The sequence below is a fragment of the Pogoniulus pusillus genome, chromosome 8, assembly GCF_015220805.1.
Source record: "Pogoniulus pusillus isolate bPogPus1 chromosome 8, bPogPus1.pri, whole genome shotgun sequence".
Classification (NCBI taxonomy): domain Eukaryota; kingdom Metazoa; phylum Chordata; class Aves; order Piciformes; family Lybiidae; genus Pogoniulus; species Pogoniulus pusillus.
Genome location: NC_087271.1, coordinates 14,150,020 through 14,294,198, shown reverse-complemented (window position 1 = coordinate 14,294,198; position 144,179 = coordinate 14,150,020). Strand labels below are relative to the sequence as shown.

Here is a 144,179-nt window from a genome sequence, read left to right as displayed (position 1 = left end):
CCACTCTCTGGGTCCGGCCCTTCAGCCAGTTCCTAACCCAGCATAGAGTGTTGCCATCCAAGCCGTGGGCTGACAGCTTAGCCAGCAGTTTGCGACAAAGAGGCTAGGAGAGGTGGGCGGAGGAGAGTGGTGGCAGGAGCATTGAATTGCCCTATTTATAAGATGTGGGTTGAGATTGATGGTCCTTTGGCCACAATACTGTCCAGTAAGCATCTGGCAGCAGGCCAAAACATGCCAAACAAGGTAGAGACCATAGGCCTAGTATCCCAAAATATGGGAAGAGCACAGGTGGGCCACATGCTGAGCACGTCGGCTTATGCAATCTGTTTACATCAACCTTATATAACCAGGGCAGGCCAGACTCTAAGGCACCAGGCTTATTGTGCTCCTTTGTCCGCTTAATGTGTTTTCCCCTGGTTTAGACAGAATACCACATTTCGGTGGGAAAACATGTCCAGGCAAGCATAAGCCTGTAAATAACCCTATTTGGGCCTATGTGGCACTCCACCACAGCATTCTAAACCATATCCCCCAAACACCACCTCCAAATTACTTTTGAACACATCCAGGGTTGATGACTCCACCACCTCTCTGGGCAGCTCATTCCAATGCTGCTGTGCTTCTGTGCTAGTTTGAAGCAGGCTAGAATGTTTTGGTGAGAAAAAGTAGATTATAGGCTGTGAAAGGAAAACAATGGTGGTGTCTACTCCCCTCAGAGTCTTGCTGAACAAGAAGAAAGTAAACATTAATAGCCAAGGGATCAGGCCCAGCCAGCATGGGTTTAGGAAGGGCAGGTCCTGCCTCACCAACCTGACCTCTTTTTATGATCAGGTTACCCGCCTGGTGAATGTGGGGAAGGCTGTGGATGTAGTCTACCTGGACTTCAGCAAAGCCTTTGACACTGTCTGCCACAAGAAGCTCCTAGCCAAGCTGGCAGCTCATGGTTTGGACAGATTCACTCTGTGCTGGATCAAGAACTGGCTGGATGGCAGAGCTCAGAGAGTGGTGGTGAATGGTGCCACATCCAGTTGGCAGCCAGTCACTAGTGGTGTTCCCCAAGGATCAGTACTGGGCCCAGTCCTGTTCAATATCTTTATTGATGACCTGGACGAGGGCATTGAGTCCAGCATCAGTAAGTTTGCAGATGACACCAAGCTAGGAGCAGCTGTTGATCTGTTGGAAGGTAGGAGAGCCCTGCAGAGGGACCTGGACAGGCTGGATGGGTGGGCAGAGGCCAATGGGATGAGATTTAACAAGGCCAAGTGCAGGGTTCTGCACTTTGGCCACAACAACCCCAAGCAGCGCTATAGGCTGGGGACTGAGTGGCTGGAGAGCAGCCAGGAGGAAAGGGACCTGGGGGTGCTGATAGATAGTAAGCTGAAGATGAGCCAGCAGTGTGCCCAGGTGGCCAAGAGAGCCAATGGCATCCTGGCCTGCATCAGGAACAGTGTGGCCAGTAGGACAAGGGAGGTTATTCTTCCCCTGTACTCAGCACTGGTCAGGCCACACCTTGAGTACTGTGTCCAGTTCTGGGCCCCTCAATTCAAGAAAGATGTTGAGTTGCTGGAACATGTCCAGTGAAGGGCAACAAGGCTGGTGAGGGGCCTGGAACACAATCCTATGAGGAGAGGTTGAGGGAGCTGGGCCTGTTTAGCCTGGAGAAGAGGAGGCTCAGGGGTGATCTTATTACTGTCTACAACTACCTGAAGGGGCATTGTAGCCAGGTGGGGGGTGGCCTCTTCTCCCAGGCAGCCAGCAATAGAACAAGGGGACACAGTCTCAAGTTGTGCCAGGGTAGGTATAGGCTGGATGTTAGGAAGAAGTTCTTCACAGAGAGAGTGATTTCCCATTGGAATGGGCTGCCCGGGGAGGTGGTGGAGGCGCCGTCCCTGGAGGTCTTCAGGAAGAGCCTGGATGGGGCACTTGGTGCCATGGTCTAGTTGATTGGTTAGGGCTGGGTGATAGGTTGGACTGGATGAGCTTGGAGGTCTCTTCCAACCTGGTTGATTCTATGATTCTATGATTAGATAACACTCTCACCATTTTGTCTCTCTCTCGGGCTGGGCACTGACTGAGCTGCATCTCCCTAACCTCATCTGCTACTCACCTTTGCTTCTTAACCTCTTGGCTGAACCTCTATTCTTCCTTAGGACTGGGGTAAGGTTGAGAGGGACAGGGGGAAGGTGAGGGGTGGTTGAGAGCCCCTCCTGGGGACTCAGGTTTCTGGGAGGGGAGTTGAGTTTCTGTATTACCTTTTACCTTGTATATTTCTGTATATAACTGTATATATATTGTAAATAGCTGCTTGTATATTGTACTAGCTGTAAATAAATAGCTTCATTTATATTCCCAGAGCTGGCTGAGTCTAGTTGGGTATTTCTAAAGTGTGGGGGGGGGGTGGGTAACACCCAAACCACCACATGTTTTTATTTGGCTTCCCCAACGTGGGGCAAATTCATTTGAGTGACTGTTAATTAACTCTGGGAATCAGAATGAAGCTAATGAAGCAGCTATTTTACTTGGTGGGGGTTATTGTGTGGCCTGTTTTCTGTTTTCTTGTGTACAATTGGATCAAAGCCCAAATTGGTTCTTTCTTGTTTAATGTAGTTTTTAAGAAGGTCAAAGCTAAGCTTACAAGCATTTTCTGGTCCTGGGGCGATCTCATTCTTGGGTATGCTGGTTTTAATGTCACTGAAAATCTTACCAATAACATTACAGGGGTATTTACCAATAATTTTACAAGGAATCAGAATACTGCTTTAACTACTTGTCGTGGAAGGGATCAGAGCCCTTTGCCTTATTGCAGAATTTTCATTTGTACACAAAATTGTGGCTCAGAGGCCTTCCATCGAAAAAGTCAAAACAATATTTCCTATCTGCTTGCACTGACGCAGCTGCTGTACCAGCAGACGCACAGGCCTTGAGAGAATCTCTCTCTCAGGGAAGCAAAGACATAAACATGGCTATGTTTTGGAAAAAGGGTTCGAATTCTCAGACACGGTGACCACTCGACAAACATCTGCTGGGGGCTGACCCCTGGGTGGTTCCATAAGTTGTTTTTGGTGAGAATTAGCCAATTGTATAGGTTGATTACAACTTTGTACCAATCTGTAAAGTTAACGTGAGTCTGACTGAGTTGGTTGAACACACCTCTTCTGAAACACTATAAAAAATGTACCCACTTGTTCCTTACCTCTTGCTCCTTACCTCTTGCTCCTTACCTCAACTTAACTGGCCCCTCGCTCTCTACCCTGCACCTCTTTTGCTCGATACCCTGATCGCTGATTACACACGCACACACACGCGGCATTTGCATCGCAAACAACCAGCTCAAGACTGCACCGTTCCGGACAAGGGCCCGATCCTTACGAGCCCCGGGAGTCAGCATTCAGCTCGACCGGACCCGCAGAGCCTCGGACGACGCGCCTTAAAATCCATAAAGAATTTGAAACTTCTCTGAACTGCATTTGGGACAGTGAGTAATTGATAAACTTCTATTTGAAACTGAATAACTTCTCAAGACTTCAGTGAACTCTCTCATATCATAGACTCTCTTCATTTTAGTCATTCTGTATATTAAATCTCAACTACGAACCAAGAATCTACGCGGGATAATTACAAATAAGTTTGGGGAAGGGGATTTCTAGTGTATAATATTAAATTACCTATACCTTTTTACAAGACATCGGCCTCGCATATCATTACTTCAAACCTACCCCCCCCCCTCAAACAAACTTTCCCGTCCGAGACACTACTGCATTAATGAGAGTAATCCACCCCTGTCTACTTCACTCAGAGTATTGCTAAGAATTGATCGAATCTAAACCAATATTTACACTAATGAATATTACAAGTTCAGTTCACACTTCATTCCAGCTATCTCAGATGTAGCTGATTCAAAAGCTCAGCACAGTTTGTCTCCTCACAGATGAGACGGGAACAGGGGCTCCCAGGTGATGTTGGGTTTGTGCTCATGTACTGTAGACTCTCTCGTAGATTCTTTCAGTTTTGGGTGCCAATGGTACCTAGAACAGAAAACTCCTAACAGCTTGTATTATACACTCTGATTTTAGACTCTCTCAGCTAAGGTTAGATTTCTCTGTGGAAGAAACATACTATTGTAACTGGTCCTGATGCGCCTTGCATTCTGGGAGTTGACTTTTTGAGACAAGGATGTTTCAAAGATCCTAAGGGTCACAAATGGGCTTTTGGAATAGCATCTGTAGAGATTGAGGATGGTAAATTGAAATTGTCCATTAGACCTGAACTTTCAGATGAATCTGCAGTTGTGGGACATCATGACATAGAGGATCTGGAAGTGCCAATTGCAACTCAAACTGTTCATCATAGGCAGTACAGAACTAACCGTGACTCTTTGTTGCCCATTCATCAGCTGATTCGTCAACTGGAGAGTCAGGCTGTCATCGAGAGAGCTCATTCACCTTTCAACAGTCCCATCTGGCCTGTGCGCAAACCTAACGGTGATTGGAGACTTACAGTAGATTTTTGTGCCCTCAATGAGGTGACTCCACCCATGAGCACAGCTGTGCCGGACATGCTGGAACTGCAGTATGAGCTGGAATCGAAGGAGGCTAAATGGTATGCTACCATAGACATCGCTATTGCTTTCTTCTCTATTCCCATAGCAAAGGAGTGCAGGCTGCAGTTTGCATTCACCTGGAGAGGAATCCAGTACCAGTTCAATCATTTGCCTCAGGGGTGGAGAGACAGCTCAACGATCTGTTACTCAGTCATCCACAATGCACTGGAGAAAGGTAAAGCTCCAGAGCACATACGATTCATTGATGACGTCATTGTGTGGGGCCAAACTGCTGAGGAAGTCTTCGAGAAAGGTAACAAAATCATTGACATTCTGTTGCAAGCAGGTTTTGCCATTAAGAGAGACAAGGTCAAAGGACCTGCCAGAGAAATTCAGTTCCTGGGATTGTGGCAGGATGGTCACTGTCACATTCCTCAGGATGTGATCGACAAACTCTCCACCATGGCAGTTCCCACCAGTAAGAAGGAGACCCTTTCTTTCCTTGGTGTGGTGGGATTTTGGAGACCACACATTCCTGGTTTCAGTCAAATTGTCAAACCTCTACATGATGTGACTCGTAAGAGAAACAATTTCGAGTGGGGACTTGAACAACAAGCAGCCTTTGATCAAATCAAGTGAGAAATAGTCCATGCAGTGGGCTTGGGACCTGTGAGATCTGGTCCAGACATTAAAAACATTCTGTACATGGCTGCCAGTGACAATGGTCCAACTTGGAGTCTTTGGCAGAGAGCTCCAAATGAGACACGTGGTCGTCCACTTGGTTTCTGGGGTTGTAGCGGCAGAGGTTCAGAGAAAAATTATACTGCAACAGAGAAAGAGATTCTAGCAGCCTATGAAGGAATGAAAGCAGCTTCTGAAGTGATTGGAACTGAGTCGCAATTGCTTTTAGCTCCTAGATTGCCAGTTCTAAACTGGATGTTCAAAGGCAAAGGTTCATCACCGCATCATGCCACAGATGCAACCTGGTCTAAATGGATGGCTTTGATAACCCAATGAGCACGAATGGGTAATCTTGATCGACCTGGTCTGGTAGAGGTGATCACCAAGTGGCCAGAAGGCACAGACTGTACCAAACCTCCAGAGGAGAAAATAACTCGTGTTGAGGAAGCTCCTCCCTATGGTGATCTCTCTTGTGATGGTTTGGGGGTTACCCCGCCCCCCCACACTTTGTAGGTACCCAGCTAACTCAGATGGTCCCTGGGAATATAGATGAGGCAATTTATTTACAGCTAGCAGAATTTACTAGCAGCTATTTACAATATATACAGTTATATACAATTATATACAGAAATATACAAAGGATAAACAATACAAAAGCACAACTCCCCTCCCAGAAACCTGAGTCCCCAGGAGGGGCTCTCAAACCACCCCAACACCTCCCCCGGCCCTCTCAACCTTACCCCAGTTCTCAGGAAGAATAGAGGTGCAGCCAAGAGGTTAGGGAGCAGGGTTAGAAAGCAGTGATGTTAATGAGATGTGACTAGGTCTAAGGCAAAAGCAAGAGTGAAAAACAAAATGGAGAAAATTTACTTCTTCTTCCCAGAGCTCTCAGCGAGACTGTGAGAGAAGTTGACATCAATTGTTTTCATTTCACTGCCGGTTATCTAGTTCTTTTACCAAAACATTCCAGCTTGCTTCAAACTAGCACATCTCTGATCAGGAAAAGAACTATGCTTTGTTCACAGGTGGTTCCTGGCGTCTTGTTGGGAACAAGCGAAGATGGAAGTCAGCAGTCTGGAGTCCTACCAGGAGAGTTACCGAAACGAAAGATGGCGAAGGAGAATCCAGTCAGTTTGCTGAGGTAAAAGCTGTCCAACTTGCTCTTGATGTGGCTGAATGTGAAAATTGGCCTTTCCTTTACCTCTACACCGACTCGTGGATGGTAGCCAATGCTCTATGGGGTTGGCTAAAGGACTGGAAGAAGAATGGTTGGCAGAGGAAAGGAAAGCCTATTTGGTGTGCTGATCTATGGCAGGACATTGATGCATGGCTGGAGAAAATTCCAGTGAAGGTGCGGCATGTAGATGCACACATGCCTAAGAACAGAGCTACTGAGGAACATCACCATAACCAGCAGGCAGACCAAGCTGCTAAGATTTCTCAAGTTGTTACCAACTCTGATCTTGACCTTGATTGGAAACACCAAGGTGAACTGTTCTTAGTTCTGTGGGCCCATGATTCATCTGGACATCAAGGCAGAGATGCAACATACTGATGGGCTCGTGATAGGTCAATTGACTTGTCCATGGACGCTATCACCCAAGTCATCTATGACTGTGACATTTGTGCTGCTATTAAGCAGGCTAAGCGAATCAAACCCTTATGGTATGGTGATAGATGGTCAAAGTACAAGTATGGTGAAGCCTGGCAGATTGACTACATCACTTTACCTCGACCTCGTTCTGGCAAGCAGTATGTGCTAACGATGGTAGAGGCCAGCACCAGATGGCTGGAAACCTATCCAGTTCCACATGCTACTGCACAAAACACCATTCTTGGCTTGGAGAGACAGATCATGTGGAGACATGGAACTCCAGAGAGAATCGAGTCAGACAATGGCACTCATTTCAAGAACAATCTTGTGAAAATCTGCGTCAAAGAGCACGGTATTGAATGGATCTATCACATACCCTACTATGCACCAGCTTCAGGGATGATTGAGCGCTACAACGGTTTGCTGAAAACCACCCTAAAAGCCATGGGGGGTGGAACTCTGAAAAACTGGGACAAGCATTTAGCACAAGCTACCTGGTTGGTAAATAGTAGAGGTTCAGTAAAAAGAGCAGGACCTGCACAATGAGATTTGGTCCAAACAGTAGACGGTGATAACGTTCCTGTTGTACGTGAAAAGAATCTGTTAGGGAAAACTGTTTGGGTATTTTCTCCTTCAGGTGAAGGGAAACCTGTCCGAGGGGTGGTTTCTGCTGAAGGTCCTGGTCACACCTACTGGGTAATGCAGGAGAATGGTGAAATCCAGTATATTCCACAGAGAAATCTAACCTTAGCTGAGAGAGTCTAAACTCAGACTGTATAATACAAGCTGTTAGGAGTTTTCTGTTCTAGGTACCATCAGCGTCCAACACTGAAAGAATCTATGAGAGAATCTGCAGTACATGAGCATGAACCCAACGTCACCTGGGAGTCCCTGTTTTCATCTCATCTGTGAGGAGACAAACTGTTCTGAGCTTTTGAACCACCTACATCTGAGATAACTGGAATGAAGTGTGAATTGAACTTGTAATATTCATTAGTGTAAATATTGGTTTAGATTAGATCAGATAATTCTCAGAGATACTCTGAGCGAAGTAGACAGGGGTGGATTGTGCTAGTTTGAAGCAGGCTAGAATGTTTTGGTGAAAAGAACTAGATAATTGGCTGAAAAAGGAAAACAATGGTTGTGTCTCCTTCTCTCACAGTCTCACTGAGAAGTATGGGAACAAGAAGGGTAAACATTAGGTAACTTTCGCCATTTTCTCACTCTGCTTCTGGCTTCAGACTGAACTACAGCTCCCTAACCTCACTGCCACTAGCCTTGCTCCTTAAACTCTTGGCTGCACCTCTATTCTTTCTCAGGATTGGGGTAAGGTTGAGAGGGGCAGGGGGAGGTGCTGGGATGGTTGAGAGCCCCTCCTGGGGACTCAGGTTTCTGGGAGGGGAGTTGTGTTTCTGTATTACTTTTACCTTGTATATCTCTGTATATAACTGTATATATTGTAAATAGCTGCTTGTATATTGTGCCAGCTGTAAATAAATAGCTTCATTTATATTCCCAGAGCCCGTCTGAGTTAGCTGGGGCATTTCTAAAGTGTGGGGGGAGCGGGTAACAGCCTAAACCACCACACATAGGATGAAGGAGCAAGCTTGATAAGCTTCTTCATGAGACCTGTTCCAAGAGGAATGTCATCAGGCTCATGTGTGCCATGATCTCCATAGAGCACTTCCTTCGCAGCAAACTCCTTCAGAAGCTTAATTCCCTGCTCAATGGTGTTCCACTTCTTGGCCACCCATGGCAGATCATCTCAGGAAGGATATCTCATAGCTACAGCCAACAGGAGGCATGTCCACAAGGTAACCTTACCTAGAGGACTTGCTAGGTATTTGTCCACTCCACTCCCCTTGGTGAGTGGTCCTAGCTGCTTGACAAACTTGTCTCCTACCTGGAAGGCATTAGCACCAATGCTACAGCACCTCACTAGCCAGCTTAGGATTGGCTCTCCTGATTCCCTTGAGTATTCCTTTCTAACTTCCCTGACCTCTCTGAGGGGATCGTTGGAGTCCTGGATGTCATCCTTCTCCTCTTCCTTTTGTTGATCTGGTTGTCCCTGGCCTAGAAACAGAACCTTCCTAATAGCAGTCTGAAAGTCATTGGAACCATCCTTTTTCTTGGCAGCCAACCTCACAGCACTCTTCTCATCTGAGTACTGGGATCTGAGCATGTTCGCCTGGTCCCGAAGACTAAATGCCTCCTCTTCCTCCTCCTGCTCACCAGAGGTCCCCTCTCTTACGTCCTCCTTTGAATCACACTTTGTCAAATGCTGTGTCTTGGCTTTCGCTTTAGCAGGTGCCAATATGGCCTGCGCAGCGACAGACTTTGACGTGTCTACTGGAGGGTTTGAATCATTGGGGGTCTGGCCTGAGGTCTGTGTGTTCAGATCTGCCTTAGAGCTAACAGGGTTCTGGTCTGATGGTTGGAGATTCGGACTGACTGGGTTAGTGTTACTAGTATTGTCAGTAGAGGGAACATTCTGATTTTGAGTATTTGCCTGTACTCCAGGGATGCCTGCCAATCCTGCCGCATTATCTTTGTTATCATTCCCACTAGGAGTGTTGGCAGCATTCCCAGAATCTGAAGAGGGAGGTGTATTGACTGTCCCTTGTTGGGAAAGAGATTGTGTTCCTGAGTTATCTTTGTTTTGATTTGGTTGCAAAACTGTCCCTTTTGGTTTAGAGACAGAGACCTTCCTAGTTGTTACAGGCACTGCATTTGAATTTTTCACACATAATGCCAGAATTAAGATGAAAATCAAAATTGTAAGACCCAGGATGACACCTGAGAGAAGCACCACAGTTTTACATGAATAAAATCCTGAACAAAGGTCTGGCATCTCAGTTCTGGGGTGAATTGCTCTCATAATAAAGCTATGTGGTGGTTTGGGTGTTACCCACCCCCCCACACTTTAGAAATACCCAACTAGACTCAGCCAGCTCTGGGAATATAAATGAAGCTATTTATTTACAGCTAGTACAATATACAAGCAGCTATTTACAATATTTATACAGTTATATACAGATATATACAAGGTAAAAGGTAATACAGAAACACAACTCCCCTCCCAGAAACCTGAGTCCCCAGGAGGGGCTCTCAACCACCCCTCACCTTCCCCCTGTCCCTCTCAACCTTACCCCAGTCCTAAGGAAGAATAGAGGTTCAGCCAAGAGGTTAAGAAGCAAAGGTGAGTAGCAGATGAGGTTAGGGAGATGCAGCTCAGTCAGTGCCCAGCCCGAGAGAGAGACAAAATGGTGAGAGTGTTATCTAATGTTTACTTTCTTCTTCTTCAGCAAGACTCTGAGGGGAGTAGACATCACCATTGTTTTCCTTTCACAGCCTATAATCTACTTTTTCTCACCAAAACATTCTAGCCTGCTTCAAACTAGCACAGCTTCTTACCCTGCCACCCCCCACGCAGCTGGTTCCCAGTCCATTTGCCCAGCCCCTCACCTTTCCCCTTCTGAAACTGCCTGGATAGTGAATTTACTTCTGAATTTATCTCTCCCCACCCCCCAAAAAAACCAACCAAACATGCAAAAGGCAAAAAACCCCAAACGAACCCAAAAACATAATGAGAAACAAGGCAAGAAACAGACGCATCTGCTCTTTGTGAAAAAAATACATTTAGAGCAATGATGCTGTGGGCACCAATAAACCCTTTTAATCAACTAATGGAAAGAAACATACTGCCAAGGACAGTTGGATGAATTTCCTATTACAGCTGAGTAGCACTGAACACCGTTTTAGGCCAGTGTCAAGGACCTCTTTTCTGAGGATGAGGAGTTTGTCTGAGCACATGAAAAAAATCCAAAACAACTCTATGTCAATCCCCACAGCATTTCTCTTTAATAAAAGGATGTTCCTCATGTCACATAATGATGGGAGGCATGATGGACTTCTAAACATTTTTTCAAAGAAAAGAAAAAAATCCCCATATGTTATGTAGAAGCCTTTTATTTTACCAGATATTTCCTTCTTGTGGTGTTGATTTCTTAGAGAAATGAGGACAAATCACTTCAGGCCAGGAAACAGACTGGAGTGTCCCTCAGCATCCTTTAGCTTAGCTCTTTGTGATCCTCTTGACAGCTCTGTGGCATGCAGATTCTGTTAAAAGCTTGTGCCAGTGTTTTAATCTGCTACTGTGATGATCTTTTTCAGGTTGGCTAAAAAAAGCCATCCTCTTACCCAAAGCCTTGTATGTCACACCTCTCTTCCCTCTTCAGAAGCACAGGAGAACACTTCCTTTCTCGGAAGCATAGGAGAACATTTAAGTACTTGCAGCCTTTCCAGAACTGAGAGCTGCCTGAAAGCTACAGCTGTGTAAATCTGGGAAGCTGTGCAGTGGGGCCACCAGGAAAGCTGCAGTTCAGTAGTTTAACTTCACTGAGCCAGCAGTGTGCTCTTATGACCAAGAGGGCCAATGTCATTCTGGGGTGGATTAGAAGGGCTGTGGGTAGTAGGGCAAGAGAGGTTCATCTGCCCCTCTACTCTGCACTGGTGAAGCCACATCTGGAATATTGTGTCCAGTTCTGGGTCCCCTAGTTCAAGAAGGACATGGAACTGCTTCAGAGAGTCTCGTGCAGAGCCACAAAGATAATGAAGGGAATGGAACATCTCTCTTACAAGGACAGACTGAGAGAGCTGGACCTGTGCTGGTTGGAGAAGAGGAGCCTGAGAGGTGACCTCATCAATGTTTAAGATGTGAGTTTATAAGAGGTGAGTTCTAGGAGGCTGGAGCCAGGCTCTGGTAGGTGATGCCCAGTGACAGCACAAGGGGCAATGGGTGGAAGTTGAGGCATAGGAAGTTCCATGGAAACATGAGGAGAAACTTTTTCACTGTGAGGAACAGGCTGCCCAAGGGGGTTGTGGAGTCTCCCTCTCTGAAGATATTGAAAACATGTCTGCATGTGTTCCTGTGTGACTGTCCCAGGTTTGGGCTGATCCCTCCCCCAGGAAGACATTCATAACACAGACCCCCCCTGTTTTTGAAAGGTCAGGGAAAGATGAAATTGTATTTTCTTATAGTATAAGTATAACAATGTAAAGAGAGATAATAACTAGAGAAGGAATGAAGAAAAAAAAATTATACAATAACCTTAAGGGAGATGGGGGAGGGGTCAAGCAGCAGCAAAAGCAGCAGAAGCAGCAGTAGCCAAAACAGCAGCCGGGGAAGATAGGCGAAGTTGCAGCAGCAGAAGCCAGTGGGAGAAAGAGGGAAAAACAAGCTGTGCTTCTAGACATTGAGCTCTTGATGCTCCAATGAAATTATATTAATTGATCTATTGTTGCTATTATTTGGCCTATCCCTGGAATGTTCATCTTTCCCCTATGTCTGAGCTAGAGGATCAGCTCAAACGGCCACAATCCACCCCTTTAATATAATTTACCATTGCAGCATCAAGTCATTCTATGTTACTAGGGATAACATCAGTATCGTAGATGGTCATTTTTCCAGGCTTCAAGCATCTTTCTTCAATTTTCGGTCATTCATCTTCCCATTTCCGTCTATCTCAGGCGTTGGCTAGCTCAATTTTTTTCCTAGAACAGTCAGATGTTTTCTTCAATAAGTGGAATAGAGCAGGACTCTTGGCATTCTCAGGGCTCATGCTCATGGATAGCAGGCTCTTCATGGCTTTTGGGCACCACAATCATCTGCAAAAGAACTCATAACAACATATCTATATTCTTTCTGCCAATGTCAGATTCTTTTGTGGCACACATTGTATTTCACCATTTTTCTGCATAACCCAATATGTATGACCAGGCCCTTCAGCAGAAACCACCCCTTGGACAGGTGAAGCCTCCCCTGAAGGGGAGAATACCCAAACAGACTTGCCCAACAAATTCTTTTCACGAATAACAGGAACCCTGTCACCTTCTACCTTTTGCAAGACCTCTGAATGAGCTGGGCCAGCTCAGTTTGTGGAACCTCTACTATTCACTACCCAAGTGGCTTGGGCTAGATGTTTCTCCCAGTTCTTTAAGGTTCCTCCCCCCATTGCCTTTCAAGTTGTTTTCAGCAAGCCATTGTAGTGTTCAATTTTGCCTGAGGCAGGTGCATAATAGGGGATGTGATAGATCCACTCAATGCCGTGCTCTTTGGCCCAAGATTTTAAGAGATTATTTTTTAAAGTGGGTACCATTGTCTGATTCAATTCTCTCTGGAGTGCCATGTCACCACAGGATTTGTCTTTCCAAGCCCAAAATGGTATTACATGCAGTCGCATGGGACACTGGATAGGTTTCCAGCCATCCGGTGCTTGCTTCTGCCATGGTCAGCACATATTGCTTTCCAGTCCGAGAACGAGGTAGAGTGATGTAATCAATCTGCCAGGCTTCACCGTATTTGTACTTTACCCATCGCTCACCATACCACAAGGGCTTCAGACGCTTGGCTTGTTTAATAGCAGCACAAATATCACAGTCATGTATAACTTGTGTTATAGCGTCCATGGAGATGTTGATTGCTCTATCCCGTGCCCATTGTTCGGTAGCATCTCTGCCTTGATGTCCTGAGGAATCGTGGGCCCACAGGGCTAGGAACAGTTCACCTCAGTGTTCCCAATCTAAATCCAAATCACAATTTACATCGGTCTGAAACACCTTGGCAGCCAAATCTGCCTGATGGTTGTGCTGATGTTCCTCAGTAGCTTTACTTTTGGGCATGTGAGCGTCTATGTGTCATAGTCTTACAGGGATTTTCTCTAGACGGGTAGCAATGTCCTGCCATAAGTCAGCAGCCCAAATTGGCTTTCCTTTCCATTGACAATTATTTCTTTTCCAGTCCTTTAGCCAACCCCATAAGGCATTGGCCACCATCCACGAATCAGTATAGAGGTAAAGCATGGGCCAGTTCTCATGCTCAGCCACATCAAGAGCAAGTTGGATAGCTTTTACCTCTGCAAACTGGCTTGACTCACCTTCTCCAGCTTTTGTTTCAGCCACTGCTCGTATAGGGCTCCAAACTGCAGCTCTCCATTTTCGCTTGTTTCCAACAATGCGACAGGAACCATCAGTAAATAGAGCATAGTTTCGTTCTTCTTTAGACAAATCACTGTAAGGAGGAGCTTCCTCAGCCCGATTTATTCACTCCTCTGGAGAATTTATACAGTTTGTGCCTTCTGGCCAGTTGGTGATCATCTCCACTATGCCAGGTCGTTCAAGACTCCCCATGCGTGCTCGCTGTGTTATGAGAGCCATCCACTTAGACCAGGTAACATCGGTTGCATGATGTGGTGATGACCTCATTCCCTTAAACATCCAGTTCAAAACTGGTAATCTGGGAGCCAAAAGAAGCTGAGAGTCTGTTCCTATTACTTCTGAAGCAGCTTTTACACCTTCACCTTGTCTCGCTTTATGGAGAAACCTGCCTTCAGCAGAATGTCAATTATTTTGTTACCTTTCTCAAAAACTTCTTGTGCCATGTTCCCCCAGACAATGATGTCATCAATGAACTGTAGATGCTCTGGAGCTTCACCTTTCTTCAATGCATCATGGATCACTGCATGACAGATCGTTGAGTTGTGCTTCCACCCCTGGGGCAAACAATTAAATGTATACTGAATCCCCCTCCAAGTGAAAGCAAATTGAGACTTGCATTCTTCTGCTATTGGAATAGAAAAGAGAGCATTAGCAACATCTATGGTTGCATACCATTTGGCCTCCTTGGATTCCAGCTCATACTGGAGTTCTAACATGTCTGGCACAGCAGAACTCATGGGCGGAGTCACTTAATTTAGGCCGCAAAAATCAACTGTAAGTCGCCACTCTCCATTTCCCTTTCGCACAGGCCATATGGGACTATTGAAAGGTGAATGGGTCTTTTTAATGACGTCCTGGCGCTCCAGATGACAAATCAGATCATGTATGGGCACCAAAGAGTCACGGTTTGTTCTATATTGCCTGTGGTGTACAATTTGAGTAGCAACCGGCGACTTCACATCCTCTACATTATGCTGCCCAACAACTGCAGACTCATGTGAGAGCTCAGGCCTAGCAGACAACTTCAGTTTATCTCCAACAGCTTCTACAGTTGCTATTCCAAAGGTCCACTTAAAACCCTTGGGATCCTTAAAGCGCCCTTCTCTCAGAAAGTCAATTCCCAAGATGCAAGGTGCATTTGGACCCATTACAATGGTATGCCTTTGCCAATCACACCCAGTCAAACTCTAACCTTGTCAATTCTTGAGAGCCTCCTGTAATTCCAGAAATAGTAATAGACTCCATTCCTTTACAGTTTGAAGGCATCAATGTCCATTGTGCACCTGTGTCCACTAGAGCCCTGTATTTCTGAAATTTCAAGGTACCAGGCCATTTAACATCCTGTTGTCTTCCTGGTCCCTGGCCTCCGCCTGGTAAGAGGCAGGGCCCCCCTAATGTTGGCCATTACAATTGCAATTGGCACAGTGTTTAAAGGCGTTAGTTGAATCATCGCCAGAACCATCTGAGTCATGTGGGGAAACTGAGGCGACTACTCTTTTAGGCTTCTCACTCTGTAACTCTCTCACTCTTTTTAGGAGAAGAGAGGTAGGTTTTCCATCCCATCTATCCACGTTTTCACCAAATTGGTCATGTAAGATTAACCAAAGAGACCCACGTGACTGTTGTCTATTTTTTAGTGAGTTAGGCTGAATTGGTCTTCTAGGAGGACGCCTATCACTGATGGCTGAGACATGTACCCACTCTGAAGGTGAAGAAGAAAGTTCACTGTCCTGTGCCAACTGGGATAGGGAGGTTTTAAATACCTCCTTGAGTTGTTTCACGCTATCTTTAATCTCTTCAGTCATAGTATTTACATCTGACACCATAGAATTAACCGTAAGGCTATCCTCCATTTGCCTCATTTGATCAGCGAATTCACCCACAGTCATAGAAGTTGTTGCATCATCTTTCCCCACCATCTTACTTGCCAATGTATGGGCATAATTAGAGGGGGTGAGCTGAATAAGTTTCTTTAGGAGAGCTCGGCTCATTGGTATCTCCTCAGGGTCCTCCGTTGTATAATCTCCATAGATTAGCTCTCTTATGGCCATCTCTCACAAGCACTGAACCCCCTGTTCAATTGTATTCCAGTGTAAGGGTCTCCAGGGTAAATCATCCCTGTTAGGGTACCGCAGTACCACAGCTGTCAATACGCGTGACCAGAGGTTAGAGTTGCCACCGAGATGTCCTAACTGCTTATCTATGCCATTGTCTCTTGAGAAAACTCCCAACTGCCTTACTGTCCGAGGGTTTATTTCTATGGTGTCCATGCCTCCATGCCAGCATCTGTTCAGCCAATTCATCAGCAGTTCTCGCTCTTTCCGGGCATAGTCTTGCCTAATATGCCTGACCTCCTTCCTTGGCAACGGGGCTCCCTCCTCATCATCACTATCGTCACTATCATCCATCTCCTGAATATGTTTTTCCTTTGCTTTAGCCTTTCCACTCCTTCTGCCCACAAGGATACTGGTCTTCACACCAGCCGATGTACCTTCTCCTGGATCCTCTTCCCTTTTCTTACCCTGCTCTGGTTTATCCCCATCATCAGCTACCTCGACCCCCAAGGCTAGCTGCCATTTTTCTCCTCATTTTAACCAGGGCAAGGGAGACCTTATCTAAAGTAAACTGTGTCTTACTCTGGGAGGTGGCTTTTACTGAATCATCTGAATTTTGTTTGTCTGCCTGGCTCTGTTCCTCACATGGTAGTGGAGCTGAGGCTGAGGCAGAAGGACCCTTCCCCACAGCAGCAACAGCAGCCGGCTCAGAAGAGACAAGCGGGGCTAAGATAGGAGCAGTGGCATTAGCAGGCTTGATGGCATTAGTGGGCTCGCCTTCCGAGGACCTCGCCACCTCCCCCGGTACCACTTCTGGTCCCCTGGTTGCAGGCGAAAGAGTCTTTGCCTCAGCAGCCTCTCTACTGGCAGAGGCTGTGGTGTCAGCGACCCTCCTACAGATCAAAATGTTCGAGCCGCATTTTCCACAAACCAGTTCCTCAACTTTATCTGTGCGAGGGACTTTGCCATAACCCACACCGTCTGCAGCCAGATCCGGCGCCGCCGCAGCAGCCCTTTGTGACTGCACTTCTGCAGGGGTTCCATCACCTCTACCTTTACTTTCCTCCATTCTATTAGGTACAAATGGGAACCGGATTGTTTCCTGCCTCCATGCTTCAGGGTCAGTGGGATACGGGCCATGTCCAACAATCTTTTCTCCTCTCAAAGGCTCCAAGGCAGGACATTTTGCTGCTCTGCGAGCAGTCCGTCTGCCCAGTGCCGTGACCCTCCCTCCCCCGCTTCGGTTGCAGACTGTTTCTTTAACCCTTAGCTCCCTGCTATTGCCTCCGGAGAAGGTAAAAACCTCACTTACAGTCTGTTTGTTCCTGCATCTCTCTTGTCTCCACACTACAACCAGACCTACAATAGCAGCCAAAAACATCAAGTTCACACATATTAGGCAGGCTACTGGGTAGCTCATCTCTTCCAAATAACTCCTAGTCTCGGACACCAATGTCACATACGGCACACCCTCAACGACATTCCTAAACCCTAAAACATTCCTAACAACATCTCCAACCTTTGTTAGCACAGCTTTTACCGAGTCCCAGACCATCTTAGCGAAGAATGAACACACCTGGTAGTGCACCACAGCTGTAAAACACTGCTGAACCAATAGAGTCAGAATTGAGGCAATAGTAGGCCAGAATATATCAAACAACTTCATTTTTCCCTGATGTTCTTATTCTGATTATCAATCAAAAGGGAAAAAAAAAAAACAAAAAAAAACCCAAGCCAAGATCGTGCCCCATGTTAAGGCGCGAAGGATTCTGTCCCGGGTTTGGGCTGATCCCTCCCCCGGGAAGAAATTCACAACACAGACCCCCCCCCCCCCCCTCTTTTTGAAAGGTCAGGGAAAGATGAGATTGTATTTTCTTATAGTAAAAGTATAACAATGTAAAGAGAGATAATAACTAGAGAAGGAATGAAGAAAAAAAAATTATACAATAACCTTAAGGGAGATGGGGGAGGGGTCAAGTGGCAGCGAAAGCAGCAGAAGCAGCAGTAGCCAAAACAGCAGCCGGGGAAGATAGGCGAAGTTGCAGCAGCAGAAGCCAGTGGGAGAAAAAGGGAAAAACAAGCTGCGCTTCTAGACATTGAGTTCTTGATGCTCCAATGAAATTATATTAATTTATCTATCGTTGCTATTATTTGGCCTATCCCTGGAATGTTCATCTTTCCCCTATGTCTGAGCTAGAGGATCAGCTCAAACGGCCACAGTGACCTGGTCTAGGTGATCCTGCTCTGGCAGGGGGGTTGGACTAGATGAGCTTTTCAGGTCACTTCCAGCTCCTCAAGTTCTGTGATTCTGTGATTCTATTGTTGTTGACCTACATGCATATATATATATATATATACTCAATTAATACATGTATTTTGAGTATATATATATACATGTTGAGTATATATATATGTTGTTGACCTACATGCATATATATATATATATACTCAATTAATACATGTATTTTGAGTATATATATATATATATACTCAAAATACATGTATTAATTGTTTAGTAGAGGTTGCCTGTCAGTAAAACCAAAGACAGTGACACTCACAATGAAAATATGCCAATCCAACACAACAACAACAAAAAAAGAAGCCTGTTGGTACATACACTTCACACTTCATTACAGATTTCATTAATTAAATGAATGTAACAAGTTGATTAGACTTCAGAAACTCAGAAAAGTCAGATTCACGTGACCTGAAAAGAAGGCCTCAGAAATAAATTATTCACAGTTTATTAGCCCAAGAGAAGCATTTCTCAAACATTTCTCAATACTTTAGGAATGGCGACATCTTGAACTCAGCTTTACTGTAAGGCCCAAAATGGCAATTAATGGTTTTAAGCTGCCTACGAAATGCACTGTGAACCATGTTTACAAGAACACTGCATGTGAACCAAATTACCTTATCTTTGCTTTGAAGAACTTAGAAATAATTGCCAATAAGTGTTCATGTATAGGACAAGGGTTGGCTTTTCTGGTTTGTTTAATTTTTGGTTTTGTTTGGGTTTTTTTGTTTTTGAAACAAGTTATTTTAATTACTGCCAGTGTCAGAAGTAGGTGTAGGTAACATTATTAGAGTTAATGTGTTTAGTGAAGCTCTGAACTGTGGATGCTTTATTTCTCTAAAGGGTGAAATATTTAATTTACCTTTATGATTCTTACTTTCTAATATTGGACTGATTTCTAAATGAAATCCCAGAATTTGATGCATTTGCTTCTTTCGTAGAGAATACCAGTAGGAAACAAAGTGATGTATCAGTCTCCTTCTCTGGAGCCTTTCCAGACCTGTCTGGATGTGTTCCTGTGCAACCTGCACTAGATTCTATGGCCCTGCTCTGGCAGGGGGAGTAGTACCCAATGATCTCCAGAGATACCTTTCAATTCCTAACGTAATCCTATGACCATCATGAAAAAAAACCTCAAACCTTAATGCCGCATAGACTCGGGATTCTACATACCATACTTGTAATATAAATGCCATTCAAATCTCATCTATTTAGAGCCCTCTGCATTTGTACCTACAGCTGGACACATGATGCAGTGATACACAGAACCTTTCCCATTAAAGCATCTGACTGTGAAAAGAGGAAGAGGGAAAAGGTTCCCAAGAAGAGCATGTCTTGTTTCTGAACAGTCATAGAAACTCTTGCTGATATTGAGGTTCTGGAGAATGTCCACAGATACTTTCTGTGATTGTCACTTCTAGCAACACTTTTTCTCAAATATGGAGTTCCTTGAACCCTCCACATTCAAATTATTTAGAAAAATAATTATTAAACAGTATCAGCAAGCACTGTGTCAATAAATAATGCTTAGAATGTTACACTCAGCTTCACAGATTGCACACTGGGTGACTTGCAATTTGCTTCCTTTTCTTTTTCTCAACCACCGAGGCCATACACCTACAGAGTTCCAAACCACACAGAGTAAAATGCACAGCCCATGACATGCCACTATGTTGTGCTCCAGCTGGGACATGGGCAAGGCCACATCGTGGTTGACACATGATGCAGCAAACAATCACAGGCACAACACTGCTGCCTAGCACCTCACAGAGGAATGGAACCCACTTGGTGCAACAGAAACAGGACTGCTGAAGGAGTAAGGCAAATACACGCAAAAGAGTGTGGCACTTCACCAGAATTTATATTTTACATTACTCACAGAATCACATAAACAACCAGGTTGGAAAAGACCCTCAGGATCACCAAGTCCAACCTGTAACTCTGCTCAACAATATTCAAATTAAATCATATCCCTAAGCATCACATCCAAATGACCCTTAAACACATCCAGAGTTGGTGACTCCACCACCTCCTTGGGCAGCTCATTCCAGTCCCTGACCACTCTCTCCACAAAACTTTTTCCTAATGTCCAATCTAAACCTCTGCAGCTTCAGCTTGAGGCTATTCCCCCTTGTTCTGTTGCCAATTATCTGTGAGTAAAGGGTTGGACTTGATGATCTGTGAGGTCTCTCCCAACCCTGATGATACTGTGAAGAGACCAGCAGCAGCCTCTCCACAGCATCCCTTTAGGTAGCTGTAGACAGCAATGAAGTCTCCCCTCAGCCTCCATTTCCTCACTTTAACCATCCCCAGATCCTTCAGTCACCCTTCACAAGATTTATTCTCCAGGCCCTTCCCCAGTTTTGCTGCTCTGCACTGGCTCCAGCACCTCCACATCTATCTTGTATTGTGGTGTCCAAAACTGAACACAATACTCAAGGCATGGCCTCACCAAAGGACAAGGTGTCCAAGGGCACAATCACTTCCCTGCTCCTGCTGGCCACAGCATTTCTAATCCCAGCCAGGATGCTGTTGGCCTTCTTGGCCACATGGGCACACTGCTGACTCATATTCAGTTCCTGTTTATTACAAACCCCAGATCCCTTTCTGCCAGGGAGCTCTTCAGCCACACTGCCCCAGGCCTCTAGCATTGCTTGGGGTTGTTGTGATCCAAGTGCAGAACCTGGCCTTGTTGAAATTCATCCCATTAATGTTGGCCCATTGGTCTAGCCTGTCCAATTCCACAGGCAGACTAATTCCTTTATATATGCTTCATCTTGAGCACATGATCCCCATGCAGAAGACAAACATCTGCAAACATTCCAAACTCAAGCAACACGAGACTTCTGTGTTTTATTGATGTGAGATAAATTAGCAGTTTCCCACTCCTCAATTGCCACAATAAATTCACACAGGAAGAACTGTTGGTGTTTAAAAACAACCTGAAATAGAAGCAGTGAATTGCAGTTATAAAAATAAATTGCTAAAAAGAAGAGATAGGAGAAAGGGAGATGAATGTTCTAATCTTACCTCCATCATAATCTTATTAGCATTCCTCACCAAGTTGTTAAAGTATCAGTCTATACTCTTATGAGTCTGTCTCATAAATATGTCAAGTGCAAAATATAGTTATTTTAATAGTCTGTGTTGGTGGGCCATCGTGGATTTAATTAAGAGACAACTAGTGTATGAAATATGACACAAAACCACCAAACTAAATGGAGAAATCTTTTACTGCAGGTTTAAATCAAGGACACAGAGGTAATGATGATTTGGCCTCAGAAATACTACTTAAACTTAAATAATGCAAACAAGTACAGACCTGTTCATGTAGGAACAAAAAAAAAAAACAAAAACAACAAAACCATAAAACAACCAACCAAAACAAAAAAACAGAGAGATTAGAAGTAATTATTTAGGCTATACTGTGTTATTTATAAAGACATTTGCATTGTCTCCAACTGCATTATGTTATTTATAAATGTGTGTTAGTCTGTGGCTCTTAAATTACTTTAAAATGCTGGAAATGCAAGGCCAGTGAAAACCATTAAAATATTACTTTCAGTTATTCATTTTTCTCAAGCTTCCTGCCTGTATTTTGAAGGTTCTCACAATCCTCAAATCATTCTACTATGAAATTGTTGGTGTTTTCCCAAGGCTGAGATGAAAAACAGACACGTTCTTTCTCCGTTCTTCTCCATGTTCTTGTGAAGCAAGAGCATAGTCACCACTGTGAGCATGATGGACTTGGTATTCAAGTATTGCACAACCCCTCCCACTATCATTTTCCTGTGCTGGTTGGACTTCATAGGAGGTTTGGCAAGGCAGAGTGTTTTTAAAAAGTAATGTAAACCCACATATTTTCACCTTGAAATTTCTTACTACTTCCACGCGTGTAACGCTACTTTAGAAAGAAGAAGTCGAATAATTCCATGAAACTGCTCCAATATCTCCATCCCATTTTGCAAAACTATTGACTGACAACAACCTCAGTTGCACTGAAGTTGAAGACAAGGGTTGCTATTGATTGCTAGGGCACAGGAGTAGGCTATGAAATTCACAGTGAAGTCCATGCCTGTCTGGCTTTAAGAACTGATGCCTCATTCAGCTATAGGGCCCACATTCAGACAGGATTTCCACCTCTGCAGCTTGACGTTGTATTAATGTGATCTAGCAAATGGTATATCCAGCATGGGAACTTGCTCAGTCCAAGTGTTCTTCAGTCTTTTAGATTAGAATCACAGAACTGTCAGAGTTGGAAGGGACCTCAAGGAACATCCAGTTTCAACACACCTGCCACAGGCACGGACACCTCACACTAGATCAGGTCGCCCACAGCTACATCCAGCCTAGACTTAGAAACATCCCGGGATGAGGCTTCCACCACCTCCCTGGGCAACCTGTGCCAGTGTCTCACCACCCTCATGCTGAAGAACTTCTTCCTAAGGTCTAATCTCAATCTGCCCTCCTCTAGCTTGGATCCATGCCCCCAAGTCCTATCACTAACTGACAGCCTAAAAAGTCCCTCCCAGCTTTCTTGTAGCTCCATTCAGATACTGAAAGGCCGCAAGAAGGTCTCATTGGAGCCTTCTCTTGTCCAGACTGAACAACCCCTACTCTCTCAGCCTGTCCTCATAGCAGAGGAGCTAGAATCATTCCACACCATTTGTATTTTGTGGCAGTGTAACATGCTTTGGCTTGACATTAACCTCTAGGAAAGAAAGCAATGTCCTACCTCCCTGGGAATGTTTCAGTAGTGAGCTGTCACACTGAGGTATTCTGGAGAGGTATTCACTTCTTTGAGGGTGGAGGGGAGTCCAGTACAGAGCCACAAAGATGATGAAGGGAATGGAACATCTCTCTTACAAGGAGAGCCTGAGGGAGCTCAGGCTTTGATCCATTCCTCCCAGTCTTATCACTACTTGACAGCCCAAAACGTCCCCCACCTGATTTTCTGTAGGCCCCCTTCAGATACTGGAAGACCACCTTTAATTGTTACTGGGTAGTTAAAGTATTCATAGATCTTACTAACATTTTATTACTAGAGGAGAAGAAGAAAGGCAGTGGGCAGAAAAGCATCACATTTTCAGAAAACTCAGAGTTGTGGACTTTACCTGCTCCCTAAATACCATGATTTGGTCTGTCAGAACTGTAATAAAGCCTGTAAATTGACATAAAACCAGAAATATTGGGAGACATAGATCTGTAACCACTTTTATTTATAATTTTTGGTGGTGGTGAAAAAACCATCAAAGGTTTGCAGCTGAGACTGGAAGGCAAAAATGGATAAAAGGATAGTGCCTATAATTTAAAAATATTTTTCTCTTTGATGAAGAGTTGAAAATATCCATAAATCTCCTCCAGTATTACTGTATTTAAAAAGCAGTCAAGTCTTTTGTGCCTGACATGTTTATAGTAAATCTATTCTCATCTGTCATGTTTCCATAAATCGTCCAAAAGTTCATCCTGCCTTGGCTGTCTTTCAGCATTCATTAGTACTGAAGTCATTTTGGGACTAAATGAAGGGGAAAAGTGCTCCAAAATTGAGATAATGTATAGAAACAACCAGACTTCTGATGACTACCAAGAACAAACTCAGCTTTATTCAGATAAGAAACACAGAAATTTGTTTCTTATTGCCAGGATGTACCAAACAGTATGAATTGTGCAGTGTAAGTAGGTAATAAATACAGGCAATCGAGATGAAATTCTGAATAATATATGATGAAGTAATCATGCAGTCCCAAATAGGTATTTATATGGACAACCAACTAATCAAGCAGCTCCCGCCAGAGGTCTGCTGTGAGCCGTCATCTGGATTTAGCACACCTTTGCACCTTCAGCTGATAGTAGGGATTACAGTGCAGGAGCACAATGCCAGCCCCAGTCCCTCATCCCCTTCCTCAATTAATGAGACATATATAACAATAATGAAGAGAACAGTGTTGAAGAAACATTGCTTTGGGGGTGCAGGCTGAACCAAAGGGCTTCCTGAAGCCCATGCAGAGGGAGGGGAGACACTGCTCAGCAGAATCCTCACCTTCCCATGGACAGAGGATGGGCTGGAACAGGTCTAGAGAAGAGTCATGAGAATGGGCTGGACCTGCTCTGCTGTGGGGACAGGCTGAGAGAGTTGGGGTTGTTCAGTCTGGACAAGAGAAGGCTCCAAGGAGATCTTCTTTCAGGCATCCAGTGTCTGAAGTGGGCTACAAGAAAGCTGGGAGGGAGTTTTTAGGTTGTCAGGTAGTGATAGGACTTGGGGGGGATGAATCCAAACTAGAGGAGGGCAGATTGAGATTAGACCTTAGGAAGAAGTTCTTCAGCATGAGGGTGGTGAGACACTGGCACAAGTTGCCCAGGGAGGTGGTGGAAGCCTCATCCTTGGAAGTTTTTAATGCCAGGCTGGATGTGTCTCTGGGCAATCTGATCTAGTGTGAGGTATCCCTGCCCATGGCAGAGGCATTGGAACTGGATATTCCTTGAGGTCACTTCCAACACTTGACAATTCTGTGTGATTTTTGGTTCCCATGGACTCCAGGACTTATCCTGTCTTGGCTGTCCTCTCCATCCAGGATTTTTTTTGGCACCCACAGCCTGGCCATTTGGTCTTCCAGTGGCAGTGACTGGAGCATCTACGTGTCTCTGCTTCACTGTCTCAGATGAACCTCATGGGTTTTTGCAGGAGGCAGTGTGATCATGGTCCCCATCCCCACCGGGAAAGAGAGGAACAAACACTGAGCTCTCATTTTCTCAACAAACACTCCCAAATTCAAAAGCTTCCGCTCAGCAATAATTAGAGCCACTTTGAGCAGCATTGTAACTGGAGCATCTAAATACATTTTAAGTTACTTTTAGCACTTATCATTTGATAAGAAGGGCTGAAGATCAAGGGCATCATTTGCTGTTACTCAAGTAATCAAGAGGGGAAATAACCATAAAGCTGCACTGCAACTAAAGGAACAAGGAAAGACAGAGCTTTCCAAGCCAGAGTCCTACAGAACCAAGCCCAATGACGTGCAGGCAGGAACTTTATCCCACTCTACTCCCAACACAACATGTTCATTAGATTTTAAAATAAAAGGGCACTATATCTCTTAGCCTCAGGGCATAATTCCTGTGATTTTTATTAAAAGTCTTGTCAGCAGTGGGGTTTGGTCACTGAAGTGTAAGCATACAATGGTCCAGCAAAGAGGAACTTACTTTCACAGAAAGCTACCTGCATCCCTGTATCAAAAACAATTTGAAGAACTAAATATATAACAAACAAGTCTGAGATCTGCAGTGATTAAATTAGTGAGATAAGTAGCACAATATTTAAGGTTAATGTTCACAAGTAGTTTAATTTCACCCTCTCCCAAATTTCTGTTTGCATTTCACTTGCATGTTGCAATAACAGTGGCAGCGAGGCCACAGTTACTACAGAGACAACAGGTGAGGCAGCACATATCACCTAAGGTATCAGAGAATAAAAATATGCTTTTGAGGGGATATTTCTCCATCACATGATATTAGAGAATTATGTTCTTCAAGTCCCAGCAGTTCTCCATCTTTCAGGGTGGAGCAAAAAAATTCCTTGGACACCTCTGTGCAACCTGATTGAGACCAACCTGTCTGCTGGCAGGGGGGTTTGGACTCGAAGACGTCCAGAGGTCCTTTCAAATCCCTGCCATTCTGTGTGATTCTTTTATTCTGAGTTCCTTGAATAACACTTTAGATTTGCACAAATGAATGTTTTTTACAGAATTTCTTTGTTTTGAGACTTCACACAGTTCCTAATGTTAATTACCACAGAGGCAGCATTTAATGCTTTAACTGAATTCAGTCCACACGCATATCTCCTGCATACAAGATGGCAGACTCAAAGCACCGTACGGGGCTGAAATTCCCTCTGATTGGATTTCAGTAAGGTTAGTTGTGGTGGAGGGGCAGCAGCCCCAAAACAGAGGCCTCTCTATGCCTCTACATGCCTGGACATGTTTTTCTGCCAGGACCCACGAGGTTGTGTAACACACACACGCCCAGTCCATGTACCCCTGGGGTCCACCCAGGTAATCCCCTATTGGGAGGGTCCAGGCAAGCAGCTACTGCCTATCAAGGTAAGGTTTGGCTTACTGCCAGCCTGATTGGTCACTTTAGATGTCCAAATGAGCCATGAATCTCGGCTCAGAGTCTATAAAGAGGGGTGCAAAGGAGCACCACGTGTTCAGAGCATTCAGAAAGTCCAGAGCGTTCAGAGTGTTCAGAGGTTCAAGCTCAGCTCTCTGTTCCACATAGCAGCACCCTGCTGCCCTGACCTGCTTACATGGCCTAGACACAGGATCAGGCCTCACTTGAAAACATTACTGAGGCTCAGATCTCTTGCACTGATCTCAAGGCGCAGTTAAGCTGTCTGCGAACCCTTTGAGAAGCAGAGCACATTCACGCCTGCATTTCATACATATATGGGGAGCCGAAAGCCCCCTGCTTAAGCCTAAAGCAGCCTTACATACTGGCTTGCTACCTTGCATTTATCTATGGAGCTCAAGTCTCCCTGCAGCCCGGCAGACCCTGTTTGCCTGGCATATACTGCTTATCAGCTGTCCTGTAAGCCTGGAAAATTCTAGGCCCAGCAGATCTGTTCAGACTGTCTACTAACCTACAAACACAGCCTGCTAGCTGTGAGACTGACTGTGTTAGAAGCTACACGGACAAATACTCCTCCTGCACCTGGAAATCCTGCCAGCTGATCATCCCTGGGCACTGGCATCCAGAAGAAGCAGCAGCGCCAAGGCAGAGACCACTTCACTCCAGGAGAGAAGGTTAGAGAAATCCTGTTTACCCCAGAGACTGGTAACCCTTATCATCCCCTGCAAGCCGGGACAGATTCCAGCATCACCAAGACCCGAACACTGGGCACACACTGTGACAGAATCCTGGGAGGGTGATTAATAGTTGATACTTAAGAGCAACACATCTAAGTGAGCTTTAATTCCTTTGTAATATAAGTTACCTCTATCTTAAGAGCAGACACAGTTTCAGTCCTTGCTGGGCAGACAGTATAGTTGTTAAGCAGTATTAAGCCTAAGGGAATCTTTCACTCTGTCTATAGTTGTTGATAATTTGATATTTCCATTTAATAATCAATCCCTGTAAATATATCCCAAGCTGTTTTCATAATCTTGCACAACGAACCTGATTTCATAGTGGTTGGGGGTGGCACAAATTTGTAAATATTAATTTTAATAAATAATTTTATAAAAGATTAATACCGCCTCAAATTAATTTCTCACCTCCCCTAACAGAGGAGGAATAAGAGAAACCCCTCCACGACATTACTTTATGTTGACTCTAATGAAATTAAGAACAAAATTTGCTGCAATTATCAGCAGGATAGTTATAGAGAATCAGGCAGGGAGTCAAGTACTACAATAAAGGTTTAAAAAGCTGTTTAATGGTTATTTGTGCAGAGAAAACAGGACATGCATCTAGATAAACTATTTTGCAAACATGTTCAGCCAGCCTGACCATGGGCTCTGGGAAACCAAGAAGCACAGCCATGTATGTGGCACAATGCCATCTGGCCTTGTGTTATGCCAGCTCTTGTGCTGGCATTGGCCAAGAAGGCCACTACCATTCTGGGGTGGATTAGAAGGGCTGTAGATCAGAGGGGTTCTCTTCCCCCTCTACTCTGCCCTGGTGAGGCTGCATCTGGAATATTGTGTCCAGTTCTGGGGCCCTCAGTTGAAGAAGGACCTCAGGGAACTGCTTGAGAGTCTAGCACAGAGCCACACAAATGCTGAAGGGAGTGGAAGATCTTCCTTACAAGGACAGCGTTCAAACCTCATCTAATCCAACCCTACTGAGCAAGATCATCTATACCAGATAGCACAGGAATTCACCCAGGCAGGTCTTGAATATCTCCAGAGAGCGAGCCTCCACAACCCCCCATGGCAGCCTGTTCCAGGGCTCTGTCACCCTCACAGGGAAAACATTATTCTTCTGTTTCCATGGAACTTCCTATGCCTCAGCTTCCACCGCTGCCCCTTGTCCTGTCACTGGGAATGACCCAGCAGAGCCTGGCTCCAGCCTCTTTACACTCACTTTTCCATCTTTCTAACCAGGAATGAGGTCCCCCTCAGGCTCGTCCTCTCCAAGCAGCATAGCCCCAGCTCTCTCAGGCTGTCCTCCAAAGGAAGATGTTCCACTGCCTTCAGCATTTTTGTGGCTGTGCTGGATTCTCTCAAGCAGTTTCCTGTCCAGCCTCTGCAACGAAGGAAGCTGAGATCCAAATCCAGCCATGCACCACAGTCTCTCTCTACAGAGTGCCCACTCAGACAGTACAAGTAGTGTAACTTGTCATCACTACAGCCACCCCAGCAAAGTTCCCAAAGTTCCCTGCCTTGGCAAACCTGAGGTGTAGGCTGCTATAGAGCTCCCAGACTAGCTGCCCTTCCCTCAGCTACACGCAATCTAGCTGAAACGTCACATAAGTGATTTTTAGTTTTCTCCATATGGAAAGATAGTTTCATCGCACCATAGAGTCAGGACTGGTAAAGGTGGCAACTTTGGGGTGCCCACATTCATTAGCTGTGTGGGATCATGCCCTGCCCCAGGCCATTGGCAGGAATGCCACTGCCCAGGGGCAAGTCCTGAAGACATTGTTCTACTTGCTCACCCTAAGGCAATTCCTGATGGCTTTATTCTCTACAAGAGGTTCTGATTCTCCCCTGGGAAGAAGATATTCCTCATCCATCTGCTTTCCCTCTCACCGAATTTTGGCCCAGCCTGCCCAGCTCCTTGTTCCCCTTTAATGTGGGGTCATAAAGCTGTTACTGCAAAAGGACAGCAGCTCTCCGGGGGAAGAGGGCAGCCAAGACTACCAAAGACAGCTAAATAAACCAGTTTGTGTTGAATTTTCTCCTTCTACCATTCTGCTATGCAGAAAGATGGATCCAAAATCTTATCACTGTCTACAAAGGATGTGTTTTTATATAACTCCATGACTGTAAGAATCAATCTTCTGAGCAAAAGGAGTTGCCTTTTAAACTAGAGGTAGCTGCAACAGCTTATCTCCAGGTTCTGCAATGTGAGAAATTCCCAGCACACTATATTGAAAATCTGTGTTGTTTTCTAAATTTTTGAAGCAGCAAAATTTTATTTTTTATTATTTTATTTCATTACAGTGTTGTTATCTGCTACATAATTTGCTTACTTTGCCACAGCACTACAAAACACTAACTTGCCAATGACTTCTGGACCCTGCTGATAAAAAGGCTCACAGGAGAGGAGCTGGTGAAAATCAGTCTTGAAAAATCAGTTGACATAATTTCACATTTTCCCAAAGAGACATTGTGACAATTTCTCTTCCATTCTTATTTATTGTTCACACTGCTGCAATATAAACATAGAATCATAGAATGGTTTAGGTTGGAAGGGACCTCAAAGCTCATTCAGTTCCAACCCCATGCCATAGGGGGCACCTCCCACTAGAACAGGTCCTTCAAGGCCTCATCCAACCTGTCCTTCAACAACTCCAGGGAGGGAGAAGCCACAACCTCCTTGGGCAACCTAAGCCAGTATTTCACCACCCTTACCCTCCTAACATCCAGTTTCAATCTCCCCTCTGCCAGTTTAAACCCATTACTTCTCATCCTGTCATTACAAGACCTTGTTAATAGTCCCTCCCCAGCCCTCCTGTAGGCCCCCTTCAGATACTGGAAGGCCACTCCAAGGTCTCCTCAAAGCCTTCTCTTCTCCAGGCTGCAGTCCCAACTCTCTCAGCCTGTCCTCAAAGCAGAGCTGCTGCAGCCCTCTGAGCATCTTCATGGCCTCCTCTGGACTTGCTCCAACAGTTCCATGTCTTTCTTGTGTCAGGGGTTCCAGAACTGTACACAGTACTCCAGGTGTAATAATGTAATCTTGGTGCTCGTGTTTTCAAATGGCGCATGTGCTACTCTAAAAATTCCTTGCTGTTTTACTGACATTAATGGGATCTTCACTGTTAGTTGGTACTGAAGGATCAAGCACTACATGTTGCAGCAGTAGTCTGGATACATCCAAGAGGGAATGCAATGTTTGCATCCAAAGCTCTAAATCTTCAGAGTGAATTGAAACAGTAAAAGAGGGGTGGAGATGGGGTTTTGCTGCACATCTACGTACACATTCATTATGCATTCATTAATAAAGCATCATTTTTCAGTAGGGTTCTGAACTTCATTCAAACTTTGCTGACATGAAGAGAAAACCAGGACTCTGGAACAAAATCCTGTATTGTTTCAAATTAGCTCGAGCTGCACAGCTGCACATGCATTTGTTCATGGCAAAATCTCTGACTTTTGACTGCCTTGTCTTGTGAGAGTTAAACAGGATATCTCGGAGGAGGTGCTGTGTTATCACAGTGGGTATAGCGACACACAGTATTTCATGTCTAGTTTTTGTCCATGTTCTAACAATGTACATTAAATGTCTTACTATTTTCTCTTGTTCAGATTAGTTTACAGTTTTATTCTGCAACTCTAAAACCTTATCACTAAGGAGTTCTGTGTAATTGCCCATAATATGCACCACATTATCCATTTCAGGAACTGTGCTGAAAGGCAGCAGCAATAAAGGTTTTCTAAAGGCAGTCTGGTTTACACTAATGGATCTAACAGGAAGGAAATGCAATTTGAAAGAAGCTGATGCATATGTTCTATTGTTGAATATAATGTTTGATTTAATTATTAACTGTCTGTGATGGAAAGCCAGATCCTGCTCAGCTCTGCTTACAGTTTGATACTCTGCTACCAGTAAAACCAGACAAGATTCAGTCTGAGGGTGGAAGAAACATTTGTAATGCATGACCCTTCCACACAGGCTGCCATTCTTTCATCAAGCTAAACACAAGATAGAGAAGTTGACTCTTTTTCCTCTTCCACTTGCACAGGTTGTTCTCCAAGTTAACGAGCGGCTACAATTACTTAAATAATTTTGCTCCAAATGGAGTTCATATTCACTGCCTCTCATGGCCTATTCATTTTCCTTTCCTTTTGCATTTCACATAATGCACAAACCATCACAGTCAATCTACTTCTGCACCACTGAGGAAGTAGATGAGGGGCCTGAGTGAATTTCTTGGAAGGAGTTAAAATGTACTGGCATAGCTTCCTCCATCCTTCTTTTATCAGAGGGGACAGAGGGGTTGGCAGCTAATTTCATCCCAATTCTATAAATTCATGTTTTGTGATTTCTAGTAAATTGTTTCATTGTGTTACAAAGGTCCCTGAATCCACGTGTGGGTGTTAACATGGCATAAGGAATGAATTCATTACCACCTGAAACTCCATTGTCCTTTCCTCACCGTGGTGACTCCTATCAAACTCATTCATATAATATAATCTGGAAAGAAACATGTATTGATGCTAAACTGCTGCATTTTCTGACAAGTTTAAGGGTAAAAAATCATACCACTCCTGCATTATTCAGCCAAAAAAACCAACCAAACAAACAAATGAAACAACGCAGTAGTTTAGCACCATCAGTAAACAAAATAATCGAGCTATGCAATTTCAGGTTTGTATTTTGTATCTATCTGGTGAGATTATTACAGCTGACACTATTTTAAGATCCAGGACTGTAACTACTGGGAATGATATTTGGAAACTGTCCAGAATGATCTTCATTGTTTGTGAAAGTGGCTTCCACATCATTATTTGATCCATAATTTCTCATCTCTTACTAAACACTTCTCCATGTAGTGCAAAAAGCATTGGCTCTGTGGAATGCACCTTCTGTTGAAAACTCCAAAGGGTTTGGTTGATTTTGTCAGGAGGGTTTCAGAAAGAAGTGAAGTTCCCAGAAAATAACCCCACCACATCTCAAACACCTGATTGATGCAGATATTTTGAGAAAAAAACATACACACCGTTGCAGAGCAAATTTGCATTCTTCGTGTCAGTCAGGAGGCTTCAGTATGTACAAGTATGAAAGAGCCACTGCATCAAAATTCATCTCACATTTACTTAAGAATTCCATTTGTTATCTGTGCTCTTTTGTAAGGACCTGAGAAGATTTTAGGCCTTTTAAAAACCTCAAACACTTTGAATATTTTGGTTTAGAGAAGTACCTGGAAGCTCAGATCAAAATATATCCGGCCTGCTTTAGCAGTTAACTCCCAGCAGAGCAGATTTCTGCTGGGTCTCTCCTGCGTCAGGAGCACTACAAACCCTATCCTTCTTAGTCTGTTTCAGGACTCCAGATTTCAGCCTTGCCAGAAACCAAAGTATGTGTTCCACAGTTTAAGATTTCAGGGCAAAGACCTCACAGGATGGAATTTGGATTACTTCCTCAGGGAGGTAAGGCACAAAACAAAAACCAAACACAAAAAAAAGGCTCACACATAATTGGAGGTTAAGAAAGCAATTTTAACAAATAATAAAAGGTATTAAGGAAAAACGGATGTACAGGGTGATTGAGGGAAGGGATACATATATAGATAATTACAAAACCTCATCTTGGATGGCAGTGGATTTCTCCACAACACGTGGCTGCAGGCCCAACCACCTGGAGGTTACCAGCAGCCAGCAACAGCTCCAGCCATGCAGGAAGGCGAAAAGAGAGATCAAAGGGAGATTCCAGTCCCCTTAGACAGTAGATAGGTAGGAAAGGGGAGGGAACAACACAACCCAGTGACCCCATCAGAGCTCTGGGCTCCACATGCCCAATTCTTAAACCACAATACATGTAATTTCTTTCAAAGAGTTATCAAAAACTTGCAAAACAGGTATGAGCTGAGGACAGTTCTTGTTCGGGCTAAAGCATTCTCCTGGTTTCACTGTTTACACTTATTCTTAATTAAAAGTTTATTGAAACACTTTGCATACTCCAGTGTATTGAAGAAGCAGTTGCTGGAGTAAAAAGAAAAACTGTCAGCTCTGAAAATAACTTGGACTGTTCACGTGTCATTCTCAGTGTATGCAGAAATATCCAGAAAAACGTGGCTCGCCCTGTGGATTGCATCAGATCCTCACACATGCAGAAGTAACAATCTCCCTGCCTTCTCCTCCTGAGACTCGTTTTTACAAAGCACATGGTTAGAACCGAGCTGTGTTTTCTGCCCCTGGAGTAAGCTACAATGGAGCAGAGCACAAAGGAAATTCATTCCCCTGGCATCCATAGGATCTGCCTGTAGAGCTCACCGTGAAAATTAAGAGCAGATGCTTATGGTAATCAGCACACTGCAGAGCCCAGGGGGAGCAGGCTGACTTATTTTCTTGGATCCCATGACCAGAGCTCAGGTAAGGCTGTGTATGTGCAGCGTGTCAGATCATTTGCAGATCAGGAACTCCAGCTTTTTGCCCAGGTCATGGGATCTTGTCCTCCTATTTCAGTCATGCCAGAACCCATTCAGTCTGAGCATCCCTAATGCACCTGTACAGTAAGAATTGGTGTGACAACTCCACTCAACCACTCCCTTCCACCCTTCTCAATATGCAGCCCTCTCATGCTTTGTCTCCATCCTAAAGTACTGCCCTGTGTCTGCTGGCTTAGGCATGTCCAAGAGGCAGATCGAGAAGGGTATCAATGGCTACATAGAAGAGAAACTGGAAGAGGGTGCTGTTGAAATTGGAGGGGGGGGGAAACCCGGAACCCACACAGGCGTTTCTTCACTACTGCTGTGACTCATCTAGGCAGCAGAACAGGTCAATTTCCTGCATGCTAATCAGGAAAAAGAACATCTGAAATATGCATCTGCACATGAGCATCTGTGCATTTTCTCCAAACCAGTTCTCAAGTGCATTTTTTCCCATGTGAGCCTCTTTTGTACTTTTTTGTGCCAAGAGGCACATTTTGTATAGGTGGAGAGTACCCTATCCACCAGACATCAGGGAACACTATTAATATGCAACATCTTGAATGCATGAGCTGAATGACAAGTTGGCAGAGTTTGAGACTTTATGGTCCAAGTTTATGTCTCTCCTTGAAGAAGCAAAAAGCCCCTTCCCAAACTCTCTGCCAAACTGTGCATGAAATGAAAGGAAAGAGAATGGGCAACATGTTCTTCTGCTTCTCTCCTCTTAACCTCTTCATGCTATCATTTCTCTCCCCTGGCCACAGATAATGTGAGTGGTTGATTTCACAGAGTTTGCTACTGAACTTCAGCATCGAACCAGAACACAACAACAAATCTACTGACTTTTAAAAACTGCTTGTAGAGGAGATTTGAAATATTTATTAGAGTTTTGGTGCATACACTCTCTTTTGAGTTCATATATCACTCTCTACCCTCTGTCTGAAATGTCCCTTCGATAGTGAGCTAAAATAAGGGCTTGAGTCTTTCAGCACATTTGCACTTTGCTTTTGGTCACATAGAGTCACTATGCTCAGCTCAGCAAGTTGTTTGTCCTGGAAGAACTGGCTGGTTTATGTGCCCAAACAGGAAGAAAGGGTACATGAATACCTGGTTACGAACTAGAGACAGTTTGATCTAGGTAAATGGGTATTACTTACCCTCCTCACCAAAAGATAGAGAAGGATGTTGTTCAAGGAGGAACTAGCCAGCCACCATCCCCAGCCTCAACACAAACTCCTACCTGTGGCTGTTTCCAGCCACTCAATGGGGCTCAGGAGCTCGACTCTGCTTGTGAAAATTAGCTGCACCCACCAAGATGTTCACCTGTGTCCTGCTGAATCAAAATTGGACTTTGTCATCACATAGCATAACCATGCTGTGGTTTGTTTGTGGAACTGGTGCCTTACACATGTGTCTTTGACATTCACCAGCTGTTCAGTTTTGGAGTGCTCAGAAAGAACTGGAGAAACAAAGGGCCACAAATTAAAAATTTGCTTCAGAATCTTGTGATAGAAGAGAGAGAAGAACAGCAACAGGCCTGTGCATATCCATCTATTCTAGCAACAGTGTCTGCTGTCTGTGCAGAACTGAAACAAGCCTACTCTAGAGACCTTTACTTGATGCAGGTGCTCCCACTGAATCCGTGCAGCCAAGTGAGACACTGGCTTGCCACTTCTCCATGGCAGTGTGGAATTTGGATCTGGTTTTGTTGGGCCCAGTCCTGTTCAATGTCTTTATTTATGATCTGGATGAGGTGATTGAGTCCAGCATCAGTAAGTTTGCAGATGACACCAAGCTAGGAGCAGGTGTTGATCTGTTGGAAGGTAGGAGAGTCCTGCAGAGGGACCTGGACAGGCTGGATGGGTGGGCAGAGGCCAACGGGATGACATTTAACAAGGCCAAGTGCAGGGTTCTGCACTTTGGCCACAACAACCCCATGCAGAAATACAGGCCGGGGTCAGAGTGGCTGGAGAGCAGCCAGACAGAGAGGGATCTGGGGGTACTGATAGATAGTAGGCTGAAGATGAGACAGCAGTGTGCCCAGGTGGCCAAGAGAGCCAATGGCATCCTGGCCTGCATCAGGAACAGTGTGGCCAGTAGGACAAGGGAGGTTATTCTTCCCCTGTACTCAGCACTGGTCAGGCCACACCTTGAGTACTATGTCCAGTTCTGGGCCCCTCAATTCAAAAGAGATGTTGAGGTGCTGGAACGCGTCCAGAGAAGGGCAACAAAGCTGATGAAAGGCCTGGAACACAATCCTATGAGGAGAGGCTGAGGTAGCTGGAGTTGTTTATCCTGGAGAAGAGGAGGCTGAGGGGTGGCCTCATTGCTGTCTACAACTACCTGAAGAGATACTGTAGCCAGGTGGGGGGGTGGCCTCTTCTCCCAGGTAACCAGCAATAGAACAAGGGGGGACAGTCTCAAGTTGTGCCGGAGAAAGTTAGGAGGAAGTTCTTCACAGAGAGAGTGATTGGCATTGGAATGGGCTGCCCAGGGAGGTGGTGGAGGTCTTCAAGAGAAGACTCGATGGGGCACTTAGTGCCATGGTCTAGTTGACTGCATAGGGCTGGGGGTTGGGTTGGACTGGATGATCTTGGAGGTCTCTTCCAACCTGGTTGATTCTATGATTCTAACTTGTTTGGGGCCTCACAAGCCGTGACCTTTCAACCAGCAGCTCCACAGCAGTATCCTTGCTAGAGCCTGATCAGGAAAGGGTTTCACACTAGCATGCATGCAGAGTGCCATGGGAACAGCAAACTGGCTTTTTCAGATCAGCTGTTACTGTGGCATCACTTTCTCCCACTGCACATGCCTTTGCTATTCCCTGAGTCCCTGCCCACTGCACAACTTCTGGAATGAGTTAAGATGACTTTTGGGATGTTTACCTCTTGACTTACAGGACTCATATAATTTGTTTCTCCTTCAGTCACAGCAGAATGTTGAAAATGATCTAGCACAGAAAATGTGAGAAATGGTTTCTATGTAAATTTGAGTTAATTTTGGCCAAATTAATTTGTTAATGACATGTCTAGAAATCATTCTGTATTCCCCATTTAGGAATTTATATTCCTTCTCATGGGAATATATTTCCTCCATATTTGATCCACTTTTTAACTGCTCTGACCATTTTTCATCATTCCTCAAAGCAGGTTCATTTACAAATGATGCTTATCAATCACAAGAGAAATTACATCTTTTATTCGTGTTATGAGACTTAAATTCTACCCCTTCTCTGGGTAGATTGTGTAGTATCTTACAAAAAATTCCTTTCAACTCCAGAGATCAGGGCCCATAGGGAAGGTTAGATGAATTCTACTAAAGGAGCAAAATGCTACAATGCATCAGCTTGAGAACAAAACAATGACAGTGATGTGGAATGAGTAAAAACACATACTTTTATAATGCCATAGAAAACATGACCTTATTTAAAATTCTGCTGTGTAAATGTGTTAAAAATCAGGTGAGTTATTAAGAATCTCATCAAATAGACAACCCATTAATTGGGCTGTCCATGTTCGTGCAAGGAGGGGCTCTCAACAAACTGCCCTTGATACTTTATATTTGGTCAATACTGATTTCTGTTGGCTTGCCCACACAAACAGTGAGGAGATTTTTCCAGTGTGCCATCTGGGTAATTTCAACGTCCAGGCTGACACATCTCTGTTGTTGAGAACATGTGACCTCCCTGAGATCACAGACTGGTGCTAGGTATGGGTCTTTGTCATATCAAAGCTTTGAACCATACATGCAAGGGCTTCTACTGAGAGAGAACTGAAATAATTTTAAATACAATTTCTAGATAGCAAACAAACACTGCAGCAAGCAGCACAGACACCAGCAGCAGCACATGTGTAGCGACGTGGCTGTGACAGGGGCAATTCCAGTGGCAGCAGGGTGGGTATGGGGGTGTCTACCTGAGCAGATAGGTGAGCTGCCTCCTACAGCAGGCAGCACCCACCTTTCCTGATCAGAGTCCATGCCTGCAACATCCAACATCCTTTCCCAGGGCACTCTGCTGTTCACTTATCACCACACTTCTGCCTATTGTCAGTTGCCTTACAAACCTGTTGCCTTACCTGTTCTGGTAAACCACAGCCAATTTACACCAGCATACAGAATTGGGGACTGAGGAAACATCTTGGAGTTAAAATGCACCACTTCATCCATGGGCCAGAGGCTATTCCAATGACACCAGAGAGCTTCCACTTGCCCTTCTGAAGGTATCCTCCAATACTGCTACATTGGGAATAACTTACCCCCGCATTAGCTGCCAGCAAGACAGATGTGGATTTCCTTAAAAAACAAACAAATAAAAGTAGAGGTCTGAAAATAAAAGGATATTGATTTAGGCTGTCTTGTCAATCACAGGGAAGAACAGCCCAGCAGGTATAATGTAAGGGGATTTTGGAAAAAAAAAAAAAAAAGAAAAGAAAAAAAAAAGAGAAGTGTGCCTTTGTTTCTGAGGACTAGCAGGTACATCTGGGTTTAGTGCTATGTGAGCTTCCCAAAATCTCCTCTGAGACAAAGCATTTTGCTGGAGACAAGCAAGACCAGCAGAACAGTTTTTTTCACTGGGCCAAAATAGAATGATCCCACCAACTTCAAAAGCAACAGGAGGAATTTTTTTTTTTTTCCTTGTGAGGGTGGCAGAGTACTGGAACAGGCAGCCTGGGGTGGGTCGTGGAGTCTCCTTCTTTAGAGATATTCAAAGCCCGTCTGGATGTGTTCCTGAGTGATGCTGCTCTGGCAGGAGGGTTGGACTGGATGAGCTTTCAAGGTTCCTACCAGCCCCTAACATCCTATGATTCTGTTAAAAACTGACAATGTGCTCTGCAGCTGGACAGAGCTCAGTGGGTACCTGGTACCTCTTGCCTTGTGCAGCTCCCTCAGCCGCTGTTGGATCTTGTGTGTTGCCCAGATTCCTGAGAACACTACACAGGTGAGACATTTGGTTGTTTCGAGGTGCTGCCGACAAAAAAGGTCAGCAGCCTGCCATGGTTTGCATCTTGCTGAGCTCCCCCTCAGTCGCAGCAGGAAGGATGCTTGCAGCCTCAGTCATGCTGCATCATGCTGCCTCCCCCAGTAATCTCGCGGACTCTACAGCCCACGCAAGCACTCCCTGGCAGCCCTGCAGCATGGAAAGGCAGCACAGAGCCTTTACCTTAGAGGTTCAAAGCTACACGAATATTAAAACTCACCAAAAAATAGAAGTATACAGGTCCTTTAATAGCCCTATACTACTCTTGCCACGAGCACTAAGTGTTCAGTGAGGAAGTGACCTTTATAAAAGTATTGTTTATGATCTCTCATGTGTGCCAGTATGGGCACAAAGATATTCCAATTTGTTTAAAAGGTTACATATTAAACCTGAATATGCAGTACAGCTGTGCTATTGCATTCTATAGCCTTCACACAGGAAACCCAGCCCTTGGCACGTGTGTCTTCTAGGCATTGAGGCTGGATTCCTCTGCTGCCTAAACTAGACATGAAGAAGTAATATTGTAACAAAAGCACTTATTAATCCTTCTTTTAGAAATTGTATACAAATTACTTAGAAAACTTCTCAAGTAATACCTGGCTTTAAAATACTCACAAATTTATTCCAATAAGTAGTATTTTAGCCTGCAGAATATTTGAACATGGAATTCATGGCACTTGGCACCTTAGCAAGCAAAGATTAAAGATTATTCATGCTGAATAACTTAGTTGTCTCAGTTTCAGAAACTTCATCTGCTTTTGTTTGATCTGTATGACCCTCTGAGAGTAGCTACCACCTGCATCTTAAGCAATTTCTCTTGTGCTTGCTGTTTGTCAGAGGCGTTGGCTGTGCTCGCAACACTGACCTGGTGCTGCCTGCTCTCAAGCTGACTCTAGTGGCTAGATGAGAAACGGGAAACCACTGCCCTGCTCTGAGGGAACACAGTACAACAGCAAGCACTTCACTTCTTTAATCTCCAGGCAAGAAGGTGCCCTGAATCAGCTACAGGGAATGTGACTCCAGTTTAGCATGAGTAAAGATTAAATGAAGATGTATTTAGCCCAGCAAATTAGGTGGTTAGACTCTTGTGCACAACATTGTAGAAACTCACAAAATTAAAACTAAGCTAAAATTAAAAAGTGTGTTTCTAGACTGCAGCTATCAACAAAGACCTCTCCTAAACCCCACAGGATCAGCAGCAAAATGAGTTGGCAATTACAGGCCCAAATTGTGCACAGGCTGTTCACACCGAGCAGCACCAGAATCACACAGAATCACAGAATTACTGAGGCTGCAACAGACCTCTGAGATCATTGAGTCCAGCCAGCTATGACCTAACACTACTAACACATCGACCAGACCACGGCACTAAGTGCCACATCCAATCTTTCCTTAAACACCTCTAGGGATGGTGACCCTTGTTCAAGGTGGAGGAGCTTGCCTCCTCCAGGCTAGCCCAGAGATTCCCACGGGCACCTCTGTGGGCTGTCAGTGGCTTCTGCTCACAGAGTCTTCATGCATCTCTGCTCAGGCCAGAACTAAGCTTGCTGGGTCCAGGGAGAGGTCAGATATCCTTCTATTGTCCTCTTGTTCATAGGAATACAAATGCACATCTCCCAAGCAGGACACATCCCCTCCTTCTGCCTTGTCTGCTGGGGTTGGTTTCCTCCCTCCCTATGGAAGACTTGCTGAATTGTTGTTTCTATCATATGCCTTAGTAAGAACATCCTGGTATCCGGACTTCCTGCAAGGTGCAATAGGGTCAATATTATGTTTGAAACTGATGCACCATGAGAAGTGTTATTATACAAATATCTGAATAAAGTTAGAGCATATTAGGTGAAGGCAGCTTCTAAATAAACTACACATCACATGTTGGAGTTCCAGCCACAGTCATTGCATGCAAATCACTTCCTCTAATTCACCCCAGACTACCAGCCATTGCGTTCCATCATGATTCTCCTGTCTTAAGTGGTTAAAAAACCCAAACGCCAAACATTTAAAATTATCCCGCTTGGCCATGCCAGCAATAATATCCTGACAGCACAAACAAGGAGAAATTGGACTCTTTAAGATTCACTTTACACTGAAGTACAATGTCCAGCACACTAAAAATGACACCAAACAAAATTAAAAAAAAATCAAACAAAACATAACTGAAACAAAAAAAATCCTCAAAGGCCAATTTGAGATCTGCAAAATTGCTTCTTTTCTTACATGTTCTCTTTTTTTTTTTTTTGCTTTTCAATGAATCTTGCAATTCACAAGCTAAAGCTTCTCCAAAGTGCTTCATCCAGTCAAAACCTTTCCTGAAGTCCGTCAGACATGCAGTCCCATAGACCAGATGGCAAATGCCAGGCAACACAGTGTGAAATTCAAATCTTACAATTAGATGTGTCACTGAAAAATCATTTTCTGCCAGTATCTGAAAAGTCTAATTAAAAATTTGCTTTTGCAAATATTCATGAAAGATAATTTCAAATGCCTGTATGCTCACAGAGAGCAAATCCACAAAGAGTCAGAGACATGATCAATTTGGAGTTCATTTCTGAACCAAAATGAATATTCATTGACATTTGAAACTACTCCCTTAACTTCAGTACAGACTCATCAGCACTTATTTGCACCTAGTTTTTATTAGTGCAAATCAGGATTTAAAAGCACTGAAATCAAAAGTTAAGCACATCTGAAAGAATGCCTAAAGAAGCAAATTAAGCCATCCTTTCTTATCTCCAGCATGGAATAACTCCAGCCTCCTTTTTTTTATTAAAATCTGAGAATAATTTGCCATCTTTTGAAGTTATTGTTCTGCTGTCAGCTAAAGCTATTTATATGCTTTGATACTAAACATTCCTTTACATAATGGTGTCTCTTCCTCCCAATCCCTTCAAAATTATTCATCTGCAATACTTATTTCCTTAGATTCGGTTTAAATGAATTTGATAAAAGACTCATAAAATGATCTATTTCAACCTGGTTTCAAATGCTACAAAGTTGAATATTAAAAATACTTTCACTTATGAAATTGGACCATATCAAGAAAAAAAAATGTGGGGAAGGAAGATATTTTAGACAATAAATTTAAACAGCTGCAGGTCAATGAGTCATTAAAATGTTTTCTTAAAGACCAGCAACACCCATACTCAGTTACATTACCTGCATGCTGCAAGTTCTCACATGACAGAAGAACTCATGGGATATGAAAATACAGTAAAATCACATTGTTTTGGAATTGGTCCTGGAATTTTCTTGGATTCAGGTTTTGTGATTTATTCTTATCTCAGTTGGAAGCTAAAGTCAGCGGTTCTTCTGAATTTATCTGGAATCTCTGGGGTGACCCCTGAAGCTGTTCGGAAAGATGGGAGTGTATTAAAGGTTATATTTTCAAAGACATTCTAGGTGGTTTAGAAGAATAAAGGCCTACTGACCTACAGGTTTCAAAATGGGCAGAGACATTGGGCTGTGAGCATCTTCCCAACATTACTCTGTAAGAGCAAGGCACAATGACACTCCCTGAGCTGCATCATGAAATCTAACACAGGTAATTACATTAGAGCTAATGAAGCTTGTAGACTATGATATCAACTCTAAGTCTTCTCAAAAAAGTCACTGATGAGCCTGATGCTCATCATTTTCGAAGAGTAACCAATCCGTTCTTCATCTTTCTCCCCAGAAAGCTGAAGTGATATGGAACAGCATCTCCTAAGAACATATTCTCCAGTCACACAATTGTTTGGGTTGGGAAGCCCCTTGGCATCACCCAGTCCAACTGATAACCCTGCTGTACAAGGATCACCCCTAAACCATATCTCCAGGCACCACATCCAAAGGACTCCACCACCCCCCTGGGCAACTCATTCCAAAGGCTGACCACTCCTTCAGTGAAAAAAAAGTGTTCCTAATCATAAAATCAGTCAGAGTTGGAAGGGACCTCAAGGATCATCCAATTACAACCCCCCTGCCATGGGCAAGGACACTAGATCAGGCTGTCCAGAGCCTCATTCACTTGGCCTTAAACATCTCTTGGGATGAGGCTTCCACTCCCTCACTGGGAAACCTATTCAAGGGTCTCACCACCCTCATGGTGAAGAACTTCCTCTTAACATCCAGTCTGTATCTACTAATTTCTAGCTTTGTTCCATTCTGCCTGCAGTCCTATCACTATCTGACAGCCTAAAAAATCCCTCCCCAGCTTTCTTGTAGGCCTCCTTAAGATACTGGAAGGCCACAAGAAAGTCTCCTAGGAGCCTGCCCTACCTGTCCTGGTACAGCTTGAGGCTGTTCCCTCTTGTTCTACCACTAATTACCTGTGAGAAGATACCAGGGCCTTCTACAAGTTACAAACTCAATATTTGTAGTTATTGTTTGCCAGCTAGGTGCCCCTCTGTGATAGAATTTTCTGGAAACTATTGGTAGCAAATGAGAAAGCTAAAAATACTACAAAGACAGAGGCTTCCCATCCCCCCTACACTCACTCCTTTTCTTTATTTTTTTTTAAAACCATTTTTCTCAGATTATCCTAACATCTAAAATCAATATTTTTCTCTCTACTTCTTCAGTACTCAGCTCCTGGGCATGTTTTATACAAGGCAAAGTGAAAAGTTTGGCTTTGAAGTCAGAGAAAACTCAGTGGCCAAGTGCATCAGCAATTCACGGAAGCACACATGAAGGCATTGAGCAGCGAATCAGTACAGATCAGAGGAACTACACAAGCTGCTGCATCAGTTCAGCTTCATTTATTAAAAGCAATTGACAAGATACTCTGTATTGGAGCCTCTGTTGTATTACTCACAGAACAACAGGTCAAACTTCAGGAGAAATTTCTGCAGCTGCCTTTTGCAGATGCAAAGGTCTTTACTGCAGGTGGATCGCTAAACTCCCCTGAGCTGAAGCAGCCTAATTCCTTCCAGGCTGATTGTTCTTCATCTGGATTTCTTGAGATCATATTCACCCTTGTTGCAATAATCTCTAATGGTCTACAATGCTGCAAACACAACTGAAGCATGACATTTCCTTCAGTTCCTTTCTGCTATTAGAATACTGAGGCACACACATACCCCCTGTGCTTAATTGATTAGCTGAGATACGTCTTGGGGAAAACTGATTTAACAAGGGTCTTAATTCAGGCTGTACAATTCTGTACTATTCTTTCCCATTCGGCAACAAATAATTTTTGTCTTTGTCCTCTTTTCCTTCCTCGTTTGCCCCACAGTCGTTTACTCAACTAGGGGATTGCAATAGCTGTTAGTCTGTGTGAAGAAATGGTTATATTCCCACCAAATAGATGATATGCAAATAATCCATTGTAATTCATCTATTTCTTTAGGCTATTTATATTTTAATGAATTTGGTCACTGTGAATTGAAGTATTTTAGCTTCAAAAATACAGCTTGTTGAAAACCTTTTTGCTGAACTATATAATTTTCAAGCAGGTTTTTCAGCCAGCTCAAATCATTGTCAAGGTCCTTTATTTAGCGAACCAACACTTTGATAAATAAGACAGAGATATGACTTCTGTATAATAGCCCATCATTTTATATATGAGATACAGGCCAAGCAGCACACCACTGTGATGGTCAGACACGCTATTTCTGAGGTACAATGTACTTGTAAGTCCCATTTTGAAAAGTGTTCTAAAATTACTCTGCCTTTATTTTGCTGCAGGAGGAGCTTTTTGCTTTTTGCCTTTTTCCATTTTTTTTTCCTTTCAAAATAATCTGAATTAATTTTAGAAATGCCATCTAGATTTAAACTGAACGAGTTCTAGTCGTAACCGTGGAAATGTGGTTACAAGTAGCTCATGTGTGAGACAGCTGCAGGAGCTGGTTTTCACTCACAAGCTGAAAGCGATGGCTGTTCCAGCCTGGTGCCAGCAGAGCCGATCTGAGGAAGACCACCTGGATCAAATCTCCCACAGATCTAAAAGAACTGTAAACTGCGCGGAGTTCTTACCCTGGCGTGTGGTGGGAATGTCCGTAACTCACTCGGTGAAGCGAGTTCTGGCTTCCTCGAGAAACTTGTTTCGGAAGGGTTGCAAGCTGCCTTGACGCCAGGTGTGGCGCATGACTAGCGAATGCCTGCCGAATCCACACAGCAGTTTAACGGGATTTATTTTCCCTACAGAAAAACACCTAATTTGAATTTTGCACGGGCTGAATTTAGTTTGGCTTCCGCAAAAGTTAGATTTTCCACGGGCAACGCTCAGTTACACGAAATCTGAGCTTGTAAAGAAATTCCTTGCACAACAGATATTTTGGAGATCTTTCATTAGCTGAGGATTAATGTGCCCACTGCTGCGGGAAAGCCTGCACTATCATGGCCAAGCTGGAGTTGTGCATATTGGCAGTAGTTGGCTCTTTAAATAGATTGCTCCAGAATATGTAGATTGAAGATCACAGCCAGGAGGATGGAGAGAGAGAGAATGAGACTAAGAGAGACATCACCAACTAACCTCACAGACTGAAAACAATGGCAGTAAAGTCACAACGACAGTTCTGTCATTTATGTCATACCAGTTTGAGAGAACATCGATTTAAAAGGTGTAATCAGCAGATCCATTTATTGCAAAGACAGAAAAAATAGGGAAACTGAAAGCAAACACAAAGATCTTCTTTCCAAGATTTTAAACCAGTAGCATAGCTTTACCCAATTAGAATGAAATATATCTTATAAGATATACGTAATTAGATACTGTAAATTTATTTTATTTTAAAATAAAGACATTGATGATTACTAATTTTACAGAGATGTCCCTTAAGTCAATTACTTATTGTCCAAGTCCGCCTGTCCGACCTGTCCTTATACAACAGTGCCACCTAGCGGTCAGCGGTCACACTCCGCCTGCCCGAGGAGAGAGGCGCTCCGAGAGGCGGAGCAGCAGCGGTTTTGGCTTGTTTTCATGGACTGCGTTATTGCACATTAAAAAACACTTCGTACTTTATTGCGCTCCCATTAAGGACAGGCTTTTCAGCACACCAAGGCAGAAGGCATGATATTTGGACGCTGAGAGGAGAAAGACAAATTCAGCGGCCAGTTAAAGGGCTGTGCCAGGTGCATTCTGCCGTGTTAGCAACCAAGACTCGTTTAGCCACTTTTCCCGCCTCCAGTTTTGTTTCCTGTAGTCGTTTTGGTCCAGATTTATAGCTCAAATTGGAACAAGTTTTGCTGTCACCTGTGCGTGCATGCGTGCGTGTGTTCAGCAGGGCGCAGTTTCTGGCAAGTCCTGGCTGCTCCACATCACCACCTCGCCGATAGCAAACGGGGAAGGTTAAGACACGGCCGCGCAACGCACGATCGAGGCAGTTGGGATCAATTCACGCACTCAAGCCCGCAGCTTTCCCGCTCAGTGCCGTGTGCCCCTGTTGTACTCAGGAGTTCTTGCTAGCACTCTGCTTCCTTCAGGCAGCCAACTGCACACAGGGAGAATTCGGCAGGCGTCTGATGCCTCTGACTACGGTACTGGAGACAGAACACCCAGAGGGATAAATAATTCCATTTTACAGACCTGCATCCTGCAAGTATTCATAATTAACAGGAAATGGGAAAATGGCAGCCTAAAAGCCACAAATCACCACGGCCCTGTACTGCAAAGCCTATTTTATGAAAAATAATGACTTTACATTCTAGAACTAGCTGGAAATTCTGGGTAATGACATTGCAATCATACAGTCTTGATAGGGACACCTACGGCAGGTTGCAGTGAAAATGTACTTTGTAAGGTACACGCTTCTGAAATCCAATACTGATCAGAGTGGTCAGACATGCAAACTCAGTAATCCTCAGGTTCTCACTGTAACAGGGTGCTCCTCTTCCAAGCAAAGCCTTGGGGCCTGATGCCAGCAATCTTGACAAATAAGTTGTAACAAAATTGTCAGACTAGCAAGCTGTGATCCTTGAGATAACCAAATAAAATTCAGATTGTCCCTCAATTCACAAGAAAGCAGTTACCATTTCCAAGTACCAATTTAAACATATTCCTGGAAGACTTGGGCCCCTATTTCTTGACAAATATCCTAATTAGGATCATTAAAAGACTGGATTCAATTCAGAAGGTCTTTTTGAATGCATTCTACAAAAATGTCACAAAACATTATACACAGATCTTCAGTATCCAGCTAACATTGTCTTATACTTAATATCTCCCTGATCAATGATGTTTGGGAAAGAAAGAGAGAACGGGTGGAAATCATGTAGAAATCAGCTTCTTTGTCAATATTTTTTGGAGGTGAGGTAACTCAAGGGCTGGATTTTATGCATCTGACCTGATCTCTAAGCACTATGGGCTTTTCCCTATTCACTGCTGCTGGGTCCCAACTTACCTATCTTTTTCTTCCCAACCCAGCACTCCCGAGAAGGACTGCACTGTCAGCATTCTTCAACATGACTGTTGCAGTAATCAATAGAGAAAGGACAATGATTTATTTGTAAAGCAGCACTGCAGCACTGCAAGATAAGTTCTTGGCCGGAAATGTTTGCCATTTTATGCACTTCCTACAGAAAAAAATTCACAATAAACCTCAGTGTGAGCTGCAGTGCAAACCAGATTTTAACCTTACCTTTTTTTTTTTTTTTTTCCATTTTCTTCCCCCCCCTGCTTTGGAGGTATCGTGTGGTTTTATTTATTTAAAGCTTGTAAGCTTGTTGAATATTGATTTAGCAAGGAATAGGTAAAAGCAATACCAATTTTCTCACAGTGAAATGTATTGGTAGAAAACCAGTTGTCTAACTAGAAACAGAAATGACTGATCTATTGGCTATTCTGAGCTATTCTGGTTATATTATACACAGATTACATATTATATATATATATATATATATATAAACAACATAGGCAAGTTCTTTTGTTTTAGATACATTTCAAGTATTTTAGATACATAGACAAGTCTTTTTATTTTAGATACAGGTAGCAGCACTGCTACATGGAAGAGGTTCATGCCAGCAGTATAACATACTAGAAACTGTTATTTTGCACAGGAAATGGGAGATACATCTCTGAGTTCCCTATTATGTTGGTTACTACATTTGGGAGAAATAACATTCAGTATTATTATGGCAGTTTGAGAAACAAAAATGTATCTGAATTTGAAAAAAAATACATAGAGCTCATAGTAATTTGGGCACACACTTGGCATCTCACAGAAAGCAAATGGGATTGAGAGTATGTTTTATATCTTCAAAAAGATCCCTCCCACCCCTCTTTCAGCTTCCATGTTTCCTCATAACCATCATTTTGCCACATAATATGAGAATGAAGCACAAAAGGAGGTGTTTTTTTCCCCAACAATTGGAATTGCCATGGCAACACCCCAGATCTCAGATAAAGTTTGGTCCTGTACTGATAGTCACATTTGTGTTTGTTTTTGTGCTAGGCAAAATCCTGCATGTGAAAAGCACTTTTAGCTTTCCAGTGAAGTTTAAGGAGATGTTATCTGATTATTTCAGAGACGTAAGTTACAGGATTTCGGCAGTTCCACAGAAATCAAGTGGTTTTGAAATGACACAACCCATGGGAAGAGAATTAGGTATGGCTGTCAATACTAAGAGTTGTTTGTATCTCTAGGCTCAATTACATCAAATTTGAATAATTATCCACTGTCCCCTTTCCAGCAACTCTTACCTTTCCTAAACATGACAATCTTCAGCCTTTATATTCACACATGCACAGACACACACACATAAATATATGTATAAAGAAAGTGATGCTTTTAAGTTACTAAATAATCAAAGAAGATTTCCCCCCCCTCCAGATGTCTTTATGATGGCAATTGCCTTCCACTATGCAAAAAAATGAGGGGAAAGTAAACAGACATTTATTTTCTGACACTCCAAAATCCTATCCAAGCTATAAGAAAATTAAAATCAATTCAAATAAAAAATATTTCAACCTGGCAAATCTTATGTATATATAGAGCATTTCCATTTATGTGTTCAGGAGATTTTTTCCTCCTGTAACACTGCTCTGTAGGCTTGTAGAACAACCTACTAGAAATTAAATACAGAGGGAGAATACACAACCCTTCAAGCTGCAACATGATTCCTCCCCAAGCAGAAAACAAGATCAGAATATACTTCCTATCAAAGCCGCACCACACAGTTCTGATTTCAATTGCTGATTTTCTTAAAGAGTGTAGAAACAAAGGACTTGTTTACAATAAAAACCAATGAAATAAACAAACCCCTAAACAAAAACAACAAAAACACCAAACAAACCCAAAAGCCATGGGAGAGATGCCTACAAGAAAATCCTATATTGTTCCCAAATAAACTGGTGTCAAAAGACTGAGCATCAAAGAAGTGGCTATGAATTTTAACTGTTCTGATGACAGAATAAATAGCAGAGAATGCAAGAAAAGTCTGGAATCCTATTGTAAGAATAAGAGATTTTTCAGAAATATTTGATTATTTTTTCGTGGGGTTACTGCCATGAACTATACAAATACTCAAGCAGGTACCAGGTACTCTGTAATAAATAGAATTGAGAACATAATAGGCAATGCTTCTAGCTAGAGAGGGAGTAACTCAAGTGTAAGGCCTCTATCTCCTTCCTCTCTGAGGGACAGAATCTTCCAGAAGCCTGGCATTAAAACAAAGCAGTCATGGCTGCTAACATTGTATGAGTATAGAGGGTTTGCTTGAAACATATACTAGTGTTTGAAGCACTGCTTTCCTGCTCATATTAAAGGCTTCATGGGTCCAGGAACATCTCCCCTCTTGGAAAGTCTGAGTGAGCTGGGGCTCTTTAGCTGGGAGGAGTCTGAGGTGTAACCTCATGCATGTTGGTAAAGACGTGAAGGGCAGTGTCAGGAGAACAGAGGCAGGCTCTGCTCAGTGATGTCCAATGATAGGACAAGGGTCAGTGGGTGCAAACTGGAGCAGAGGAACATGAGCACATATGGACATGTGTGGACATCATGTGAACATGAGAAAAAGCTTTGTCATGGTGAGGGTGACAGGAACAGGCTGGCCAGGGAGGTTGTGGAGTCTCCTCCTCTGGAGAGATGTGCTCCTACGTGACCTAGGTGATCCTGCTCTGGCAGTGGGGTTGGGCCAGATGATCTTTCAAGGTCACTCCCAACACTTCTTGACACAGTATTCCAGACATGGCCTCAGCAGGGAAGAGCAGACGGGGAAGAGAACCTCTCTCGACCTACTAACCATAGCCCTTCTAATCCACCCCAGAATGGCACTGCCCTTCTTGGCCACCATAGCACATTGCTGGCTGATTCATTTTTAGTCTTTAGTGGTGCATACCATGAAAGAGAAAGGAACTTCTTGCCACAATTCTTCAACACTTCATTTACCCTATTGATTTATATTCTGCAGAACAGGCTGCAAACTTTACAATGCTTTAATGCACAAATTCCTAAGTAGGAGACCTCTCTTACAAAGCAAAGCTTTTCTGTTAACACACAACATCTTCCACTCTCACAAGCAAGAGGTTTACTTACAATGGGAAATAAGAGACGTAGGCATGCTTCTATCCAAAGTTCACACTGTTAGCTCTGAAGTGGTATTCCCTGTGATATGAGGCAAGGAATGCACTGAGCTAAGAAAACTCAGTACTGTGAAGACTGCAAACCAAAACATAAAACTGGGAGGAAGCTGGGAAGACAGACAGCTGTGAGACTACACCACTGAACATCTGGAGTGTATTTTACCTTCCCTTGCTGCTTCCCTTACAAAAAGGCATAATATATAGGTAACTGTGTCACTGGTAGCTCTACCTGCAAGCATACAGTTGTTGCTTTATTATGCAGTGTTGTGTTTTAACAGCCATTTGAAAGCAGTATTGAAATAACTCATTGAACGTTACAACGACCCTTGTGCCAGTTACTAAAGATGCGGGCTTCAGGAAGTGCCATTTATTTCAGTGGAGCACAACTGCAAGAAAGGAAAAAGGCTGGGGCACCTGCAGCAGCAGCACAGGGAAGCACAAGGAACCAGCAGCTTCTGTCTGATTTCAAAGAGGAAATGTCCGGTTTTTTTATTTGCAAGCACCTTGCACAACTACAGATATTTCTAGAGGAGTCTCCCATTTGGTTAATTTCTGAATTAACTTTTCTTCAGGTGTTTTGATGATTTTGGTAATCTTTTCCTTTGCAAACATATTTTTACCTTATTTAAAAAAAAAAAAAGGCTAGCAGTTCTTTTTTAGCACGCAATGTTCTGCTACATGGATGTTACATGTTAAAAAAAAAAAGTTGAAAAAAACTGTGCTTGTGCTCTAACAGAGGAAGAGCAGCAAGTTTTTTAAATGGCTTTCTTTCCATGAATATATATATATATTCCATTTCAGAAAAGCATTATTGAAATTATAAATGGAAACATATTTTCTGAAAAACATTTCAAATGGTTTACATCAGGCACTATACGTAGTAATACTTAGAACACAGATAAAAATGAAATTCAAGCCAATTATAAACCACTCACCTTTTCCTTAAAAAAAAACAACAAAAAATCCCCCAAACCCGACAAACAAAAAAAATGAGTAAGTTGGGCTTGAGAATCTGCTTCCTATGCTATCAAAGTCGTGTGCGGCAGTCTGGAACAGGTCACAATCTCTAGCTGCTGGTTTTCTTCTTCCTTCTGGTCACCAGTTTAGGACTAGGGTCCTATTTATGTTTCCTAGGGGATTCAGAAAGTCCAGGGGGATAAACTCTACTCTCCAAGGGGCTGAATAAAACATAAGGGAGATGTTTACCCCATTCCATTGGTCTGAAAAAGTCTATATAATTTGAAATACGGCTTGTTTCGGGCTTCCTTTTCTCCCCTCTCTCCTTATGGCCTTTTTTGCCTGTCCCCCTCACCATTGTTTGGGTTATTGGTGAGGGCACTGACTGGGAGCCAGGAGAGATAATACTGTATTAGCTGGCAACAGCCCTGCACTTTGTCCAGGGTGTGTCCAGAGGAGTCTGGACTGCTGTCTAGTTGTATATGTGTATCTGTGTGTATGTGTGTTTATGTTTTTTACATAATCACTGAGCCTTAGAGGTTGCAGGTGACCTCCAGAGGTCAACTAGTCCAATCCCCTGCCAAGGCAGCATCACCCATAGTAGTTCACACAGGATGCATCCAGGTGGGTTTGGAAAGTCACCAGAGGAGACTCCACAACCTCTCTGGGCAGCCTGCTCCAGGGCTCCGTCACCCTCACTGTGAAGAAGTTTCTCCTCATGTTGAGCTGAAACCTTCTCTGCTCCAATTTGCATCCATTGCTCCTTGGCTTTAAACTAGAGTAGAAGGGGGAGGGGTTAAACATGACACCACTAGAGATAAACCAAAGGAAATTGAGGACAGTAGGCTAGAGATAGGGGTATAAGCAGCAGCCCAGCTGAAGTGCATGTACACTAAGGCACGAAGTATGAGTAACAAACAAGAGGAGCTGGAAGCCTTGGTGCTGGAGGAAAACTATGATGTTGTTGCCATCACAGAAATGTGGTGGGATGACTCACATGATTGGAGTGTTGTAATCAATGGCTACAGACTCTTCAGGAGAGACAGGCAAGGGAGAAGAGGTGGAGGAGTGGCTCTGTATACTAGGGATGCTCTGGATGTCATGGAGGTAGAAATTAAGGATGATCAAGTTGAGTTTTTATGGGTGAGAATTAAGGGGAAGGCCAACAAGACTGATATCCTGGTAGGAGTCTGTTATAGATGACCCAACCAGGAAGAAAAGGTTGATTTATTACCCTTTAGACAATTAGAGGCTGCCTCAAGATCACCTGCCCTTGTTCTGGTGGGCGACTTTAACCTACCAGACATCTTCTGGGACTTAAATACTGCAGAGAAGAAGCAGTCTAGAAGGTTTTTAGAGTGTGTGGAAACAACTTCTTATCCCAGCTGTTACGTGAGCCTACCAGGGGTGCAGCCCTGCTTGACCTGCTGCTCACAAATAGAGAGGGGCTGGTGGGGGATGTGTGGTCGGAGGCTGCCTGGGGTCCAGTGACCATGAAATTATAGAGATTTAAATATATGGAGAAACCAGGAGGGGATCAACAAAACGTCCACACTGGACTTCCGAAGGGCAGACTTCAGCCTATTTAAGGAACTAACTCAGAAAGTTCCTTGGGAAAGAGCCCTTAAAAACAAAGTGGTCCAGGAAGGCTGGACCTACTTCAAGAAATAACTCCTGAAGGCACAGGAGCAGCTGTGCCATTGTGCCGGAATACAAGCCAGCGAGGGAGACAGCCAGACTGGATGGGCAAGGAGCTGCTAAAGGAATTAAAGGTTAAAAAAAGAGTATATCACCTTTGGAAAAAAAGGGAGGTTTTCCAGGAAAAGTTCAAGGAAGTTGCTTGGTCTTGTAGAAAAAAAATTAGAGAGGCAAAAGCCCATTTAGAACTTAGGCTGGCCACGGCTGATAAAGAGAATAAAAAATGTTTCTTTAAATATATGAATGGCAAGAGAAGGGGCAAGGACAACCTCCAGTCTTTATTAGATAGAGAGGGGAATATAGTGACAAAGGATGAGGAAAAGGCAGAGGTGCTTAACACTTTCTTTGCCTCAATCTTCAACAGTGGGACAGGTTATTTCCAGGACAACTGGACTCCTGAAGTGGCAGATGTAGTCAGGGACCAGTATAGTCCCCCTGTAATCCAGGAGGAAGAAGTAAGGGACCTGCTGAGCTACTTGGACCCTCACAAGTTGTTGTGGAGGGCTCGAAGGCCCGAAAACAGGCTTGTTTATGCCTTGCCCTGCCTGGACAATGTTTTCCTGCCTTAACCAGAGGTAAACGCATTAAATGGATAAAAGAGGCACAATAGGCCTGGTGCCATGAAGTCTGGTCTGCCAGGACCCCTGGTTGTAAACAGGTTGTGTAATCCCCCACACACCCAGCTCGTGCTTCCCTGGTGTAAGCCCATGTGATTCCCATATTTGGGAAAGTCCAGGCAAGCGGCTTTTGCCTATTATGGTAAGATTTGGCTAGCTGCCAACCTGATTGGTCATTCTAGTGGCCAAAGGAGCCATTAATCTCAGCCCACATTCAATAAATAGGGATACACAGGTAAACAACGTGCTTAGACGCCCCCACATAGCTCTGACTCACATGTAGCTCAGACTCTCATGCTCAGACCCTCATGCTCTGACCCACTTGCAGCTCGGACACACCTGCCTGTGTACCTTAGTTGCAGCCAGGTTACCCGCCTGGTGAATGTGGGGAAGGCTGTGGATGTAGTCTACCTGGACTTCAGCAAAGCCTTTGACACTGTCTGCCACAACAAGCTCCTGGCAAAGCTGGCAGCTTGTGGCTTGGATAGATTCACTCTGTGCTGGGTCAAGAACTGGCTGGATGGCCAAGCCCAGAGAGTGGTGGTGAATGGTGCACATCCAGTTGGCAGTTGGTGTTCCCCAAGGATCAGTGCTGGGCCCGGTCATGTTCAGCATCTTTATTGATGATCTGGATGGGGGTACTGGTGGATAGTAGGCTGAAGATGAGACAGCAGTGTGTCCAGGTGGCCAAGAGAGCCAATGGCATCCTGGCCTGTATCAGGAACAGTGTGGCCAGCAGGACAAGAGAGGTTATTCTTCCCCGGTACTCAACACTGGTCAGGCCACACTGAGTACTGTGTCCAGTTCTGGGCTCCTCAATTCAAGAGAGACGTAGAGGTGCTGGAACATGTCCAGAGAAGGGCGACAAAGCTGGTGAAAGGCCTGGAACAAACCCTATGAGGAGAGGCTGAGGGAGCTGGGGTTATTTAGCCTGGAGAAGAGGAGGCTGAGGGGTGACCTCATTGCTGTCTGCAACTACCTGAAGGGAAGTTGTAGCCAGACAGGGGTTGGTCTCTTCTGCTAGACAACCAGCAACAGAACAAGGGGACACAGTCTCAAGTTGTGCTGGGGGAAGTATAGGCTGGATGTTAGGATAAAGTTCTTCACAGAGAGAGTGATTGGCATTGGAATGGGCTGCCCAGGGAGGTGGGCAGCCCATTAGGGTCTGGAGGCGTTCAAGAAAAGCCTGGATGAGGCACTTAGTGCCATGGTCTAGTTGACTGGATAGGGCTGGGTGATAGGTTGGACTGGATGATCTTGGAGGTCTTTTCCATCCTAGTTGATTCTATGATTCTATGATAGGTCTGTCTGATTGCTGCAGATCAGCAAAAACAGCATGGCCCCCTCCATTTGACACTCACCCCTCAGATATTGATAGACATTAATCAGATCTCCTCTCAGCCTTCTCTTCTCCAGACTAAACAGCCCCAGGGATCTCAGTCTCTGAGAGCTCAAGTCCCCCAGGCATCCTCATGGCTCTCTGCTGGACTCTCTCCAGTAGGTCCCCTTTATATTTTCCAGTAGGTTATCTTTTATATTTAGCCTACTTTTGTAAATAATAATTTCATTTTACTGCCAAATGACCACAACACTTCCTTAGCAAAATACCAAGGGTGGACTGTAACACTGCTGCTAATACTGCAGGTAGGAGAAAAAAAATGAGGCATGATCTTTTAAATGCAGTATTCATTATCATCCAGGCATCGGAAACGCTTTACTCTTTTACAAATAAGAACATCTTAGTCCTGGAGGTTACATACACATGTCACAGAAGCACTTTAAAGGACAAGCAAACACTTGAAAAAGGAATCCAGGAGAATCTGAATGATGATTACATTTTACAGGGTAAACAATACCTGCTCATGAAGGGCACTTTCTGAGTAGTAAGTGATGGAGGGTGTGGTGTGGACATTTGCTTTCCTCAAGTGTGTGCAGATTCAGTAACTGGAAATTAGGATGCTGGAGTTTCCATAAAGAACAAAAGCTATCAAGATGCATTTTGGATTATGAGCCAGCAATGTGCACTCGTGGCCAGGAGGGCCAATGCCATTCTGGGGTGTATTAAAAAGGCTGTAGTTAGTAGGTCAAGAGAGCTTCTCCTGCCCTGGTCAGGCTGCATCTAGAGTACTGTGTCCAGTTCTGGCCCCCCCTGTTCAAGAGGGACATAGAACTGCTTGTCCAGCTTGTCCAGTGCAGAGCTTGCACATAGCAACAAAGATGATGAAGGGAATGGAACATCTCTTACCAGCCTCATGCTGAAGAACTTCTTCCTAGTGTCTAATCCAAAGCTGCCCTCCTATAGTTTGGATCCATTTCCCCGATTCGTATCACTACCTGACACCTATATTGCAGACAGAATGGGGCAGTGGGAAGTGTGGGAAATTATCCAGGATGGGACCTTGATTCTCTTGCATGGATAAAGAAGTAAAAGGTTTCTTAACAAAACAAAAACAAAACCAAAGCAACTCAAGTGCTAGAAGAGTTTGGTTTTCATGTGCCACAAAGCTCTTTCTGCCCTCATCTGTGTGCATGCAAAAGCAGTCCCAACCACAAAATCACACCAGACTTACATCACATGAGCTTCAGGAATTGCTGGGAGTAAATTTGAAGTATTATGAGGATAAAGAAAAAGAACCAGATGCTACTTTAGAAGTCAAGTGCATCCATTCATGTGCAGAGAAACACACCAGAGCTGTTATTACAACAGAATTGAAGACCATATTGTATGGATTTTTATTTGTCCATCATCTGTTTCACAAACCCCACACATTCATGAGCCCTTTCGTTAAACAAACAAACAAACAAAACAACAAAAGAATTTTCATAAACCTGCTTGTACAGAGCAATTCTTAGTAGAGACCTAGAAGGAGGAACAAAATGTTAAGGAATTAATGACCCATGGAAAATGAGAAAATACTAAATGCATTTGCCTTGATCCAATTTTGGCCTTGGAGAGACATTATTCCTCCAGTGTTCTGGCCATTCAAGTCCCTGGAATTCTGTGATTCTCTCATCTTACCTTTTTTTTTTTTTTTTTTTTTTTTTTTAAATTTGACTTTTTAAACTATTTCCTTTACATAATCTCAAGAGATTAAAGCCCAAACTACCTTGCTGTGTCACTGGCAAAGTCACTCATATGACAGACTCACTTATTAGAGTCATTAGCTATCTGCAGGCATCATCTTAAGCAGTGGAGTTAAAAAAACTAAAAAAGACAAAATACATCTGAAGGTAAAAAGTCTTTGTGGGTGTTGATGGAAGTATATAGAGGAAAACCAACAAGAACAGTGGATAATGGAAGACTGCTAGTACCAGTAGTGGGCCTACCTATATGACAAATTGATGAAGAATGAGGAGGAAAACTGTGTTGATTTAGTGCTGGCAATTTGAAGCATAGGCTGCACAGCTGTTTCAGACAGAAATACCAAGATAAATTCAGAAGCAACCCCTGGTCTGACAGATTAATAAAATACCAGGAATTATTTGAGCTTCTTAGAGGAAGGGAATCACTAAAAAGCCCTCCAAATACCTAAGATATTGCACATAATTAAAGACAGGGCTTTTCTAGCCCCTGTTACCAGCTTTTAGTCAAGCTCTTCTAGCAGACATGAAAAAACACATCTAGAAGTGAAAAAGTAAAATAATAAAGTGAACTCCTGTGTGATAGTTTGAAGCTAGATAGAATGTTTTGGTGAGAAGGATTGGATTACAGGCTGTGAAAGGGAAACAATGGTGATATCTGCTTCACTCATAGGCTTGCTGAGCTGTATAAGAACAAGAGTATAAACATAGATAAGGCATTTGGGCACTGCCTGGGCTTTGAGCTGCATTTCTCTTTAACCTCACTGCCGTGGTGGGAAGACAATGGAAGCAGAATTGGGATACTCAAGAGACAAAAGTCTGAGTTAACTGCAAGCAGTACGCTTTATTGAGGCAATACAACAAGACTATATGCTACTTGGAAGAGGCGTGCATAACTATCTTAGTTTGAGATTGGTACATGTGGAAAGTACAGACTGGTCCAGGGTTATGTGTGAGGTACAGATAGGTCAACCTATATCAACAACCTGTAAAGTCCGTTCCTGCAGCTGGCAGATCCTGCCCCCCTGCAGCTGCATGTGGGGGGTGTTATCCACCGTCTGATTTCCTGCCTCCAAGATGGATTCAAGTACACTTTGCAGCGCGGGTTGCTCAGTCTTATCAGTTCATGTCCTGTTAGCAAGAAATCCTTCCACACCTCACCTTCCATCTCCCTGATTAATTCACTTGCTTCCTAACTCCCTGGCCAACCCTCCATTCTTCCTCCTGAAGGGAGGTTGTGGCCAGATGGGGTTGGGCTCTTCTCCCAGGCACCCAGGGACAGAACAAGAGGACACAGCCTGAAGCTGTGCCAGGGCAGATTCAGGCTGGATGTGGGGAACTTCTTCACAGCAAGAGTCATTGGCATTGGAATGGGCTGTCCAGGGAGATGGTGGAGTCACCATCCCTGAAGGTGTTTAAGAGGAGGCTGGATGAGGCACTTAGTGTCATGGCTTAGTTAATTAGAAGGTGTTAGGTGATAGGTTGGTCTCAATGATCTCAAAGTTCTTTTCCAACCTGGTTAATTCTGTGATTCTGTGAAAGTAAGAAAATTATGCCACATACAGTTTTCTGTTTCAGATTATGCTCCTTAAACTCATTACTAGTACTAAGAATCTTTATCTGGGTAAATGGAAAATCCAGACTTTTTACACTTCCAAAATATGACAAACCAATTCTACCGAAACATTTTCAGCCCTCCATTCCATGTTCAAACGTGGGAGACCACATTTCCTTGCTTCTGCCAGATGCTCTATACATGGCCTCCATGTTCACTGCTATCAACACCAGTGTCCACTCAGTCATTAAAAACATGTCTCAGTACATTTTACTAAACAGTCAGCTATGCTTCTTGGCTGGACTTCTGAAAGTTGATTTAGCAGCACTTTCATCCAGTCCCAGACAATACAGCACTCTCAGGAAGGCCACACTGCGTCAGCAGTTTTCCATTTTTCTACTCCAGAACCCTTTGGAAAAATAACATGGGTTAATTCACAGAACAAAAGATCAGAGCTGAGAGTCAGTTCTTTGCTGGAAGAATGCTTAGGGAGTGGTAAGACAGTATGCCGGGGTTTGGGCAGAAATGAATAGTCTGAGAAAATAAGAAGAGTAAGCAGGATTGAGTAACTGAACTGATAAGGAGGGGTGGTCTTGGGAGGCTGGCAGAGAAGCTGAGGGAGTTCTGAGCTGTGCGAGAGGACATGCTGGTTAGCCCTAGGAACCAATGTTATGGCTAAGTTCTTGCAAAAGCAGATTAAGGGGGATAGCTGGTCAGGTCTGCTTCTGTGCATGTGGACAGCCCATTTCTGCCTATGTAAGTCTATCAAAAGTACACGCTCCTGTACCAAACTCCACTATATAGGTATCACGCTTAGCTTCAATAAATAGATTGACCATTATGCACCAAATTGGTGTAAGTCCGTGTCTCCTGCGTGGCCTAGAAGATAGGCCAACTCTGCCATTCTAGTGACCCCTCAGCATGCTTTTCTGAAGCTTGAGCAATCAGGCATCTGGTAATCCACAGTGGTATGGTTTCTCGGGCTTCGGGGAGAGCCAAAACACAGATGATTTAGAGTGCGGGAGGGCTCGCTCACTGACGATGGTAGCCAGGCCCATCTGAGAGAGTTGGAGAATTTGTGGATCCACATATAATTTATGGGCAAGCAACGATGTCAATGCCATCACAGTGGAAAGAAGCTGCCAAAAAATATTAATGCAGCTTGTGGAAAAGAGGGGCATTCCCCAGAAGGAAGGGGATTTAGTTAAGTTGCTGCTATGGACTTAAAAAAAGGGACTTTTAAAAGACTTAAGCCAGCTGTCTAACAACAGAGGTCTGGCAGAATCAGGAGAAGATTTATAGGGTAGACATCAGGAGGATGTATCTGGTAGAACCATAAATCTGATGTTGAAGTACGAGAAGGGGGAGGAACAGTCGTAAGAGCTTCTCCGAAACTCTTGTCTCTCTGTGAGAGATGGACACTGGAAACTTTAAAAATTATTTTTGCCTCATCCTTGGATGTTTTTAAGGCCAGGCTGTGCGTGGCTTGGGCAACCTGATTTAGTGTGAGGTGTCCATGCCCATGGCAGGGGGGTTGGAACTGGATGCTCCTTGAGGTCCCTTCCAACCCTGACAATCCTCTGATTCTATAACCTAGTCACCTCTTTGACAATATAAGCTCTGTTGATGAACCTCTCTGAGCAACATTCCTATAAAGAATGAAAATAATTTGATTTTTAGTTTGGGGAAATCTTAAAGATGAAATAAGATCCTCTGAGCAACTTCTAAAGCTGTGCTTTAGTTTTAATTTATCAGCACTGCCTAATTTTATTATTCACTGCAAAAGCCCTATTCAGGCACTATTCTTAAGTGTATGAGCACACTAAGCACTACTATTAATACTAAAATTATCTGTGTTGTAGCTAATCTCCAAAAAGTGACCTCATGTTCTTAGTGGTTTGTTTCTGAAACTGCTTGCTTAAGGCTGGGTAGTTTTATCTTCAATACACAATGCAAGGTCTAATTCTGCATCACTTTTGTTGAACTTACCTCATTCCTGTGCTTCTTTGCCTCTTTTGCATATATTTCTTTGCTTGTCAGTCCTCTCTGTGAGCTTTCTTCATTCTGCTCTTTTGGTTTTGATTCTTTGGCTCTTTACCCAGTTCGATTATTAAAACATTTCTTTCTTTGTTCTGGATATTCATTTCAATAGTTTTCAAACTTCTTTGGAAGAATCTCCTCCACATTTGTGTTTCTAAGCTTGCTTGGTAGATTGATTTAATAATTCACAACTGCAGAGTATCAAACTTTGAAATGTTCAGTTAGCCACCTATTAATTTTACTCGTATTTATCTGAAGCACAGACTACACGTTCTTCAATCAGCTCAGCTAGAATATCTTCATTACTTAAATGAAATCTTAAAGCTGGCCTCTTATTGATGAAGTGAAAGAACTGTCACCTATTACCAGCAGCAACAGGCAGTATTATTAGCATTTGTTCTCCAAGCTATACTGAAGAAGTTAAATACTTCCATATGTGCTGCTACCCACCCATATGCTCACAATTCCTGGTACTGCTTAAAAGTTTTAACTATGTACAAACCATTTAAAACATAAAAGGTTTGGAAAAGATTCCCTTTAGTCAGCTAATCCAAACCTACAGTAGTCTACAGAACTAAAAAAAAACAAACACCTAAAATAATTTTTATGTTATTACCTGATTTTGAAGTCATTTTGATTCAAACATAGCTAGACTAAATTCCTCTTGGGGTTTTGACCTGTTTTGTTGTTGGTTTTTGGATTTTTTTGTTGTTTGTTTGCTTTTTTCTTTTTCTGGGGAGATAGGGGGTAGTTGTTGTTGTGGTTTGGTTTTGAGTGGTGTGTGTGAGTTTGATTTTGTTTTGGCTGTTCCACACCTTTATTTCCAGTTCCAATCATAGAATAGTTCAGGTTGGAAGGGACCTCCAAATCACATCCAGTCCAACCCCCTCTGCACTTACCAGGGACATCCTTAACTAGATCAGGTTGCCCACAGCCCTGTCCAGCCTCACCTTCAGTATCTTCAGGAATGGGGCCCTCAACCACTTTCCTGGGCAACCTGTTCCACTGTTTCACTACCCTCATGGTGCAAAACTTGTTCCTCATATCTAATCTAAATCTGTTCTGCTCTGGTTTGAAGCCATTGCCCTCATCCTTTCCCTGTAAGCCTTTGCAAACAGCCTCTCTGCAGCCTTCTTGTAGCCCCTTCAGTTACTGGTATGTTTCTATTCAGTCTCCCTGGAGCCTTCTCTTTTCCAGGCTGAACATCCCCAGCTCTCTCAGCCTGTCCTCATAGCAGAGCTGCTCCAACACCCTGAGCATTTTTATTGCCCTCCTCTGGACCTGCTTGATCAGCTCCATGTCCTTCACATACTGAGGGCTCCAGAGCTGGATGCAGCACTGCAGGTGAGGTCTCAGCAGAGCAGGGGGGCAGGATCCCCTCTCTCCATCTCTGGCTATGCTGCTTTGGATGCAACTCAGACTGCACCCTCATGGTGCAGAACTTGTTCCTCACATCCTATCTAAGTCTGCTCTGCTCTAGTTTCAAGCCATTACACTCTTGTAATCCTTCCACTACACTCTTGTAAACCTTCTAACATCTCACATTTTCCTGGTCCACCTCATTATATTTGCATACAAACATTTCAATTACTCTTTCCTAACCACTGATTTTCATCCAATTTAATCAAAGCCTTCTGCTGGTTAGAGCACCAGCTGGAGTTCTGAAGAAATGCTCTGCCTTCTTCCTTTTCTCTCCAGTGGGGTCAGCTGCACTTCCCTTGCCAAACCTCTGACCATTGTCTCCTAGCAGTACAAGTGGCTACCCTTGCCCAGCTGCAGAGGAGAGGCAGCTATCAGTGACACAATCTGTTTCTCCTCAGGGCTGCATCAGACCAAATCTCAGCAATGAATTGATCCCTCAGACTGCAGAAGATGGACCAGACTGGTCTGTCTGAGTGTTGTTACTTTCTCTTTTTGCTGTCTGTGTTTCTGCCTGCTGCTAGCTCTGTCATCACTGGAAGACATCTTAACTCACTTTTTCTGCTTACAGGAGTTAAGTTGAACAGTCCAAAAATCTCTCAGCCTTACCTCTCATGTGCTGGTTTGAGGCTACCTGGAATATTTTAATGAGATAAATTAGATTATTAGCTGTGAAAAGAAAATAATAGTGATGTCTATATCACTCACAGGATCTGCTGAGAGATATAAAACAAGAAACATAAAAAAAATCAGTCAGTCTCTGTCTGCAGCCGCTGCATTAACTATCTCTGCCTGAACCTGTGTAACCCCAACTAATCATTCTGCTTCTAACTCCTTATCTGGCAATCTCACCCCAGCACGTAAGACTTCTGATATAAGGGTGGCTTGGAAAGAAGGAAGGGAGTTAGTCTGAAAGCCCTCCCGAGCGGTTCTGCTGTTCAGGAGGGGTTTTGTAGTTCTGCATTACTTTTAACTTGCATATAATTGTATATAGTTGTAAATATCTGTATAGATTGTGTATATAGGCTTGTAAATTTGCCTTGCTGTAAATACAGCTTCATTCCTTAACTTTCAGACAGCTGAGTTAGTCTGCTGAATCATGGGGCAGGGGGAAACTCCAAAACTACCATAATATTGTTTCTTACTTTCAAGCTCACTTTACCAATTATGCCAATCTCAGTCCCCAGAATCACTGAAACATCCAGTTTGGCAAAGAGTCTCAGGATCACCAAGTCCAACCTGTAACCCTACTCTACAAGATTCACCTTATACCATATCCCTAAGCACCACATCCAAATGACCCTTAAACACATCCAGGGTGGGTGACTCTCTGGGCAGTCTCTGACCACTCTCTCCATGAAAAAAATGTTCCTAATGTCCAATCTAAACCTACCCAGTCACAGCTTGTGGCCCTAATCAGAGGCAGATCACCAAAGCTTATTTTCAGCTTCCTCAGTATGTAGCAGTGCAGGTCACTATTTACATTTTGATCAGTTGAGATAATTTTGATTAAATCTACTCTGCATTTGAGTTATCTATAAATTGATTGATACATTTGCAACTGGGCATCATTTTGTTATAAAGCTATTAGCATTTCAGGCCATACTTTTACTGGAGACTCATCCCTCCACCTCCTGTACTCACCCTTAAATTGCTCACTGATTTTCTACTATAAAAGTAATCATGAGAAAAAATGCTTCATTAACTAGACCACAGTTTTAAATATGTTGCATAACCAAAAGATTAGTCAACATTTTAAACTTTTTTAATCTGGGTTTAAGTTCACAGCTACTGTGTTTGCTTCTTATTGTTTCCTTTTGCCTCCTTTCCTCACTCCTATCAGACATGCATTTGCATTGTGGTATACATGTAAAATGAAGGATAAATTTAAAAGGTATCCAAAAACCAGTAGCATATTTCTCATGGGAACCTTAGGGAAAGTTCATTACTGCATTGCAAGCAATTTGCATTGGTTCTGCGAGAGCGCAGGAATCATGAATCTTACTGCAGAATGCTCCTAAAGCCCTGGAAAAGCACACAAATAGCAAGAGATTTACTCCAATCTACCCAATAACTCTTATCATGCAGACAGGATAGCTGAAGGCAAAACAGCCTTCTCATGCTCCAGCACTACGTGCAAAACACTTCTGTTGCTTTTTCAGCATAGGGCTTCAGTCAGAAGGCATACATCTTAACCACAAATTACCTTAGATATTTGTGTTGATTTGAGGCTAGCTGGAATATGTTGAGAAAAATTAGATCATTAGTTGTGAAAAGAAAATAATGATGAGGTCTGTATCATTCATTGGTTTGCTGAGAGGCATAAAAAAGCTAAAACCAATCTTGCTCAGTGTGATCTGTGTGGCTGGATATAATCATTCTGTCCTGAGATGTTGCCCTATTTGTTTCTTCTTTGATCTGCTCTAATCTCTCTTCTGATCTCAGCAACTAACATGTAAGCTTTGTTGGCTTTTGTTTTCATTTGCATGTCTGAAATAGAAAGGGAGAAAGAGGCAAGAATTAAATTCAGAATTTGCACCTGGAGATGCTGCAGTTACCCTGTCAGGATGTGTAGATTTTCTTCTGACTCTGGCAGGCCATAATTAGAATCATAGAATCAACCAGGTTGGAAGAGACCTCCAAGATCATCCAGCCCAAGCTAGCACCCAGCCCTATTCGAGGTGGGCAACCCATTCCAATGCCAATCACTCTCTGTGAAGAACTTCCTCCTAACATCCAGTCTATACCTGCCCTGGCACATCTTGAGACTGTCCCCCCTTGTTCTGTTGCTGGTTGCCTGGGAGAAAAGACCGACCTCCATCTGGCTACAATTGTTTACTTAACTTGGATATTAATTGCAGTTAGGCTGCTGGCTCACTTCCTTCATCTGCAATTCTCAATTTGGCACTTTCACATCCATCTCTGCAGCCACATTGTTCATATTCTTCCCTCTGGTTCATAACCTGCTATCCATGACCATGCTTTTAGTTCTGCACAATTATGGTAACTAGGGGTTTATATGGGTTTTGTATTTTCTTACTATGTAGAAAAAAAAGGAGCAGTTTTTAGCAGGAATGACCTTAAACCAGTCTCCTTAACAATTAGTATCATAGAGAATTTTATGGCAAAGCTCAGTGACAGGAAAGAATTGAGGAATTCTGTGGCAGTATACCTCTAGGATGATTTTTTACTTGTTTTATGAATGAATACATAAATTTTATATCACTAAGCATTAAAGTATTAATTAGATCCTAACTGAACAGTTTGAGTGTGCATTTGAGGACTGAAAAAAAAACCCCAAAACTTCCATAAAAAAACTTTCCTAGGAGTGACCTTCAAAGTAATCACCTAAGATAAGAGGCATGCAGAGATTCTGTCTACAAACATAAATGAATAAAAAATCACCTATTAAAAACATCATCAAAACCTAATGAATACAATTGATTCAGTTTTGTTTTAGGCTCACTGAAAGCATGTGTGAGAACAGAGAAAGATCACAGAATCATAGAATGGTTTAGGTTGGGAGGGACCTCAATGATCATGCAGTCCCAACCCCCTGCCATAGGTAAGGACACCTCCCACTAGAACAGGTTGCTCAAGGCTTCATCCAACCTGGCCCTGGTGTCAAGGTCCAGAGAACAGAGATTAACAATATCTCTGTCCAGAGGAGCAAGATCTCTTCTTATGGATTTCTGTGTTGTGAAATTAAGGTGCAAACGAGACCATATATCACCACAAAATTATTTATTAAAGGATAAAGTTGGACAAAACAGATGGAGAGAGATAAAGAGAAGGAAAAGAGCTGGGATCATTTTACCCTCAGTTGCAGATGGGGGGGAGAGAGAGACGGGTGCGTGGCCCAGGGATGATCTTCTGTGGAGTTTGTCAGGGGTTCTTCTGGTGGTGGTGCAGCTTTGGTAGTCTGGTGGAGGTCCACTTGGTGTGGTGGAGGTGCACCCATGGTATTCTGCTGGAAGTCCACACTTTCGGCAGGTATTGCTCCTGTCTTTTATACGTTTTTTTAGGTCGACATCCAGGTGCAGCTCCCCAGGAAATCTCCCTGTGTATTCTCATGCATTCACAGGGGTCCAACGCCACAGGGGGAGGGCCTCCACCCCCTCCCTGGCTGCACCTGTCCATACCCTGAATACACAGAAGCCTATTCTCTTTGACGTAGCTGACATAAGATATAAGCATCCTGGGCACTGAAGCCAGGCTGAGGTCCAGGAATTTCCAAGGCATTGTCCATTGATTTGCATCCCTGAGCTTTTGACCAAACACCTAGTCTGAGTTCCAGAGGTTAACAAAGGCAATCTTTATCTTTGTTGATGAACAAGAGAGAGGATTTAGACTCTCACACCTGGACACCTCCAAGAAGGGGGCATCCACAACCTCCCTGGGCAACCTGTGCCAGTGTCTCACCACCCTCACTGGAAAACACCCTTACCTAACATCTAGTCTGAATCTTCTTTCTGCCAGTTTAAAACCCATTACCCCTTGTCCTATCATTACAAGACCTTGTAAATAGTCCCTCCCCAGCCTTCCTGCAGGTCCCCTTCAGATACTGGAAGGCCACTATAAGGTCTCCTTGAAATCTTCTCTTCTCCAGGCTGAAGAGCCCCAACTCTTGTAGCCTGTCCACATAGCAGAGTTGCTCCAGCCTATGATCATCCTTGCGGCCCTCCTCTGGACTCACTCTAACAATTCGATGTCCTTCCCGTGTTTGGGACTCCAGAACTGTACACAGTACTCCAGGTGGGGTCTGATGAGAGCAAAGGGGGAGAATCACCTCCCTTGCCCTGCTGGCCATGCTTCTCTTGATGCTAAAGCCTTATAATAGGGCAGATCTGTAAAGGCTAATAAACCTTGAAACCATGGCAAACCCTAAGAAGTCAAATAATGACGACAGGTTTGCACAGTATTTTCAGTGCCTGTGCATTACACTGCAAGAACTGAAAGAATTCTTCCATTTAAATGGGTTTTAAACAGACATCTGTATAGTAGTAACTCCTATCAGTCATTGTGTTCTCAGTCCTTTGACAAACAGAACCACACCTGCTCACTGATAAACAGGCTCACTGAAATCCAGTAGGAATCTGTTAGATCGATAAAGATTTCTGTATTAAATTAACTCAACAAGGATTTAAAGGTGCGCTAAATACATCAGCTGCACGCTGCTATGCTAGGAGATACTCTAATATTTAATGCTATGCATTACAGATTGCTAAGAATTTTATGAAAAAAACCCTCAGTAACAGCAGAAATTATTTGGGAACAGAGAACCATTCCTTCAGCAGAAGAGACGGCACTAGGTTAGAACAGATGATGTCTCGGTTGTAATTTAAATTTCCCAGAGACTCAAATATAGTTCATAGAACCAATAACAATTTATAGGATGCCCTTCCCTTTCCCCCCTTCTTTCCCAAAGAAAAGGGATTAGATGGAGAGAGCAAGAAAAGGTATGCAGATCCAAATAATCTCACTGTGATTTGGAGGTTAAAAGAAGAAAAGTTTAACAATGGGAAGGCAAAACAAGATACAAAACACGTAAATATACAACCAGATTTGATGGAAATGAGTTTGTCCGCCTTCTGGGTGAATGCCACATAGTGAAACAAAGAGCAGCAACAAACAGGAATGGTGATTGCTGGTGAACAGGAAGGCAGGAGAGAGAGAGAGAAAGAACCGGAAATCCTCCTGCTTTTATGGATCTTAGACAGGAAGTGGGAGTGGACTAAACCACCACACCTGGTAGTGTTCAGACCCACCCCTGGGGAGGGGTCAAGACCACCTGGGGTCAGGGTCAAGGCCACTGCCCCCGGAGGGTTAACAAAAAACAATGCATTCATATCCAGTGTAGGTTGGTAACTGGTTTTAGATATTGTAAAAATTATGAAACCAAGTAACACTTTACCTGAACTATTTCCATGTCTAACATTTGGCAATCACGTAACTTAAAAGGATAGCAAATCTCTAGACGTTGACCAGGGCTCTGTACATCCCCAACATCATAAAAATGTTCTGCAGCTATAAAAGAGATAACATGATTACGAGTACATCACATTGTAATTTTCTTTGAGCAGTCAGAAAGCATAGACAGTCTGATAGTCTCTGAAAAAAAATGTTGGAGGATATCCACTGTCTGACAGAGAAATCATTTTACAGTATTCCAGTTAAAGCACCTTCCAAACTTAAACAGTATCATCAAAAACAACAGAAAACTTAAGACATCTTCCAAACAAAACACACCAGGCAACTGAAAAGCTAAGCAGCTCATAACCTACCTGAGAGATTTAATGCTCTAACTCTTTTGCTGATTCAGGCATGAAACAGAGATAGATACCCTTAATGGTATAATATGATGGTCAGCCATCAATTCACCATCAAAAGATGGTTCTGGGTGTAAAGATAATGACATCTGCTTACACACTAAATCACCCTGACAAGAATGCTACTTGACAATGCATTTCAGACCTAGAAAAATGTTCTCATTCTAAAAAAGGTGCCAAATGTCAGCAGATTCACTCATATGCTTATTATTTCCATTGCAGTGGGGGAACACAGTAGAACCTTGTGTGCCCTCTATACTCGGCTACTGCTTGGCTAGGGAGCCGATGGAATAAATCAAGATTTAATCCTGTCCATATCACTGTGCATCACATATTGGTGTGTTGTGGAGGGCATATAGGCCCAAAAGCAGGCTTATTTATGCCTGCTTTCCTGGACATGTCTCTGCCTGCACCAGGGGTAAATGAGATCAAAGGGACACCCGATTGTTTAAGTCCTCACACACTCAGCTCGGGCCTGCCTGGTGCTTGGCCCACATGATTCCCATACCTCGAGTCCAGGCCTGTGGGTTTTACCTAGTGTGGTAGGGTTGGGCTGACTGCCAACCCGATTGGTTCATTTGAGTGGCCAATGAGACCATTAACTCTCAGCCCACATTTGATAAATAGGGGTGCACAGGCTCATGTGCAGGGCCTTCCCCACATTACTTGCACCTCCGCCACATGCTTGCTTGCCTGCCTGCCCGCGTGCGTACTTCCTTGCAGCTTTATGCCTGCCTTTGTACGAGTGCCTGGTGTGCAACATTGCCGTGGGTTGTCGGGAGCAGACCCACTTGTCTGCATTCGATCAGCCTAAGGAGCAAGCATTGGACCCATGCTCAGACTGCACAGAATCCTGCTTCTGCACCTGGAGATCCTGCCTGTGTACCCCTGGAGAGAGCAACCAGCAGAATCCAGCAGCAGTAAGGCCAGAGCCTGCATTCCCCTGACGCCGGAAGATTCCAGCCTAGAAGTCCACAGGCAGAGATCCTGAAGAATTGGACACTTGCAATAGGCTGACACAGCCCTGGAGGGTGATTAATAATTGATAAGAATTGTGAGTAGATGCCTCTGTAATTTTTATTACCTCTGCCATAAAGCAGAGAGCAGTTTTCAGCTCAGTTTTGCTGGGCAAACAGTACAAGACCTCAGGCGGCATTGAGCCGTGGGGAAACTCTCTCTCTGTTAATAGTTTGAATATTTACTAGTTATCAATAAGTTTTCTGTAGATTTATATCCTAGAATGTCTCCATAACAGTGTAAAGAACCCTGTTAATATTAAAGTTCAGTGGTTGGGGGTTGCAAGAGTTGAAATATTGGAAGTTAACAAATACTTATTTTTATAAATATCCTCTAGCATTAATTAATTTCTTCCCTTCGCCAAATCAGCGTAGGCACTGAGAAACCCCATCTGCGACATGGTGAAACCTAACAAGTCAACATTAAGTATTCAAAGTCATATTGTGGCCTAAAGGGATCACATGCAGCCTGTGCATGACAGTGAAGGAATAGCTCGGTTCTGCTTTGATGCTTGTGAATTTAATTTGTTCAAGGACAAGCAATTCTGGAAGAGATTACTAGTTAGGATAAACACTCTTACCACAGAAAAAGGGAAAACACAAGTAGGAATAATATTGACATTTTTGTAATAGCTTTTTTGGCTTAAGTGAATAAATAAAAGTTGGAGGTGATTGCAAGCTCAGCCCTAGCATATGCAAATACTCTACTTAGTGTTCCTGAGTAGTGGGGCCTGGGAAGGCTGAGTATTTTACACAGGTTATACAGGTACTTAAACCCCCATATTTTCCAAAACATCAACACTTCACTTACTAAGAAACTGTGGGGCACTATCTCAGTGCAATAGCTCTTTCTTCAAATAACTGGGCCAGTAATAATGATGGCATAACGACATCTGACATATTGACCCTTGGTTATTGCCAAGATCTAATTGCACAGGTTCAGGGAAGGCTATCTTTGGCTCAAAACATCAATTTCAGGTGCTCAGAAAACACAAAGCCTGCCTGCATAGCTGTGCATGCACAAACTGGAATAACCAAGCACAGCAATGCACTTTTGCAGTAAGAGTACAAGAGAAAGCTGTAAATCCCCTCTGTTAAGCATAACTCTGAATAGCACAACTATTCAACTGTTCAAAGCCATCTCGGGTCCTCTAGCAGGAAATGGGCAACTAATTATTGAGTCTGTAAAAAGCTCTTTTTGCTAAAGACTGCAGGGGCAAAGACACTGGCAAGCCTTCTCAGAGACAGCATGGGATGGAGGGTTCCTTGAAGTTATATTTACTCCCTGAGCCCTTTCAACAGCGATTAGGGACTATCTAGGGCAGAGGGTGGGGAATGTAGGTAAAAGCGGTGCCAGAATAGTCCCCTGTTTTGTTTAGTGTGGGTCCCTGTGATGATCAGAAGTCCAAAAAAGTGTTAAATGTAACACAGATTTTACTAGAGTGAAGGCCAGTGAATACCTTTGCTCACAGATTGGTACTTCAAGCACAAAGCACAGAAAGACAAGCACTTCCAGTGAGGGATCTAAAAATACGTCTCATTAAGTGTGATTAATGAGCTAATAAAAAAGCTGTAATAATAATTTTTCAAAAAATTAAAGCATCTTCTCAGAAAACCTACAGGCCCCCAGCACAAGATGATGAACACTTGGGAACAGTGAAATAAAGACAAAACCAGAGGAAACAAAACTCACACATCGCCTACATAAAGTCAAAAACAAACAAGCTATGCTTATCCAATCATTCATGTATGAAGAGCAAAGAGAAAGAATAGAAAATCTGCATTCTGCTATTCAGTTTCCATCAGTATCCGGTACCTAAGTGTAGCCAGAGGATACAAGAGCAGGAAGAACACTGGAAATAAAGTGTAAACTACACAGAAGTGGGAAAAGCTGTAGATTTGGTGCCGGATGAGATGCACATGCACGAACAAGAACCCCACACTGCACTTCACAGAGCCTGGAAGCGAGCAGACCTTGCAAAACCCTAAATATTATTATTAGCGGTTGAGGGTGGAGAGAATTCTGAATATCAAAATTAATAAAAAATATTAATTTTGGAAAAAGTATCATCTCGCATTAATTAATTTCCCCTTGGTAACAGGCACTTAGTGCCATAGCCTAGTTGATTGGTGACAGGCTGGACTGGGTGACCTTGGAGGTCTCTTCCAACCTGGTTGATTCTGTGATAGCAGAGGTGATCCAGATAATTTTTGTGACGTACTCTGGACCCACTCCAACGGGCCCATGTCCTTGTACTAAGGACTCCAGAGCTGGACACACTACTCCAAGTGATGTCTCTCTCCCGAGAGCGGAGCAATGTCGTAGAATCACCTCCCTCAATCTATTGGCCCTAGGTAAGCAAGTAATCTTCCAGCTACAAATGACAGCACACAAAAGGCAAGAAGCAAGACATATTCTCTAGTTGGTGCCCCGCTGCCCACCGTAGCCCGCATGGCCACCAGGAAGAAACTACCCCAGAGAGAGAAGCCTGGCGTCCGCCGTCCTTGCCAGCACTCGGGGAGCTTCCAAGGACACACAATAGTGGCTGTTCGGTCCCACCAGGCTCTCAAAGCCGAGGCACAGCACACACACGTCTTCCAGCGACCCACAGCAGCAGCGACGCCGCTACCCGACCTCTACCCCGCAGGTGCGGTATACCCCTGCCCGACTGCGCCCGGCCGCCCCTCCCCATCCCATCCCATCCCATCCCATCCCATCCCATCCCATCCCATCCCATCCCATCCCTCGGCAACCTTGGAAACGGCCAAAGCGTGGAGCTGGCAGCACGCGAACGAGAGCGACGCCCCTTTGCCTTCATGCAAGCGTCTGTGGGCGTTGGTGAGCAACCGTCGCCGCTGCCTGCCGCCGCTGCCTGCCGCCGCTGCCTGCCGCCGCTGCCTGCCCCCACTATGGCCAGCCCCCACAGAGCCTGCAGCCTCCGGCACAGTTCCACCTCCCGCCAAGGGGCAGGCCCCTGCTGCGGGCCCGCCTGGAGGTACACCCCTTCTCGGATTCGCTTCCCACTTCCTCCTAACGAAGCAGGTCAGAACTGCCCTCTCGTAGCTGCCGCTTCCACTCCTGCGCACTGGGCGCGTCCTCCGGGCGGGCCGGGGCCGGGCAAGGGGCGGGGGAGCAGCGGGCGGCCAACTGCGGTCCCCAGGGAGCGACTGTGGCGGGCTTGTCGGCACTTGTAGAGGAGGATGGAGGCAGAGGGCCGGGTACCGGAGCCGTCGCTGTCCCAGCCTGTCCCTGCCGGCGGGGGAGGGGCCGAGGCCGATCGCTCACTGGGTGTTCCTCGCGGGGTCCGGGAGCCGCTGGTGGCCGCTGCCGAGGTGCTGGCTTTGGACGATGAGGAAGATGACCTGGAGGTGTTCAGCAAGGTACGGCAGCGCTCACCCCCGGTCGGTCCGGGTCGCGGCGGGGCCGAGCGGACTGCTTGGCCGCTTCCTCTCTGGCCGGCACTTTGTCCTGCCTTGCGCCAGCGAGCCGGGACGGTGAGTGGGTCGAGACGGGCCCCGCCCTGGGTGGTGATCGCGGTCTCTGTCTGGTCTCTACCCGATCTCTGCCAGCCTGCCCGGCGCTTGGCCCGGCAAACTGCACTCCCTGTGCCCCCGACATGCATACCAGGACGGGGCAGGTCCAGCAGTCCGCCGCTGCCCAGTGAGAGTTCGCCGGGGCTCCAGGGCCGGAGTGCTGCCCGTGGCATCCCGGGCCGCTCTGTAGAGTCCCTGATAACCCTTCTTTGAATACGAAAAGGGACATTTTCTGCATCAGATGAGCTGTGCAAGGCGTAACTGCGTTTACCTTAAATTTTCGAAGAATTCGGGACTTACTGTAACCTTATCATCACCTTGTCACTTACCGTGTATGTATCTGCAATTTAAATAAGCAGTCGAATTTAGTAATTGCAGTTTTGCCGAAATATAAATAAATATTTCCAAGTTTCAGATTTCTTTTAAAAGACAAAGGGAACTCTAGCACCTTCACTTAAGAAGTTCGAGGAAGCTAACATCTGTATTTTGATGACGGAAATGAAATTAATGTAATGGACCATATATTGGGATCTGCGTTCGGAAAGCATGCAGTTAGCAAGGTATGTGGCCGTCAGTTAAAACAAGTGTGGTGTGTCAACCACAGAAATCGTTTATCATTTTGTAATGATCTGGTTAAGACAAGAGTTGCCACTTGCCTTCTTGGCCATTGAAGATGAGAGCATACTATGGCTCTGTTTGCCTTGTCAAGACAGCACCTGAAATATAACATCCGGACACAGGTGGGAAAAAATATACGTAGAGGATTCCTCAAGAGTGCTTAATTTTTGTGTGGCAGGATGTGTGACACTGGAGAGAAATAGCAGATATCCTCCTTTGAAAATGCAACACCAACCATATTTTCAGTTGGGATGATTGACACATGAATTAAATGTCTATTTGTTTTGTATTTCTGTAAACAAGGGGTGGGTTTTGTTTGGTTTTGTTTTTTTGTATGAATGGATCAAGAGCCTTATTCTTAGGAGCTATGTGTATAAACTTTGAATGTCGCAAAATTCTTGAAATTAATGGATTTTAAGGCAAAAAGGGTCTGTTAGGTGATTTAATAGTCTGTAACATGTCAAAAGGTCAGGCTAAATTTCACCAGGTTATCTGTGTTTTTCTGAAGGATAACCAGTGTCTAGCTAACTTATATTTTCCAGGAAAGCACCAGTCTTGATTTGACACAGAGAGATGAATAATTCACAAAAGCAATACAAAAAACCTAATTTTAATTGTTTGTTTCTTAGTTTGGATCCTTTACTGAGACAAGCTTAGGCAGTTGTGCATGCATGTATCTACCTATCAGTACAGCATATTGACAGTTAATCTGCTTGCTTGTCAAAAATGATGCTCCTTGGGAAATAGATACAAATATAATAGAAAATAAAAGCAAATGCAGTTGATACAAGTTACTGCTACTATGTGGGAAATAACTTATGTATTTAAATTTCTGCTACTATGATTAATGCCAAACATTTCTTACCTTTGTTAAATCTTAAGTAATATTAATGCATGCCAGGTGATCACTTATTGCTGCAAACAAGCAATGCTGTCACACTATTTGAAAATACAATATTCTTTCCACAGCTTGGAGATCTGCATTTAGTGCTTATAAACATGAACCAGAACTTCACAGCTTGTTTTCAGGTGCAATTTGATTAAAGTCTGTGAAGTTAATTGGTGCATTATGCCCCATTTGTTCACGTTGCACACACTGAAGAGAAGCTGACAGGCTAAATGCAGTTTCAGGCTAAGTTTTGGAAAACTGATTTTTCCGTAATGTATTATTCTGGGACTACTTCGTTTTAAATTGCATCTTAATGCAATTTAAAAGGCTGAGGTCCTGAATGCCTTCTTTGCCTCAGTTTTCAACAGTAAGGAGGGAGGAGTTCAGGGCAAGTGGCCTCTTGAACTGAGGGATGGGGTCGGGGAGCGGTGTGTTCCCCTGGAAATTCATGAAGAATTAGTTCAGGACCTGCTGAGTCATCTGGACACCCACAAGTCCATGGGGCCAGATGGGATCCATCCCAGGGTGCTGAGAGAGCTGGCAGATGAGCTGGCCAAGCCGCTCTCCATCATTTTCCAGCAGTGCTGGCTCACCGGAGAGGTCCCAGGAGACTGGAAAATGGCCAATGTGGTCCCCATCCACAAGAAGGGTTGGATGGAGGAACCTGGGAACTACAGACCCATCAGCCTGACCTCAGTGCCAGGGAAACTGATGGAACAGGTTATCTTGGGGGTGATAAGAGCGCACCTAAGGGATGGCAAAGGGCTCAGGTTCAGCCAGCATGGGTTTAGGAAGGGCAGATCCTGCCTTTCTAACCTGATCTCCTTCTATGATCAGGTGACCCACTTGGTGGATGTGGGGAGGCCTGTGGATGTGGTCTATCTGGACTTCATCAAGGCCTTTGACACTGTCCCCCACAGCAAACTGCTGGCTAAGCTGTCAGCCCATGGCTTGGATGGCAACACTCTGTGCTGGGTTAGGAACTGGCTGGAGGGCTGGACCCAGAGAGTGGTGGTGAATGGCGCCATATCCAGCTGGCGGCCAGTCACTAGTGGTGTCCCTCAGGGATCTGTGCTGGGCCCCATCCTCTTTAACATCTTCATAGATGATCTGGATGAGGGCATGGAGTCAGTCATCAGCAAGTTTGCAGATGACACCAAGCTGGGGGCAGATGTGGCTGGGTTGGAGGGCAGAAGGGCTCTGCAGCAGGACCTTGACCGCCTGGACAGATGGGCAGAGTCCAATGGGATGGGGTTCAATAGCTCCAAGTGCAGGGTGCTGCACTTTGGCTACAACCCCTGACACCCTGTGTACCAGCCAGCACAAGGCTCTGGTGCTGACAGGAGTTGTGTGTCTATCTGTTTGGTCTTCTGGACAGTAAATCAAAGTTTGTGAAACTATTTGCTGATCAGTGCACAATTCTACCGGTTGCGATCAGTAGTGAAAGGGTTTGGAAGGGAGAAGAGGTCTTGCAGATAGAATGGGGCAGTGGGAAGTGTGGGAAATGACATCATTATCCAGGATGGGACCTTGATTCTCTTGCATGGATAAAGAAGTAAAAGGTTTCTTAACAAAACAAAAACAAAACCAAAGCAACTCAAGTGCTAGAAGAGTTTGGTTTTCATGTGCCACAAAGCTCTTTCTGCCCTCATCTGTGTGCATGCAAAAGCAGTCCCAACCACAAAATCACATCAGACTTACATCACATGAGCTTCAGGAATTGCTGGGAGTAAATTTGAAGTATTATGAGGATAAAGAAAAAGAACCAGATGCTACTTTAGAAGTCAAGTGCATCCATTCATGTGCAGAGAAACACACCAGAGCTGTTATTACAACAGAATTGAAGACCATATTGTATGGATTTTTATTTGTCCATCATCTGTTTCACAAACCCCACACATTCATGAGCCCTTTCGTTAAACAAACAAACAAACAAAACAACAAAAGAACTTTCATAAACCTGCTTGTACAGAGCAATTCTTAGTAGAGACCTAGAAGGAGGAACAAAATGTTAAGGAATTAATGACCCATGGAAAATGAGAAAATACTAAATGCATTTGCCTTGATCCAATTTTGGCCTTGGAGAGACATTATTCCTCCAGTGTTCTGGCCATTCAAGTCCCTTATGCGTTCACATGGATTTTTCTTTCCTTGGCAATTTCCCATTGTCTCAACACTTTGAATCACGCGGACCCTTGTTCTTCATCTAGAGCCTGTCCAGCTGGTGCTAGCAGGCTGTGAAAACAGCTTCTCTGTTTCATAGAATCACAGAATTATCAGGGCTGGAAAGGACCTCAGGGAATATCCGGTTCCAACCTGCCTGCCGTGGGCAGAGACACCTCACACTGGATCAGGTTGCCTACAGCCACGGCCAGCCTAGCCTTAAAAAGACCCAGGGATGAGGCTTCCACCACCTCCCTGGACAACCTGTGCCAGTGTGATGGTTTGGGCTCTTACCCGCCCCCCCGCACTTTTGGAATTGCCCCAGCTAACTCAGACGGCCTCTGGGAATATAAATGAAGCTATTTACAAGCAGCAAACATACAAGCAGCTATTTACAATATATACAGTTATATACAGAAATATACAAAGGATAAACAATACAAAAGCACAACTCCCCTCCCAGAAACCTGAGTGCCCAGGAGGGGCTCTCAAACCACCCCAACACCTCCCCTTGCCCTCTCAACCTTACCCCAGTTCTCAGGAAGAAGAGAGGTGCAGCCAAGAGGTTAGGGAGCAAGGTTAGTGGGAGCAAAGTTAATGAGATGTGACTAGGTCTGAAGGCAAAGGCAGAATGAAAAAGACAAAATGGAGAATGTTTACTTCTTCTTCCCAGAGTTCTCAGCGTGACTGTGAGCGAAGAGACACAATTGTTTTTCATTTCACTGCCCATTATCTAGGTCTTTTACCAAAACATTCTAGTTTGCTTCAAACTAGCACAGCCAGTATCTCACCACCCTCATGCTGAAGAACTTCTTCCTAACAGCTTTTCTCAATCTGCCCTCTAGCTTTGTTCCATTCCCCCTGTTAGAGTCTAAATCCTCTCTCTTGTTCATCAAAAAAGATAAAGATTGCCTTTGTTAACCTCTGGAACTCAGACTAGGTGCTTGGCTGAAAGCTCAGGGATGCAAATCAACGGACAAAGCCTTGGAAATTCCTGGACCCCAGCCTGGCTGAAATGCTCAGGATACATACATCTTACTTCAACTACCCCGAAGAGAACAGGCTTATGTGTATTTGGGGTATGAACAGCGCAGGGAAGGGGTGGAGGCCCTCCCCTGGTGCTGCCGCTGGACCTCTGCGAATGCGTGAATACACAGGAAGATTTCCTGGGGAACTGCACCTGGGCACCAAGCTAAAAAACTGTATAAAAGGCAGGAGGAATGCCTGCCAAAGTGTGCACTTCTACCAGACTACCAGGGGTGGACCTCCACCAGACCACCAAGTGGACCTCCACCAGACTACCAGAGCTGCACCACCACCAGAAGAACCCCTGACGAACTCCACAGAACATCATCCCTGGGTCATGCACCCGTCTCTCCCTCCCATCTATGACTAAGGGTAATACGATCCCAGCTCTTTTCCTTCCCTGCTTCTTCTCTTTTTCTCTGTTGTTCTCTTTGTCTCTCTCTCTCCCCCTTCTCCCTCTCTCCCTCTGTTTTGCTGAGGTGGAGAGTTCCAGAGGTCATAAAATAGGCTTGAGCATGTCCTGTATTGTCCGGACGTGTTTACCTGCCTGTCTGCATTGCAGCAAGAGGTGGAAAAATAGCACAAAAGAAACCCAAAACAACCTAGTCTGGTTTAGTCTGGTTGCATAAGTGGGGTTTCATAAGACCCACACCCCTGTCGTGTGCATGGTGTATTCGCCCCCCATTTTTAGAGAACAGCTTATGAGTTCTTCCTTTTTTGGGTATATTTGGGTGATTGCCAAAGGGTGATTGGGTGATATTGTGGCCAAAGAGACCATTAGCCTTGGCCATTACTCTATAAAAGGGGGTAAACAGGTAAATAAGGTGCTTGCGTGCTTGTTCGTTCATTCGTTCGCTTGCCTGTCTGCCTTTCACTGCTTGTTGTCTGCTGCTGTTTTGCCGCTGCTGTGTGACACTTTGCAAGGTAATGACTTAGTCCGCCCACAATTTTCGGCCTGCCACCTCAGCCTGCCGTGCCAGCCCAGAGAGGGTCGCTGACCCCTGGTGCACCAAATCAGGCTACCTTAGCCTCCAGCCTGGATCTTACTCTGCCCAGCCGGCTGAATGTCTGATGACCTTATGAGAAGCCACGGAGAGACCTTGCCCGTGTCCATAAAGTGTCCTCAGACAGTGTGCCCTAACCTTAATCCAGTAGCTGAGCCACATCGCAGCTCACGTGGAATTCACCACAGGACTTCTACTGTATATTTTCCTGTGTACATTTAGGAACACAGGTATTAAGACTGAGAACTAGTGAGTATTCTGAATTCTCTTTATTCAAGTTGCTAAAAGAATTTGGTTAACCTCATAAGTGGTGAATTAAGCCGCAAGACTCTCTGTCAAAGACATTTCTAAAACCTTTTCAAAAAGTTCTGTTGTATGTAAAATAGTTCTGCTAATGGCATCCAAGAATTTGTGTGGATAGTTGTAAATAAGTTTGGGGAAATTATCTTTGTATATATTAATAAACTATTCAATAACGTTTACATCGACCTCATTGCATGTCACCCCAAACTCAGATTCAGCTAGCCCCCCTTCATAACATTTGTCCAACCTTATCCTTTAATAAGTAGTTTTCTGGTGATACATGGTCTCGTTTGCACCTTAATTCTACAACACAGAAATCCATAAGAACTGATCTTGCTCCTCTGGACAGAGATATTGTTAATCTCTATTCTCTGGACCTTGACACCTGTGATGGTTTGGGTGTTCCCCACCCCCCCCACCCCCACTTTATAAATCGTCCAGACTAGACTCAGCGGGCTCTGGGAATATAAATGAAGCTATTTATTTACAGCTAGCACAATATACAATCAGATATTTACAGAAACACAACTCTCCTCCCAGAAACCTCAGTCCCCAGGAGGGGCTCTCAACCACTCCTGCACCTTCTCCCTACCCCTCTCAACCTTACCCCAGTCCCAAGGAAGAATAGAGGTTCGGCCAAGAGGTTAAGAAGCAAAGGTGAGTGGAGGGTGTGTTAGAGAGATGCAGCTCAGTCAGCAGCCCAAGCAAGAATGAGAAAAAAAAAATGTCAAGAGTGTTATCTAATGTTTTCATTTCTTCTTCCCAAACTCCTTTGCGAGACTCTGAGGGAAGTAGATGTCACTATTGTTTTTCTTTCACAGCCTATGATCTAGTTCTTCTCACCAAAACATTCCAGCTAGCTTCAAACTAGCACAATACACCCCTGTCTGCCTCATTCAGAGTATTGCCAAGAACTACCTGATCTAATCTAAACCAATATTTACACTAATGAATATTACAAGTTCAGTTCACACTTCATTCCAGCTATCTCAGATTTAGGTGGTTCAAAAGCTCAGAACAGTTTGTCTCCTCACAGATGAGATGAGAACAGGGACTCCCAGGTGATGTTGGGTTCATGCTCATGTACTGTAGATTCTCTCATAGATTCTTTCATTGTTGGATGCCGATGGTACCTAGAACAGAAAACTCCTAACAGCTTGTATTATACACTCTGAATTTAAACTCTCTCACCTAAGGTTAGATTTCTCTGTGGAATACACTGGATTTCACTATTCTCCTGCATTACCCAGTAGGTGTGACCAGGACCTTCAGCAGACACCACCCCTCGGACAGGTTTCTCTTTGCCCGAAGGTGAAAATACCCAAACAGTTTTCCCTAACAGATTCTTTTCACATACAACAGGAACTTTATCACTGTCTACTGTTTGAGCCAAGTCTGATTGTGCAGGCCCTGCTCTGTTTACTGAACCTCTACTATTCACCAACTAGGTAGCTTGTGCTAAATGTTTGTCCCAGTTTTTCAGAGTTCCTCCCCCCGTGGCTTTTAGGGTGGTTTTCAGCATGTTGTAGCATTCAATCTTCCCTGAAGCTGGTGCATAGTAGAGTATGTGGTAGATCCACTCAGTACCGTGCTCTTTGGCGCAGATTTTCACAAGATTGTTCTTGAAATGAGTACCATTGTCTGACTCGATTCTCTCTGGAGTTCCATGTCTCCACATGATTTGTCTCTCCAAGCCAAGAATGGTGTTACATGCAGTAGCATGTGGAACTGGATAGGTTTCCAGCCATCCAGTGCTGGCCTCTACAATCATTAGCACATACTGCTTGCCAGAACGAGGTCGAGGTAAAGTGATGTAGTCCATCTGCCAGGCTTCACCATACTTGTACTTTGACCATCTCTCACCATACCATAAGGGCTTGATTCGCATAGCCTGCTTGATTCGCATAGCAGCACAAATGTCACAGTCATGGATGACTTGCGTGATAGCGTGCATGGATAAGTCAATTGACCTATCGCGAGCCCATCGGTATGTTGCATCTCTGCCTTGATGTCCAGATGAATCATGGGCCCACCAAGCTAAAAGCAATTCACCTCGGTGTTTCCAATCAAGGTCTAGATCAGAGTTGGTATCAACATGAGAGATTTTAGCAGCTTGGTCTGCCTGCTTGTTCTGTTGGTGTTCCTCAGTGGCTCTGCTCTTAGGCATGTGTGCGTCTACATGCCGCACCTTCAGTGGAATTCTCTCCAGACGTGCATCACCGTCCTGCCATAAATCAGCACACCAAATAGGCTTTCCTTTCCTCTGCCAACCATTCTTTTTCCAGTCCTTTAGCCAACCCCATTGAGCATTGGCTACCATCCATGAGTTGGTGTAGAGGTAAAGGACAGGCCAATTTTCATGTTCAGCCACATCAAGAGCAAGTTGGACAGCTTTTACCTCAGCAAACTGACTGGATTCTCCTTCTCCATCTCTTGCTTCAGTAACTCTCCAGACTCCAGACTGCTGACTTCCATCTTCGCTTGTTCCCAACAAGACAACAGGAACCATCTATGAACAAAGCATAATTCTTTTCCCAATCAGAGAGATCACCATAGGGAGGAGATTAATCAGCAAGGGTTATTTTCTCCTCTGGAGGTTTGGTACAGTCTGTGCCTTCTGGCCTGTTGGTGATCACCTCCACCAGACCAGGTCAATCAAGATTATCCATTCGTGCTCGTTGGGTTATCAAAGCCTTCCATTTAGACCAGGTTGCATCTGTGGCATGATGCGGTGATGAGCCTTTGCCTTTGAACATCCAGTTTAGAACTGGCCATCTGGGAGCTAAAAGCAATTGTGACTCAGTTCCAATCACTTCAGAAGCTGCTTTCACTCCTTCATAGGCTGCTAGTATCTCTTTCTCTGTTGGGGTGTAATTTGCCTCTGAACCTCTGTAGCTACAACCCCAGAAACCAAGTGGATGACTACATGTCTCATTTGGAGCTCTCTGCCAAAGGCTCCAAGTTGGACCATTGTCACTGGCAGCCGTGTACAGAATGTTTTTAATGTCTGGACCAGATCGCACAGGTCCCAAGCCCACTGCATGGACTATGTCTCGCTTGATCTGATCAAACGCTGCTTGCCGTTCAGGTCCCCACTCAAAATTGTTTCTCTTATGAGTCACATTGTGCAGAGGTTTGGCAATCTGACTGAATCCAGGAATGTGTGGTCTCCAAAATCCCACTGCACCTAAGAAAGATAGAGTGTCCTTTTTATTTGTAGGAACTGCCGTGGTAGAGACTTTGTTGATCACATCCTGTGGAATGTGACAGCGACCATCCTGCCACCGCACTCCTAGAAACTGAATTTCTCTAGCAGGTCCTTTGACCTTGTCTCTCTTAATGGCAAAACCTGCTTGCAACGGAATGTCAATGATTTTGTTACCTTTCTTGAAGACTTCCTCAGCGGTTTGGCCCTACACAATGATGTCGTCGATGAATTGTATGTGCTTTGGAGCTTTACCTTTCTCCAGTACATTGTGGATGACTGAGTGACAGATGGTTGAGCTGTGTTTCCACCCCTGAGGCAAACGGTTGAACTGGTACTGGATTCCTCTCCAGGTGAATGCAAACTGAGGCCTGCACTCCTTTGCTATGGGAATAGAGAAGAAAGCATTAGCAATGTCTATGGTAGCATACCATTTAGCCTCCTTCAATTCCAGCTTGTACTGGAGTTCCAGCATGTCCGGCATAGCTGTGCTCATGGGTGGAGTCACCTCATTGAGGGCACGAAAATCAACTGTCAGCCTCCAGTTAGGCTTGCGCACAGGCCAAATGGGACTGTTGAAAGGTGAATGAGCTTTCTCGATAACACCCTGACTCTCCAGTTGATGAATCAGCTGATGGATGGGCAACAAAGAATCATGATTAGTTCAGTACTGCCTGTGGTGAACTTGGTTAACACTTGAGATCCACCAGTTATTCCAAAAACAGATATGTAATCTGTCCCCTTGCAATTGGATTGCAATAAAGTACACTGAGCACCTGTGTCAACTAAAGCCCTGTGCTTCCGAACTTTTGAACTGCCAGGCCACCTGATGAATACATTCCAATAGAATCAGTTTTCTCCACTATCCCTTTCCTCCTCCTGGCTGGAGGCAGGGCACCCCTAATGCTGAACATAGCATGTAGGGTGTACACAATGATTGGTGTTGTTGTGGAGAAGTTGCAATTGCTGGAATAATTGCAGTTGCTCTGGAGAGCTAAAGGAGTGACAGCTACTTTTCTGGCATTGCTGCCTCTGTTTCTGCCACTCTGCAGTTCCCTGACTCTCTTTGAAAGAACTGAAGTAGGCTGACCATCCCACTTGTTCATGTTCTCACTGTATTGGTCATGCAGAATTGTCCATAGTGATGCATGTGATTGCTGATGTCTAAGTGGAATTTGTCTCCTCCTGGGCTGGAATTGCCTTGCAGGAGGTGGGTGTCTGTTCCTTATTGCAGAAACATGCACCCATTCAGATGATGCAGGGATGGTATCCTTTACCAGATTGGAAATGTTTCTGAGATCCTCCTTCAGTTCTTTCATGCCATTTCTAATGCCATTCTCAATGCTATCTTTGATGCCTTCCATGATGCTATCTTTAATGTCATCTTTTATCTCTGTTGTCATAGTTTGTATGGCAGAGACTATGGCAGAATGTGACAAGCTGTCCTCTATCTACCTGAGCTGGTCAGTGAATTCATCAAGAGTGAAAGACCTTCCATTACCGCTCCTTGATAGAAATTTGCTGGCCAAGATATTAGCATAGGATGAAGAAGCAAGCTTAATAAGCTTCTTCATGAGACCTGTTCCAAGAGGAATGTCATCAGGCTCATGTGTGCCATGATCTCCATAAAGCACTTCCTTCACAGCAAACTCCTTCAGAAGCTTAATTCCCTGCTCAGGGGTGTTCCACTTCTTGGCCACCCATGGCAGATCATCTCGGGAAGGATATCTCATAGCCACAGCCAACAGAAGGCATGTCCACAAGGTAACCTTACCTAGAGGACTTGCTAGGTATTTGTCCACTCCACTCTCCTTGGTGAGTGGTCCTAGCTGCTTGGCAGACTTGTCTCCTACCTGCAGAGCATTGGCACCAATGCTACGGCATCTCACTAGCCAGCTTAGGATTGGCTCTCCTGATTCCCTTGACTATTCCTTTCTAACTTCCCTGACCTGTCTGAGGGGATCATTGGAGTCCTGGATGTCATCCTCCTCTTCCTCTTGTTGATCTGGTTGTCCCTGGCCTAGAAATAGAACTTTCCTAAGAGCACTCTAAAACTCATTGGAACCATCCTCTTTCTTGGCAGCCAACCTCACAGTGCTCCTCTGAGACCTAAATATGTTCACCAAATCTCGAAGACTATATGTCTTCTCTTCCTCCTTTTGCTCACCAGAGGTCCCCTCTCTTACATCCTCTTTTGAAGCACACTTTGTCAAAGGTGTCGTCTTAGCTTTCGCTTTAGCAGGTGCCAAAAAGGCATTCTGCACAGCGACTGACTTTGACGTGTCTACTGGAGGGTTTGAATAATTGGGGGTCTGGCCTGAGGCCTGTGTGTTCAGGTCTGCCTTAGAGCTAACAGGGTTCTGGTCTGCTGGCTGGGGATTCGAACTGGCTGAGTTCGTGTTATTAGTAGAGTGAACATCCTGGCTTTGAGTCCCTGACAATCCTGCCTTGTTATCATTCCCACTAGGAACACTGCCAGCTTTTCCAGAATCTGCAGAGGAAGGTGTAGTGGTAGCTGTCTCTTGCTGTGCCCCTGCATTATCTTTGTTTTGGTTTGGATCGCTTTATTTATCTTTCTTCTTGGACACAGACAGTTTCTTATTTCTTACAGGCATTGCACTCGAATTTTTCACTTTCTTGTAATCGCCTTCAGATACTGGAAGGCCACAAGAAGGTCTCCTTGGAGCCTTCTCTTCTCCTTGCTGAGTAGCCCCAACTCTCTGTCTCTTCTCATAGCAGAGCATCTCCAGCCTTCTGATCATCCTTGTGGCCCTTCTCTGGACATGTCACTTCACCACTCAGGACAGTGGTTGCTGGATATATATCATGCATAAGAACATAATGAATAAAAATACAGTAACTTACAGGTATACAGGTAAACAGCTATGTAGTATTTAAAGAATTGGCTTTAGTCTTCTGTCCTGCTTCTCTCTTCTTGCTCAAAGAACAGAACTGTTCCATTAGGGCTTTCCATGCGTCATTCTCAATACAAATTTCTCCTCTGTATTTGTGGGAGTGTGTTGACAACACCAAGTAGGAGGGTGGTAGTAGACAATAAGGCTTAAAGCAAGAAAAGACTAAGAGAGGAGAACATGCTCCAGATTGAAGATCACATTCTGTGCTCCACAAGCTCCCTGGAGGTGTTCAGGGCCAGGCTGGATGAAGCCTTGAGCAACCTGTTCTAGATGACCACCCTGTGATGGGGTGTTGGAACTGGATGAGTTCTGATGTCCCTTCCAACCTAAACCATTCTGTGATTCTATGCATAATATTTATGTCAATTGGTAGCATTTTGCTCTTTCATCAGTATCAGAATAATTTTTGCATCCTCACTGAAGGAAATATTACAGAGAGTAATAGATTTGCCATGTACTATATAACTTTTTCATCTCCTCTATTTTGTGTTTTTTACCAGACTACTTAAAAGTTTGCCATTTTAGCTTTTGACACATGCCTGTTTGCACTTGTGTGTTTGTATGCAAAGATGTATTGATATGGACATTCTCCTGTCTTTCCTGTAGGATACATCACTGGCTGAGGTAAACTCATTCAGTCCTTCCATACCAATATCCCTCTCATCAATGACAAACCAGTATAAATGTGAAGATGAACCAGAGTTGAGAGATCTCTTCATTACAGTCGATGATCCTGAAAGCCACATTACAGCCATTGAAACATTCATTACATACAGAGTACTCACAAAGGTAAGCATCTACTCATGCCTATAGTGGCTTACTGCACTGATAAGAGTAGTAGCATTTTCACTCTTCCTGCATACCATTCTCTGAGATATTGCTAAGTTTAAACCGTACTCTCCACTGTGACCAGTATTATGGACTGCTAAAACTGTGAAAATGTGCAGCAGATTCCAAACAAATCAGTATGAATCTACACACATAGGTGATTAGAGTTGCTTTTTTTATGCTGAAAAAAATAGTGAATTTCAACAGCCAAATTGGTTCTGAGACAGAACAACATTTTCTATTATGGTCTTCAGCAAGAATATGAAACAGTACAAAAATTGATTCATTTCATAGAGATTATATTAGCCCATGCATTTGTGACTTTTAGATCAACTTGCAGGCTAGCAGGCTTTTAAGGCTCCGAGGGCACCTTCTAGTGGCCTTCTAGTGTCTGAAGGGAGCCTACAGGAAAGCTGAGGAAGGACTTTTTAGGGTGTCAGGTAGTGATAAGACTGGGTGGAATGGATCCAAGCTAGAGGAGGGCAAATTTAGATTAGACATCAGGAAGAAGTTCTTCAGCATGAGGGTGGTGAGATACTGTCACAGGTTGCCCAGAGAGGTGGTGGAAGCCTCATCCCTGAATGTTTTTAAGGCCAGGCTGGATGTGGCTGTGAACAACCTGATCTAGTGTGAGATGTCCCTGCCCATGGCAGGGGGGTTGGAATTGGTGATCCTTGAGGTCCCTTCCAGCCCTGACAATTCTGTGATTCTTTTTTTGTCTTGCATATATGTTACTTGCTACAAAGCCTTTCAGTTTCATTCTTTTTTAATTACAGCATCCACTATCACATGGAGATTTGTTTCCCATTTACAGTTGCATCTCATTTCTGGGGACACTCTCACAATTCTGCAAAGAAAAAGTAATGTTGGGAAACAACTAAGTGTAGTTTTTACTGTCCTGGATACTAATTACTTCCTGAAAATAAGGGAGAAGTTAGCCTTGTGAGAGTAGCCAGCTCTTCTGGGATTATCAGCAAGTACTCTGCAGGCTATGTGTTGAGAATTATGCTGTTAATTTATTTTACTTACAGTTATTTTTAAAAGATTCATTTAAACCCAGAGTTTCCAATGAGAATTATTCATCTTTTAATAAGAGGAGATATTTCCTTGTCAAGTATTTAAAGGTTGGGAAGAGAGCTATCTTCACTAGGCTGCAAGCAATAATTTTCAATTTGTGCATATTTTTGTAGCTGTGAGAACATTTTTTCTTCAGGCGACTATGAAAGGGCTGTAAGGTGGATTACTTTTGCCTGTCTTAGCTGTTCTCTCCTTTCTTACCATATTTAATTGGAAGCACTGTTTGATAATGATAAAGCAACAGCATTCCTCCCACACACACGTTGAAAAAATTTTTGTTCAATCCTGAAAAATGTTTAGATGACAAAATCACGGTTTAAGGATTTTAGAATTTGCTTGCATTGCATAAAAAATATCTCTGCGCAACAAGGCATGGCAAAAAGCATAGATGAGAAAAATCAGGCTGTGTGTGGCTTGGGGCTAGAAGGTAGAGAGCAGTGATCACAGATCAGAGTATGTTAGGGGTTGGAAGGGACGTCTGAAGATCTTCCAGGCCAACCCCTACAACAGCAGGACCAGAGAATCCAGCGCAGGTTGCACAGGAACATATCCAGGCAGGACTGGAAGGGCTCCACAGAAGGAGACTCCACAACCTCTCTGCGCAGCCTGTGCCAATGCTCTGGGATTCTTACAGTCAAGAAGTTCTTCCCCACGTTGAGCTGGAACTTCCTGTGCTGCAGTTTCTATCCCTTGCCCCTTTTCCTATAAAAGAGAAGAAGTGAGAAGAGGCTGTCGCTGTCTCTGTCCTTTCCTTCCTGACCCCCAGCCCACAGCTATTTACGGACAATGCTCAGATCCCCTCTCAGCCTTCTCCTCTCCAGACTAAGCAGCCCCAGGGCTCTCAGCCTCTCCTCATCAGGCAGTGCTGCAGTCCCTTCAGCATCCTTGTAGCTCCCTTGGTCTCTCTGCAGCAGACCTTTGTCCCTCTGGGACTGGGGAGCCCAGAACTGGATGCAGTATTCCAGGTGGGGCCTCACAAGGGCCGAGTAGAGGGGGAGGAGAGCCTCCCTCCATCTGCTGGAGACACTCTGCTTAATGCCCTCCAGGAACCTATTGGCTTTCTTGGCCACCAGGGCACATTGCTGCCCATGCAAAAGTTCTTGTCCACCAGAACTCTCACGTGGACGCTCCCTGTATGGCTGACAATTTTGCAACAGAGAGTAACAAGCATATTTTCTAGGCATTAAAGGTTTCTTGGCAAGTTCTAACAAAAAGCTATGAAACTGGAGTTGATGATGGAATGCAGAATCCTTTAAGTAGTGCAGGCAGTGTTACTGCTCTGGCAGGCTGATGGGTTCATGTTTTGAATGTGGGAATTGTTGAGTAGTATCAACAGGTTCCAAGAACCTGTGTAAGCTATTTGCTGTTTTCACAGAATCACAGAGTTGTCAGGGCTGGAAGGGACCTCATGGATCATCCAGTTCCAACACCCCTGCCATGGGCACTTCCCGCTATAAGTGGGTCAGGTTGCCCAGAACCACTTCCAGCCTGGCCTTAAAAATAGCCAGGGATGGAGCTTCGACCACCTCCCTGGGCAATCTGTGCTAGTGTCTCATCTCCCTCATGCTGAAAAACTTCTTCCTAATGTCTAATCTCAATCTGCCTTCCTCTAGCTTGGATCCATTCCCCCCTTTCCTATCACTACCTGACACTCTAAAACGTCCCTCCCCAGCTTTCTTGTAGTCCTCCTCAGATACTGGAAGGCCACAAGAAGGTCTCCTCAGAGCCTTCTCTTCTCCAGACTGAACAGCCCCAACTCTCTCAGCCTGTCCCCACAGCAGAGCAGTTCCAGCCCTCTGATCGTCCTTGTGGCCCTTCCTGGACACATTCCAGCACCTCCATCTCTTTCCTGTAACAGGGGGCTCCAGAACTGGACAGAGTGCTCCATGTGGGGTCTCACCAGAGCAGTGTTTTGTTGTTGTTGGACTTTCCCAACTTGCTGGCTACTAATCAGTTCAAAAGCAGCACCCTAAAAGTGATGAACATAACTGTGGTTACTTAAAGGAAAACATTGCACTGAAATAACAGTTGTAACTTTGTGAAAGCATTGTGCAAGGCTAATTATTATCTGTCCCTCTGTGTGCAGCTTAGCATTTGCAGAACTTGGATGTCTTGCTAAGATGGTGTGGGATCACAGGCCATTAATATAACAATGGTCAATCATGGATCAGTGTCAACACAAGCCTTGGGCAAACTAAGTCAGAGTGGACCTGAAGATTGTGCAAGAGAAGAAGAATGAGAATTTGCAGATCAGAAGAAGCAAGGAGACAGGACCTTGCTATCTGATGAATATGCTAAGACTGTCCTTCTTATCTGATGAATATGCTGAGACTGTTGCTCCCCAGGAAGCAGATGTGGCCGACAGAATTTAGATTAGACGATTTTGCATGTGATAAAATGACTAATCAATATGTAAAAAATTTAAGCCTTCCTGACAGTATATATATTCCTATATGTTGCCTAATAAAATTGGAACTTAGCTTGCCTCAAGCTGTCTCCCCATCCCTTCGTCGCGGCAAATGGTGACTACTAACATGATATCAGCACTGAACTTCTCAGACAGGATGACCGGCTGCGAGTCTCTGGGAACTTGGAATTCTGCTGAAAGAAGCAGCGAGTGGGCCCACGACTAGTCACCTCCTCGAGATTGGCAGGTGAGCCCAGAGAAACTGAAAATGGGAAACCACAGTTCCCGTGAAGAAAGGGATGTTTATAAACTGATGAAGGCACTTGTCCGGAAGCATAACAAAGACATTTCGGGTCATGATTTGAAATTGGCGACGAATTGGGTCTGCGACAGGCTCCCGGGCGCCACTAAAGTTAACATTTTTACATCAGAACTAGGGGATAAAGCAGGGGTCTCTTTGTGGGATCCTTCAACAAAAGGACACCCTGAGGTGCAGTGGCTGCTTGCGCCATGGTGAACAGTGTTTGAGGCTATTAAAGAACAAGAGGGGAAGTCAGGTGGGGCACAGAAGGAAAGGACACTGAACTCTGCAAAGCCAGAAGGCGAGTCGAAACCGCCACCTGTACAGCCCTCTGCCCCGCCGATCCTCCCTGCTGCCTCCATCAGTCCACCCGTGCCAGTGCCTAAACCCTGTATGTGATCCCATCTTGCTGTTGGGGTTTCGCGAACGGCACCTCCAAGTGAGGATCCTTTCGAGCTGGATCCCTTCGACCCCGAACGAGAACCAGACCTCTGTCCCCCATGACGATTATGACCTCCGTGCCATATGGGCTGCTATAAGCCTTGGCAGAAGGGGATGTTGGTAAGAAAGAGACAAAAAGAGCTCTGAACTTTTCCTCTCTATGAGAGACATTTAAGCTTTAAGAGTTATTTTTGCAATGCAAAAGGTCTGCTTTTTAATTCACCTGAGATGTGGTGACAAGGGCTCTGAAAAGAGAGCTGCAGAGGGCTCATGAATCTGCCAATAAGAAAAGATGCAGAAAGAAAACAGAGAAAAAAGTAACAGAGTTAGCATCTACAAAGGTAGCTGAATATCAAAAAAGTGTTACGGGATTATCTGCCAACTCCTGTAAGCGTCTGCGGCTCCAAATTTGTCTGCAGAGAAATTTAACTTTTGGCTGTAAGATGGAAGACTGCAAGCAACGGAGAGGCAAGACAGAAGCAGCGAATATGCTGAGCTGTAGCAACTCTACTTGGGATGCTGTGGCAGTCCACTGGGACCCCTGGAAGTGGCGTCACCCTGGAGGATTCGCCACCGCTCAGGCGCTGCTGCAGCATGCAGTACCCCACACACACACCTCGGGCCACAAGGGGCTCACATCACGGCGGGAGGGTGAGCCCGGCGCTTATGGAGGGAGAGGGACAGCGAGAGTGCAGCAAACCCTGCCCACCTCACCTGCCTGCCGCCCAGACTCACAGAGGCTTAATTGACCTGGTTAATAAGCCTTTCAACTTGATTACCGATTCTGCTTATGTTGCAGGGATTGTTATATGAGCTGAGGCTGCAGCGCTCCAAAATGTTTCTAATCTCCAGCTTTTTCATCTGCTGCAGTTGATTTTTCTTTTAAATAACTGGCTCTTCGGTCCATTTGCTAGATACCAACTTTAAAGGACCTTTGCCAAGAAACATGATTGGTCTGATTTTGGAAAGGTCATCAACTACTTTAACTGGTCTTTTTGTGCTGCCTGGGGTTGTTGATAATGATGCTAAAGAAGTAAAGATAATGGTCTGGATGCCGCTCCCCCCCAGTATAGTTGCAGAAAACAGTCGTGTAGCTCAAATTGTTTTTGCTTCCTAAAGATCCTTTTAACCCTGCAACTACAGTGGAGCAGATAAGAGCTTTTAGCTCAACGGGACCTCCAGAAATTTATGGGACTCAATTGCTGTCCAATGAAAGGCCAGTTCAAAATGTGTGGTAAAAAGGGCAGAACAACAATTTGCTCTCAATGGTATCATCGATACTGGTGCGGATGTCACCGTCATTTCATCTGCTAAGTGGCCTCCAGCATGGCCACTGACAAAACTATTGCAGCTACTAGCAGGAATAGGAGGGTTGGGGAGGAGTCAGCAGAGCATGGACTCAATACAGATCATCGGACCTGAGGGAAGGGTTGCAACTGTAAAACCTTTTGTGTTGCCAGTACCTATGGTGTTGTGGGGAAGAGATGTCCTGTCTCAATGGGGCCTCACCTTAGAAACACATTTTTAGAAAGGGTCGCTGATGAGCACGACACCCTAAAAATATCCTGGAAAACACAAACACCTATTTGGGTGGATCAGCGGCCCCTCCCTGAGAACAAACTTCGTGCTCTTGAACAAATAGTACAGGAACAGCTTGAGCAAGGACACATTGTCCCCTCCTTTAGCCCCTGGAACACTCCTGTCTTTGTAATACAAAAATGATCAGGCAAGTGGCGCTTGCTCCACGATTTAAGAAAGTTTAATGATGCAATGGAATCTGTGGGAGCATTGCAGCCAGGACTCCCTTCTCCCACAATGATACCAAAAGATTGGATTTTAACCATTATAGATTTGAAAGACTGTTTCTTTAGCATTCCTTTGCACCCTGAGGATGCACCTCATTTTGCTTTTTCTGTCCCAAATATCAACTTGCAGGCACCTCTTAAAAGATATCATTGGACTGTATTGCCACAGGGCATTAAGAATAGTCCCACAATTTGTCAATGGTATGTGGCTAGAGCATTATCCCCGGTGCACCTGCAATTCCCCCAGGTACTATTGTACCATTACATGGATGATTTACTTATTGCTGCCAGTAATCTATCAGATATGGAAAGGGCAGTACAGGAGGTCTGTTCAGCCATTGAAAAAGCGTCTCTTTGCATTTCCAAAGAAAAAATACAAAGAGTTGAACCTTGGCAATACTTAGGATGGAAAATAAGGGCTCAAGCTGAAGGTGCAGCTTCAAACTCAAATAACCAATTTACATGATGTTCAAAAATTACTGGGATCCATAAATTGGCTCCGACCTCTTCTGGGCATTCACAATTCTGATTTAACTCCCTTGTTTGAGCTCTTGAAAGGAGACACCAGCCTGACAGCTCCCAGATGCTTATCAAAAACAGCTGAAGGAGCACTTGAAAAGGTTTGTAAAGCCATTCAGTCGCAGCAAGCCCATAGGTGGGACCCTGAGTTGTCGCTATCTCTAACCGTACTATGGGACGATGTTAAATCCTTAGGTCTTATCTTTCAATGGGATTCCAATCTAAAGGACCCCTTGTTACTTCTCGAATGGGTCTTCTTGCCTCATCAACCTTCTAAAACTATCTTTTCACAACCAGAAACGTTTGCCCATCTCATTATGAAGGCAAGAAACAGAATCACTACTACAGAGGCTCACCCCGCCTTCTCCTAAAGTTTTTTTCTTTACAGCGGCTCAGAAAAAGAAGTGTCGGTGGAGCGCTATGGGTAAAATGACTCTTTGTTCACCAATATGGTTAGATGGTCATAATCCGCTTTATTTCTGTGATACAGTGACTTGTATGCATTCTAGCAAGAGGCGTGCTCCACCAAGATTGGTTACAGTCAGAGGGTACAGGGTTACTTGTAAGGCATAGATAGGTCAGTATACCATAACAATCTAAGGGTCAGTCCTCCAGACCACCTACTCCAGCCCCCTTGGCTATTTAACTCTGCCCACTGCAGCTGTGTGTGGGGTGCTCACTTGTTTACAGTTTGATTTCCTGGGCTAGCAGTGTCCCAAAGCCATTTCTCAGCACAGTTGCTCATGTTTATCATTTCTGTTTCCTCTGCTAACAAGAATTCTCCAACAATTCCCTCTCTTTCTTTTGAGCAACCTGGGCTGGTCTTTCAACTTACATAGGCTGTTCAACACAGGGGTGAATGGTGTAGCTACAAGTCAATAGTGCTAAAACCAGAAAGAGAATGAACCTATTAGAGCTTTCATCGGTAGCATTAGTCTGGCAAGATAACAACCCAAGCTTAGCTAACAATCCCAAAAGCTATTTCTGCAAGTGACAGTAAGTCATTTCGTTCAAAAACCCAAAAGTCCAGACAAACATCACAGTCACAGGAGAGTGCAGGTGTGCCACGTCTTCACTGGCTTTGTGTGGGAATCGACGTTGCAGATTTGCAGATCAATCAGCTGTCAAGTTTTTCTCCTCAGACTCCCATAGTTCTGGATTCACTCTGTAGTTTTCAGAAATCTTGATGTTCTCATCACACTCCTTAGCTATGAGCTGCGTCTGTCTATCGTGCTTAAGAACTACTAGCTTCTAAATACAATACAAGTATATATCCTAGATGTTGCTTTCAGGCTATTCTATTAGGCCTTTTCCCACAGTTCTTCATTTGCTTTTAGAATTTAGGGCAGTGTTTTTTGTCTTTTGCAGGGCCCTTGCAAGAGACAAAAGTCACATTGCCATCTTGTGCCAATTTGAGTGGGCTTTACAAAAGGTGCTAAACTGAATCTAATCCATTAAACCACAATTACTGAAAACTCATGAAAAATACCCATATTCGTTAGCCGTGATCCAAACCTTATGATCCATACACACATAATCATCATGTCAGTACTCCTTTCAAGTCCTTTCCACAATTCTGCCATCTGAGCAAGACTTCTGCTCACTTTAGGAAAAAACAGGTTGGTCATAATCAGGTTGGTCTTCATCAAGGCCTGTGAAGATATATGATCCAACACAAGCAAATACAAGAACAAATGTAGACATGTTCATTGCCTAGGCTAGCAGATTCACTGACCTAGTCTGTATAACATGATTACAAAAATCTTGAAAAAGGAAAAAATTTCTTCTGCTATCCTACTGTCCTCTAAACCCATTTCCCCCTCTTTTTTTTTTTTGATGATGCTCAGATATACCCAAGAAAAAACATCCCATAATATCCTTATATCCTAAATTCCCAAAATTACAAACCCTTAGCCTTAACTTATCTTACTTTAAAAATCTATCAGCTGAAGGAAATTCAAGAAAAAGCAAAGAAAATTCAAGAAGATAATAATACAATGGTATTCTTCAAAAAAAGAAAAGATCAGAATTGTCACAAAGCTCATTCCATTGTAATTAGCAGCTTCTCCAGTAAACTCCTAGGCTTCAAAATATGGTACCATCAAAAAAGGCCTTCAAAAATAGTCCTATCTTTATCTGTTTGAACAAGTTTATTGGGGGGAAGGAGCTGACTGGCGTTAGCCTACAAGCTCTATCATTCCCTTCTCCTAGTCCAGAATCTGGTTAGTGACATGTAATGTGGATTTCAGTGCTCATGCTCCTGCTGAGAGACGCAATGCATCCGAGTTCTAGTAATAAGTGTGCTAGTCTGTCCTGTTTGGTGCTTTCTGTGTCTGTATGAGTTTCCACTCATCGTCAGTGGGACTGGCATCTCTGCTATTGCCTAGCAATTTCCCTCTCTTTTCCCACTGAGCAAGGGTGCCTAGTCCGTAGAAGGAATCAAGCAGTAAGGTGACGGGTAAATATCCCAGTCAGGAATTACTGGCTACCGTTTTGAGTGCAAACTGTCATTATCAGGTGGCTAAAAAGATGCACCTGTGTGTGTCCATGCCTGTATCAGGGGCAAAAATGGTTCTAAGTTGTCATCGTTATTCTTGCTATCTTTTCCATAAACTTTCTGGCATTGTACTCAAGTCCGTGTGTAAGTCAATCTCCTGAGGTCTGACTCTGGCCTCAGTAATTTTCCAGCTCAAAACAGTTCCGAGGCTCTGCTGCTTCCAGCAGAAAAAAAAATCTGTAAAAAGAGATAACAGATGGACGAAGGAGGCGGGGGGGTGTAGCGGGGCCCCGTGGGCCTCTCCGCAGGTGGAGAGTGGGGGGGGGGAGGAGGAGGGGGAGGACCAGCCCCAGCACCACTGGTGTCCTCTACTCCCCATCTTGCCCAGCCCCCAGCTGTTTCAGCTCAGCCACCATGTCGTTTCATCCCATCCCTCATACTTCCTATCCTTGCCATTAGTATGAAATCTACCCTGAAAAACTTTTTAAACTGCTGTCTGTGTAAGTCAATCTTTTGAGGTCTGATTGTGGCCTCAGTAATATCCCAACCTAAATAATTCTAGGGGCTCTGCTGCTGTATCTTTCCTGGGGCGACAGTCAGACCACTTCTTGTGCAGACTGTCTCAATCGTTTTCAAGTCTGCAGGCGCAAAACGGCCATGAACGACAGAAAATAATGTCACCCATATAGTGATAGACAATTGTACATGCCCAATTTTTGTAAGGGTTGCGATACTCTGGCAACGAACAATTGGCAGAGAGTTGGTGAGTTCTTGATTCCTTGCAGCAGAACTGCGTACTCATAGTGGCTCACAGGTTCAGCTTTATTCACAGATGGTACTGTAGAGGCAAATCACTGGCAATCTTGTTTGGCGAGGGAGATAGTGAAGAAGCAGTGGTAGGAATTTTCGCGACTTGTGTATCATTTGATACACAAGTGACATTTACTGCTGTTGCCAAGTCAACCCCATGGCTCTCGCCGGTGGCTGGGTAGCGGGTGTCCAGGTACCATTTGCCTCATCCTGCACTACAGCTATTGTCATCTGTGTGCGGCTGCTCGCACTGGTTGTGAAGTTTCCCAACTGGCAGACTGCTGTGGCATGGCCAGGAGACTGGTAATGGGCGCACCACACTGAGGTCGAACAGCACTGCGTTGTGTGACCCAGCTGGCCGCAGCAATAGCAGCCCATGGGCGTCGGGCAGGTGTCCTGCTGTTTTGCCGAAACAAGAAGGACTTTTTTGTCAAGCGCAGTCTCAACTGCCTGTCCTACTGCTTGGACTAACTCTCCTGCCGTAGCTTGAGTAGATGCATGCATGGCGTCTGCCACAAGAGCGTACTGCTCTCGTCCCTGGGCATGAGCCACCCGTTCTAGCACGTCTTCTACCGATGCCCCTGTGGGCAACGTGGATAAAATACCCCTGGTCTTAGGATTAGTGTTTTCAAATGCCATGCTCTTCATCAGCCCTGCTTTGGTGCTATCATCCAACTCCACTTCAGATGTTAAAGCTGCCCATAGCCGGTCAATGAAGTGGCTATACTCCTCATTCATCCCCTGCCTGATTCCTGCATAGGAGGGACCGGGCTTTAAGCCGGCAGTGAAAGAAAAGGCTTGTAGTGCCAACCGGGCAGACAGATCATGAATCTCTTGCAGGAAATGGAGTTGTACCTCCGTAGACTGGTAGCTACCCTGACCAGTTAGAATATCAGGTGTAATCCCGTTCAGGGGATCCCCGGTCCGTTGGTGCCGGGTGGCATCCCTGGTCGCCTGCCAAGACCACTCCCGTTCCCACAGGAGAAACTGGGAAGGTGTCAGGATAAGACTGGCTAGATTACGGCAGTCCACAGGCATGCAGCGGTCAGCGGAAAACAACCAATCTAAAATCTGCCTGGCAGGTTCTGATAGTACCCCGTATTCTTTAACCGCCTTCTGCACACGTTCCAGAGGCTTCCACTCCCAGGCATCCCAGTGCACCTCGCCATTTGCCCCAGTTATCACAGGGAAGGCTGTGGACTGCATAGGGTGCCACTCTCCCTCAAACAGGGCGTTTTTAATGACACCAGACCACTTCATATTATGCTGTGATGCTTTTTCCCAAATCTCAGCATCTGGCTCCTGGATCTCTCGGAGGTGCTCGGCCAGCAGGCGGGGTGCCAGCAGAGGAGGGGGTGGCGGAGCGGGCAGCAGCTCGTTCTGTTGTTTTGCACGGTCAGGCGTCCATTTGTCTAACATCTTAACTACATGTTCCAGCAACTGCTTGGTATCATCAGCGGTAGCCATGGGCGACTGGTGGCTGCTAATGCATGCCGAGCCGCGAGAGCACACAGCACCACCGTCAGGCTCGGGGGTGACAATGATCGGTTTATTTGGCGCAGCCCGAGTAGGGAGAGGGGGTGGAGGCGGGGCACGGGGCGGGCAACATGGATGACCACCCAGATCGTGCTGCATGCTCTTTTTCAACTCCGCCACTGAATTGGCAATCTTCCCAGTCATGCCCTTGACTGGAGCAGCACAACTAAGTTCAAAAAACCGAGCTACTGAGCTCTCTGTCTCAACCGCAGGCAGCGACGGGGCACTTGGGGCGGGGGCAGAGGTGGAAGCTGGCACTGCGCATGCATCAGAACTGCCGGCAATGACCAGCGTGGCCAAAAGCGGCTGAGAAGCTGCGATTGCAGCGTTTCTTTTGGGTTTCATGTCTAGTAACACGTGGAGCACATCCCGCCAGGTGGGACCTAGCTGTCGAGCTGTCTTAGAGTCTTTTCCATCGTTAATAACTGCGTCCCACAGCGCGTCTCCGACCTCCCGCCACGCTTCCGATTTGAAGATCATGGGAGGCTCACTCATATGACCCTACGCATGCGCTCAGGCCAACAGCTCTTGGAGCTTTCTAATGTCCGGCAAGAGTTCTCTCATGAGAATATGCACACCAGCAGGGACAGTGCCACATCAAATTCCGTGTCGGCCTTACCTGCACACTCGGTGTGTTCACTTGCGATATGAACATCCGGCAACCACCTCCATCCTGAGGCGGCACCACCCGGTCCAGTGGCACCGAATGACAATAGTTTTTTTGATACAAAAAATGTCTGCAGGATGATCAGACCCCTCTCTTTTGGCCAACCCTCCGGCTTCCTGATCTCAGTCCTACCCGCTGCCGGCCTGCCTCGGTCTTAGCTGAATGCCTGATTCACTGTTCAGGCGCCAATCGTTGGTGGAGGGCTATGGGTAAAATGAGTCTTTGTTCACCAATATGGTTAGATGGTCATAATCCGCTTTATTTCTGTGATACAGTGACTTATATGCATTCTAGCAAGAGGCGTGTTTCACCAAGATTGGTTACAGTCAGAGGATACAGGGTTACTTGTGAGGCATAGATAGGTCAGTATACCATAACAATCTAAGGGTCAGCCCTCCAGACCACCTGCTCCAGCCCCCTTGGCTATCTAACTCTGCCCACTGCAGCTGTGTGTGGGGTGCTCACTTGTTTACAGTTTGATTTCCTGGGCTAGCAGTGTCCCAAGGCCATTTCTCAGCACAGTTGCTCATGTTTATCATTTTTGTTTCCTCTGCTAACAAGAATTCTCCAACAAAGAAGCACCTTTCTTAAAGGGACCAGACTGAATTTCTAATAGCTGCCTTGCAAATTAAAATCCTGACAATGATTCTAATTTTGATTGTAATACATCTTAGAGTTTGAAGAGTTTACTGGATAAGTTGTTTATTGCAATAGGATATGTTTAGGAATAGTTTTAGCAGAATAATTGTAATAAGGCTTTGTTACAGAGGGGGTTTCTCTATGCCTCACTTATTAGAGGGAGGTGAGAAATTAATTTGAGGTGGTATTATTTTTTTTATAAAAATATATTTATTAAAATTAATATTTATAAACTCTTGCCACCCCCAACCACTGATTAGTTCTAGTGCAAGGTTATGAAAACAATTGGGATATGATATATATATATATACAGGGATTAATAACTGTCAAATTATCAACTATAGACAGAGAGAGATTTCCCTCAGGCTTAATGCCTGCTTAAGAACTACGCTGTCTGCCCAGCAGGGGCTGAAACTGTCTGCTCTGAGGCAGAGGTAACTTATATTACCAAAGCTTATAATCAAAGCTTATGAGTGTTGCTCTTAATTATTAATCACCCTCCCGGGGTTGTATCACAGCCTGTGCCCAGTCCGGACTTTGTAGGGCTGGAATCTTCCCAGCTTGATAGGGGGAAATGATGTCTTCCCAGTCTCTGGGTAAACAGATTTTCTCTAACCTTTTCTCCTGGTGTGAGGTGGTCTCTGCCTCGATGATGCTGGTTTTCTGGATGCAGAATGTTGTCCGTGCAGCTTCTGGCACGGTCCTTTCACAGCTAGCAGGCTGTGTTTGTGGGTTTGCAGACAATTCAAAGGTCTGCCGTCCTGGTTCTCCAGGCTAAAGCTGAGACCCTGTGCTCCATAGATAAATGCTAGATAGGTGGCCGGTATGCATGGTTAGCTCTTGGCTTAGGGGGCTATCGGCTCCCCATATATGTATCAGGTGCAGGCTTGAATGTACTCTGCTTCTAAAGGTACGCAGACAGGTTAACTGCCAATTGTAATCAAAGTAAGAGGTCTGAGCCTCAGTGAGCATTGGAGCAGTGCTCTGGCTTGCGAGCATGTGGGTGTGAGTGACTGAGCGCTTCGGGTGCAGGTCAGAGCTGCAATGTGAATCAGAGAGCTGAGCTGCGCTGCAGGCAGGGTCAGAGAGCTGAGTCTGAATAGCTAAGTCTGAACAGCTAGGTCTGAACACGTGGTGCACCTCCGCACCCCTCTTTATAGAATGTGGGCCGAGATTCATGGCCCGTTGGCCATCCAAAGTGACCAGTCAGGTTGGCAGTAAGCCAAACTTTGCCTTAATAGGCAGGAGCTATTTGCCTGGACCCTCCCAAATATGGGGATCCCATGGGTGGACCCCAGGGATACACAGACTGGGTGTGTGTGTGTTATACAACCTGTTTACTACCATGGGTCCTGGCAGAAAAACATGTCCAGGCATGCAGAGGCATAGGGAGGCCTCTGTTTTGGGCTGCAGCCCCTCCACCACAGGCTTAAGTAATTAAAATAAAATAATTAAGATAGAGTATATAAAGTAAGTGGTAGAATATAATGGAATATTATGGTAAGAGTTGTTTTGTAAGTGTATCTGATTTTGTGATTTAAAGTTCTTTCCTTTTCTGAATACCAGGGTATTTTTAAGGAGCTCCATGAATGTATCATCTTCTTAGATTTTCTTTGCTTTTTCCTCAGTAATGATTTACTGGTTTAGAGTTTTTAAGTTGATAATATATCTAAGGTTAAGAGTTTATAATAGAATATTATAAAATATTTTGTCTGAAGTCTTTTCTATATATTAATATAGCATTATAGGATAAGGATTATATAAAAATAAATTAAAAAAAAAAAGAGGGGGTATGAGGGCAGCCACCCTGAAAGAGGGACTGCAGAAAGAAAACCTTATACATTTCCAATTTTTAAACTGCTTTCTTATGATTAACAGAAATGCTGAGATAATGGTTGTGTTTGTATGTGTGTTTGCATAGGTATAGGTTTTGACCACACTTAATCTAGGTATTTTCATGAGTTTCCAACAACTCCTACTCATAGGGAAAGATGGGAAACAACAGTTTTATTGGCAATGTTTAAAGTGCTGTACTTGTTATCTTTTTGTAAAAGGCACCTTGCAGAAAGATAAGAAGCACTGCCTTTATTTTTAATAAAACACAAAAAAAAAAGTATGTTCCCCATCGTTTAAAATGATCAGTTCATGCTTTTCAACAAGATTGTAAGGATAATGTAGAATTCTGGAATGAAGGAGAAAGGATTTCTGCTTCCTTCTTTGCACCACAAGTAGAATCAGCCCAAGCTTTAGCAACATTAAACAAATTAGGATGCTGGTTAGCAAAACAAATGCTACCAGCCTGGCACTTTCAGGTCTCCTATTAGATATAGATAGTGTTAGACATGCTACCTTGCAAAATCAGGCTGCAATTGATTTTTTGCTTTTAGCTCAGGGACATGGTTGTGAAGATTTTGAAGGACTATGCTGTATGAATCTATCTGATCATTCTGAATCAATACACGCAAGCATGCAAAAACTGAAAGAGGGAGTCAGTAAACTGCGTTTGGATGACGGTGGAGATTGGTTTGACAAAGTTTTTGCGGGATGGAGATTGTCAGGATGGATTCATAGTATTGTAAAAATGTTTTGTTATGTTGTAATTGTAATACTCTTCTTGCTTATACTGTTACCATGGGTTTTTTGCAATGTATTCAGAGCCAGAATCCTTTTTGTGCAACAGAAAGGGAGAAATGTGGGATCACAGGCCATTAATGTAACAACAGTCAATCATGGATCAGTGTCAACACAAGCCTTGGGCAAACTATCTGAGTCAGGGTGGACCTGAACATTGTGCAAGGGAAGAAGAATGAGAATTTGCAGATCAGAAGAAGCAAGGAGACAGGACCTTGCTATCTGATGAATATGCTAAGACTGTTCTTCTTATCTGATGAATATGCTGAGACTGTTGCTCCCCGGGAAGCAGATGTGGCCGACAGAATTTAGATTAGATGATTTTGCATGTGATAAAATGACTAAACAATATGTAAAAATTTTAAGCCTTCCTGACAGTATATATATTCCTATATGTTGCCTAATAAAATTGGAACTTAGCTTGCATCAAGCTGTCTCCCCGTCCCTTCGTCGTGGCAAGATGGGATGATTTTTATCTCTAGAAGTTGTTGGTCATTGTACTTTAAAAAGTAACAAGGCATAATAGATTTTTTAATAGAATAAATAGAATAAAAGAGACTACAATAAAAAGAGAATAGAATAAAGAAGAATAGCATAAATAGAATTAAAAAAAAAAAAGAAAAACACAGGCAAAATATAATCATGTATGGTTTCCTTTCAAGTACTTGACTTTCTCCAAAATCTGAGATTATTTTGTTCTTTCTTTATTCCATTTGACTTAGTTGGGGCGATTAATGAGGCAGAAATTATAAACTATGTAGTTATTTTATTTCCAAAAAGCCCTGCCCACAAACTCTATACAAACCAGTTAAATCTGTGTTCTAATTTGGTCGGGAAGATCTTAACAAGGATGTGTATGGGCAATTCATTAATTTAGGAGAATCAGAAAATTGAAAGGGTTTAGCCCAAAATGACTCTGCCTCACTTATAAATAGGTACCCTGGAGCCCTAGGGAAAGTCTGTTCTACTCATGGTGGTGGAGTGGAATTCAGAGATAGTCCCTGGCTCCTTTGCAGCACTGTTGTATCTGCTCAGCATCTTCATAGCTATTGAGAGGCTTCTAGATCTTTTCAGGCTCTAGCAGGGTGCTGGAAAAGAGGCAGACGATCTCTGACCTGATCCTGCTTCCTCTTGGCATGGAGGTTTGCAGAGGTGTAGGTGGCACTTCTCACCATGTCATGAGGCACTTAATGTCTTCTCCTGGTAAACCTGAGGCACTTAAGTTTCCAGGTAGTTCAAGCGCAAAACATCAGGGCTCATCTGGTCTGAAGCACGAGGCAGAGAAGAACACATTGTCCAAGCCGAGAGTGGTGAGGCAGAGCAGCACATGCTGAGGCAGAACAGTGAGGCAGAAGCAGCCCAACTGCTTGCAGCTTAGCTCCATTTATATTATTTGCCCGAGTGTAATGGCTCCTTTGGCCACAGAGATTCACCAATCAAAATGGCATTTACAAAACAGACCATATTAGGTAAAACCAGAGCTTGCTTACCCTTATTTGGGCAAGACACTAACAAGTACCGAAACACCTGTGCATACCCGTTTATTACTTTGAGAGGGGACAAATGGCCTTTGTTTTCCTCCTGCCCTTGATTCCCCCTTCAGCAGAAGGGTGGGGCAAACCAAGACATGTTTTAGGTCTATTGGCCTTCCGCAACACTGGTGTTCTAACCTGGGTTTGTCTTTTCGACCTCTGTTTTTCAGACATCTCGTGGGGAATTTGACTCCAGTGAATATGAAGTTCGAAGACGTTATCAGGATTTTCTTTGGTTGAAGAGCAAACTTGAAGAAGTACATCCAACACTGATTATTCCTGTTCGTTTCCTTCAACTTCAGTTATTTTTTCTTTATTTATAAGACATCTCTGATTCTATACAGAGGTGTTTGAGATCTTTGTTTAGCCTCTGAAGTCTCAGCAATAACCTATTTTCTTTAGCTTTATATGTATGTGGTAATTAAAAAACCCATAAAGGTCATTTTTTGTCTTTGTGCCATTTGCAGTAATTCAAAGTAGTTTATGTCCTGTCATGTTTCTATCTGTATTCTCCACTGTGTGCATTAAGCAGAATGTGTCCAGCAGACTGAGGGAGGTTCTCCTCCCCCTCTACTCAGCCCTGGTTATATTCCCAGTCACTAGCAGGGTGCTGGGAAAGATGCAGATGATCACATGGACTATTGCATCTAATTCCAGAGGGACAGAAATTTGCTAGAGAGAGACCAAGGGAGGGTTACAAGGATGCTGAAGGGACTGCAGCACTGCCTGATGAGGAGAGGCTGAGAGCCCTGGGGCTGCTTAGTCTGGAGAGGAGAAGGCTGAGAAGGATCTGAACAATATCTCTAAATATCTGAGGGCTGTGGGTCAGGAAGGAAGGGACAGGGACAGCCTCTGCTCATTTGTGACCTGGCATAGGACAAGGGGCAAGGGATAGAAACTGCAGCACAGGAAGTTCCAGATGAACATGAGGAAGAACTTCTTGACTGTAAGGGTCCCAAAGCACTGGCACAGGCTGCGCAGAGAGGTTGTGGAGTCTCCTTCTGTGAAGCCCTTCCAGTCCTGCCTGGATATGTTCCTGTGTGGCCTGCACTGGAGTCTCTGGTCCTGCTGTTGCAGGGGTTGGCCTGGAAGATCTCCAGAGGTCCCTTCCAACTCCTAACATCCTGTGAGCCATGTTACACCACATTTGACTATAACTTTGTTGCAGTTTTTTGCATGGTGGATTTTACACAGTATACCTGTCTTTCAGTACCATTATAATGCCTCTAATGTCACCCAAATGCTGCAATGTATTTTTTTTTTCCTTAGCCATTGCCTGAGAAATTCATCATGAAAGGAATGGTGGAACGATTTAGTGAGGAATTCATCGAGACTCGAAGGAAAGCTTTACATAAATTTTTGAATCGCATCGCTGAGCACCCAACTTTAACTTTTAATGAAGACTTCAAAATCTTTCTGACTGTGCAAGCCTGGGTAAAATGTCTTTCTTTACAGTTGTGTGAAACCACCTCTTGCGTTACGGGAGTGTATCAAGAGTCTTCCTAGTTTAGCGTTCAATAGTGTCCTTCTGTGGTTTGTTAGAGAAGAGTCAGAAGGCTGGGGATATATTAATCTCCTGGGCTGACCTTTAATCCCCTGATTTTGGTAAACGTAGAATCACAGCACTGTCAGAGTTGGATGTGACCTCAAGGATCATCCAGTTCCAACTCCTCTGCCATGGGCAGGGAGACCTCACACTGGATCAGGTTGCTCACAGCCACAACCAGCCTGGCCTTAAAATCTGCCAGGGATGAGGCTTCCACCACCTCCCTGGGCAACATGTGCCACTGTCTCACCACCCGTATGGTGGCCATGGCTTCCAAAGCAGCTTTTGTTACTGCCTTATGGATTTCTGTGGCAAATTCACAGTATTTCAACTCTTCACACTTTTTTTAGTGTACAGTAGTCTTATGGAAGAAAAATATAGCATTTGGATTTCCTGTTGTCTTTTTGCAAGTGTGTCGAGTTGAAAATTGGACAAAGCTTGCTTCTGAACTTCAGCAAATGTTACTGTGGCAACATAGAGAGAGTTGGGCAGGGAGAAGCTTAATGAAACTCAACAAGGGCAATGCAAGAGACTTGCACCTGGAAAATAATTACCTCATGGAGCAGTATTGGTTGGGGATGCCTGCTGGAGAGCAGTGGAGGGAAAAGGAACCTAGGGGTCTTGGTGGATAGAAGGATGAGCATGAGCCATCAATGCGCTCTGGTGGCCAATATCAGCCTGGGGTGGATTAGAAGGGCTGTGGTTAGCAGGTCGAGAGAGGTTCTCCTCCTCTAATCTGCCCTAGTGATGCCACATCTGGAATATTGTGTGTCCAGTTCTGGGCCCTTCAGTTCAAGTAGGACCTCAAGAAATTCCTTGAGTCCAGCACAGAACCACACAAATGCTGAAGGCAGTGGAACATCTTCCTTAGGAGGAGAGATTGAGGGAGCTGTGGCTGTGCTGCTTGGAGAGGAGGAGCCTGAAGGGGAGACCTCATTCCTGGTTAGAAAGATGTAAAGGTGAGTGCTAGGAGGGTGGAGCCAGGTTCTGCTGAGTAATGCCAGTGACAGGACAAAGGGCAATGGTGGAAGCTGAGGCATAGAAAGTTCCATGGAAACATGAGGAGGATTTTTTTTCCCTGTGAGGGTGACAGAGTCCTGGAATAGGCTGCCCAGGGCAGGTTGTGGAGTCTCCCTCTCCAGACCTGCCTGGATGTGTTCCTTTGTGATCTGGTCCAGGTGATCCTGCTCTGACAGGGAGGTTGGACTGGATGAGCTTTTGAGGTCCCTTCTTCCAGTAGGAACATGGTTTGCTTTTCTCAATGGCTCATTTCTGCAATTCACTACCTCAGCTTTACTCTTCCAAAAAATCAATTGCAAACTAGCTAACTCATCCTAGGATGAGTTAGGAAGGGTAGAGGTTCTCCACCATCTTTGATCATTCATGGAATGTGCATAGCCTGCCTGTGTTTGCCCAGAAGAGCTTAGCTAATAAATACACAATGGGTACAGTTCTGACACTGGTCAAATAATTTTAAAGCAAAATTTGGACACTAAAAAGATACACAGAGGTTTGTGTGTGTAGATTTGCTTTTAAAAAAAAAAGTCTTAGTGCATCAGACTGGATGTTAGAAAGAGGTTCTTCATCATGAGGTTGCTGAGACCCTGGAATGGGTTGCCCAGGAAGGTGATCAAAGCCCTATCCCTGGAGGTGTTTAAAGTCAGGCTGGATGAGGCTCTAGACAGCCTGATCTAGTGTGAGGTGTCCCTGCCCATGGCAGGAGTATTGGAACTAGATGATGCTTGTGGTGCCTTGCAACTCTGACTGATTCTATGATTCTATTTTCAGAGATGTTAAAAAAGCACTTAGAAGGAAACTTGTCTTGTTCTGTCTTTAGGAACTCTCCTCACACAAGAAGCAGGGTCCCGGTTTGCTGAGCAGAATGGGGCAGACGGTCAGAGCTGTAGCATCAACAGTAAGAGGAGGAGTTAAAAATCGTCCTGAAATATTTACAGAAATGAACAATTACATGGAAACATTTAGTCAGAAAATAAGTGTGCTAGACAAGATAGCTCATAGAATTTACAAGGAGGAAAGAGGTAAGTAGAAAACAAAGTATCAGTTTTATTGATGTAAGAAATAGATGGGAAAGGTGAATTGGTTTTCAGCATGCCAGGCAAAATACACTTTTCAGCTAGCAGGGGAAAAGGGAGATGTGCAACTGTGCTTTTCCCAGTGGTCACTCTTTCAGCAGATCTTCAAGTTAGATTGAGTGACTTGTTAATAGGAAGAGTTTTAACATGTCATTAAACTGCTTGATAAGGACCTTGGAAAAATGTAACAAGTGAAAACCATAGGAAAGACCCTGCCTTAGGAGGACAAGAAGCTTAGAAAGCATAGCGAGCGTGGCTATCTTTTGATTGGTGCTGCCTGGAGAGCTGCATGACCTCTTGTTTTGCACTTTCTGTGGAATGTGAATAGTCCCAGCTTTCTGTGCTGTCTCATATTGGTATCTTGCTGTCTGGATTCCAGATCTTTGGTGTCGTTCTATGCCTTTTATCTGTGTTGATGGAGCAGATTTTGGTTTTTTTAAACGGCTTTACTGCTGGCCATAATTTCTGCCAAAGGAAACAGTGCCTGGTAGAATTGGCTTAAAAAGGATGACGTAATTTTTTTTTTTTCTTCAAGTGTCAGCAGTCTGCACAGTTACTTGGAATACCAGATTACTGCCTTTGTGAGTGAAGTGTTTCCAGGAGTTACCCTCCCCCATTACACACAATGAAATCACCCAGACTAGACTCAGCCAGCTGGAAATTAAGGAATGAAGCTTTTTATTCACAGCTTAGAACAAAATACAAGCAGATATTCACATTATATTACAATTATTTACAACTATATACAGTGATAAACAAAGTTAAAAATAATACAGAAACACAATACCCACAATACCCCTCCCAGCAATCAGAGTGCCCGGGGGGGGGGCTCCCAACCACCCTTCCACTTTTTTTCCACCCCTGTTCCTTATCCCAGATTCTGCCATATGTGCAAGGTGAGTTGGAAGAATTGGCAAGGAGAGTTAGAAGGAAATGATTAGTTGGGTTATGTGCAAGGTCAGGCAGAAGCAGTTTAATATGACAGAAGCCAGGGAGAGACACTGACCACCTTATCTATGTTTATGTCCTTCTTTTTATATGTCTAAGCAAACTTATGAGTGGAATAGACATCACCATTGTTTTCTTTTCACAAGCCAATAACCTAATTTCTCTCATTAAAATATTCCAGTTAGCTTCAAACCAGCACAGAGAGTTTTACCATCAGTAAAACTTCTGATAATCAGCACTTGAGAGTTTTGATTGACTGTATGATTTAATGTGAAAAGCTGCACTGTGTTCTTTAATACCTGAGCCCTTGTGCTTTATTGTCTCTTTGGAAAGGAAAATAGACATTGCTGACAGGAGTTCCTTTTGATATTGTTCATTTCAGTGTAAGCAGATGGCTGAGGTCCATAGGTTGGAGGCATCAGTGCCAAAGTAGTTCTTAGAGAACGTGATAAATTTTGACATGCTCCCAAATGCGTTAGGTTATAGTTTCTTTCAAGATTTTCTAACCAGTACTTGGCAGGACATTTGTGTGCACTGTTGTGAGTACAAGCTGTTGATAGCTGTGACTCAGAGAACTTTCCTGCTTGCAGTAGCTTAACATGGGATGTCTTCCGTGGAGGTGGTTGTTGAGGGTTTTTTTGGGTCCAGTTATTCTCAAAGTAAACATTACACTCTTCATGCCACATGTCTGCTTTGTATTGTATTGTGATCAAGAAGGCCAGTGGGATCCTGGGGTGTATTAAGAAGAACGTGTCCATCAGATCAAGGGAAGTTCTCCTTCCCCTCTACTTTGCCCTGGTGAGACCTCATCTTGAGTACTGTATTCAGTTTTGGGCTCCCCAGTTTAAAAGGGACAGGGGTCTGCTGAAGAGAGTCTGGCAGAGGGCTATGAGGATGATTAGGGGACTGGAGCACTGCCTGATGAGGGGAGGCTGAAGGACCTGGGGCTGTTTAGTTTGGAAAAGAGAAGACTGAGAGGGGATTTAATAAATGTTTATACATATCTGAGGGCTGGGGGTCAGAAGGGAGGTGACAAGCTCTGCTCACTTGCTCCCTGTGATAGGACAAGGAGCAATAGATGTAAACTGCAGCACAGGAGGTTCCACCTCAATACAAGGAGGAATTTCTTGACTGCAAGGGTCACAGAGCACTGGAACAGGCTGCCCAAAGAAATTGTGGAGTCTGTTTCTCTGGAGACTTTCTAGGCCTGTCTGGATGTGTTCCTGTGTGACCCAAGCTAGATTGTATGGTCTTGCTCTGGCAGAAGGGTTGGACTCGATCAGTCAATCCCTTCCAACCCCTGACATCCTGTGATCCTATATTCTTGATTATAACTTCACTTGTGATCAAACTGTGTTTTCGATACATGACCAACAGTATTCTAATATGGATATGCAGCTTCCAGGTCATATCCAGCCTTGTCCAAGTTTAATCCTACCAACTGGTACAATGAATTCTGGGCCTTCAGAAAGAGTGGTTGGTCATTGAAATGGGCTGTCCAGGGAGTTGGTGGAGTCACCATCCCTGGAGGTATTTAAATGGAGGCTGGATGAGGCAATCAGTGCCATGGTTTAGTTAATTAAAAGGGTTAGGTGATAGGTTGGACTCGATGATCTCAGAAGTCTCTTCCAATCTGGTTAATGCTGTGATTCTATGATTCTGTGATTCTTTCTGCTTACAGATAACTGCATGGCCTAGAGACCTAGAAGAAGGAATTCATAGGATATCCTTGTATTTAGACTAATAATAACTAACACAGGAGAGAACAGCTGCAGAACTGGAGTGAACTTCAGTGTGTGTTCTGAAGTTTTTGGGACATACCAAGGCTGACAGTTTCCACAACTGAGATAGAATTTGGAGCATTACTGTAGCAGAGGAATTCAGGGCAGTAGAAGCAAGTCAGAGTGACTGCAGCCCAGGGCTGCTATGACTCCTGTCTCTCTGAATGAAGCCGTTGTGAAGTAGTTGGTGTCACTGCATGGTCTGAATACAGCTCCTAAGATCTGCATGAGTGTGTGTGTTCTTTTGTGATGACTGGAACATTCTCATGGATTTCTAGGAACTATTTGATCATAATATATTAATTGATTGGTTTATTCATAACCAATGAACTGAAGTTTGCTTATCTTGGTCATTTCAGCAGATTTAAACATTAGTCTCAGTTTCTTGCTTTGTTCACAGTAAATCTGTGATTCTGTGATTTCTGTGATTTATTAATGAGCAAAAGAATAATATGTACTGTATGTTCCCATTAAGAGTATTTCAATGAAATGAAAGAGTATGGCCCCATCCACACGCTCTGGTCAGCTTCGGAAGAAGACATTGCAGACTCTCTGAAGGGTGTTGCCAGCTGCATTGACAAGTGCTGCAAGGCTACAGAGAAGCGAATGGCAGGGCTCTCAGAAAATCTGCTGCCCGTTTTACATGAATACATTCTCTACGGTGAAATCCTGATGGTAAGATTTCCTTAAGATTGCTTATGGCTGTGTATGAAGTATAACCTATTCCAGTGAAATACTTTAGAAGAGAATTGGTTACTGAGGAAAACAATTTTGCAGTCACTCTATTGACTTTTGCTACCAAACATACACAGCTCTCTGTCTGCAGGGAACCATTTGGTCCTGTTTCCCTTGCTAATCAATCTAGAGGTTCACCCTGCAGATAAGAAGAGCCTAGTAGTTTTGTGTGGAAGCCTGTGATAAAGAGCGTCTGGCTTTGCCATCTCCAGAGAACTCTGCATTGTAGGAGAGGCAGGAACAGAAAGGTTTGGGTAACAGCAGCTGAGAAAGGCCTCCTCTGACGCTGCTGAAATGTGAACTCATTGCTTAACAGATTGTGTGGGGGAAAAGGAGTGGAGAGTTTTTTCCCTTTCTAGGAGATGTTCCTGAGCTATGTTTCCTTTTTCCAGAACAGCAGGGAACTTCCAGTGCCTATGCCATTATATAAGCATGTGTTAGTCTTTGCCACAAGCTGATGGTCTCAGTTCCTTTTCTGTATGTATTTTCCTGTCACTCAGAGAGAACATAAAAAATTTGACTACAGTGTAGATAAACTAAGTGCTGATGGATGGTCAACATAGTTAAGTAACTGAATTCAGCATGTCATAGTTCCCACTCTGCTGCCTCCACAGAACAGAAAATGTCTACAAACCTCTCCCTGTGTAGGTTTTGGTCAATGCAAGCTGCAGTATCTGTTCTTGCCTTACCTCTGGGAAATCCGCTGCAGTGGTTTCTGACTGGGAGCTGCGTGTGTTACAGGCCGCAGGCAAAGCAAGACCCAAGTTAACCCAGTCTTTGCTGGCACTGTGCAGAGCATTGCCAGTTTCTCACAAAGATTTAACTACCGAGAGGGAAACAATTGCTGCTGCAACAACTACTGTCTTTAAAACAAGCTGCTCTGAAAGAGGGGCTGTGGGAATGCAAGGAGAAATGTAAGAAAGAAAAATAATGAGCTGTGTAGAGAGTGAACTGCATTGATTTCCAGAAGCTACAAAATGTCTCCCCCATAGGAGAGAAGTAGCAGCTAAGATAAGGGGCCAGGTGGCCCGGGAAAAAACAAAAGGTGAAAGGGCAAAATCCATTAAAAACCAAGTTGTACATCATTCATATTGTGTTAATGTACTGTCCATTTTATGGTATAAAAAGTAGCTCTGGCTGTAATAAAGTGGGATTTTACATTGCCCTGGTGGAGTCCAGCCACTTTTCTCTACAAGGGGCCATGCAAATCCTCCTGTATCTCACAGGCCTGGTTATTTACATGGAGCTGTGGGTAGGTGGGGGAGGGTACTGCTCTGCTGTAAGGTCTGAGAAGTTTGCCACCCTAGCAATTGCAGGTCTTCTTTCTCTGTTTCTCTGAATTTCTGTTTGTTGCCCATGAGTATTCATAGCCTTCATATGCTGCCTGCCCACTGTCTTCCAGTTTGCAGCCTAGCTCATCTTTTCTGAGGTGTTCTCTGTTTTGTCCAGAGTACTGTGGGCAAACCCAGAGTTACTACCTGGCTCCCCACACAAGCCTTATTCCACACAAGCCTTATTAGTAGCTGTTGCTCTCTGTATTTTTATTTTTACTGCTTGCAGTGTTCTTGATGCTTGCAACACAGTATTAGGCTGCCATGAAGTCCTGTCTGGAGGCAAATCTTCCTCCGCTAGCTCATTCCTGTTCTGAACCGGTTTCTTTCATTTACCATGGATTTTTATTTTTCCTGTAGCTTATTTCCCTTTTAGAGTTTGGAGTGTGAACTACTAGTCATGTTAAGAATACAACAGGAGCAGTCACAAACTAGTAAAACCTGCTTCCAGAGGTGCACTTAAGCCCTTGTGGCAGGGACCCTTGCACAGTGCTGCCAAGATCATGTGCAACTGCACAGAAGGTGTGGTCAGTACGATACAGCACTTGTGTTTTCCAGGCTTGGAAGTTCAGCTCGGGAAAGAGATGAATTCATAGCTTTTTTAGCTATTTGCTACTCTGGACTGGCTTCTTCTTAACTCACAGAACAAATCTGGGGAGTGCAGGGTCCTGCTGCTCCTCAGGGTACAAACTGAAGTGATCAATTGGTTGTGGTTCCATATTCAATTATTTGTGGGGTTTGTGGCAGGGTGCCATTAAATATTACACTAAAAATTGGTAAGAGCAGATTAGTATGTTTTAAAACCACAGTCACTTAATTTGCCATTAGAAGTCAGTAGTCGTAGTGATTAATATTAAAATATCTTGTCATTTGTCTTGCAGTTTAAGGAATATTTGTGATAAAGTTGCCAAATAGTCCTTAAAAGAGTTTTAAGAGGCAGAAGAAATAATAAAAAGGAGAAAATATTTGTAATATTAAGGAAAGCTGTTCCAGATATATTTGTTTTGCTTTTATGGTTACGGATAACCATTTTCTGTGTTTGTCTAACTGAAAGCTATCCTGAGCTATCGAAGCACAGATTTATGAGCATTAATGGTGTCTATTGCTCAGAACTGTCTGAAGTCAGGCTTTCCAAAATGCCCCTTTCAAATTGAAACTCGGAAAACATATATTAATATTGAGCTCCTAAATGATTCTTCTGTGTTTGTTATATCAAAGCAAGCATTTCAAGGAGAATTCAGTTAAATAAGACAGCCAGAGAAGGTAGAACTGCTTGTACCATGTGCTGTTGCAACATGCCCTGTGCTAGAAGTGAATACTGAAGATCTCTGTAGTGTATGCAGAAGTAAAACCAGTTGTGGACAGGCAACAAGAGTTTGATATTTGTAATAGTCTGAGCCATGGTTCTGATTTTTTTTAAAGACATTTCTGTGAGACAAGCGCACTTGAGTGTGCTTTTACAGATCAAGAGACTAAGGCAAATAGAAATTTGTAAGGCTTCATCGAGACCACAGAGCAAGTGAGCACTGGAAATGGAAATTTTATTGGTAATATTGTTCCTGTTTTGCACTTTAACAAGTAATGTTCCTATCTTTTTGAATTATTTTCTAACAGCGTGCTAAAAATCCAATACCTGTTAAGACAGTTTTAATACATAAAGAATAATAATATAACAGTGCATAATAGTTGATATATGATAAATAATTAATACATAGTAAATAATTAAATTAGAATAAATAATTGATATATAATAAAATAAGAGGTAATAAAGGAGTCCCACAGGGATCAATACTGGGACCACTTCTATTCAATATATTCATCAAAGACCTGGATGAGGGCACAGCAAGCTTGCTGACAACACAAAACTGAGCGCAGTGGCTGCCATACCAGAAGGCTGTGCTACCATTCAGCAAGACTGAAGACAGGCTGACAGTTGGGCAGGCGGACATTGAAAGAAAATCAACAAGGGAAAGGGGAGAGTTTTGTACCTGGGAAAGAACAACCCCCAGGGATCAGTATAGGTTGGGAACTGCCGTGTTGGAAGGCAGTGAAGGGGAAAAGGACCTGGGGGTCCTGGTGGATGGGAGGATGAGCATGAGCCAGCAATGTGCACCACAGAGACACAAAGATGCTGAAAGGTATGGAACATCTCTCTTATGAGAAGAGTCTGATGGAGCTGGGGCTGTGCTGCTTGGAGAGGAAGAGCCTGAGGAGAGACCTCGTTCCTGGTTAGAAAGATGTAAAGGTGAGTGCCAGGAGGATGGAGCCAGGCTCTGCTGGGTAATGCCCATTGACAGGACAAAGGTCAGTGGTGGAAGCTGAGGCATAGGAAGTTCCATGGAAGCAGAAGGAGGAATTTTTTCCCTGTGAGAGTGAATAGGATGCTCAGGGGAGTTGTGAAGTCTCCCTGTCTGGAGATATTCAAGCCCTGCCTGGATGTGTTCCTTTGTGATCTCGTGTAGGTGTTGCTCTGACAGGGACATTGGACTGGATGAGCTTTCAAGGTCCCTTACAGCCCCTGACATTCTGTGAAATAATACATAATTAATCATTATTATCCAGTAAATAATTAATACATGGAAATATATAAAATAATAATATAATTTTAAAATGTAATAAATAATTGCATATGCTGAAAATAAACACATGTATCAATGTTAACAACATCTCTCCTTTTTATGACACATTTGGCACTTAGAATACTGAAGGTTCAGGTCACAATTTTCGTGATGCCTGATATACCATTTTTAAGTAATTTATTCTACTTCACATTCTAACTCCAAGAAGGTGATTTTGTTCATGAGATTTGGCAATATCCTGTTGCTTGTTTAGAATATGAATATGTGGTAAGTTGAGCTCTTAGTAAGTAAGCTGCCATTGCAGATTTTCTCCTACAACTGGCAATGCTACCGCAGATGGCAAATTAGATTTGCTAAGGTTCTTGGGAAGCACATAAGATAAAATATAGGGATTGAAAAAAGTTTTCATCCTTTTGAGATTTTTTTTGATGGAGTAAGTGCATGTATCATGTCAAAATTATCAAATGGTATCATTCTGTGATCTTGCTTAATTTATTAAATAACCAAGTTGCTTAATGGTTTTCTGAATATGGCTAAAATTTAGTGCTGTTTACTTTTTTTTTTTTTTAATAATAGGGTGTATTGAAAAGGAGAGACCAAATTCAAAGCGAGCTTGACTCCAGAATTGATGGTTTAGCCAATAAAAAGACAGAAAATTATCTGGTGAGTATGTACAGCAAGCTGAAATCTTCCAGGCTTTATTCTGCAGAATAACTGCAGAAGGTGAATAAAGCAGGTACTCTGCAGCCATGCTCTGTAACTAAACAGAGCCTCTGTAATTCTCATTATCGTAAATCATAACTCTCATAATCATGAATATGTAATGGTGAGTGCTAAGAGGATGGAGCCAGGCTCTCCTGGGTGATGCCCAGTGACAGGACAAGGGGCAATGGTGGAAGCTGAGGCATAGGAAGTTCCCTGGAAACATGAGGAGAAAATTTTTTCCCTGTCAGGTGACAGAGCCCTGGAACAGGCTGCCCAGAGGAGATGTGGAACCTCCCTCTGTGGAGATATTAAAAACCTGCCTGTATATGTTCCTGGAGGATCTACTCTAGGCAATCCCTGCTCTGCAGGGACATTGGACTGGATGAGCTTTTGAGGTCCCTTCCAGCCCCTGACATTCTGTGATTCTGTAAAGGTTTGCATGGCAGGCAAAGGCAGCCATAAGAAAGATGCAAAATTTCAGTAAGTAGGCTGCTGAAGGAAAGAACTGGTAATTGTGGGTGACCACTGTGTTTTGTCAACGCAGACTGCACTGCAGCTTATTTTTAGCATTTCCGTTTACTTCCAGACTAGGAGTTAAGAGAAGGTAAGACTTGCAGCAGTGCTCTGTAGTTGCTGCTCCATTGATATAGAAAGTGGTGAGAATAAATAAAGCTGTTCAAGTAGAACTTCTTGTGGCCTTCCAGTATCTGAAGGGTGCTACAAGAAAGTGGGGAGGTACTTTTTTAGGGTGTTAGGCAATGATAGCACTGGGGGGAAAGGTTCCAAGCTAGAGGAGGGCAGATTTAGATTAGATGTCAGGAAGAAGTTCTTCAGCATAAAGGTTGTGAGAGACTGGCACAGGTTTCCCAGAGAGGTGGTGGAAGCCTCATCCCTGGATGTTTTTAAGGCCAGGCTGTATGTGGCTGTGAGCAACCTGATCTAGTGTGAGATGACTCTGCCCAAGGCAGGGAGTGTTGAAACTGATTGATCCTCGAGGTCATTTTCAACCCTGACAGTTTCGTGATTCTGTTACACTTGCTTGCATAATCAGTTCTGAATTCTGTTCTTTTAGGTTTCTGTCATACCTGTTTGGACTCTGCAATGTTTTTTTATCTTCCAGTATGACCACTTCATTCATTCTAGTGGAGTCAGACTGTAACTGGTAGCCTATGGGGACAGTGTGAATGATTATGAAAAATTAATAGTCTGTATTAATTTTGTTATCCAGACGATGATTGTTAATAACTATGAAAACTGTTTATTAACATTAATACTCACCAGAAACTTATTCACAGGTTCAAAAAACACACAGGTTGGAAATTTATATGTGCAGGGCACAGACAAAACTAGATAACTTATTTCTTAAACTGGCAAACGCAAACATTATACTGGAAGAGGCTTTTAAGTATTTACTCACAAAATTATAAATCAGACAGTACTCAAAGCATGTGGAACTCTGATTGGCTGCTGAGACTTGATTTCTCCCAGGCTTCTGTTGAAAGGAAGCCGACAATCTCTGACCTTGTCTCCGACTCTTCTGGACGATTTGGATATCTCCAGGACTTGTAGTCTTAGCAGGAAGATTTTCAGGTGCAGGCAGGATCTGTTGAGATGTGCACGGTCTCAGAAACATCATGCTGGGAGCTATGCAAGGCAACTGTGTGCAGGCATTTGAAGCCTGTTCCTGGTAAGCTCTCCAGGAAAATTTGGGATGCAAAATGAGGTGGCAGCAGCCCCCAGCTACCTGCTCATCCCTTTTGTCAATATCCAGCCGGCAACTAGTGGGGCATTGGACATTGATTAGCCAATCAGAATGGCACTTTGCCAGGCCTCACCATATTAGGCCAAGCCAGGGCTTTTGTTGGGTGAAATCTGTCAGGGTGCACACGCTTTTTCTGCCCTTCATCCTGCGAGTGACAGCCATGGTGCACAGTGTTACTGACAGTTATAAACAGACTAAAAAAAAATATCCTAGCTGCAGGCAGGCTGGCTCTCCTTCCTGCTTTCCTTAGTCACTGCAGGCCTGGGTCTTTTCCAGATTGCTTATCTCAGATCTCCAATGAGTAGCTGCAGACACTTCTATAGTAGCCCTTGTTTAGGTTTGCATATTATCAACTGATTACTATAAACAAATATTTCTACAGAGTTTGGTATTTTATGGTTTGTCACAGACACCCTCAAAATGAGCATCTGATCTGTGAGACCTTCTTACCAGCATTCCTTGATTTTTCTTATATCACAATACTTCAAAGGAGAAAGTCCTTGACATTTTAGATGCTTTTTAATGGGATTGTTTTAATTTGCTTACATGGTAAAGGTGAGCTGTTGAGATAGTTTTTGGCACTTGAAATGCATAATTTTAGTTGATTTCTTGTCACTGAGACAAGTTAAAAAGAAAATCTATATTTTAAATTATTTATTTATATATAGATATAATATACACATGATATATACTTATTTACATAAAATATTATATACATATATATATATAGTTTATTTATATATAAATATAATATACATATATATGCATATATATATATATATATATATATATATATATAAAATAATGGGAGTCAGGAAGGAAGGGACAAGGACAGCCTCTCCTCTCTTGTGCCCTGGGATAGGACAAGGGGCAATATATATAAATATAATATATATTTTTATATACATATATACACACACACATATATCTTATCACTATGATACCAACAGTGGCCGTGGTGTATTTTGTAATCATATGCCTCTGTGTTCTGCAATAGGGTAGTTAAGTTGTAAGCCTCTGTTGTATGCTTCTGTTTAATTTTATCTTATATTGTCCTCTCATTTCACTGCCTTGGTGTTCTCTAACCTCTTTTTGTCCCTCTGCCTCCTCTGCACTTCTGCCATTTGTCTATAGCTTACCTAAATGTTTGAAGCTATTATAAAAGGAGTGGGTGAGAAGGCCTCTAGGCTGGGCATTGGGGAGTGTTAGTCCTCTGCTGGCTGCAGACAACCATATTGTGGTGTACAGGAAGACCTACTGCAGCCTACAGCCTGCCTGTGTCCCCACCAGCCTGTGCTATATGTGCTCAGTGTGTCTACAGCATGCAGTAGTTGCATTGCATGTAAAACTTAAGTATTGATTAAGAATGATCCTGAGTCTCGTCTAACTTGAGACATCCTATGATTATAAGAATTTGTTCTGGCAGACAGGAAGATTGTGCATCATTGCAAGAGTCAGTTGTATGCAGCTAGTTATAGGATCATAGAATCACAGAATGGCTCATCCAGTTCCAACCCATTGCCATAGGCAGGGACACCTCCCACTAGAACAGGTCAGTCAAGGCTATAGAACAATAGAATCACAGGATGGGCTGGGTTGGAAGCGACCTCCAAAGGTCATACAGTCCAACCCCATCTGCATTCAGCAGGGACATCCTCAACTAGATCAGATTGCCCACAGCCCTGTCCAGTCTCACTTTGAATATCTCCAGGGATTGGGCAGCCGCTTCTGTGTGAACATGGGAGCTTCTCTGCAGCGCTGGGCATATAATCAATGCTTGCATGGGGTAGAACACAGTGTGGCTTTCCTTACATCCAATCTCAATCTGCTCTGCTCTAGTTTGAAGCCATTGCCCTCATCCTGTCCCTGCAGGCCTTTGCAAACAGTCTCTCTGCAGCCTCCTTGTAGTCTTCTTCAGGTACTGGCAGGTTGTTATTAGATCTCCCTGGAGCCTTCTCTTCTCCAGGCTGAATAAGTCCAGCTCCACTTTCCAAATCCAGTTTTCTTTTGATCTATACTTCCCACTTGTATTATTCATTGGCAACCTGCTAGGAAAACAACAAAGTTGCATTTGTACATCAGTGGATTGGAATTTAATATGGCTTGTTGAGGTGCTTGTCCTACTGCTGTCCACTGCAGAGAAGGGAACCTTGCCTGTCAGGACGTAGTCTCTTCAGAATGTATTTCTATTGTCGTCTAATGGGAGTCCTCAGACAAGGGACATACACTTTCTTTTTATGAACTGTTGCATGCAAAAGGGAATATATTTCTTGCAGCATAGCATTGATCATACTGTGTTGCTTTGATATTGACAACGTTTTACTCTCAAATGAGATGAGGAGAAGGCTGAGAGGGGATCTAGTCAATGTATAAAAATATCTGAAGGCTGGGGGTCAGGAAGAAAGGGACAGGGACAGCCTCTGCTCATTTGTGCCCTGGCATAAGACAAGGGGCAAGGGATGGAAACTGCAGCACAGGAAGTTCCAGCTTAATATGAGGAAGAACTTCTTGGCTGTAAGGGTCCCAGAGCCCTGGCACAAGCTGCACAGGGAGATTGTAGAGTCTCCATCTGTGGAGCCTTTCCAGCCCTGTCTGGATGTGTTCCTGTGTGACCTGCGCTGGATTCTCTGGTCCTACTCTGGTAGGTGTTGGCCTGGAAGATCTCCAGACATCTCTTCCAATCCCTAATATCCTATGAACTGTAAGAAGTTTGTACTTGCTTCCAGTAAAATGCTGAGGTCTTTCTTCATTGTGTCTGTGTTTTCCAGACTACTGTTTACAGTGGTTACCCAGGTGTTCCAGATCTTTGCATTATCTTTCCAATCTCTCTTTTTCTTAACTGATAAAAAAAAAAACCTGAGAGTCTGATTTTTGTAGTCTCATGACAGTAAACCAGATGTCTGTTAATCTGATCATAGAATCCTGTGTTCTCTAATTGTGTGGCAGCTGTACTCTGAAGACTTCTTAATTAGAAATTGAAGGCTTTTTCTGCTAAATGACAACTAGGCTACAGAGAATGGTGTGCTGCTGCTTTTAACCATTTGAATAGCTTTTAATTGTTTATTATATTTCAATTTTTATTATGTGTTGAAATATTTTGCTGATGTTTCCAATGAGAGTGACATCAGAATAAAAGGTGGCCATAAGGTAAGTGCTGCTTCTGGAGAATTGGTGTCAAACACTCAGGCTGTATTTGCATCTTTCTTCTCCTAAGCACAACTCAGGTAGCTTCTAATGATCTCACAGATGTCAGATTGAACTTGTCAGCGTGATCTAGTAGCCAGAAATTCTGCTGACAATGAGTGGCATGAACTTCAATCTCGTCTGAAGTACACTTCCACCATAGATAAGGAATCTCAGACTCTCATTAGAACTGATAAAAGACTGTGAGATCTTTAGCGTGTGTCACAGCAGATGTTAAATGATTTAACAAACAGGAGGTGATACAGCAGAATGCAGAAGATTCCCGAGGTCGTTTGAACTGAAATAGGCTGGAATCACAAATTAAACCTTAGGAGATGTCAGGCTCATTGGCTGGGGAAAAATTGGTTTTCCTTTTTTCCTGTGTGATCTGGTATAGGTGATCCTGCTTTGCAGGGGAGTTGGACTAGATAATCCCGTACAGTCACTTCCAGCCCCTGACATTCTGTGATTCTGTAATTTTCTTGTGTTCTGCCTCTGCCACCAGATTTTAGAAAGCTGCTTGTGGTGCTGCTAAAGAGCCAAAACCTCTCTGACTGTGTGGGAGTGGGAGTCCATGAAGAAGGTAGTTGTTTGGGATATGGAAGGGTTGACGACCGTTACCTTCCATACCTTCAGAGCCTCAATATTCGTAATCCAAAAGTATATGTAGAAACATGAACGAGGAAGAATGTAGTCCCAGCCACATGCTGATGATGCAGTGGGGCTTTGCTGATTGCCTAGCTCAGATTGAGCACTTTGTCTGAGAAGATCCATGGACGTGAGGCAGATCCTCCATAGCTCTCCTCCCTGGCTCTCAGGAAGTCATCGGAGTGGTCAGCTACCTGGGCAAAGCAGGATCCAGGTTTGTGGGCTGGAGCAGTCCGATCAGGTGTTGTGTATAGCAAAGGAGTCAGCTCTTGGGCTGGAGCAGCAGGCCAGCAGGTCCTGGTGTCACAAGTTGTTGCTAGGTCACTGCGTAGACTCAACCAGAGTTGAAACGGATTTGGGATTGGCTGAGCTCGAGTGGGCAGCTGCATCCCAGCTCAGGGCAAGCCATTTCAGTTCCTTGGCTCAGTGCAGAGTACAGGCAGGGTCAAGTCTGCCATTCATGGGGGAGGCAAATCCCCAGCTATGCGTGGTGCAAAGGCATTCAAGGCAAACAGGTAGCAGACAAAACAAGGGCAGCAGCAGCAAATAAACAAATTGACTAGGGTTTTTAAGCATCTTGATGAGTGTCTTTGACAATAACAACAGATAATAATACCCCTAGAACCAACCCTAAGTTATTTCACCAAAAAAAAGGAGATGCACATGCCTAGCATCTGTGACCTGTGTTTACCAAAGACAAAGCGGGCTGCAAAACAAGGCCAAATATGGTGTCTCAGTAGGAGACTGAGAGGCGTCAAGGCTTTTGTCTGCTTTCCCTCTTCTTCCACCTGGGAAGAAGGAGAGAAGGGGTGAGTGGACCAAGGTGGCATTCAGGCAGATGTTTAGGACATGCCTTGGTTATGTATTCTAGATATAATTTGGACCTTCCACCATGATTTGGGAGGACTTGGTGCCCTTCTGCTTTTCTAAATGTTTCTTGCCTCTGGAGTCTGGCTACCTCACTCCAATCTGAATGCATAGACAGCTATGCTAGTGCATCCCTCTGTGACCTGGGAGTTTTTAACAGCTTTGGTACTGCCACTAGCTCCAATAGTCATTCTGACAATATATTAGTATAATGTGCTCTGACAGAACCAGATAAGCATTAAATGCTAACTTAAGGATTCTAGTGTTCAGGCTTGAAACTGAGATGAAATGCTAAATCTATCACATTCTGAATACACCTCAAGTTTTCACTCCAGGCTACAAAAGATTAGCATCACCAAGCTGTAGGATTAGTTCCTGTAGCAGATAAAATTCCATGCTATTGTGCAAGTGAGATAGTGCAAAATGCCATAGCACTTTCCAGGTAGTTTGGCTATTAGGCAAAGTATCTTTGGAAACAGGTCACACTTATCATGTGGTAGTGCTCTGCCCTAGCAGTGTCTGGCTCCTGCCTTCCTGTCCTGTGGTCTGATGTCTGGTTAGCACTGTGCTGCCCATCTCTAGGTTCACTGATGTGAGACCCTGGAATGGGTTTCCCAGGGAGGTGGTGGAAGCCCCGTCTCTGGAGATGTTTAAGACCAAGCTGGATGAGGCTCTAGACATCCTGATCTAGTGTGAGGTGTCCCTGCCCATGGCAGGGGTTGAAACTAGATGATCCTAGAGAGGCTCTCTGGCTGCTTCCTCACTCTCACTAACCAGTCACTTTGTGCATCTACACTAATTCATAGAATCGTAGAATAGTTTAGGTTGGAAGGGACCTCAAAGATCATCCGGTTCCAGGCCCTCACCATAGGCAGGGACATGTCCCAATAGAACAAGTCACTCAAGGCCTCATCCAACCTTGTTGAGTGGTCCTCAACACTTCCAAGGAGGTTGTGGATCACAGAATCACAGAATTTGATCAAAAATCACGTTCTGTGATCCACAACCTCCCTGGGCAACCTGTGCCAGTGTCTCACCACCCTCACTGCAAAGAACTTCCTAACATCCAGTTTAAATCTCCCTTCTGATAGTTTTAACCTATTACTCCTCATCCTGTCATTACAAGACCTTGCGAATAGTCTCTCCCCAGCCTTCCTGTAGCTCCTTTCAGATACTGGAAAGCCACTCCAAGGTCTCCTTGAAGCCAGGCTGCAGGGCCCCAACTCTTGTAGCCTGACCTCATAGAGAGCTGCTGCAGCCCTCTGAGCATCTTCATCATTAAAAGCAGTAATCTCTTTTGTGCAGCCCTTGAGGTTTTTTAATTTTAATTGCTTTGAAAGAGTTATTTGGTTTCATTTATTTCTCTGTTTTTGCAGTTCTGTCTCCCTCAGATGGTCAGGCAGAGGTTAGTTCCACAAGAAATTACACGGAGATAACAGGAAATCAGAAAATTTGTGCTTTTTGTTTCTGCTTTCCTCTTTATTTTGCGGTTCCTGCTGAGGTTATCAAAGGTCCTGTCAGGGTTTCTGTTTTGCTGGCCAAGTTCATTTTGCATAGTTGATTCTGATGAGTAAAGCTGGCTGCGTTACTGTCCAGTGCTAGTGAAGAGATACCAGAGTCTGTAACTTCTCAGTCAATAAAGTTACCTTCAGCAACACTACTGTACTGAGTTATTCATGAAGAATAAAATTTCAGTTTCTCCCTGGGAAATTATTTCCTGTGCTGAATTCAATACCAGTCTGCATTCTGCACTTTCCTTTCTTTGTACCACAATACCTTGATTTTCATCATATTTTAACTGGTGACTTGACTAATAATTTTTTAACGTTTGCAGTTAATAATTCAGTTCTCAGAAGAGATTGGGAAACTTGAAGACAAAGTTGAATGTGCCAACAACATTCTAAAAGCCGACTGGGACAGGTGGAAGCAGAACATGCAGCGTGACATGAGATCAACATTCACTAATGTGGCTGAGAGCAATCTCCATTATTATGAAGAGGTAAACCATTTTCTTAGCAATCTTTAGTGTTTTATTGATTATTGAAAATACACCATAGGAGTAGTGACACAAATGATACAAATGAGAAGTGGAGATTAAAAGGAGACGCAAGTTTAGAAAGTGGAGCTGGGAGTGTTCAGCCTGGGAAAAAGGAGGCTCTGAGGAGATTTAATAGCAGCCTGCCAGTACCTGAAGAGGGCTACAAGAAGGCTGCAGAGAGACTGCTTGCAAAGGCCTGCAAGGACAGGACGAGGGTAATGGCTTTAAACTAGAGCAGAACAGATTCAGATTGGATGTGAAGAACAAATTCTGCACTATAAGGGTGGTGGAATGCTGCAACAAGTTGCCTGGGGAGTTGTTTGGGGCCTCATCCCTGCAGATACTCAAGATGAGTCTGGAGAGGGCTGTGGGTAATAGGCAACTATGTCCCTGCTGGGTGCAAAGGGGGTTGGACTGGATGAGCTTTGGAGGTCCCTTCCAACCCATACCATTCTGAGATTCTGTGATTTCAGAGGAGAAGTTAATGGATTGTCTCTAAAGAGGAATTATTTCATTTTAGTTCAAACCCACGTTATCTTGAGAATCAGATTTTGTGGAAAAAGGAGGTTATCTTTAATTTGACATGGTACAAGCCAAATGTATTTTGTTTGCCCCCAGGTGGTTGATCCCAGAGTTGGTCATCGATAGAGGGTACTCTTGTTTTACTAACCACAACCATTTGGAACATACTTTGCAGCCCAACATCAGCTGCTCTATTCCAGTTGGGAAATCTTTTGTTGTAGTTGTATGAAGAGGCCCTCTGGAAAGCTCAGACTTAGGTCAAAAGTGTAGACAAGGAATAAAGTTTTTAGCACTTAAAATTGCTCCTTCAGAAAGAAAGAAAAGCAGCTGAAATGATGTTCTTGGTTGGAGTGACCTTTTACAGAAATATATAATAAGAAAGAGAACTTGAAAGCTCAGGATCACAGGGTGTTAGGGGTTGGAAGGGACCTCTGGAGGTGGAGGTCTTCCAGGCCAACTCCCCTGCCAGAGCAGGACCAGGGAATGCAGTACAGGTCACACAGGAACACATCCAGACAGGGCTGGAAAGGCTTCACAGAAGGAGACTCCACAACTTCTCTGGGCAGCATGTGCCAGTGCTCTGGGACCCTTACAGTCAAGAAGTTCTTCCTCATGTTCATCTGGAACTTCCTGTGCTGCAGTTTCCATCCCTTGCCCCTTGTCCTATGCCAGGGCACAAGTGAGCAGAGGCTGTCCCTGTCCCTTCCTTCCTGAACCCCAGCTATTTACAGACATTGACTAGATCCCCTCTCAGCCTTCTCCTCTCCAGACTAAGCAGCCCCAGGGCTCTCAGCCTCTCCTCATCAGGCAGTGCTGCAGTCCCTTCAGCATCCTTGTCGCCCTGTACTGGACTCTCTCCAGTAGATCCCCGTCCCTCTTGAGCTGGGGAACCCAGAACTGAATGTAGAATTCCAGGTGGGGTCTCACTAGGGCAGAGTAGAGGGGGAGGAGAACCTCCCTCCATCTGCTGGAGACACTCTGCTTAATGCCCCCCAGGACCCCATTGGCTTTCTTGCCCACCAGGGCACATTGCTGTCCATGCAGAACTTGTTGTCCACAAGCACTCCCAGGTCCTTCTCCACAGGGCTGCTCTCCAGCAGATCCCCTCCCAACCTGAACTGCGGCAGTTAGCTCTCTCTGTCACTGCCACTGCTTCTTCTTAAAGAGCCTCTGAAGCACTGAATGAATTAGTTCATACTAAGACATGAGCTTATCCTGGTTCTTTGTTAGTGCTTTTCTTGAATATTGAAGTCTGCATGAAATGTTTTTGCGGTTATTACCTCCCACTTTCCTGTAGCAGTTGCAATAGAAAACCATGTGCTAGCTGTACCACTCCTGTTGCAAAATGAGAGCTTGCCAATGCTTTTGTGGTCTAACAGAAATATTATAATAATCCTAACACTCAAGAGAATTTGATAAAATTAATATTTAGCATGGGAGTTGTTACCTAAAATATGTATGGATGAGCAGGCAGAGAGTGGCTGTGAATGGGGCAGCACCCAGCTGGTGCCCAGGGAGCAGTGGTGTGCCCCAGTGAGCAGTACTGGGCCCAATTCTATTCAACATCTTTACTGGTGACTTGGGTGAGGGGATGGAGTGTGGCATTAGTGAACTGACAGTGACACCAAGCTGGGGGCAGTGTGGGTCTGCTGGAAGGCAGGAGACACTTCAGAGAGCCAGGCTGGGCCAGTGGCTGAGGCGAACAGGATGAAGCTCAATAAGGCCAAGTGCAGGCTCCTATATTTTGGCCACAGCAACCCTGTGCAGGACTAGAGAGTGGGGGTGAATGGTTGAAGTGCAGCCTGTCAGAGAGGGACCTGGCAGTGCTGGCTGGCGTCCAGCTGGGCATAAGCAAGCAGTGTGCCCAACTGGCATGGAAGGCCAAGATCATCTTGGCCTGTATGAGGAACAGTGTGGCCAGCACCACCAGGGCTGTGATTCTGCCCTGTCCTGGCACTGGGGAGGCCTCTCCTGGAGCACTGTGTGCAGCTCTGGGCTCTCACTGCAAGAGGGATGTTGAGGGGCTGGAGCAGGGCCAGAGGAGAGCGATGAGACAGGGGAAGGTGATGAGACTAGGGATACATCTACCTGAAGGGAAGGTGTAGTCAGGTCGAGGTCAGGCTCTGCTCTCAAGCAACTTGTGCCAAGAGGAGAGGGCATGGCCTGAAGGTGTGCCAGGTAGGGGTAGGTTGGATGTTAGGAAGCACTTCCTGCTGCAAAGGGGAATTAGAGACTGGAATGGACTGCCTAGGGAGATAGTAGAGTTGCTATCCCTGGAGATGTTTAAGGCAAGCTTGGATGTGGCACTCAGTGCCATGATCTGGTTGATGTAGTGGTGTTAGACCATAGCTGGTCTGGATGATCTCAGAGGTCTGTTCCAGCCTTTGTAGTTCTGTGACTCTCTTATTCTCTATGTTTTTTTGAGACCCATGGTTATTTAGTGCAGTAGTGATTGTTGGCAGAGGCCTTTGTCTTATAAACTGCTGGTGTGTCTTGGGCTCCTGAAAAGAGGAGAAAAAGAAGCTGTGCCATCTGCCATTGCTCTTTGGAAATCAAACCTCAGCAGGGACTCTCAGGAACCTGAGAATCAGAATATTATATTCATGGTTTCAATAGGAAACAAAATCCTACCTCAAAGAGAATCGTTTGAGTCTCAGCCATTTAAGTCAAGCACAAACATGGTGGGTGCCTCTTCAGGTGTTTTTCCTCCCTTCCTCCCCCAGTAGAGTAAACTCACCACAACACGGATTTTTTTTGGAAAGTCAGAGAAAAGTGAAATTGTATTTATTATAGTAGAAATATAACAGCATAAGGAGAAATAAACTACTACAGAAATATAATAACCTTAATTAAGATGGGGATGGCCATCTTAATTGAATGGCCTATCCCTGGAATGTTCACCTCTCCCCTATGTCTGAGCTAGAAATCTAGCTCAAACGGCCACAATTCACTGCTTGCATCTTCAGTCATTGCTTGCATCTTCAACCTTCTTTCATACACCTGAAGTTCAGTTACTCCTTGGTGCTTTTGCTGCCCCTCTGGTCACTCAGCCTTTTATCCTGTAGCATCTCCTCTATTGATTTTTGGCTTTTTCTTCATTTTCCACAAAACATGGTCTTTGCATGCTCCCAGACACCATGGATGCCATGAGTATGATTCAGCTGCTCAGCTCTTCTGTCCATGTACTCTGAGGAATCATCCATCTCCTGCTTTCTAATTTAGTCACTGCCTGCATCTCTCCCCCTTTCTATGACGTCCTCCAAGCACCCCAAGTTAAACCCCTGATTTTGCTTCTTCATGAGCATTATTCCCTGCAGGGTAATGAGAGACAGACAATCTCACGTTTACTGGTGCCTTTTGCACTAGGGGATCCAGTCCTTCAAGACTGTAAAAGTCAAGCCAATATGGGACCAATTCTGTTCAGTGTGTTCATCAGTGACCCGGAGGAGAGCACAGAGGCACGGTCAGCAAGTTGGCTGACAACACAAACCTGGGTGGAGTGGCTGCTATACCAGAAGGCTGTGCTACCATTCATCAAGCCTGAGACAGGCTGAGAGTTGGGCAGGGAGACACTGAAATTCAACAAGAGCAAGGGGAGAGTCTGGCATCTGGCAAAGAACAACCCCAGGGATCAGTATAGGTTGGGGACTGACTTGCTGGAGAGCAGCGAGGGGGGAAAGGACCTGTAGGTCCTGGTGGGTCAGCAATGTGCTCTGGTGGCCAAGAAGGCCAATGCCATTCTGGGATGGATTAGAAGGGCTGTGGTTAGTAAATCAAGAGAGGTTCTCCTGCCCCTCTACTCTGCCCTGGTGAGGCCATATCTAGAATCAGTGTGCACATGCAGCCCAGACAGCAGCCATGTCCTAGGATGTATCAAGAGAAGTGTGGCCAGCAGGGCAAGGGAGGGGATTCTGCCCCTTTACTCTGCTCTCCTCAGACCCTACCTGGAGTACTGTGAGCAGTTCTGGAGCCCCCAACACAAGAAGGACGTGGAACTGTTGGAGCCAGTCCAGAAGAGGACACAAAGATGCTCAGAGGGCTGCAGCAGCTCTGCTATGAGGACAGGCTACAAGAGCTGGGACTCTTCAGCTTGGAGAAGGCTTTGAGGAGACCTTGGAGTGGCCTTCCAGTATCTGAAGGGGGCTTACAGGAAGGCTGGGGAGGGACTACTTACAAGGACTTATTAATGACAGGACAAGGAGTAATGGGTTTAAACTGGCAGAGAGGAGATTGAAACTGGATATTAGGAAGGGGTTCTTTACAGTTAAGGTGGTGAGACACTGGCACAGGTTTCCCAGAAGGATGTCATGCTGGCCACACAGCCCGATTGCATGCAGACAATCCAGGGTCTGCTTCCTGGTAACTCGGCTGCAGTAGAGCTTACCAGGCAATGATAAGGCAGTGGGTGTGCAATAGGGTGCATGGCTGCAAGGGAGACTGAGCTCCATAGATACAAGCAGGCTTAAGCATCATAATGAGAGCGAGCGAGCATGTTGGTTACCTGTGTATCTCTATCAAATGTGGGCCAAGATTAATGACCCATTGGCCACTAGAATGACCAATCAGGTTGGCAGTTAGCCAACCATACCATAATAGGGAAAATCCACAAGCCTGGGCCTTCCAAATATGGGGATAACATGGGCCTAGCACCCGATAAACATGAGCTGGGAATGTAGGCTTATACAACCAACTTACACAACCACATTATGCAGCCTGGACCTTGGGCAGGCCAGACTTTATGGCACGAGGCCTATTGTGCTTGTTCATGCTTGTTTTATGTGTTTACCTCTGGTTATGGGCAGAAAAACATGTCCAGTCAGGGCAAGGCATGAATAAGCTTATTTTTGGGCCTATGGGTCTTCCACGACACTGGGCTGGATGATCTCAGGATTCTGTTACAGCCTTAATAATTCTGTGAGTCTGTGATTCTGTGAACATTATTTGTGACTATCAGTTCTTCCTACCTATCTGCTTACACTTAGAGAGTCAAGAATACTTAGGGTAATAGGGTTAAATCTACATCTTTAATGAAGACATCCTCTGCCTGTGTAATGAATGACTTCTACTCTTGAAGTCACTCACTGGGAATGCCTAGTAAGAGTTCAGTGGCTGTAAATTCAAGCAGCATGAATGGCAGGGCATTTTCCACATCTCTTAAGCATTGAGAGGTAGGTGCTGGATACTTCCTTCCACTTACCCCTTCATTAAGCTTGTGGCAAAAGCTGCCACTTAGCACATGATGCTGGGTTTAAGTTACTGATATACCTCCAAGTTCAGACCAATAGAGCATGCTGTGCAGGTTTTAATCTAAAAGAAGCTATTATTTGAGAAATTGCAGAAGCCTTATTTGTTGTGAATATTTCATGTTCTTCCTGAATCCAAAACCAATAGAGCTTTTTTTTTGGTACTTAATGTACTCATTGCAGAGCAATAGGTGTGAATGTATAAGACGATAGTTCGTTAGAACATTTCCATTGAAAGATTTTTTTTCAATAGAATCAATAAAATTATTGCACCAATTTGCCTGCCCTTTCTAATAGCAGACTTGAAATAGTAGAAACCTGGCACTTGGCCAGCATCAGCATGCTACAAGTTACCTAGTGGTAGCCTTGCCATGATTCTCAGCACTAACCTACAATTAATAGTGGTTTGCCAAGTTGCCAACTCTCATTTCAACCAAACTGAACTAAAGTCATTTGGGGAAAATTTATTTTATTTTTTTCTATTTGTGCTGCTAGCAGTCTTGGTGCCTCAAATACAGAAATCAGTTTGTATAATTAGAAATCCCTTTTTCCATGAGGAGAGAAATGCCACTTGTAACCATTTCCCTAACTCCCTGTCTTCCTGCTGCCAGTTCTTTCCTGTTACTCAGGGGTGAAATGAGTCTCTCTATTTAGAGAAATAATATTTTTATTTAACCTGGAAAAAAAATGGAGACACAATAAGAACTAAGAGAGATTACAGGGGCATCAGCCTGACAGTGAGCTGTCTGTTTGGAAGAAGCCTTCACCTGTAACTGAAAAGAGAGATTAATGAAGGCAGTAATTAATGCTAGCATCAACTCTGCTAATGCACACAGTTAGAGTGCTGGTACTGTGTGCTTGGCGCTGTGTAAAAGCCGCCTCTCCAGGATCACAGAATCACAGAATGTCAGTGGAATGTCAGTGGATGGAAGGCACTTTGAAAGCTCATCCAGACCAACTCCCCTGCCAGAGCAGCATCACCTACACCAGATCACACAGAAACACATCCAAGCAGGTCTTGAATATCTCCAGAGAGGGAGACTCCACAACCCCCCTGGGCAGCCTGTTCCAGGGCTCTGTCACCCTTACAGGGAAAACATTTTTCCTCATGTTTCTGCAGAACTTCCTGTGCCTCAGCTTCCACCATTACCCCTTGTCCTGACATTGGGCATCACCCAGCAGAGCCTGGCTCCAGCCTCTTGATACTCACCTTTACATCTTCCTAAGCAGGAATTAGGTCCCCCCTCAGGCTCCTCCTCTCCAAGCAGCACAGCTCCAGCTCCCTCATGCTCTCCTCATAAGGAAGATGTTCCACTGCCTCTAGCATTTCTGTGGCTCTGTGCTGGACTCTCTCAAGCAGCTCCCTGAGGTTCTTCTTGAACTGAGGGGCCTGTATCTGGATGCAATATTTCAGATGTGGCCTCACCAGGGCAGAGTAGAAGGGGAGGAGAACCTCTCTCAAACTACTAACCACAGCCTTCCTAATCCACCCCAGGCTGCATTGGCCTTCTCAGCCACCAGAGCTCAGTGCTGGCTCATGCCGTTCCTTCCACCCACCATGACTCCCAGATCCTTTTCCCCTTTGCTGCTCTCCAGCAGGCTACGTGTTGCCTGTCACTGTGTTGCCTGTGACCCTGTATTTCGCTCTTACTACAGTCCCCCAAAGGCAGCTGGTGACTGCATTCAGATTCTGCTCTTTCTCCTTCCTTTGTCCTGGGCTACCAGTTGTACAGATCTGTCTGCTGCATTCACATGTGACTGTGGTTTGTTTTTTTCTAGTGCCTTGCTACATGGGAATCATTCCTAGCATCTCAAAGAGTGGATCTCCATGTGGAAAAGGATTCTGAAGACTTGAGTAATATCTGTGCTTGATCTCTTCTGCCTTGTCCATGCAGTTTCTCTCAACCAAAGAAATTATTTATATGAGATCAGAGGCATTATTAAATGTAAGTGTTAAAAATCAGTGAAGAACAGGAAGTCAGCTTATCAAAAACTCAGGTATTCTAGTCCTGAAATGCATTTTGGAATGTGCTATATATAGCTTTGCTGTAATTTTACGTGGTTTTGTGCAAGAGTTTGCATACAATTCTTTTCATAAATATTACATAACTTGTATATGAACTATTTTGAATATGTAAAGATAAATCCATTTTAATAAAAAATGGAATAACGAAAACTTGTCTTCATTTTGTTTCCCAGTCTTTAAGAAGTCCTTTGTACTTGAGCATGCTTGTTAGATTCTCCATGTGCAGAATTACACAGCTCCTGTACTTAGAAAATTACCTAACATAGCCTTTCAAGGAGGTCTTTACGGCTCCCAGGGATCAGGACTGGGGCCCGTTGTATTGAGTTCTATTTTTGTGGGTACCCTTGGCTCTGTGTCTCTTTGTTGTCAGACTTCATTCATCCTGTGTGTCTCCTTCATTTTGTTCTTTGAGCTTCGACTGGGGAGAGATGTGCATGTGGTCAACCTAGACCTCAGCAAAGCCTTTGACACACTCTCCCACAGCATCCTCCTGGCAAAGCTGGCAGCCCATGGCTTGGACAGGTGCACCCCTCACCTTGTGCTAGCTGTACCACTCTTGTTGCAAAATGAGAGCTTGCCAATGCTTTTGTGGTCTACATTATAATAATCCTAACACTCAAGAGAATTTGATAAAATTAATATTTAGCGTGGGAGTTGTTACCTAAAATATGCATGGATGAGCAGGCAGAGAGTGGCTGTGAATGGGGCAGCACCCAGCTGGTGCCCAGGGAGCAGTGGTGTGCCCCAGTGAGCAGTACTGGGCCCAATTCTATTCAACATCTTTACTGGTGACTTGGGTGAGGGGATGGAGTGTGGCATTAGTGAACTGACAGTGACACCAAGCTGGGGGCAGTGTGGGTCTGCTGGAAGGCAGGAGACACTTCAGAGAGCCAGGCTGGGCCAGTGGCTGAGGCCAACAGGATGAAGCTCAATAAGGCCAAGTGCAGGCTCCTATATTTTGGCCACAGCAACCCTGTGCAGGACTAGAGAGTGGGGGTGAATGGTTGAAGTGCAGCCTGTCAGAGAGGGACCTAGCAGTGCTGGCTGGCATCCAGCTGGGCATAAGCAAGCAGTGTGCCCAACTGGCATGGAAGGCCAAGGTCATCTTGGCCTGTATGAGGAACAGTGTGGCCAGCAGCACCAGGGCTGTGATTCTGCCCTGTCCTGGCACTGGGGAGACCTCCCCTGGAGCACTGTGTGCAGCTCTGGGCCCTCACCACAAGAGAGAGGCTGGAGGGGCTTGGAGCAGGGCCAGAGGAGAGCAATGAGACTGGGAAGGGGGCTCCCAGGCAACTTGTGCCAAGAGGAGAGGGCATGGCCTGAAGGTGTGCCAGGGGAGGGTTAGGTTGGATGTTGGGAAGCACTTCCTGCTGGAAAGGGGAATTAGAGACTGGAATGGACTGCCACTGGGAGGTGGTGGCGTTGCCATTGCTGGAGGTGTTTAAGGCAAGCTTGGATGTGGCACACAGTGCCATGATCTGGTCAATGTGGTGGTGTTAGGTCATAGCTGGGCTGAATGGTCTCTGAGGTCTGTTACAGCCTCAATAATTCTGTGATGCTGTAATTATTCTAGTAGATTGTGCCAGCCGCCCAATGGCAATGTGTACAGGAACATGCTAAACCTGTTGTGTGAGACTCATGCTGCTGTAAAGTGCTCTTAATGTGGTCTGCAGTATTTACCTGGCTGTTAAACATCCTCAATTTCACATTCCTTAAAGGATGAAAGGAACAGTCTTGCTAAGAAGTGAAGGAAAAAGAAATAAAAACATTAGATAATCACTCTCACTGGGGCTGCTGGCTGAATTGCATCTCTCTAACCTCACCCTCCATTTTGGGCTAACCCATTTTGCTTCCTAACCCCCTGGCCAAACCTCTATTCTTCCTTGGGACTGGGGTAAGGTTGAGAGGGGTAGGGGGAAGGTGAAGGGGTGGTTGGGAGCCCCTCCTGGGGAATCAGGTTTCTGGGAGGGGAGTTGTGTTTCTGTATTACCTTTTTACCTTGTGTATATATATATATATACTGCTTTATCTACAGCCCTCATGAGAGTTATCTTACCTAAAAGTCAGGTGGCTGAATCTTATTTTGAATGTTATTTGTGTCACACTGTGGTACTTCTGGTGTGTGTGATTTTAGGCCTTATACATTTTGATTTTATAATGATTTTAACATTCTGTGTGAAAAACTCAAGTGTGATGCCTGTAAGAGCTAAAAAGAAAGAGACAGTGTGGCATAAACAACCCGGTGATCCAACCCAAAACAAAGATAGCTCAGGGGCACAGCAAGGAGCTACCAATACACCTCCTCCTTCCCAAGATTCTGGTAAAGCTACCAATGTTCTAACCAGGAATAATAACATGGCAGGATTCCCAGGAGTACAGGGAAATAATCAAAGCCAAGATGTTCCCTCAACTAATAACACTAGTGCAGCCAGTTCAAATACCCAGGCAACAGACAAAAAAGACTCTACCTCTAAGGCACATCTGAATTCACAGGCCTCAGACCAGACCTCCCAATGATTCAAACCTGCCAGCAGACTCGTCAAAGCCTGTTGCAGCGCAGGCCCTCTTGGCACCTGCCAAAGCCCGAGCTAAGACACCACATTTGACAAAGAGTGATTCAAAAGAGAATTTAGGAGAGGGGACTTCTGGTGAGCAAGAGGAGGAAGAGGAGACATACAGTCTTCGAGATTTGGTGAACATGCTTAGATCCCAGTACTCTGATGAGAGGAGCGCTGCGAGGTTGGCTGCCAAAAAAGAGGATGGGTCTGATGAGTTTAAGAGTGCTATTAGGAAGGTTCTGTTTCTAGGCCAGGGACATCCAGATTCAACAAGAGGAAGAGGAGAAGGATGACATCCAGGACTCCAATGATCCCCTCAGAGAGGTCAGGGAAGTTAGAAAGGAATACTCAAGGGAATCAGGAGAGCCAATCTTAAGCTGGCTAGTGAGATGCCATAGCATTGGTGCAAATGCCCTGCAGGTAGGAGACAAGTCTCCCAAGCAGCTAGGACCACTCACGCTAGGACCACTCACCAAGGGGAGTGGAGTGGAAAAACACCTGGCAAGTCCTCTTGGTAAGGTTATCTTGTTGTCATGCCTTCTGTTGGCTGTGGCTATGAGATATCCTTCCTGAGATGATCTGCCATGGGCGGCCAAGAAGTGAAACACCATTGAGCAGGGAATTAAGCTTCTGAAGGAGTTTGCTGTGAACGAAGTGCTTTATTGAGATTGTGGCACACATGAGCCTGATGACATTCCTCTTGGAACAGGTCTTATGAAGAAGCTTATTAAGCTTGCTCCTTCACCCCATGCTAATATCTTGACTAGCAAGTTTCTATCAAGGAGTGGTAATGGAAGGTCTTTCACTGTTGGTGAATTCACTGACCAGCTCAGACAGGTAGAGGTCAGCTTATCACATTCTGCCCTAGTCTCTGCGATAAAAACTCTAGGTACAGAGATGAAAGAGATAAAGGATGAGATCAAAGATAGCATGAAAGAACTGAAGGAGGAAATCAAAACCTCTATTTCCAATCTGGCAAAGGATACCATTCTTGCATCATCTGAATGGATGCATGTTTCTGCCATCAGGAACAGATGCCCACCTCCTGCAAGGCAGTTCCATCCCAGGAGGAGATAAATTCCATCTAGATATCAGCAATCATGTGTGTCACTGTGGATAACTCTGCGTGACCAATACGGTGAGAAAATGAACAAGTGGGATGGTCAACCTACTTCAGCTCTTTCAAAGAGAGTCAGGGAACCGCAGAGTGGCAGAAAGAGTGGCAGCAAAGCCAGAAAAGTAGCTGTCACTTCTTCAGCTCCCCAGAGCAACTGCAATTATTCCAACAATTGCAACTTCTCTCACAACACCACCAATCATTGTGTACACCCCACATGCCATGTTCAGCATTAGGGGTGCCCTGCCTCCAGCCAGGAGGAGGAAAGGGATAGTGGAGAGAACCGAATCTATTGGAATGTATTCATCAGGTGGCCTGGCAGTTCACAAGTTTGGAAATACAGGGCTTTAGTTGACACAGGTGCTCAGTGCACTTTGTTGCCATCAAATTGTAAAGGGACAGAGTCCATATCTATTTTTGGAATCACTGGTGGATCTCAAGAGTTAACAGGCTGAGATCAGCTTAACTGGTAAAGACACATACTATTGTAACTGGTCCTGATGCGCCTTGCATTTTGGGAATTGACTTTTTGAGACAAGGTTGTTTCAAAGTGTCCTGCAGTCCTGTATACCCCTAAATTCCTCTCCCTCTGTGGCTTGAATGGGAGAGGAAAAGCTGCCTGTTCCCCCCCTCTCACCCCACCTTGCCCTGCAGGCGTGAAGGGGGAGAGCAAGGGGCCCTTCCAGCATGAGGGGTGCCCCTTGCAGTGCCCGTGCCGGAATTGGGCTGTAATTGGCTGTGGTCTTCGAGCCTAGGAAGTGGTAACCCTGCTCTTTGTCTAGGGATAGTACAAATATTGGGGGACTTCCCGCTCTTGGGGTTCCCGCCTTAGAGATTGTGCCTGCCTGAGTGTTCGTGCCTGCCTGAGACTTCTCTCCCCCCCCCTCACCTGGCCTGGATACAGAAAGAGCCCAGTGTTTCGAAGGACTGCTTCACCCATCAACACCATTTGTGTAGACCTTAACGACCCTTAACAACTCTTCTGAGGCTTCTGAAAGAGAGCCAGAGGACAGGCCTCGGGACCAAGCCAGCCTGAGCCTGAGTTTATTTTGTCTCAGCTTTATTATTAAGAAAACTCTATTCATTTAATAGCTAAAGCCTTTTCTAACTTCTGACTTTTAAAATAGTCAAATTATCTATGGCATCAGGTAGATCTTCTCAAACAAGCTGAATCTGATCATTAAAACTAAATTAATTTCTGTATATAGTTTTGGGAGCGGGTTTTTGGGAAAATAAAATAACTCTATTTTTGTGTAAAATTCCTCACTCGGCCACATTAATTCCCTGCCTGAACAACAAAAAGATCCTAAGGGTCACAAATGGGCTTTTAGAGTAGCACCTGTAGAGATTGAGGATGGTAAATTGAAATTGTCCATTAGACCTGAACTTTCAGGTGAATCTGCAGTTGTGGGACATCATGACATAGAGGATCTGGAAGTGCCAATTGCTAGTCAAACTGTGCACCACAGGCAGTACAGAACTAACCGTGACTCTTTGTTGCCCATTCATCATCTGATTCATCAACTGGAGAGTCAGGCTGTCATCGAGAAAGCTCATTCACCTTTCAACAGTCCCATCTGGCCTGTGCATAAACCTAATGGAGACTGGCGACTGACAGTAGATTTTTGTGCCCTCAACAAGGTGACTCCACCCATGAGCGCAGCTGTGCCGGACATGCTGGAACTCCAGTACGAGCTGGAATCAAAGGAGGCTAAATGGTATGCTACCATAGACATTGCTAATGCTTTCTTCTCTATTCCCACAGCAAAGGAGTGCAGGCCTCAGTTCGCATTCACCTGGAGAGGAACCCAGTACCAGTTCAACCGTTTGCCTCAGGGGTGGAAACACAGCTCAACGATCTGTCACTCTGTCATCCACAATGCACTGGTAAAGGTCCAGAGCACATACAATTCATTGAAGACATCATTGTGTGGGGCCAAACTTCTGAGGAAGCCTTCAAGAAAGGTAACAAAATCATTGACATTCTGTTGCAAGCAGGTTTTGCCATTAAGAGAGACAAGGTCAAAGGACCTGCTCGAGAAATTCAGTTTCTGGGATTGTGGTGGCAGGATGGTCGCTGTCACATTCCACAGGATGTGATCAACAAATTTCTCCACCATGGCAGTTCCTACAAATAAAAAGGACACTCTATCTTTTTTGGGTGCAGTGGGATTTTGGAGACCACACATTCCTGGATTCAGTCAGATTGTCAAACCTCTACATGATGTGACTTGTAAGAGAAACAATTTTGAGTGGGGACCTGAACAGCAAGCAACCTTTGTTCAGATCAAGTGAGAAGTAGTCCATGCAGTGGACTTGGGACCTGTGCGATCTGGTCCGGACATTAAAAACATTCTGTACACGGCTTCCAGTGACAATGGTCCAACTTGGAGCCTTTGGCAGAGAGCTCCAAATGAGACACGTGGTCATCCACTTGGTTTCTGGGGTCACAGCTACAGAGGTTCAGAGGCAAATTACACTCCAACAGAGAAAGAGGTACTAGCATCTTATGAAGGAGTGGAAGAAGCCTCTGAAGGCAAAGGTTCATCATGCCACAGATGCAACCTGGTGTAAATGGATGGCTTTGATAACCCAATGAGCATGAATGGGGAATCTTGATCAACCTGGTCTGGTGGAGTGTGGGAAGCTTTCTCCTGCAACGAGCTATGGAATGTAAACATCAGACTCTGTGATGAGAAGTGTCCTTGGGCCCTACAAGTTCCATGGGGCCTAGACTGAGAACAAGTGAGCAACCCACGCACAGCTGCCAGGGGGTGGGATTTGCCCGCCCCCTGAGGCAGGCACTGCCCCAGGGGGCTGACCCCCTGGGTGGTACTCACAGGTTGTTTACCACAGGTAACCTATCTCTGCTTTAAACTTAACTTGGGGCCAATCTGTACTGTTCACTTCTGCCAGCCCCAGGCTGATTGTGCACACCTCCTCTGGGGACTATATAAGCCATCGTATTGCCTTAATAAATCGTACTGATGCACAGATGCCTAGAAGCTGCTGTCTCGAGTCATCAGTACCCCGATCTCACCTCTCGCCAGCCTCCGTACCCCGACAGTGGAGGTGATCACCAACTGGCCGGAAGGCACAGACTGTACAAAAGCTCCAGAGGAGAAAATAACCCGAGCTGAGGAAGCTCCTCCCTATGGTGATCTCTCTGATCAGGAAAAGAACTATGCTTTGTTCACAGATGGTTCCTGTTGTCTTGTTCGGAACAAGCGAAGATGGAAGTCAGCAGTCTGGAGTCCTACCAGGAGAGTTACTGAAGCAAGAGATGGAGGAGAATGCAGTCAATTTGCCAAAGTAAAAGCTGTCCAACTTGCTCTTGATGTGGCTGAATGTGAAAATTGGCCTTTCCGTTACCTTTACACCAACTCATGGATGGTAGCCAATGCTCTATGGGGTTAGCTAAAAGATTGGAAGAAGCATGGTTGGCAGAGGAAAGGAAAGCCTATTTGGTGTGCTGATCTATGGCAGGACATTGATGCACGGCTGGAGAGAATTCCAGTGAAGGTACGACATGTAGACGCACACATGCCTAAGAGCAGAGTCACTGAGGAACACCAACACAACCAGGAGGCAGACCAAGCTGCTAAAATCTCTCAAGTTGATGCAAACTCTGATTTTGAACTTGATTGGAAACACCAAGGTGAACTCTTCTTAGCTCGGTGGGCCCATGACTCATCTGGACATCAAGGCAGAGATGCAACGTACCGATGGGCTCGCGATAAGTCAATTGACTTAGACATGGACGCTATCACCCAAGTCATTCATGACTGTGACATTTGTGCTGCTATTAAGCAGGCTAAGCGAATCAAGCCCTTATGGTATGGTGATAGATGGTCAAAGTACAAGTATGGTGAAGCCTGGCAGATGGACTACATCACTTTACCTCGACCTCGTTCTGGCAAGCAGTATGTGCTGACGATGGTAGAGACCATCACTGGATGGCTGGAAACCTATCCAGTTCCATGTGCTACTGCATGTAACACCATTCTTGGCTTGGAAAGACGAATCATGTGGAGACATGGAACTCCAGAGAGAATCGAGTCAGACAATGGCACTCATTTCAAGAACAATCTTGTGAAAAACTGGGCCAAAGAGCATAGTATTGAATAAATCTACCACAAACCCTACTATGCACCAGCTTCAGGGAAGATTGAATGCTACAATGGTTTGCTGAAAACCACCCTAAAAGCCATGGGGGGAGGAACTCTGAAAAACTGGGACAAACATTTAGCACAAGCTACCTAGTTGGTGAATAGTAGAGGTTCAGTAAACAGAGCACTACCTGCACAATCAGATTTGGTCCAAACAGTAGATGGTGATAAAGTTCCTGTTGTACATGAAAAGAACTGTTTGAGTATTTTCTCCTTTGGGTGAAGGGAAGCCTATCTGAGGGGTAGTGTCTGCTGAAGGTCCTGGTCATACCTACTGGCTAACGCAGGAGAATGGTGAAATCCAGTGAGAAATCTAACCTTAGCTGAGAGAGTCTAAACTCAGACTGTATAATACAAGCTGTTAGGAGTTTTCTGTTCTAGGTACCATCGGCATTCAACAATAAGAGAATCTACCGTGGTTCTGAGACACGATAAGGTAAGCAGAGGGGACGGCTGGGCTGTGGTCTCGCGAGAGAGAATGAGACTGTGACGGGGCTGGTGCCGTCAGCCACGGGAGATTTGAAACCCTACCGCGTGCCGTGCCGGCCGCCATTTTGGCTGCCGAGCCGAGAGAGTGAAAAGCTATTAACCTACCTGCGGCTGGGAGCGCTTTTTTTTTTTTTTTTTTTTCCCTGTTTCTGACTGTCAATATCACTGTGCACTATGCCTGTCACTCGTGCTACGAAAGGCAGGAGAAGCGTGTGCACACAGACTGACATGACCTGGGAAAGCACAGGAGTCCAGGCTACTTCATGCAGGGAGTGCTGCAGCCTCTCACTTGCTGCAGAAGGGGAAGGGGAGAACAATTGCACCAGGTGTGAGCAGGTGAACTTCCTTCTTACCTTGGTGGCGGAATTGAAAGATGAAGTGGTCGAGCTGAAGGACGAAGTGTCCAGGCTCAGGTCAATAAGGGAGAATGAAAGGGAGCTGGATCTGTGAGTGCAGGCTCTGCAGATCCCCCCTGCTAAGGAAGCTGCCCCTGGAAACAGTGAGGGATGGGTACAGATCCCTGTCAGGGGTAGTAAGGGAAATCCACCCCGGCCCTCTCCTCCTCTTCCTCTGCCCTTGCACAACAAGTATGAGGCCCTGCATGCAGAGGGCACAGAGGGTGAGAGCGGTGAGGAGCATCCAACTGTGACATTGCCTAGGGAGGAGCAGTCGCCACCAACTGTGGTGACTAGCTCCACAAAAAACAAGAAAAAGAGAAGGGTTATAGTTGTTGGAGATTCCGTCTTGAGAAGGACAGAGGGACCCATTTGTCATCCTGACCCGTCTCACAGGGAGGTCTGCTCCCTTCCTGGTGCCCAGGTTAGGGTCATCACCAGGAGAATCCCTAACCTAATACAGCCCTCCGATTATTACCCCTTGCTGGTAATACAGGCTGGCAGAGATGAAATTGAAAAGAGGGGGACCAGGGCAATTAAAAAAGAATTTAAGGCCCTGGGGAAATTGATAGACGGGGCAGGAGCGCAGGTGGTGTTCCGCTCAGTTCCCTCTGTGGCAAGGGAGTTCACAGAGAGGAACAGCAGAACCTACAATATCAACAAATGGCTCAAGGGATGGTGCAAGCGGCGGCATTTTGGGTTCTTTGACCACGGGGGAACTTTTACTGTGCCGGACCTACTTGATTGTGATGGGGGGCAATTGTCTAGGAGGGGCAGGAGAGTCCTGGCACTGGAGTTGGCTTTAAACTAGGTCTGAAGGGGGTGGGTGAGGCAATTACTCTCTCTGAGAAGGAGAGAGTGGGAAGGAAACTAGGGTCAATTGAGGAACCGAGAGCCCAGCTGAAGTGCATCTACACCAATGCACGCAGCTTGGGTAACAAGCAGGAAGAATTGGAAGGCCTGGTCCACCAGGGTGACTATGATATAGTTGCCATTTCAGAAACTTGGTGGGATGACAGGCATGACTGGGCTGCTATACTGGGGGGATATAACCTCTTCAGGAGAGATAGGCAAGGGAGTTGAGGAGGAGTGGTGGCTCTGTATATTAGGGAGTCACTCCATGCCACTGAGATTGAGGTGAGGGATGAAGGGGTTGAGAGCTTGTGGGTTAAAATCAGAGGGAGGACTAATAAATCTGACATCCTGGTTGGAGTCTGTTATAGACCACCCAACCAGGATGAGGAAACAGACGAGATATTTTACAAACAGCTGGAGGCTGTCTCAAGATCAGATCTTGTCCTTGTGGGTGACTTTAACCTGCCAGATATCTGCTGGGAACATAATTCAGCAGAGAGGAGGCAGTCCAGGAGATTTCTAGAGTGCATGGAGGACAGCTTCATGACCCAGCTGTTAAGCGAGCCTACTAGGGGTCAAGCTCAGCTTGACCTGCTGCTCTCTAACAGAGAAGGGCTGGTAGGAGATGTGGCAGTGGGAGGCTGCCTGGGGTGTAGTGATCATGAGTTAGTGGAATTTTCAATATACAGGGAGGTAGGGAGGCACTGCAACAAAACCTACACCTTGGACTTTCGGAGGGCAAACTTCAATTTGCTTAGGAAACTTATTTCCGAAGTCCCCTGGGCAGCAGTCCTTGAGAACAAAGGGGTCCAGGATAGTTGGACCTTCTTTAAACCGGAGCTCTTGAAGGCACAGGAACTGGCAGTTCCCATGTGCCGAAAGATGAGCCAGCGGGGAAGGCGACCAGCCTGGATGAGCAAACAGCTCCTGAAGGAATTGGGGGAAAAAAAGAGGGTGTATCACCTCTGGAAGGAGGGGAAGGCTTCTCCTTACGTGTTTAAGGAGGTAGCCAGATTATGCAGGAGAAAAATTAGAGAGGCTGAGGCCCAGCTAGAACTTAGGCTGGCCACTTCCATGAAAGATAACAAAAAGCACTTTTATAAATTTATCAACGCTAAAAGGAAGGGCAAGAAGAGCCTCCACTCCTTACTGGACCAGGAGGGGAATACTGTAACTGATGATGTAGAAAAGGCTGAGGTCCTGAATGCCTTCTTCCCCTCAGTTTTCAACAGTAAGGAGGGAGGAGTTCAAGGCAAGTGGCCTCTTGAACTGGGGGATGGGGTCGGGGAGTGGTGTGTTCCCCTGGAAATTCATGAAGAATTAGTTCAGGACCTGCTGAGCCATCTGGACACCCACAAGTCCATGGGACCAGATGGGATCCATCCCAGGGTGCTGAGAGAGCTGGCAGATGAGCTGGCCAAGCCGCTCTCCATCATTTTCCAGCAGTGCTGGCTCACCGGAGAGGTCCCAGGAGACTGGAAAATGGCCAACGTGGTCCCCATCCACAAGAAGGGTTGGATGGAGGAACCTGGGAACTACAGACCCATCAGCCTGACCTCAGTGCCAGGGAAACTGATGGAACAGGTTATCTTGGGGGTGATAAGAGTGCACTTGAGGGATGGCCAAGGGCTCAGGTCCAGCCAGCAGGGGTTTAGGAAGGGCAGATCCTGCCTTTCTAACCTGATCTCCTTCTATGATCAGGTGACCCTCTTGGTGGATGTGGGGAGGACTCTGGATGTGGTCTATCTGGACTTCATCAAGGCCTTTGACACTGTCCCCCACAGCAAACTGCTGGCTAAGCTGTCAGCCCATGGCTTGGATGGCAACACTCTATGCTGGGTTAGGAACTGGCTGGAGGGCCGGACCCAGAGAGTGGTGGTGAATGGTGCCACATCCAGCTGGCAGACAGTCACTAGTGGTGTCCCTCAGGGATCTGTGCTGGGCCCCATCCTCTTTAACATCTTCATAGATGATCTGGATGAGGGCATGGAGTCAGTCATCAGCAAGTTTGCAGATGACACCAAGCTGGGGGCAGATGTGACTGAGTTGGAAGGCAGAAGGGCTCTGCAGCGGGACCTTGACCACCTGGACAGATGGGCAGAGTCCAATGGGATGGGGTTCAATAGCTCCAAGTGCAGGGTGCTGCACTTTGGCCACAACAACCCCATGCAGAGATACAGGCTGGGATCGGAGTGGCTGGAGAGCAGCCAGACAGAGAGGGATCTGGGGGTGCTGATTGATACCCGCCTGAACATGAGCCAGCAGTGTGCCCAGGTGGCCATGAGAGCCAGTGGCATCCTGGCCTGCATCAGGAATGGTGTGGTCAGCAGGAGCAGGGAGGTCATTCTGCCTCTGTACTCTGAACTGGTTAGACCACACCTTGAGTACTGTGTTCAGTTCTGGGGCCCCCAATTTAGGAGGGACGTTGAGATGCTTGAGCGTGTCCAGAGAAGGGCGATGAGGCTGGTGAGAGGCCTCGAGCACAAGCCCTATGAGGAGAGGCTGAGGGAGCTGGGATTGTTTAGCTTGGAGAAGAGGAGGCTCAGAGGTGAACTTATTGCTGTCTACAACTACCTGAGGGGTGGTTGTGGCCAGGAGGAGGTTGCTCTCTTCTCTCAGGTGGCCAGCGCCAGAACGAGAGGACACAGCCTCAGGCTGTGCCAGGGGAAATTTAGGCTCGAGATGAGGAGAAAGTTCTTCACTGAGAGAGTCATTGGACACTGGAATGGGCTGCCTGGGGAGGTGGTGGAGTCGCCGTCCCTGGGGCTGTTCAAGGCAAGATTGGATGTGGCACTTGGTGCCATGGTCTAGCCTTGAGCTCTGTGATAAAGGGTTGGACTGGATAATCTGTGAGGTCTCTTCCAACCCTGATGATACTGTGATACTGTGATACAGTACGTGATCACAAACTCAACGTCACCTGGGAGTCCCTGTTCTCGTTTCACCTGTGAGGAGAGAAACTGTTCTGAGCTTTTGAATCACCTACATCTGAGATAGCTGGAATGAAGTGTGAACTGAACTTGCAATATTCATTAGTGTAAATATTGGTTTAGATTAGATCAGATAATTCTCAGCGATACTCTGAGTGAAATAGACAGGGGTGGATTGTGCTAGTTTGAAGCAAGCTAGAATGTTTTGGTGAGAGGAACCAGATAACAGGCTGTGAAAGGAAAACAATGGTGATGTCTACTCCCCTCAGAGTCTTGCTGAAGAAGAAAGGAAAACATTAGATAACACTCTCACCATTTTGTCGCACTCTGCCTCGGGCTGCTGGCTGAGCAACATCTTACTCCCTAACCTCACCTTCCACTCACCTTTGCTTCTTAACCTCTTGGCTGAACCTCTAATCTTCTTTAGGACTGGGGTAAGGTTGAGAGGGGCAGGGGGAGGGTGCAGGGGTGGTTGAGAGCCCCTCCTGGGGACTCAGGTTTCTGGGAGGGGAGTTGTGTTTCTGTATTACTTTTTTTACCTTGTATATTTTTGTATATAACTGTATCTATTGTAAATATCTGCTTGTATATTGTGCTAGCTGTAAATAAATAGCTTCATTTATATTCCCAGAGCTGGCTGAGTCTAGTCTGGATGATTTCTAAAGTGTGGGGGGACGGGTAATACCCAAACCATCACATCTTTGTTGTTCTCTCTCTCTTTTTTCTCCTCTCTATGCCTGTTTTGTTCAACTTTATCCTTTAATAAATAGTTTTGTGGTGATATATGGTATTGCTTGCACCTTAATTTCACAACACATAAATCTGTAAGAACAGATCTTGCTCCTCTGGACAGAGATATTGTTAATCTCTGTTCTCCAGACCATGATAATGCTGCTCTGGCAGGGGGGTTGGACTGTATGAGCTTTTGCGGTCTCTAAGCTGCTATGGTTCCTTGATTCAGTCCACGTTATGAGGAAGACAGGGCAGTGCTGAAGGCCTGTGCCATGCAGTGTCTCACTCAGCACTGAAAACAGCTGCTGCTTGCAGGAGGCATGAAAGAACCTGTCTGGAATATGCACTTTTCCCATTGTACCCTTCACACTATTTTTTTTTAAACATCCACATTTGTATTAATGTGCTGTTAATAGTACTCAATGCCTTTCTCTGTGCTGTACTGTTTTGTTGGGGTTGGTTTGTTGTTTTTCTTTAATCTAAACCTCTATTTTTTATCATGCTGAACATCAACAGATTCCACATTTTGATTTTCAGAAAAAAAAAAAAAACATTATATTATGTGATTTCCTACATCAGCTACCCAATAATTTCAGGTAATGTCCTCTGCCTTTTAGATTGGCAAAGGGATGAAGAATTGTTTCCTATTTGTCTTCCCTGTGCCACTCAAGGATTTACAAACCTTTAATGTGCCTTCCAAGCACACCTCATTTCCCAGCCATGACTGAATATCATCTTGTACATCTCTGCTCATTTTCCAGTTCTGCTGCAAAGGCATTTAAAATGCATCAGAAAAGCACAGACTGTCATAATGATGCTTGGATTTTTTTCATTATTCTTTCCCAGTAATTCCTGGTTTATTTTTAAAAGTAGTACTGCTGAACTGCCATTCCACACAACTGTCCACTAAGAGGTATTTTGAATG

General features: G+C 44.5%; 1 protein-coding gene and 1 long non-coding RNA gene across 3 annotated transcripts; one reads left to right on the top strand and one right to left on the bottom strand.

Annotated features, from left to right (window-relative positions):
• Window positions 1-65,039: 65,039 nt before the first annotated feature.
• LOC135177407 (uncharacterized) lies at window positions 65,040-71,774 on the bottom strand. Its single transcript, XR_010303053.1, has 2 exons — window positions 71,410-71,774; window positions 65,040-67,337 (listed from the first exon to the last, which is right to left on the bottom strand). It is a non-coding gene; the product is annotated as an uncharacterized LOC135177407 (long non-coding RNA).
• Window positions 71,739-130,159, top strand: SNX7 (sorting nexin 7). Of its 2 annotated transcripts, XM_064147327.1 has the most exons (9): window positions 71,739-72,036; window positions 84,919-85,101; window positions 102,173-102,283; window positions 103,272-103,436; window positions 105,386-105,587; window positions 108,846-109,045; window positions 113,592-113,678; window positions 122,015-122,179; window positions 129,763-130,159. In XM_064147327.1, the coding sequence occupies exons 1-9, from the start codon at window positions 71,857-71,859 to the stop codon at window positions 129,853-129,855; spliced, it is 1,386 nt and encodes a 461-aa protein (XP_064003397.1). In that variant the 5' UTR covers window positions 71,739-71,856; the 3' UTR covers window positions 129,856-130,159. The 2 variants fall into 2 exon arrangements, with proteins under 2 accessions (XP_064003397.1, XP_064003398.1); XM_064147328.1 differs by lacking the exon at window positions 122,015-122,179.
• Window positions 130,160-144,179: the final 14,020 nt, after the last annotated feature.

Coding starts and splice junctions, on each gene's coding strand:
- SNX7 (XM_064147327.1), top strand. CDS start 71,857: ATGGAGGCAGAGGGCCGGGTACCGGAGCCGTCGCTGTCCCAGCCTGTC. Junction 102,284..103,271: donor ATCCAACACTGATTATTCCT/GTTCGTTTCCTT, acceptor TTTTTTCCTTAG/CCATTGCCTGAGAAATTCAT. Junction 113,679..122,014: donor AAAAGACAGAAAATTATCTG/GTGAGTATGTAC, acceptor TAACGTTTGCAG/TTAATAATTCAGTTCTCAGA.